The 144,179-nt window shown below is 44.3% G+C and overlaps 3 protein-coding genes across 4 annotated transcripts; 1 reads left to right on the forward strand and 2 right to left on the reverse strand.

Moving 5' to 3' along the window:
• LOC110435153 lies at window positions 38,408–76,570 on the forward strand. 2 transcript variants are annotated; one of them, XR_002452831.1, is made up of 26 exons: window positions 38,408–38,632; window positions 38,742–38,880; window positions 38,998–39,069; window positions 40,246–40,347; window positions 40,428–40,596; window positions 40,725–40,823; window positions 41,982–42,131; window positions 44,404–44,443; window positions 48,431–48,488; window positions 49,408–49,496; window positions 49,962–50,060; window positions 50,134–50,249; window positions 50,329–50,447; window positions 51,244–51,314; window positions 57,022–57,124; window positions 61,322–61,461; window positions 61,589–61,747; window positions 61,838–61,941; window positions 62,416–62,591; window positions 62,829–63,018; window positions 65,062–65,161; window positions 73,308–73,476; window positions 74,287–74,369; window positions 74,441–74,517; window positions 75,954–76,261; window positions 76,353–76,570. XR_002452831.1 is itself a non-coding variant. In XM_021460585.1 (25 exons), the coding sequence occupies exons 1-25, from the start codon at window positions 38,570–38,572 to the stop codon at window positions 76,123–76,125; spliced, it is 2,859 nt and encodes a 952-aa protein (XP_021316260.1). In that variant the 5' UTR covers window positions 38,408–38,569; the 3' UTR covers window positions 76,126–76,564. The 2 variants fall into 2 exon arrangements, 1 of the variants encoding a protein (XP_021316260.1); XM_021460585.1 differs by having other exon boundaries at window positions 75,954–76,564.
• Window positions 87,925–89,253, reverse strand: LOC8084490. The gene is made up of 4 exons (XM_021459511.1): window positions 88,815–89,253; window positions 88,658–88,730; window positions 88,086–88,522; window positions 87,925–87,948 (listed from the first exon to the last, which is right to left on the reverse strand). Exons 1-4 carry the CDS (start codon window positions 89,094–89,096, stop codon window positions 87,925–87,927), a joined length of 816 nt encoding a protein of 271 aa, XP_021315186.1. The 5' UTR covers window positions 89,097–89,253.
• Window positions 89,934–91,313, reverse strand: LOC110434788. The gene is made up of 2 exons (XM_021459512.1): window positions 91,295–91,313; window positions 89,934–90,497 (listed from the first exon to the last, which is right to left on the reverse strand). Exon 2 carries the CDS (start codon window positions 90,495–90,497, stop codon window positions 89,934–89,936), a length of 564 nt encoding a protein of 187 aa, XP_021315187.1. The 5' UTR covers window positions 91,295–91,313.

The raw sequence follows: 144,179 nt of genomic DNA on the forward strand, positions 1-144,179 counted from the left end.
TCCAGTTCAGGTTGAGTGAAGATATACTTGAGGCTCTTATGATCAGTGTAGATATTACACAGATTACCCAGCAAATAATGCCTCCAGATTTTCAAAGCATGAACAACTGCCGCCAATTCTAAGTCATGAGTAGGGTAATTGACCTCATGCTTTCGAAGTTGGCGTGAGGCATACGCGATAACGCGACCTTCCTGCATTAACACACAGCCTAAACCAATACCCGACGCGTCGCAGAAGACATCGAAGGGTTTCTCGATATCAGGCTGAGCTAGAACAGGAGCTGATGTCAACAATGTCCTCAACTTGTGGAATGCCTCTTCACACTCAGGCGTCCACACAAACTTCTCATCTTTCTGAAGTAGACGAGTCATAGGCTTGGATATTTTTGAAAATTCTGGAATGAATCGACGGTAATACCCAGCCAAGCCAAGAAAACTCCGAACCTCATGTACCGAAGTTGGAACTTTCCAATCCAGCACTTCTTGCACCTTAGCCAGATCCACCGATATGCCTTCTTCAGATAAGACATGGCCCAAGAAAGGTACTTTCTTCAGCCAAAACTCGCATTTGCTGAATTTTGCATAAAGCTGCTGCTCCCGCAAACGCGACAACACCACACGCAGATGCTCTGCATGCTCCTCTTCATTGCAAGAATATACCAAGATATCATCAATGAAGACCACCACAAACTTGTCCAATTCGGGCATGAACACCGAATTCATGAGATACATGAAGTGAGCAGGTGCATTTGTAAGACCGAAGGACATGACGAGATACTCATACAACCCGTACCTTGTCGAGAAAGCTGTCTTAGGTACATCTTCAGGACGGATCTTGATCTGATGGTACCCAGATCGCAAATCGATCTTGGAGAATACCTTGGCTTTAGACAACTGATCAAACAAGATATCAATGCGAGGAAGAGGGTATTTATTCTTGATGGTCACCGCATTTAGGGGACGATAGTCCACACACATGCGCAAAGATTGATCCTTCTTCTTCACAAAGATAGCCGGACAACCCCATGGAGAAGAACTAGGACGGATAAGACCCTTCTTCAACAACTCATTCAACTGGGTCTTAAGCTCAGCTAACTCATTGGGTGGCATTCTATAAGGTCTTCTAGAGATAGGAGCGGTACCGGGAATCAATTCAATTTTGAACTCCACATCCCGATCTGGAGGAAGCCCGGGCAAATCATCAGGAAATACATCCGGGAACTCACACACCACCGGAATGTCCTAAATAGCCTTAGATGTAACTGCATTCACAGTGCTACGGATTTGAATATCACGAGGGAGTTGCACTAGAAATGCCTCCTTGGTATTCGGGTCTTTCAACATCACTACACGAGTGGTGGTGTCGATAAGAACTCTATTGCCACTCATCCACTTCATCCCCAGAATTACATCTATGCCCACACCGAGTAGAACAACCAAATCAGCAAGAAACTGACGGCCTCCTATTTCCAGAGTTGCCCCCAAAACCACTTGATTGGTGGAAATATCATTTCCCGCAGCACTAATACAATAACTGCCCTTATCAAGTGTAATTGCCTTGATATTATGCTTAGACACAAATTCGGAACTCACAAAAGAATGCGATGCTCCAGAATCAAAAAGCACAAGTGCGTCACGTTGGTTAACCAGAAACTTACCAGCCGTAACTACCTCACCAGCAGGGATTGCTTCCACAGTGGTGTAGTGAACACGCCCCTGGCGGACGTTCCCCTGGTTGACTTTCTTCGGCGGGTAAGGACAGTTGCTCTGCCAATGCCCGATCTGATTGCAGTTCCAGCACGGACGGTTGGCAGGTGGAGTCTTGGCATAGTTGGGACCCGTGTTGCCCCTAGGAAGAGCAATAGAGTACCCCTTGCGGAAACCCGTCTTCGCCTGATTCTTCTTCATCGGAGGGCGATACCGCTGGTTAGGCGTTGGAGCACGGAACGGTGGCTTAGCTGCCACTGGAGCCTTGGACTGAGATGACCCTGTCCCGGCCTCAAAAGCCCTCTTGCGAGTCTTGGTCGCAGTGTACACAGTGCTATAGTTCTCTTGAGTGAGAGCATCACTGACAAACTCATTGAAAGTTACACACTTAGTGCGGCCCATAGTCTTCAGCAACTTGGGGCCCAAACCCCGCTTGAAGCAAGCAATCTTTTTCGCCTCTGTGTTCACAAACTCAGGAGCATACCTAGACAAATGATTGAAAGCATGCAAATACTCCTTCATAGTTTTGTTGCCCTGGGTTAACTGCATGAACTCAGTATGCTTCATCTCCATGACACCAGGAGGAATGAAATGCCCCTTGAAAGCTTCACGGAAAAGATTCCAGTCAAGCACAGTGTCGGCTAGAAGAGCTTCTCGGTACTGATTCCACCAGATGCCTGCCGGACCTTGCAGTTGATGAGCTGCATACTCTGCCTTCAAACCTTCAGTCAATCGAAGCAAGCGGAACTTTTGTTCCACCGTGTTCAGCCATTCTTCAGCTTGAAGGGGTTCTTCAGCTTCTCTGAAAGGTGGGGGCTTTGTATCCATGAAGTCCTTGAAGCTACTGTACTGGTTAGGAGCTGGCCCTTCATGTGCATGACGACCACCCTGATTGGCCATCCGATTGATGGTCTCAGTGAGCATCCTCTGATTTTCCACCATCATTTGCATTAACTCAACAGGATTTGGTGGCGGAGGAGGAGGTGGATTCATGTTTGCACGCTGTTCCGCACCTCGGGTGCCACGAGACATCTGTAAAGACACAGTCAGTGAGCATTGATGATGACAAGATTTGCCGTAGAAAAACTTATATTTATGCCTGAAAGTATTCGAGAGAATAGCTTTACAGAAAAGGCACAATAATTCAATTCCACAAAACAACATCACCAATCCAACACATGACAGAGATATCCGCAATATGCACCACAACGGAAAACATCGTCATAACATCACGAACATGTTAAGATTGCACATTGGGTCCACAAAGTTATTACACCATCCCAGTACATGCCATGAGTCACGGTCAAAGTTCCAAATTACAACATGGTTACAAAAGCATCACCGCTAGCTGCCAGACTACAAAAGATCCTCACATGACAGTACCCACTACTCCCTACACTCCAGGCTCGTTGTCCGAGTCAGCGTCGAAGATCGCCTCTCCATCCTCATCGCTAACCGGCTCAAGCTCCTCGTCCTCCACGTCCTCATGCAAAGGTGGTGCAGCCGCTGCTGGTCCATCGACCTCCATACCATCATCATCGGCCACAATCACCTGAGGTCCCACCTCTGGATACACGGGTATAGGGCGAGGAATAAGGTGTAGCAAGTTGTTGAGGCGGTGAATCTCCACAAGACCAGCCTCAATCTGATCCTGCAGATAGTTCTCCCGCTCAAGCGACTGAACTCGATGCATCTCCCACGCTCGGCGCCTGTTCTCCGACACGCGGAGTGCAGTGTCCCTCTCACGAGTGATCTGCACCAAGCGCTCCTACACTGTCTCCTTCTCTCTAGCTAACTGACCCATCTGATCCTGCTTATGATCTCTCTCTCTAATGGCCTTCACCCACTGCTGCCTACGGTACTCCGCAATGTCTTCCCAGTCATTGCGGTCCTTCTGAGCTTGCTCCAGGAGTCTAGCTTGCTTGCGAAACTTGCGAGCACGCTTTTCAGTCTTCCGTTGCATCTCCTGAGCCTGGCGAACAGGCACCATCACCTGTGCATAGGTGTCCTCTCGCTAACTGATCAGCTTGAGCACAGCCATCATAGCACTCATAGCAGGACTAGAACTCTCAGCTCTCTCTCCCCTGCCTCGAACCAAAGCACAACCATCAGCCTGTTTCCACTCCGCTGCTGCTAGGTCAGCACGGGGAATGGAAGCCGCTGGTCCTCCCGTCAGCTCATCGCCACACCTCTGACAGATATCGAGTAGGATAGTCTGGGCTGCAACCTGAGCTGCCTCCTGAGGAGTCTGCCCATCTGAGCTACAAGTCCAGCCTGTCCATGCAGGCTTGTCCCCATGCGGAGGGACAACTCTCTGCACAGCAAACCACTGTACCCCTCCTGTGCTCTCCAACTCCCACCAAGAATACTGAGGTGGCTCAGTATACCCGACAGTCTGTAACACTCTCCAGAGCAGGGTAGGAGTGCCAAACTCGCTCAAGAAAGTGTCACTGGGACGGGGTGAAGCGGGTGCGTCCATCTGTGGAAAGAAATAGGAATACCATGGGTAAAAGAGGATTAGTTTAAGCAATATTTATTTAATTAAAAGGGATGAAATTGTAAGGAAAGGAGTAGACAGAATGTATGTATGAATGCGACATGATGCATGCACGAACCGTACGTCCTCACAAACTTAGAAAATTAATATTCTAACGGATATACGGTGGCATACATTCGTCTCTTGATACGATAACTATTGATTTACACGTGCGCTATTAGAGTACCTGCAGAAAACTTCATTTCAGCCCAAAAGGTCCCAATATCTCACTCAAGAAAGCAGTAAACTAAGTGCACATTGCTTGGACATGCCCAACATGCACAAACAATGACACCACAGCTACCCGAGAAATTAAATGCTCCCCAATTAAGTTTCTTTCGCGGTTCCATGGTTTTGACACGTAACCACTCCAGAAAACCACCGCGAACACTCCCCTAGACCGCCGTTTGGACGATCATGCTCTCACAGCTCACACTTGGTAGAGCGTAGGTGCGACGTTGCATAATTTAAATCTAGCGACATATGTGGCTACTTCACATATGAAGGCTACCTCCACCATTAGACCACAGGGTAGCATAGTGCGGTCATCACACATCCATACCTGACTACTGCCGGAGTTGCATAAATAAAACCCCCCAAGTCAGTACTTAAATAGCCACCTATAGTCCTTATGTGGGCAAGGAGGATTCGACCACTGGCATAACTTAAATTTTGATTTACACCATTTTATTTAAAAACTCTTTTGGTTTTAAATACACAAACACTGCATTTATAATGCTGAACTTGCTCTGATGCCAGCTGTCACAGAACCGACCAAATTATAAGAGTTCAAGTGTAGAAACGATCGACAAGCAATCAAGTTTCCAAACTTGAGCCCATATAATCCCGGTAGTCAACTGAAATCACGAAGGATTTCAAACCAACTCGCAACAAACCAAGATCGTAATAGTTCAACATAAATACAACGAATGTTACATAGTCATTCATTGCCGTCGAAGCGGCACCACATCGGAGTCATTAAGTTATTACAACCCAAGTTTGAAGTAGCGGAAGCAAAATAATTACACACACTTGTTCAAAGTTCAGTTCACAAGTTTTTGTTATTGCCAGAGTCTACACCATCCTTCCAAAAGCAACAGGTATGAGTTTGTTAGAGAACCGTGCCCAACGGTTAGTCCTCATCCCCAGCGGGATGGAGACAGGTCTTGCAGAAGCCGTCATAAAAGATGTCATCTGCAACAGGTGGGAATAAACCCTGAGTACGAGAATGTACTCAGCTAGACTTATCCGTCTAGTAAAACATAAAAGACACCAAGGATCATGCAAGGCCAATATCGATTAGGGCTAGTTGACTCAACATTTGCCAAAAGCTTGCATTAAAACTAACTTATTGTGGAAGCATCATGTTTATTTATTATCAGCCTACCACTAGATTTGCACCTATACTAAAGCACTTCACTTGATTATTACAAGCAATAATAACCATATCAAGTTCATCATATGTTCTTTCTTGCTATCATCATTATCATGAACCAAGTTCATTAGTGAATGCTACGTTTGCCGCTGCTCTGTCAAGTTCTCACTGACCGGGAGAGACGACGATTCGAATCGAATTCCTATCCAGCTAGAGGTGTATTCCAAGCACTCACCCAAGCATCCCCCGTCGGAGAGCCAATGGGTCACCTTTGGTACGACTCAGGAATCGCGGCTCCGATCAGCGCCGCACTCCCGGGGCTACCACTCTGCCAGGGAGGTCAGGAATTTTAACTCGCCTGCCTTTGGGCTTACGCCAATGGTCCCCCGCACACCGCACTTCCTCCGGTAGTGCGCACTTTATACTTGCTGGTCTTTCGGCCTGAGTCATACTACTCGGCTTCGCGGTCGGAACGAGTTATCCGGCCAACCAAGTGTCAGGCATGCGTTCAACATGACAAGAGGACGTACAACGGTCGGTCCTTAGCTGCCACAGACGGAGTTACTACAACCTTGCAAAACTCCGCCCGGCTTAAGTCAATTTAATCAGGTTCCATCCATGATAGCACATATAGACCATCGTGATCCGACACAACCCTATATCGCGCAGGTGACAGGAAATCACCCGACTTCTACCGATTAAGCATGGCTAAGCTGCTACCCGATCCTAACTCTACGACCAAGGTAGGGTAAATTATCTAGACAAGGATGGAGTAAAGTGCAGCAAAGGTTTCATCACAACTCCTATACTTAATGCATCAATAGATATAACATATTAAATAAACTTTCAAAAGTAAAGGGAGGCTTAGAATGCTCTGGGGCTTGCCTTTCACGAACGAAGCTGGCTCGTGATTTGGGCACTCAACTTCTTCTTCGGGCTCCTCGAGTCCGACTGGCTGGACCTCGACCTCCTGGCTGCCCTCCTGGCCTTCGGGGTTCACTTGCAGATCGAAGGAGGCTGCCACGTCCGATGCACCTATTGCATGCTCGGTGAATGAGAAGGTGTGCATACAAAAAGAATGAATGCTTGATAACATAAGTGACCCACTGGACACTCATTTACGGAGCAATAGTTATAACAAGTTAACACAAGTTAACAAGTTAACTTAACCCAAAACCTATCATGATATCCTATAACAGCAAGCATCAAACAGCAGGATTAGCTCAGTAAACAGATCATAACTATTGCCACAAAGATCCAACAAACTTAAGTGAGGACATTTTGGAAAGCTTATGAAATTGTCTACAAATCATCTTTGAACATGACAGCAAGATTCATAAGTTAAAGAAGCCATTTAAACAAAGTCCCAGGTTCTGTCCCAGAAAAACAGAGAGCACCTATTTCTGGAACCCAACTTGGAACAGCCATAACTTTTAAACTACTAGACCAATTGATCCCAAATTTAAACCATGGCTAGTTCAATAAGTTCCCAGAAAACTAAGTTATCATTAAGCAAAAGTTAAATTACTCCCTTGCTGTCCAGAACAGCTTTTAACCCACCAATTAATTATTTAATGATATAGCCAAAACATAAACAGTGTCAACCACATAACTTATAAATACAAGCATGTCATAAGGTTACCAGAACATCAGATGATAACTCTCGAACATTTACTTAACAAGACATTTATTAATTAATTCTAGAAAGGAGCATAATTACCAGATACTAGCAAAATTACCCAGAAAAATCTACAAAAATTACAGAAGCACAAGTAGGGCATCAAGGCATCACCATAAAAATTTCAGAGCAATTGCACATACCAAATTAAAGATATGCATTTAACATGTGACAAGGTGTTTATTTCATAAATTCAGAAACATGACTTATACGGTGTCAAACAACAGATTTCAGATTATTTACATATTATAAATGCCATAAATAAGTTTACCACCTAAGTAGAACACCAGCATAAGCACCAATTATTTTATATGATTTAATAAAGGAAACAAGCCAAATCTCAAACATAAATTACATATCGAAGCTGCAGTACTCCAAAAATCATGAAATATTTATCAAAGCACTCTAATACCACACAGAGACTACCATAAAATTTTCATGGCAAACTAAACAGTATAACCAGAGATATGAATTTATCCATGAATAACAAGATTAAATCCTTAATAAATATTTTCTCAGAAAACATGGTTCATTTTATATTTTTATTAAAAACTAGCCATCTCAAGAAATACCACAACATTGGTTTCACCATTTTTGGATCTCAGAAACAGGAGATATGATTTTTGCAAGAAAGCCAAAAATCTGGATTTGAATAAAAGAAAAGGTGGGAAGTGAGGTGACACTGACAGTGGACCCCGCATGTCAGGGTCGTCTTCCTCACCGTCGAGGCGACTCTCGCCGGCGATTTCTCCGCGACGGCGAGGTCTCCGGCCAAACCAAGGGCACCATTGTGATCCCCAGACTCTAGCGACTCGATTGATCCCCTTTTTCCCACGGCGGAGCCACCGGAAGGGGCTCGCCGTCGATCATGGCGGCTCGGCGGAGGTGCTCGGCGTTACGCCGGAGTCCTCAGGCTGGTAGAGCGTGACCTAGGGTTTCCTACAGCACCAGCGGACTACGGCGAAGCTTCCTAGGTACGCGGCTTGGCTTGAAACATCGTGGAACACGCTGGCCACGAGAGCGCCCATCTCCGGCGGAAACACGGCGGCGCTGCGCATCGTGTCTGGCGACGGTGGGTTCGGTAGAGCGTCCACCAAGTGGCGCAAACACTTGCTAGGAACCTAAGCAACCTCTAGGACCTAACCAGAGAAGACGGGCGGCTTCACAGGGCTCGGCATTGAGTTCGCCGGAAAAGATGGTCACGGCGACCCGATTTGGGGGAAGAAGGAAATGGCGGCTCACCGGTGGATTTCACGGCGAGATGAAGGGTGGAGAATGGAGAGCGGCTCACGGCAGAGCTATGGGCGGAGTTTGGTGGACTGCGACACAGTGAGGAGCGCACACGAGCTCGCCGGAGTGAGCTCGCGACGGTGAGCTCGCTGCGGGCGCTCTTCTGGCGAGAGAGTGAGTGGAAGGAGAGAGTGGACGCGTCCACTGCGTCCAGGGCGTCGCCGTGGAGGTCATGCGCGCGCTGAGAGCTGACGAGCGGGGCCAACGCCGGCTTATGGGAGCCAACTGGCAGACAGGTGTCGCCCTGGACGTCCACGACGGCGAGCTCTGCTCTGAATGAGGTGACGCGATCAACGACTGATAGAGCGACTTCGTTGACGAATAACTTCCAAACCAGAGCGAGTTAGGAGATGATGCAGTTGACAAAGTTGGAGTTCCAATCGAGTTCTACAACATTGTCAACTAGAGCAAAAGCCAGATCGGCATGGATTGAGAGATATAGAGTTTTCAAAACCGATCAAGCAAACTGTTTTCGTTCGAGGACTTAGAAAATTTCCTAAGTATTGGAAACAGCCCCAAATCTGCTTTGTGGGTCAATTTTGAGCTATTTGTGATCATTTTCGTGAGATGGCCATAAAACAACTTTTGTTCCTTATAAAATTTGCTACAACTTTGCTGTAGAAAGTTTTGACATGCAAACATTTTATGAAACACTTTTTAAAAGCCTAAGCAAAAGAGGTTTCTAGGGCCTATTTGTATAAGTATGACTTAAGTGTTTATTTTGGAGAAGTGATCAACATGAACATTGTTCCCAAGGTTAAGTTAAACATAGATAAACTAATTACCGAGGCATAGAGCATAAACACAAGCATGGTTCACTCAAGCATAAGCATAGGAAGACTACTAACAATTTAAATCACACATTTGCATGGAATGACATGGCTCAAGATAGATGATGATCATGATATGCTTTGAGTAGATGATGATGTTCATGCTATGCACATGATTAATGCAACCATAACACTAGGGTGTTACATGCATGACCCAATTATTTATTAAAAATCATAAACCACTGCCATGCAAGCATTTAAATCATCATAATTTAATTTATACGGAAAATAATATGTGACATATTTTTTCCAAAGACTAATCATCCATGCAGAGCCAACAAAACAAGTTTTATATTTTTCTGAGTTATATTTTAATTACTATGCATTTTCCAATTTTCAGCAAAAACATAGATTAAATATATTTGTACACAAAAGTTGTTCAAACATGACATGCAACCACACCAAACATAGATCTGGAATTATAGAGCACACCAAAATTTATTTCACCATTTTTGGAGCTGTAGAACTCAAGTTATGAAATATACAAGATTTAAATGAATTCTGAAAACCTTTATTTAAGAAAAACCGACAAAAAACACTAGATCCACCCAGATCCACACCCGCAGAGGCGCTGACAGTTGGGACCCAGGGGTCGTGGCTCCACGGGTCAGCCACGCCGTACTCCGGCCGACTTCGGCCGGCCGGCTCTCACCGACGGCGAGGTCTCCGGTGGCACGGCCGGCACCTACGGCCTCGTCTCGACAAGACGAACTCGTTGAGCTAACTCACGTCGTCGGAGGAGGTCCCTAGCGATGGTTATGGCGCACGGCGGAGCTCGGTGGCGCTGCTCACCGGCGTCCGGCCGTCTCCGGCCGATAGAGCGCAAACGGAGGGGCGCTTAGGGTTTACGGGAGTGCGGCGACCAAAACGCGCCATCTAACGAAGAGAAAGAAGGTCGGGAAGGGAAGATCTGCGCGGACCGAGAGCTCGCCGGAGCTCCGGCCATGTTGCGGCGGCGGAATCTCACCTAAAACCATGACGCGGACGACCGAGAGCGTGCGCACGAGGTAGCGCTCGTCGAGGCGGAGCTGGGGGTGGGTTTAATCGAGCGCTGTTGGCCGGAGTTGGGAGCTGGGCTGCGGCGCTAATGGCGCATGGCGGAGCGCCGCCGCAGCTGCTGCTGCTGCACAAATGGGGAGGAAGAAGAGAGAGTGGAGCGGGGGGACAGAATGGCGCCTGGGGGCGCGGGGTGCCGTCCCGACCGAGGTAAGCCGGTCGGCCGAGCGGCGCGTCCACGACGCCGCCGTACGGCCGCCATGTGGCCGGCGCCGGGTGGAGCGAGGCGGGCGTCCGCGCGTGGGAGAGAGGGAAGGGGAGGCCGGGCCGCGCGGTTTGGCTGGGCCGAAAGGGAGGCGGGTCGGCGCAGCAGCGCCTGCCCCTTTTTCTTTTTTTTAATCTCTTTTCTCCACTAATTTTCTAAACTCATTTTGACAAATTTAAATTCTTTTTCAGCTTTGGCCCCCAAAACAAAAGTTGTTCTAAATAAACAGTTCTACAACTTTGTTTCAAGTGGTAACTCCAAATTCCCAATAGGATTTGAAATGTAACTCAAAACTAGTTCTAGGTTTTGAATAAATTCATTTTGGGGCTTTTTGTATAAAATCCATTTCTCAAATTCTATAGCTCCAAAAATTTCACAAAATTATTCTTAATTCTTCTAAAACATATCTCAACTTATTTTAGGCATCACAAGGATTTTTGGAACAAGCATCCTGTTGGGTATTCTTAACATCATTACCAAAAGTAGACTTAGTTTTCTAAATCTAGTAACGGTGCCAAAAATGTCAAACCTATCTCTCATACCACTTAAGCCAAGTTGTCATCCCCAGCATGACATGAGAGACGCGGTATTGAAATATGCAATTGCTCTTCTAAATAAATAATGAATGGGATCTGCAAGCGCACAGATTAATACCGATGTAGCATTTTAACCGGGAAGTATTCCATGTATCGTTATTTATATTTTTACCACTGGGAAGGGATTAACAATCATCAATATTGATTACAGAATAGAATATGAGATTGAGTATCTATCATTGCATGTATAATTGAGAATATTGTATCTAACTCTTTCATACAGGGATAAGTGTCACATAAAAGATATATGAAGTAATGAATAGTGACAAAGATAATTAATCTGATCATAACTTAGCCACATATAAATATGATAAGCACCTCAATTAGATACTCTAGAAAGTCATTAGCATGGTATTAGAACGAACTACAAGAATATTTTCTAAGTTATTCTCAACTATATAGTCTAGCATTATCATAGTTAGTGCAAGCATACTTAGCAATCATTGTGAGACAAGACTACGCCCATGCATAGTGATATTAGCACGGTAAATGAGAAACATAGCAATCACTCCCCTGTAATAATGTTGCTCTGCCAGCCCAATACACGAGAGGGGGACTATATAAGAATCAATGAAGCTGTCACTATCACGAACTACCCCACGATCTGGCATATTGGGTACAATCGCACATAAATATGGTATAAGCACCACGCCTACACAATATCTATCATTTACCCGTGGATCCGATGGATAAACGCTATACGATCCTAAGCATGTATATAGATCCAATCTAACTAAGCCAAGTATATAACTATGATAAACTAAGAACAATATAATCTTGAATATAAGCAAGTAGAGCAAAGTCATAAGCAATATATTGAAGTAGAACAAAGTCATATTCATAATATTGAAGAACAAAGATAATTAGAAGAACAATTAGAAGCACAATTAGAGAATTACCAAGAATCCTCTTGACAGATCCGGAAACCAATCGAAGATTGACTCCTTCTAGTTCTAATCCTATGTAGCTATGCTAATCTAGATGTCTAATTGATGTGGTGGCTCTAATATTGATCAGGGGCTTCTTCTCCCTTGAGGAATAATGAATTAGGGTTGAGAGGCTCTCTCCTCTAGGGGCCAGGGGGTCTGGTTTTATAGTCCCTTCAAGTGAATATGGGCCGTTGGATCAAACCGACAGTGATTGAATGGTTATCCTTGATCCTTTAGGTCGGTGGAGATCTTCCCCGAAACAGAGTCCTGATTGGGCTCGACAGGAGGGCGGGCGCCCAGGTCCTGGCCCCGTTCGGCCTCCGCTTCCTTCCCGTGGCTTCTGGAGTCTTCTAGATGTAAGATAATGCGCGGCACGTTAATATCTCTATGTAATCCCGATGTGTCGGCCTTTCTTCCGTATTTCCTGATAACCCCCTGCAGAAATAGACAAACACCAAAACTCGTGGAATTCTGTCAGATAAAACCCTAAGTCTGGATGTTGATTTCATTTGGATTCTTTTCTTTGTTTATTTGATAATTAAATTTGATACTTAAGGACCATCAACAAACTCCCCCAAGCTTACCTCTTGCTCGTCCCTGAGCAAGGATAGACTCAGCAATGGATCAGAAGTTGTTGCAATATCTTAAAAATTGACGGTACACATGCTTTTAAATAAGATCTCATCTCTGAGTTAGAGTAAACTGTCAAGACTTAAAACTTACTTACTTTACCTTTCACCATGGGACTTGTAACCGTCACTTCTGTCTTGAGTAGTTAAAAGATAGAACAGTCTAGTCAAGTGCCATGTCTCTTATTCTTGATCAGCTATAGCTCTGGAGTTTTTGCAGATTTTCAAAAAAAACTCAGAGATTCCTTGTATGACTCTCTCAGATCTCTCTTTTGTGGTATTTTTGGATCCTTACCAAGGCAGCGATGGTATATGCCTTCTCTCAATAAGTATGTAGTATTTATGGTATAAGGCATAGTGACATTGCCTTCTCCCTCACCCTACTCTAATAAGGCTTTAATATCTGGAGCTCATAGGTGGGAGATAGAATATACATACTTACAAGACATTTATTGCATAGTCAAACCATGGATCCAAAGAAACAAATCAATAAGTCAAATCAAGATGTGCATGTGTGGCGAATGAATGGTGTATGGTGATGATGGTGATAACAATGGTGAAAGTCTAATTCTACTTTTGCTCTTTGAGGGGATACATACCTTCCTTGCTTTTTGAAATTTTATGGGGAGAATGAGATGCTCTATCTTTTTCTTTTTCTTTCCTCTCAGGTGGGTATCTTGTACCCCTAATTCTACTGTCGGACACTTGTCCATTTTTCCCTCTCGTCTCACTTTTTCTTTTCTTTCGAGGTTCCGGGCACTTGCCCCTTTTTATTTCTTCGTATTTTTTTTCTCTCTTTTTTTTAGAGCACTCATCTCATGAGATAATATAGCAAGTGGTAGTAACAAGATAACTTGAGCATTTATTTTACAAGGAAAAAACAGAAATATTTTTGGTTATTCTCTCCCGGATTAGGAGTAGAATATTTTTAGGTGATTCTGGAGATGGAAATGAGTGGATATATGTGGATGGTACTTCCGGAGTAGAAGTAGCATGTATGAGTGAAAGTGCAAGTGAATCTTGATTTAACCACATGACAAGCTCCTAAGGGTCTACACAGCTTGACCACACTCAATGCTCATAAGCAGTAAATAGTAAATGTGTGGTTCAAAGTCTAGCAAGCATGTATATATGGCTGTGGTAGGAATTTAAACTCTCATCATACAGGAACTCATATGCAATATTTTAAAGATTTTCAAAGATAAAATTCTCCAGAATTCTAGCATCTCTAGGAACAGATAAACAGCAGCTCAACCTTCCCATATCATATCCGTTAACAACTTAGACTTCAGATCAAGTTTTCATCCCACAGGTTTAGGTCTAGAGCAAGCTTTAAATTATAACAGTTATGTCTAAACTTGAGAGAGAACTTAAAATGTGCAAATTAGGCAGAGCAACTATTCATCATATCCAGGCTAGAGTCTTATTTAGATACAGATTAGCATAACCACTTTATTTATTTATTTATTAAACACACTAAGCAAAAGATATATATATAAGCACAAAATCTTTATTTGGTTTTTCATAGTTTATGTATTTTAATATAGTATAAGTATAAATATAGATAGAAAGATAGAAATACTTATCGGGATAAATGGAGGTGCTCTCCCCAAGCTGAATTTTGACGTAATTTCTCTTGATGTAGCTAGCAGGTGGCAGAGGTGTATTTGAAAGTCAGCAGCATTCTGACAGCGATTAGAATGTCCTCCGTCTGCTAGTCTTCTTGATTCTTAAATTCTGTGGAGGTCAAATAGACAACAAAGCTTGTGGAACTGATTAAGTGTTAGCATAAATATCTAGCCTTCATCATGTTGAGCTTCCTCAATAAATATTACTCCCTGTTTTTATATTTTCATTTTTATAGAGCGGAAAAGAAATATTTATTTTATTTTCATGCCACCACAGTGAATGTACTTATGGGTTTTATGCCACTCGTCTACTCACATGGGGCTTACTGTTTTAACATTTTTATTTTCTTTTTAGGATAACATGAACACGATTAACTAAGTAAACTGGTTGACATAATTGAAAGAAAAAGGATAACTACCAAGTTTACCTCTTGGCAAGGCGTTCGGTGTTTTTAAGTCCTCCGAACAGGACTCTTCTCTTTCTCAATTGTCCTGAGGTTCGTTGGGTGGCGTAGTCGGTACTTCCGGCAGCGCCTCTTCTTCATGTATGGTTATCTTCTCTCTCCACACCTGACTTGGTGTTACGGTCTCCTCTGGATAATTCTGTTTAAACTCTACGTCCTCTGACCTTACAACTTCTCCTTCATAGTCTGCCCATCCGTCCTTGATGATTTGCCTCCTCTGGTTGCGGTTGCGTCATTTTCTTACCTGCTTAGATTCTTCAACGATATAGTTAGGGTCAATAAAATAATGGCGACCTTCTCTGAGGGGAAGTGCATATGGACTTCTCCGGTTCCAATGTAGATAATTGCTTTAACGGTGCTAAGGAACGGTCTTCCAAGGATGATGGGTGGATCGTACACATCTTCTCCCATGTCAATAACCTGAAAGTCTGTGTGGACAAAATGATCATCTATCTTGACTGAGACATCAGTTACTCTTCCTTTAACTTCTCAAAACATTTGATCTGCCATCTGAAGCTGAATGTATGTTGGTTTTAGGGGCATGGTTCCGAACAAGAGCCTATAGGTGACTGCGGCCATTATGTTGACGCCCGATCCGGTGTCGCAAAACGTCTTGTAAAAGCTGTATCCATTTATGGAGCAGTAGATTCTTGGCATTCTTGGGTCGTCCTTCTTGGTCAAAAATGGTGACTTAAGTTGTTGATCTTGGCCTCCATGAATTGCAGTGACCATCTTAGCTGACTCGGTCCACACTTGCTTGTTCCTGTTCCTCCTGTTGGTCCTCTTCCTTGATTCACGTCTAGATTGATCTGGGATTTGTGTAGTCTTGTTCTTGAAGGAAAATGTCTCCTTCCTCCCTTTGATGTAGAAACTGATCTTGGCAGCACTGGCGTAGATGACAGCTCCCAAGGTGTTTAAGAATGGCCTCCCTAAGATGATGGGTGCCCTCTCATCATTACCGGTCCCTACCACTACGAAGTCTGCTGGGGCATATAAGGTACCAACTCGGACACAAAGGTTCTTCAATATTCCTTTTGGAAAACTTAATGCCTGATCTGCAAACTGCAAACACATGGTTGTTGCTAATAAAGGATATGTAAAGAATTTTTCATAGAGTACCTTTGGTATAATGTTGACACTGGAGCCAAAGTCGCAGAGTGCTTCTGGGACATCCACCATGCCGATGGAGATCGGGATGACGGGGCGTCCTGGATCGCCTCTCTTGACCGGCAGAAGGTCAGTAGTGAATTCAGTGACGGGGTTACTCCAATTATTACCTGCATCAAACATGTCTACATTTGCAGATTCTAATCCTTTCGGTTGTGATGGTATACCGGGGTTAGTAGCAGGAACAGCAACAGCTATTTGATTTAACTGAGATTCAATCATTTTATTAAAGCTAATTTGATTCTTGATGGCAGTAGAGAAATTATCCATTCTATTATTTATATTTTCTAGCATTTTATCATTAGATGCCAATTTCTTAGATAGATTATCCATTAGCTTTCCTTGATTAGACACTAACTCTCTCAATGGTGGAAAATTATTATTATTATTGTAAGAATTGTTACCTTGATAATTACCTGAGTAGTTAGGCCTTTGTTGATTCCAACCTTGATTTTGTTGAGGACGGTTGTAGTAGCAGTAGTTGTTGTTGTTGACGTAGTTCACATCCTCAAGTATCTCAGGGCAGTGATTGCCTGAGTGTCCAGTGTCTCCACACTCCTCACAAGTCATGTGAGAGTCGTAGATGTGCATAACTTCCTTCTTATCTCCAGCTCTATCATCGAGCTTCTTCATGAGCAGGTCTAGCTTTGCAGATAGCATGTCTACCTCCTTGAGCTGATGCATACCTCCACCTCTCTTGCGTGTCTGGGTCCTTTCTTCATTCCAGCCTTGATTGGACGCTATCTTCTCCACAAGAGTTGTGGCTTGTGATATGGTAAGTGATAAGAATGCTCCTCCAGCTGCAGCATCCATGGTCTCTCGGACACTGTTGCTAAGCCCATGATAAAACGTCTGCATCAATAGCCAACTCTCCATTCCATGATGGGGACATTCTAGGATGTAGTCTTGGAAGCGCTCCCATGCTTTTGGAATAGATTCATCATTTTGTTGCTGAAAACTTGTAATTTTCCCACGGAGAGCATTGGTCTTGCCCATGGGAAAGAACTTAGCCAGGAAGTTTGTTGAGCAGAGTGCCCACGTAGTATTCTTCTCCTTTGTAGCGTAGAACCACTGCTTCGCTCTTCCTAACAGTGAGAATGGGAAGAGGCGAAGTAGTATAGCATCTCTGGGGACTCCTGATATGGTGAATGTGCTGCATATCTCCAGGAAGTGTTGGAGATGAGCACTAGCATCTTCGTGTGCCTTCCCACAGAACTGGTTGGATTGCACCATGTTGATAAGTCCAGGCATGAGCTCAAAGTTGCCATCGATCTCTGCAGCAGGTCCAGTGCGGATGTTATCCGTAGTGGGAGCTGAGAACTCGTGGATTGATTTGTTCGCCATGGCTTCGAACTCTGAAGACAAGTTCCGGTGATCTTCTTGATTATGAAGCTTCTTGCTGAAGTGTTGATGATCTCTTCTTGAGCTTGGCTCCTGTTTTTCTGAATAACGCTTCGGGATTGTCAACAAAATTTTCTGGAAGACGTCTTCTATTCATACATTCCCCTGCATAATATCAAATAGAAAAATATCGGGGTAAAACTGTATGAGAGAATAGATAAGCTCAATCATATTAGTGATGCGAATGATAACTCAAAATCCTTTATTCATTCTTGATTAGTAATCAACCTTCCCCGGCAACGGCGCCAAAAATGCTTGTTGGGTATTCTTAACATCATTACCAAAAGTAGACTTAGTTTTCTAAATCTAGTAACGGTGCCAAAAATGTCAAACCTATCTCTCATACCACTTAAGCCAAGTTGTCATCCCCAGCATGACATGAGAGACGCGGTATTGAAATATGCAATTGCTCTTCTAAATAAATAATGAATGAGATCTGCAAGTGCACAGATTAATACCGATGTAGCATTTTAACCGGGAAGTATTCCAGGTATCGTTATTTATATTTTTACCACTGGGAAGGGATTAACAGTCATCAATATTGATTACAGAATAGAATATGAGATTGAGTATCTATCATTGCATGTATAATTGAGAACATTGTATCTAACTCTTTCATACAGGGATAAGTGTCACATAAAAGATATATGAAGTAATGAATAGTGACAAAGATAATTAATCTGATCATAACTTAGCCACATATAAATATGATAAGCACCTCAATTAGATACTCTAGAAAGTCATTAGCATGGTATTAGAACGAACTACAAGAATATTTTCTAAGTTATTCTCAACTATATAGTCTAGCATTATCATAGTTAGTGCAAGCATACTTAGCAATCATTGTGAGACAAGACTACGCCCATGCATAGTGATATTAGCAAGGTAAATGAGAAACATAGCAATCACTCCCCTGTAATAATGTTGCTCTGCCAGCCCAATACATGAGAGGGGGACTATATAAGAATCAATGAAGCTGTCACTATCACGAACTACCCCACGATCTGGCATATTGGGTACAATCGCAGATAAACTAGAATATCAGGCCCCTTCGGGTGCCCTACCATAACTACTCTACCACAACTTTGAATAGTTGAATTTCTATAGGCTCAAATTATTTCATCTACATTGCCAAGCAGATAACCCCTGCGTAACCATCATCACTTGAAAGCAAGACGAAATCTACATTTATTGTACCTCAAGAAAATCAGATATAGCGTTATAGCTGTCAATCTATTTTATCATTGTATCAACTCTAGGATAGGTAATACCAAAAAGGACAAATTTATCTAGAAATATATCATCTTGCTCATTTTATATAAAGTAATAACATTCTAGATCCATTTACATCATTTGGTGAAAATAATCCTACCTACATTTTGCCTAAAAAAGGTCGGTCAAACAAGTCTAAGTTTTTCCTCAGCTTCTCCTAGATTTTTGCCATTTGCATATTGTTCCAATAACTGCACCCTCTCAATGGAATGTAGATATGAAGTGCCTGAAACAAAAGTACCACTGTCAGGTATATATAAATAGTGCATTTGACAAAAAATTATACCATGTTAAATACAATATTTTTGCAGTGGATTTAGCATATGAGAAGTAGAAGGACCATTAGACAAAGTTATATCATGTCTGGATCTACTTGGTCTTGGATCATCTAAAGACTATGACTATAACACAGTAAACATTATCGCTAAGTTTTTACCCTGAACACAGAAAGCAATGGTGCAGCAGCAGAATTTAAGTGGACACCGAGGTGCACAACCTAATAGTTGTTATTAACTTTCTTAGTGAACAAATGAATGCAGGTAAACTCCAAATAGCTTCGTCTCCCGACCTTTCTTACCAGGTCAACGGTCGATGAATAGAGAAGCTACTGTCTGGTAAACATAAAATCTATGATAATTAGATGATAACATTAAGATCTAAACACATACACCTACATATATTGCTGGATTTCACAGAGCCACAGTTTTAGAAGATAAACCCAACAATAAAAAACAGCATCCATCATGCAGTGATATTTTCAGGCCACTCATGCTAAGCTGATGTGCTTAGCTCAGAAGACAAATGATAGCTCAATGCTTAGAATCATGGATATAATATGTAAAAAAGCTGTAGCAAAGTCCATATGACTCGATTTGAGACACATGCCCTATGTCGATACTGCTATCTAAGTAATTTAATTTCACTCATACAACAAATTGAGAAGGTAGTTGCAGACTTCATACGTACTAAGGTTAACATAGCCATATCCACAAGAAGACCTTATTTCATAATTCCCTGGTGCATCTTTTTACAAGAACCACTCATAATTATGAGATATAGTCTGGAAACAATATCTATAGTTGAGAAACATGGTATTTATATAATGGAATTCCCAAATTAAGCGAGAAACATGCACATTCTCCATCAAACTATTTAAAGCTACACACTTAACCTACTATTAAGTTGTAAAGACAAAACTAATCCACCTCACTGGATTAAGAGTAATCATTCAACATAAATTGTAGGGTGTTGTAAAATAAGGTGACATGTAAAATTAAGGTGGTTCTATCCCAGTAGATGATTGATCCTAAACAAACAAGGAGAGAAGAAACAAGGATGGTAGGAGTAGAAAATATGTCAGATCTGGATAATTCGCATTTCAACCACCATGGAAGAAAATGTGTCACTTGTCAAAGAATATATATAAAACGTGGATAAATCACTTGTTCATGCCAAACAGGTTACAATGCCAAAGTCAATGCAGCAATGCAATATAATGCTCTAAAAAGCAAACTTTTCAGTTGTTGGAAATAATATGAGCAGGGCATAATATCAAACATCTCTCTACAACATTGATGACAATTATCATGTAATACCAGTAGTGTAAATAGTATAGAATTTCTTAAAGACCACTTTAGGAAATGGATTATAGTATTTAACTGTAACAGCAGTACATGCACAGGATTTCAGAAGGCAAAAAATAAAGAAGGAATTCATTTCAATCTTTGGCATGCAGAAAAAATATGGTCGCCTCTACTTATCTAAATGGATGGAAAGGGATACTGAAATAAGAGTATTTTGAGGTCATGACTTGCTTTGGTTAATCATGTAAAATAAAAGCATACAATGCTGAGTATGCAGTCCTTTAATCATTGTGCTCATCACATTACTTTTTACTGATTATATGAACCAAAATGTGCGAACAAATATAAAGCGATATAGATGATCACAATAAATTTAGAAAAAAAATACAGCATATCATAACTGAACATCCTAAAAATGATCTTCAGGTAACATAGGTGACCAAGGTATATGCATGTATTGTCTGGTCAGAACTTAGAAGCACTCTGAACCAAAAATCATCAAATTAAATCAAGTGTAAAATCTTACCATTTGCCTGTCCAGTACTCATAGTGATCTTGTTCTCTCAACCATGCAACAGCCTATCAAATCATCAGTGAGGAATGTAAATATGTAACTTGTTATCCATAGTGGTAGAGTAAACTACAATTTTATTTTACCGAATGAAAGGTGGCACTATGAAAGGAAAAAAGTAAGTAGCAGACATATATCATCAGTAACTACACACAATAGCTTCTCATGAAGCAAACTGCAGACCCATTTCTTAGTAATGAATTAGATGGACATGTTCAACAATAGTCCAGAGGGTATGGCCTCACCCTGTAAACAATACAAAGCGCAAGAACATCTTGAACCGTTATTGCCAATAAATAATACCAATGCTCCTACAAGAACGCAATGCACATAGAAATCCAAAGGGCTCTAGGATGGAACTGAATTGTTTTGTTGCTCTTGGAGACAGAAAAGGGGGAATGGGTAGAAACGCGAATGGGCAGAAACAAACCTCAATACGGATAGCAGAGCCAAAGCACGGGGTAGGAGATGCACCTATGGAGCACCAACATTGCAGAAGAGCAGGAAGACAGAGGATGCCTTCGGCTCAAAGTGGACGCCCAGCCCCTCACTGACCTGAAGCAGAAGAGCAGGAAGACAGAGGATGCCTTCGGCTCAAAGTGGCCGCCTAGCCCCTCACTGACCTGAACCCATACGCCAACGTGGGGATCCACACAGATAAGGCATCCTCGCTACAAGTGACCATGGATCTGGCCAACCCCTCCAATTCATCCACAAGAAATATGAGGAGGAAAGCTTACATCGAATCATAGAAGGCCTCCTAGAACTTGCCAACTGATTTCGCCAGATCTACGCGTTGTCGAATCTCGTGCGGCTCCACGCGCTCCCCCATGCTGCTGAGGCCGCACGGCTTCCCTTGCTCGAGTGATGACGATGCTCTTGCCGGCATAGGAAAGGGCTAGCGCCTCCTCTTTCATCGACCATGCCATTGTGGGAGTAGGTGAGGTCAGTCCGATCTGCGCCACCGAATCTCGTGCTGCTTAACGCGCTCCCCCATGCCGCAGAGGACACGCGACTTCCATGCTTAAGCAACGGTAGTATGGAGGCTGCGAGGAAAGGAGAGGATCGGGAGGGGCGGAGGTGCAATGGTGGTGGCGGCTTGGGGAGGAGAGAAAGGGGAGAGGGAGGATGAAGCGAACTGGGCTAGGGTTGCGGGATGGAGCATGTGTTTTCTGATTTGGACCGCGGATTGATTCTGAGAAACTAGAGGGTCTTTTTTTGCAAACCAGGTCGTGGCACGTGTCAGCACGCAGATGCGCCACCAATGTCTCAAATTCTCTGGTGCGAGCTTAGACGAGTAACTTTTAATCAACCCCGATACGGTATAAGCACCACGCCTACACAATATCTATCATTTACCCATGGATCCGATGGATAAACGCTATACGATCCTAAGCATGTATATAGATCCAATCTAACTAAGCCAAGTATATAACTATGATAAACTAAGAACAATATAATCTTGAATATAAGCAAGTAGAGCAAAGTCATAAGCAATATATTGAAGTAGAACAAAGTCATATTCATAATATTGAAGAACAAAGATAATTAGAAGAACAATTAGAAGCACAATTAGAGAATTACCAAGAATCCTCTTGACAGATCCGGAAACCAATCGAAGATTGACCCCTTGAGGAATAATGAATTAGGGTTGAGAGGCTCTCTCCTCCAGGGGCCAGGGGGTCTGGTTTTATAGTCCCTTCAAGTGAATATGGGCCGTTGGATCAAACCGACATTGATTGAACGGTTATCCTTGATCCTTTAGGTCGGTGGAGATCTTCCCCGAAACAGTGCTGATTGGGCTCGATAGGAGGGCGGCCGCCTAAGGCAACTAGGCGGGCGCCCAGGTCCTGGCCCCGTTCGGCCTCCGCTTCCTTCCCGTGGCTTCTGGAGTCTTCTAGATGTAAGATAATTGCACGGCACGTTAATATCTCTATGTAATCCCGACGTGTGGGCCTTTCTTCCGTATTTCCTGATAACCCCCTGCAGAAATAGACAAACACCAAGACTCGTAGAATTCTGTCAGATAAAACCCTAAGTCTGGATGTTGATTACATTTGGATTCTTTTCTTTGTTTATTTGAAAATTAAATTTGATACTTAAGGACCGTCAACACATACTATTTTTATCATATTTAATTCACATAAATTAAGCACATAAAATCACACTTGAATAAATGGCATGCTCATGTGATGCTATGCTTGATGAGAATGCTTATGGATGGGTTTATGAGACTAAGTGCATGCTTAACACCTAGGGTGTTACAGGTGATGCACTGGATGACAGCTGGCGAGTGTTTCAGTGTTGAGTATGCAGTCTTCGTTGGATATCTTGGTTTTGATGAGGAGGACCTTGCTAGAGATAAGATACATGATGAGATAGTGACACCTCCAGAGAGGATGGGTCAGCTGTACATTCTAGGCTTCAGAGGAGCAGTTGTGGGGAAGGTGAAAGGTCTTTTCCCCACATACAGATACTTGGACAGGATGTTCAGGAAGACTATTGCCTGCAAGGTTGGTGACAAGGGCAATGTGGGAGATTATAGCAGAAATCTATTGATGAGGATGTTGCCTGATACTAGGCCATTCGGTGTGTTTGATTTCATTTGGAATGAGATCAAGTCAGTGGGTGAGAGACCAGTCAAGGGATGTGGCTATGCACCATACATCACTTATATGATTCGATAGGTGATAGGCTACTCCTTTGAGTATGACAAGCAGCACAAGGTTCTGAAGATTGCTGCTTACTTGGATGAGATAGATTTGTCACCTCTAGGAGCAGCAGCAGGAGGAGGTTCAGCAGCACACCCTTCTTCACCTCGTGGTCCTTCCCGATCTTCTTCACGTGGCCGTGCCCCTCCTTCTCCCATTAGGAAGTTTTTCAGTGCCATATTTGGGATGTGCAAGGACATGAATGCAGTCAAGACAAGACAGCACCATGAGCAAGAGGCGAGGAGGAAGGATACTCGTACTCTCAAGGAGCTTGCACAAAAGAATGAGCTGCCTACTCTGAGGTCTCCTATTTCTGATAGTGCAGCTAGTGAGCCTGAGACTTTTGAGCAGTAGCAGGCTAGATATGAGAGAGAGTTCCAATAGGAGTTTGTTGGATACACTCAGTCACAGCCGGTTCCACCACAGGTATAGCAGGGTCCAGACCAGGGCGAGCAGCCTAAGGTGCCCTTGCAGCAGCAGTCACAGGAGCACTGGTGGGATAGTTTTCTCAACTACGAGGAGTCGCACAACTATGACCATGGCTATGGTGGTGCGGGGACCTCTAGTGGCTTTGGTGGCTATGGCTATCTAGGTGACCCAGGATAGAGTGGTTCTCGCCCACCAGGTACTTCCCGCTCTCCAGATGACGATGATGATGATGATGATGATGATGACGAGTGAGAGACAGCCGGTTACAGCTTGCAGCCCTCCTATGTCATATGCTTGTTCCTGTATACTTTTTGGAGATGGATGACAAAGGGGGAGAGATATTGATTAAAGCTTCAGATGTTTTTCATGTTTGGCATATTCTGAGATATGTACTACAGCTGTAGTGTCTATGATGAGCTTTATTGACGTATCATGAGACTTATTATATTATCTTGTATCTTGTTGAGACTATGTGAGATGTGGAATGTGACATGATCTATCTTAGTGACTTGTGGACTTGGGAAATCTATGTGATGTTTGCTATGTGTGTTAGCTATAATTTTTAGATTTCTATTTTTGCAAGTGTGCTGCTGTTGACGGTCCTCAAGTACCAAATATAATCATCAAATAAATAAAGAAAAGGATCCAAATGCAACCAACACCCAGACTTAGGGTTTTATCTGACAGAATTCCATGAGTTTTGGTGTTTGTCTATTTCTGCAGGGGGTTATCACGAAATATGGAGGAAAGGCCCATATGTCGGGTTTACATAGAGATATTAACGTGCCGCGCAATTTTCTATCATCTAGAAGACTCCAGAAGCCACGGGAACGAACAGGAAGCCGAGAGGGCTCAAGGACAGGGCGCCCGCCCTACTCCTTAGGGCGCCCGCCCACCTTTTTCCACCAATCATGATCAACCTCGCAGATTATGCTCCACCGACCAAAAGTCGGTTTGATCCGACGGCCCAGATTCACTTGAGGGGACTATATAAGCAGACCCCCTGGCCCCTGGAGGAGAACAATTTTATTGTAGAGTTGAGAGGTGCCCTCGAAGGATAACCTTTCCTCTACATAGACAGAGCAAAAGCTAGGGTTTGGAGATGAGAGCTCTCCTCTCATCTCTAAACTAGAGTAGATCTAGATAGTAGCGAGATGGAGAGCGAGGGAGGATTGGAGGAGAGGCCGGCCTGTCGGTTCTTCCTCCGGTTGTACTTCACCATGATCAAGCTCTAATCAAGCTTGCTCATGGGATGACTCTGGTAATCTACTTCGAATTCATTATGCCATTACTAATCATGTATGTTCTGGTTCACAACTCTTTTGAGTACTTCTAATCTATAGGACCCTATAGGTTAGAGTTGTAGTATAGGTGTAAGTGTGGTGCTTAGACCTAGATTACTTGTGGATATCCCCTGTCTAGCTGGATCGTGTGGTAGGCCGCGTAGGTGACAGTTACGTTGGTCCCCTGTAGTCCACCTCCTGTTAGCAGGACGGGTAGGGTTTATCGGCCTATGGGTAAGCATCCTTTGTGGTGTATTCTTATCACGTGGTTCGTCCCAGACATAGACATACCCCTTTGAAGTAGAGAAACCATAGTTATCCTCTCTATTCTGCTACCATTGCCCATATACTAGATTGCTCTACTCTCTATTCCCATATTATCACCTATTGTTATCTTACCTTTAATATTGTTCTTATTCAATTCTACCATCTTTCCTATTTACACCTACCTATCTATCTAGGTTAAGTTAGAGCGTAGATCAGTTCTCCCGTCTCCCTGTGGATACGATAAAACCTTTAACCGGGTAAAAGCTACAACGGTATCCGTGCGCTTGCGGATTTATCTGTGTGCGTATAAATACCATAGTACACTCTAGTGCCATGCTGGGGATGACAACCTAGTATTCAAGTGGTGTTAGCAAGTGTCAACAAGCATTTTTGGCGTCGTTGCCGGGAAGACGGTTGTTGAGTTGACTACCAACTAGCTTAATCATTTTCTAAAAAAAATATATTTTCCTTTTATCCTTTGCCTCATCTCTGCTATTCTTTCTTCTTATCTAATCCTTGATCTCTGGTCTATCATGAATTCAAACATGTCTATCTATCAGTTTCATAGACCTACGGGCACACATCTCGAACCACCAAAATCTTCAAAGCCTATCATAGTATCTAGTTTTGAGATAGATCCCGAATATATAGAATTTCTTCAAAAACAACCTTTCTCAGGAGAAGGTGAGAAAAACATATACACACACCTAAGAGAGTTTTATCGAGTCTGTGACCTCCTTCGCATTGAAGGCATGACCGATGAGACCCTTAAATGGAAGCTCTTTCCGTTCTCTTTAACGGGAAAAGCTAGACATTGGAATAAACTCAACATAGGAAGTGCTCATGGAGATTGGAAGGAGCTATACAATAGTTTTCTCTCTAAATATTTTCCGATCTCCAAAGTGGCGGATCTTTGGCTCGAGATTCTTTCTTTTAGACAATTAGAAGAAGAATCTCTTGCCGAATCATGGGACCGCTTTATTGACCTTACTCTCACTGGCCCAAAGCTTTCTATTCCAGAACAAGTTCTTCTATTTCAATTTTTAAGGGCCTTAGTAAGGAAAATAAGCAAACCCTTCATGCGGCCTCTGGAGGATCTTTCCACCACCTGTCCGCTAGTGATGCTTAGAATTTGATTGATTTAATGAGCGGAAAGTCTCCTAGTTTTTATATCCCTGAGAAAGAGAAAGAACCAGTTCCTAGACAAGAAGAAGAAGTTTCGATAGCCAGATCACAACCACTTCAATCCCAAACTTTAGCTATCGATCCTAAACCATCAATACCCCAAAATTCTTCAAGGGAGGAAGGAATTCTGACCTTAAATCTTTCAGATACTGATGGTTTAGACTTTTGGTTCCATAAGAAACCTTCAAGCAGGGATAATCCAAGTCCTTGCAATAATGGTTCTCTTAGAGAATGTCCTGGTTCCTGTTATGAAGAAGTCGAGGATGACATATCAAGTGAAGGAGAGCTAAGCCATATAGAAAATTCTAACACCTCCCCTTTCCTGATCACAAGTTCTAAATGGCTAGAATGTGTAGAATGGATGGATAAGGAAGAAGCCTTAACGGATTCTGACTTTGGCTCAAATTCAAATGGTGAGTTCTTGACTCCCTTTGAAAATGATATTCATCTAACTACAGAAGAGGACATAGGTGAGACCAATCCAGGAGAAACTCCGAACATTCAGATTGGAGACGAAGATAACATTAATGAGCATGGAATTTATTTCATAGCCACTTCGTTTACTCCATGCTCATATGCAACATCTTCCCAATCTATTGGTCTCTCCGACATCACCACACTTGAGATCTCCAACACCCTCTTCCTTTCTATTTATAAAAACTTTAAAAGGGCGGTTGTCGATGCATATGTCTATAATAAATATTGCAGATCTCATTGAGTTGATCTTGATATAGGTCAGTGTTGGAAGGGAAACCACTTCGCCGACATAAATTGATGGTTTCCCAAGGACAAGCTTAGTGTCCTAAAATAAGCACTGATCAGATCGTAACATGAGCTTTTAATTATTTGCAACATTACCTTGTGTATTGAGCATATAAGGATAATTGTAAAAATATTCCTTCGGGTATTCTTGTCACTAACCTTTCTAGGATTGGAGCAAGAAGATCGAATGAATAACAAGTACAAGATGTCCAACCGATCATCATACAACATTAAATTAAATTCATCCAAACTTGAATTTTGCAAAATTCAAGCTTGGGGGAGTACTTTACATAAAAACATCCTTTGCCATGTTGCTATGTTCGTTGTCCCTACCTTTGTGCTACATGCTCAATTTGTTAAGTACTAATCACACTACTTCATCTCCACTTGAGTAGATCTCTATAAATGCTGTCATGCTACCTTTGTCTATTTACTAGCAAGTGTTGGTTTGGAAGTACTCGACATACTTCCATTGGCATTTAAATTAAGCATGGTGCTTAGGTTAAATAGCCTTCCTTAATCTGATTAGACATGGAGTCTAGTTTGGTTACTGAACTAAAAACTACTTGAGTAGATATTGGTATATTTTGTCAGACTAACCCCTGCAGGAAAACTTTCAATATCAACCTGGGAAGTCCTGAGATAAACTCACATTGGAGACAAGGAGAGAGTCACATGAAGTTTAACAATTTACACAAGGAAGACGTAGCTCATAAGAGATGATCCATGGAAGGTGCCACAAACACGATGCACAATCGCTAAGAAAGGGAAGCTTCCACAAGGTTGAGCGATCTGATCTGACAAATGTTATAAGTACTACACTCATGAACTTATCATCCATCAACTTTGTCTTGCTCACTATGCTTAAGGTTAGAGAAGAACAAATACACTTTTGATTCTGTTGGTGTTTTCCACCAACAGGACCCATGCACTTGATCTCTGCCTTGTCTCTATGAGCAGATACACTTCAAGCAAAACATGGAGGAGTTTTATAACTCTCAGACTCTACCAAGTGAAGGACCTGGATCTACGAGCACAAACACACTGAGCAGGATACTGCCAACGTCGCACTTCAAACTGCTGGGCAAACGAAGAACATGGGTGACACCGTATCAAGAGGTGCAGACATCAAGGTCCGCACCTGAATCAAATGACGCACCTGAAGAATGAACATAGTGAGAAGTCTTGTTCAGAAGACTTAAAACATTAAACCCTCGCCGAAAGGTAAAATTGGTAGTTATCCATATTTATCCTTTCTGCATTCCCTTTTCCCTTTAATTACTTACTTTCCTTAAATAGCTTATTAGTTAATCATGCTATCTTGAAAAGAAAATAAAAATATTAAAAATACTAAGCCCCATGTCAGTATGCTCGTGGCATAAAACCCATAAGTACATTCACTGTGGTGGCGTAAAAATAAAATAAATATATTCCTGTTCTATAGAAATGAAAATATAAAAATAAATTTATGATCCTACCAAAGAGAGTAATATTTATTAGAGAAACCTCAACATGATAAAGGCGAAGAGATTTTATGCTTACACTTAACCAGTTCCACAAAGCTTTGTTGTCTATTTGAGCTCCACAGAATTCAAGGATTAAAGAAGACTAGCAGACGGAGGACATTCTAATCGCTGTCAGGGTGCTGCCGACATTCAAATACACCTCCGCCACCTGCTAGCCACATCAGAAGAAATTACGTCAAAATCCAGCTTGGGGGAGAGCACCCCCATTTATCCAGCTAAGTGTTTCTACTCATGTTTATACCTTACTCAAATAATAAAAAGATGCATAATTATAAAAAAACCCAAATAAAGATTTTATGCTTATATATATATATATATATCTTTTCTTAGTTTGCTAAATAAATAAATAAATAAAGTTTGCTATGAACCCTCATGATAAGCTCTCACATGGAAATGATGAATAGTTGCTCTGCCATGACTAGTTCTCAAAAGTGAAATCTCTCTCAAGTTTAGGTATGACTGTTATGAATTAAGATTTGCTCTAAACCTGAACTTGTTGGAAGAGTGCTTGATCTAAAGTCTAAGTCGTTAAAGGATATGATATGGGAAGGTTGAGCTGCTGTTTATCTGTTCCTGGAGATGCTAGAATTCTAGAGAATTTTATCTTTGAAAATCTTTAAAATGTTGCATGATGAGTTCCTGTATGATGAGAGTTTAAAATCCTACCACAGCCATATATACATGCTTATTAGACTATGAACCATACATTTAGTTTTTATTGCTTATGAGCATTGAACGTGGTTAAGCTGTGTAGACCCTTAAGAGCTTGTCATGTGGTTAAAATCAAGATTCACTTGCACTCATACATGCTGCTTCTACTCCGGAAGTACGCATCCACATACATTCACTCCTTTCTATCTCAGATTCACCCAAAATTATTCTACTCCTATCCAGGAGAGAATAGCCAAAAACATTCTCCTATCCCTGTTGTTCCCCATGAAATAAATGCTCGAGATATTTTGGTTTCTACCACTTGCTACATTATTCCAGGAGGGTGAGTGCTCTGAAAAAAAAGTGAAAACGAGGAAATAAAAAGGGGCAAGTGCCCGGAACCTCGAAGAAAAGAAAAAGTGAGACGAGAGGTAAAAATGGACAAGTGTCCGACAGTAGAATTAGGGGTACAAGATACCCACCTGAGAGAAAATAAAAAGAAAATATAGAGCATCTCATTCCCCCTCAAAAAGCTTCAAAGTGCAAGAAAGGTATGTATCCCCTCAAAAGAGCAAAAGTAGAATTAGACTTTCACCATTGTTTTCACCATCATCACCATACACCATTCATTCGCCACACATGCACATCTTGATTTGACTTATTGACTTGTTTCTCTAGATCCATGGTTTGACTATGCAATAAATGTCTTGTAAGTATGTATTAGCTGTCTCCCACCTATGAGCTCCAGATATCAAAACCTTATTAGAGTAGGGTGAGAGAGAAGGCAATATCACTATGCCTCATACCAAAAATACCACATACTTTGAGAGAAGGCATATACCATTACTGCCTTGGTAAGGATCCAAAAATACCACAAAAGAGAGACTAGAGAGAGTCATACAAGGAATCTCTGGGTTTTATTTGAAAATCTGCAAAAACTCCAGAGCTATAGCTGATCAAGAATACGAGACATGGCGCTTGACTTGACTGTTCTATCTTTTAATTGCTCGAGACACAAGTGACGGTTGCAAACCCCATGGTGAAAGGTAAAACGAGTAAGTTTTAAGTCTTAACAGTTTACTTTAACTCAGAGATGAGATCTTGCTTGAACGCATGTGTACTTTTAAGGCATGAAACCACTGCAGAAACTCTTGAGTCCATCCTTGCTCAGGGACGAGCAAGAGGTAAGCTTGGGGGAGTTGTTGACGGTCCTTAAGTACCAAATATAATCATCAAATAAATAAAGAAAAGGATCCAAATGCAACCAACACCCAGACTTAGGGTTTTATCTGACAGAATTCCACAAGTTTTGGTGTTTGTCTATTTCTGCAGGGGGTTATCAGGAAATATGGAGGAAAGGCCCACATGTCGGGTTTACATAGAGATATTAACGTGCCGCGCAATTTTCTATCATCTAGAAGACTCCAGAAGCCACGGGAACGAACGGGAAACCGAGATGGCTCAGGGACAGGGCGCCCGCCCTACTCCTTAGGGCGCCCGCCCACCTTTTTCCACTAATCACGATCAACCTCGCGGATTATGCTCCACCGACCTAAAGGATCAAGGAAAACCATGCGATCAATGTCGGTTTGATCCGACGGCCCAGATTCACTTAAGGGGACTATATAAGGAGATCCCCTGGCCCCTGGAGGAGAACAAGTTCATTGTAGAGTTGAGAGGTGCCCTCGAAGGATAACCTTTTTTCTACATAGACAGAGCAAAAGCTAGGGTTTGGAGATGAGAGCTCTCCTCTCATCTCTAAACTAGAGTAGATCTAGATAGTAGCGAGATGGAGAGCGAGGGAGGATTGGAGGAGAGGCCGGCCTGTCGGTTCTTCCTCCGGTTGTACTTCACCATGATCAAGCTCTAATCAAGCTTGCTCATGGGATGACTCTGGTAATCTACTTCGAATTCATTATGCCATTACTAATCATGTATGTTCTGGTTCACAACTCTTTTGAGTACTTCTAATCTATAGGACCCTATAGGTTAGAGTTGTAGTATAGGTGTAAGTGTGGTGCTTAGACCTAGATTACTTGTGGATATCCCCTGTCTAGCTGGATCGTGTGGTAGGCCGCGTAGGTGACAGTTACGTTGGTCCCCTGTAGTCCACCTCCTGTTAGCAGGACGGGTAGGGTTTATCGGCCTATGGGTAAGCATCCTTTGTGGTGTATTCTTATCACGTGGTTCGTCCCAGACATAGACATACCCCTTTGAAGTAGAGAAACCATAGTTATCCTCTCTATTCTGCTACCATTGCCCATATACTAGATTGCTCTACTCTCTATTCCCATATTATCACCTATTGTTATCTTACCTTTAATATTGTTCTTATTCAATTCTACCATCTTTCCTATTTACACCTACCTATCTATCTAGGTTAAGTTAGAGCGTAGATCAGTTCTCCCGTCTCCCTGTGGATACGATAAAACCTTTAACCGGGTAAAAGCTACAACGGTATCCGTGCGCTTGCGGATTTATCTGTGTGCGTATAAATACCATAGTACACTCTAGTGCCATGGTGGGGATGACAACCTAGTATTCTAGTGGTGTTAGCAAGTGTCAACAGCTGCCTTGACATGTGTTGGTGTATGTTTTGTATTTATTCTTGTGTTATTTTACATGTCATGTGCATGACGGCTATATTGTTCACACTCACTTGCACCGGATGCAATGATTTAGGGGGAGCTTGTCACTCACTTAAAATGTGCAAATTGTCCTTTATAGGTCTCATTATGAATTCCATTCATATTGCATATATTAAGGGGGAGCTTCAAATAAATCATTAAACCCAAGAGCTTAAATTTATTATCTTTTGTAAGCTTTAATCAAGGTTGTCATCAATCACCAAAAAGGAGGAGATTGTAAGTGCATTAAGCCACTTAATGTGTTTTGGGTGATTGAATGACAACCGTGATTAAAGGAACTAATGATCTTGCTAAGTGTGAAACAGGGAAAAGCTATCTCACAGGTATTTGATACAAGTTTACAAAAGCCAAAATTATGTATTGTTGTATGAAGCAATCTAGTTCAAGCACAAAACAGCAATGCAAATGGAATTATTGAAAAAGACTTATTTATTGTGAAGATAGCTATCACTCATATGAAAGCAAAAATGAAAAGTATAAAATTGATTGGATGATTCAAAGCAACATATGACTTGAAGACTTGAGATGGTGAAGATAGCAAGGAAAGGCTTCAAGGTACTAAGCCTTCAAGGTACTAAGCAAGGGTGAAGGGCAAGCGACGGCTTGACGACCGAAAAACCTAGCTCGGGTGAAGAAGGAATTACTTGCTTTTAGTTGAGGTACTAATCAAGCTCTAAGGGTCATGTTGATGTGGAGGATCAAATCTACTATTGAAGTAGTTAATGGAAATGACTTGGTACATTTAGAGTCAAATCTATCTATTGAATGGAACCAAGTCATGTGCTCAAGATGGCTATGCTCAAGATGAAAACAAGTTTGACATGATGACATCCTCAGCTTATCAAGAATTAAAAGAAAGGCTTTGGTTTGATGGAAGCGTCTCAAGTGGTTTCAATTTGATTTATCTTTTGATCTTGAGTTGATAGGAAAGCCGTACTATTAAGAGGGATGCATCATGATCATAGATTAATACTCTCTAGTGCTCAAGTCAACCCATGTGAGGTCATAGAGAGACTAACCTGAGAGTTGAACTCAATGTGCACACGCCATGCATACCGGATGTGTCCGGTATGATACCGGACGCATCCGGTATGGGTACTGTTGCGCATAATGACTTTTTGAGATGTGCTGACCAAGGAGCTGTTCCGGCGCACGTCAGCAGTGTTGACACGTTGGAAGTTCCGACGTACGTCGGGAGTTCCGACGTAGGCTTCTCCGTGGTAGGGAGTATAATAGGGGTAAAGTCTTTTGGCCTCGACCATATCGGACGTGTCCGGTATGATACCGGATGCGTCCGGTATGGCCAACAGCTAGTTAACGGCTAGTTTTCAAATCTGGCTTTATATACCCCTCAGCCCTCTTCTTTTGGGGCTGCTAATTCTTTTGGTTTTGTGACACATTGCTGAGCTTTGTTAACTCTCCCCAACCCTCTCTTTTATGAGTGTTTGATCTACATTGACAAATCCAACTTGTGGGTTGAAAGATTTTCGGTTTTGAGAGCAAGCTACCACTTGAGCACTTGAGCATATTGTCAATCTTGTGATTTGCATTTGTTACTCTTGGACTCTTCGGTCCTAGACGGTTAGGCGTCGCTGGAGAGCACCCAAGTGTTTGTGGTTGCCTCGGATTGTTTGTGCAGGTCGGATTTCGCCTCCGCAAGGGAAGAAATCACCTAGTGGAAGGAGGATTTGGAGTTGAAAGAGACTCCGGCTAGAGTTACCTTCGCAGTATCCTCTAGGGAGGACCTTTGAGCTAGAGTGACCTTAGTGGTAGCCTCTAGGTCATCGAGTGTCTTACCCGTAGCCCCCTCAATGGAGATTAGGTCTCAACGGAGACTGAACTTCGGTAAAACAAATTTTGTGTCTTCCATTGCATTATATTTGAAATTTGTGCCTTATCTATTGTGTGAGCTACTCTGCAGGGTTCTAGTATCATACATACTGTGATTGAGGTTCCTTTAGGTAGAAGAAGAAGTTTCACGGCACAAGGATTGGAAATCCTCTGCTCGTGAAGTTCGGACGCGTCCGGAATCAAGTCGGACACGTCTGGGTTGGGCCAGCATAGCAGAATATATATAAATTGTATTATCTGTGTTGGATACCTTTTTGCAGGGTGTTGTATATTTATACACCATCATATAAGCTGTGTGTAGGTTTAGGAGAAGCTGGAGAACAAAAACAGCTAGGTGTTGTGTGCTCGTTTATCTCGAACGTGTCCGGGTTGATACCGAACGCGTTCGGTATTTGTGAGTTGTCAAGAATATTTCTTTCTGCGATCTAATCTCTGTGGTGCAGGTGTTAGACTTATTTAATATTGTTTACAACTGTTTCTCTAATTATCTTTGTGTGGAGTTTTTCATTTACGTGGAAAACTCTAGTTCTAATCGTTTCCGCATTTTAAGTTGTAAATTTTTAGAAACGTCTATTCACCCCCTCTAGACGCATCCTTGGTCCTTTCAAGAAAAAATGACATATGAAGACATTGAAGACTCAAGTGGTTAAATTGATTATATTCTCTTGTTCTTGAGTATAGGTATGCCGTACTATCAAGGGGGATGCAATACGAATGATAGACAAGTCTCAAGTGCTCAAACTAACCAAGCCCAAGTGCTAACATGAGAGAAAACACTTATCACTGCACCTGCACAAGTTGATCTTGGAGCTTGTTCTCTGCAGGGTTGGATAGCTCTCGAAACAAGCTTTCCGAAAAGTCCAAGATCACTGCAAACGGAGTTCGAAGTAAAAAGTTATGGCTTTTTCCGTAAGGTGACCTGTGCTGTTTTTACAAGGATGGCACTGCCACACTTGATGGGCGGCAGTGCCGCCTCTGTACAGTCACAATGGCTAGTTTTCGAATCCTAACGGCTAGTTGAAGTGGGATGAGTATATATACCCATCCTATTGCTTCTGGTCATGCTGCTGATGCTCTAGACCTTCCCAACCTTTGCAAAGCCTCTCCCCAACCCTCTCTTTGTGAGAGTATTGTGCTTAGTGCATAATTAAGTGTTCGGGCTGTGTGATTAAGTGTTTGAGAGCAGATTAGAGCAATTCTAACCTTGAGCACTTGCAGGCTTCATCGATCTTCGTTGTGCATTTGTTACTCTTGGAGGTGAGCCTCCTAGATGGCTAGGCATCGCTCGGCGAGCTCCCGTGCTTATGGTGAGCAGCGGGACAGTTTGTAAGCCTCTATTGCAGCTAGTGAAATCACCCCTCCTTCAAGAGGTAACACTCTTGTTTGCAGAATGAGGGAAGGGCAAGCCTTGGTGGCAAGCCGGTCCTTGTGTGGGCACCTCAACAACGTGGACTTAGGCCAGCCTTAGTGGCGACGCCGAACCACGGGATAAATATCGTGTGCTGATTTACATTCTTGTATTGCTATTATTGTTGAGGTGATTGTAGGATTTGTGGTCGATCTACTTGGTGGTACTTGTTCTGCTGCGTATAACTGTTATTCAGTGACTAACATACTTGCAGGAAGCTAGAAAATTTATCTGATCTAAATTTCCTTGGTTATATTTTGAATTGTGCTAAGTTCCCTATGTAAGGGCGGCAGTGCCGCCCTCTAATCTGATAGAGTTTTGAGTTGAAACTTTGTAGATTTGTCACTGGATATCTCTAGTACATCTTCACCAAGTTTGGGCTCTATTGGACTCACGGTTGCAGGAAGGCAGTGCCGCCCTCAAAGGGAGGCAGTGCCGCCCTGAGTTTTAGTTTCTGTTTGAGCAGAATTTTTGCAGGCCTATTCACCCCCCTCTCTAGGCCTCCTAGGCGACATCAAGGTCCTTTCAGGTTCCTCTTCGACGGTGGCAGCACGCGCTTTAGCCGCTACCGCCGGTAATCCCCCACCACACCATTGCCTCGCTATCCTCTTTGCTCTAATTCTCAATCACAACTACTCCTTTGTTCTCCCTGCATACTCCACGGCGCCAACACCGTGTCATGTACGCGTGCCATTTTGGCTCTATTTGCTTGAGCCGTACTTTTTCTATCAGCCAGCAGTATTTTTCTCTCACAATAAATCAACGAACAGTACTTTCGGCTATAGCTTTTCAGATTAGCGAATATGCTCTTTGTCCCTTTACTTTTCCTCAGCAACAGCTTCCTCTGGAAGTTTTGGTTTTAACCAAGTTATTAGCTTTCATCACCACAAAGGTTTCACAAATTTGCCCCTGTAAGAGCAAGTATATTGGTCTTGTCTTGTAGTTGGTCTCATGTAGTGTCACATAATCTTAAGATGATTTAATAGACAACATATATAATAATTTGATTTTTAAGTTGTGTGTAGTAACTTATAATTTCTTAATTTATGCATAGAATAAAAATAAAGTTCTGAGTTGCATGACAACAAGAACTCATATAATTGTAGAATAGTTGTCTTATAGTTCTAACTTTTAACTCATGAGACCTCTTTCTCTCTCCCCTCTCTCTATTCTCCATGTCAGCAAAAATTCTACATGATAGTACATGAAACGGTATATGAGACAACTGATAAGTAGTAATTTACATGTCTTAAGTAGACTAGGCATATATGCCGAAAGTGAACTAATGGAAACCAAATATTTTAGTCCTAATAAATATGGTCTAAAGTTCCAAGGAATCAAAATTATTATGGTTATTTCAGTTCTAGGGCTTGGTTAATCAATTTAGTTGATAAAAACCAAATTCAACTAAGAAACCCAGTTATGCTATGCATTTAGAGCCAAATTGGTAGCACTCCAAATTATCTCTCAGAAGCTTCTCGTACAGATTGGGGATACTAACAATGAGAAGTTTCTTAAAACATGCTCTCACAAGAGGTGGATTTGAGATCAAGTTGAAAATAGTAGTTTTTTTCTAGCTCCTACTTGTTTTGGTGGGCCCTAAAGAGATTCTGTATGAGTATGTTTCTATAAGTTACACATGCAGAGCTATTTTGCTAAGCGATTCATCGAAACAGTTTTAACTCCACTGATAGAGCTACTCGTAGAGCTGAAGCAAAAACAAAATAGCTTAACTAATGAAGTGGAGTTGTTCCAATGAGGCCTAAGAGCATATCCACTGGATCTTCCTCTTCCCTTACAATTTAGCAAATTAGAAAACAAATTTCCAGGATAGGAAAGTGCTCATGCAACAAATTGAGAAAAAATCAATTCTCTTTATTAAGGACCTGTTTGGTTTGAACTGTTTTTAACACCTATCCAATCGAATGTTTAGATACATACATTGAGTACTAAATATAAACTATTTACGAAACTAAAAACATAAATAGAGAATAATTTGCAGGATATTTTTTTAAGCCTAACTAGTTCATGATTGAACATTAATTGTTATAGTTACAAATATGCTACAATATCTGTTAAACTTTAGCACCTTCAACTAAACACGTGCTAAGTAGAACTCACATGCCATTCTTTACGACTCTCCTTTTCTTTTATGTTTTCTCTTTCCTTTTCTTTCTCCATCCTCCGTGAGGAGTCTGCCACTTATTCGCATGATGCTTGACACTCGCTCGTACCATGCTATGCTTCCGCGTAGTGGCTGCCCCTGACCTGTGTTGTGTGTAGCCCTGGCGCGGCGCTCACACTTGCACGACGCCTGACATGGTTGACACTCACCCATGCCTCTATGCTATGGTTGTCGGAGAAAGAGATGCAAAAGACGAGCAGGTTGCGCGGGGTGTCAACGAGGAGGCAGTGTTGCTGCCTAGGACAAAGGAGAAGACGTGAAGACGAGAGAAATAATAGAAACAAGTGACTTTCTTTAAAGATGACTTTCCAGACAAGTGAATAAGTTCTAAAGCCCCTAGGAATCAGGAATGAGGATTGGGGACTTGCGGAATTTGAGGGGGCCTGTTAAATTTGAAGGCTCTCTAGTAGAAGCTCTATTAGATTTTTTTTTAATTTTTTTGTTTTCAATCTCTCAAATTTAGTTTTGAGGGCTTAAGCGCATGATGGAGTTGCTCTGAGACAGTACCGGTAACACATCATCGTGGCCGTTCAATCCTGATCGGAGAGCTCACGATCCAGAAAAAGAAACCGAGGAACGCCCTCAGCTGCAGCCGAATCTTCGTGAGTCGTGACAATAGGGATTCGTGCCTCGAGAGAGCCGAAGACCGGAGCCCCAAAACCCCTGGTGCCGCCGGCGTACGGCCTCCAGTCTCCAGTCTCCGGTTTCTGTACTGCTGGCGGCGCTTCGGCACCACAGCCGGCAAAGATGCCCCCCTTCCGGAGGCCTTCCCTCATCCTCGCGCTTCCGCTCCTACTCCTGCTCCTGCAGGTAACCTGGTCTCTGCCCAAACCCCCCGATCTACTGATTGGATCTGATCATGTCGGAGGTTCCAGTCGGTGTTGAATTTTCCCTTCCTCTTATCCTCTCGATGCTGCAGGCGCCGTCTCCGGAGGCAGCCGAGTCCACGCCGGGGACCCGGACGCGCAAGATCGGCGGCTCGGGGGCGTCCTCGGTGTTCTCGCTCTTCAACCTCAAGGACAAGAGCAGGTTCTGGACTGAGTCTGTCATCCGTACAGGTCCGGAACCTTCGGTTTTCCTCTTTTAATCGCTTTTTTTTTGGATTACTGTTTGCTTGTTGCATTCTGCCTTTGCTTGGTATCACATTGACTGCTTGTGTTCATTTCATTTTGTAGAGTTCGATGACTTGGAAGGTTCTGCATCACGGGACTCTAGCAAAAAGGGCCCGCTCAACTTCACAAGAGCTGGTAGGTTCTTTGTGTCTGTCGGCAACTCCTGGGATTATATAATGCAGGGCACAATTCAAACAGGCTAAACTGAAATTCTGAATACAATCTTTGATTCTTGGTACTCACTACTTTCTGCTCTGCCAAAGCCTCTACAATGATATATAAGCTACAAGTAACAAGTACCAAGTAACGATTGTGTAATACTGGTGATTTTACTAATTTGAAACTATTATTGTTGGAGCTGATATACTGTTGTCGATGGGCCTCTTGCCATTATTTATGCAAGAGCACTGATATAATGTAGTTCTCTGTACTGTATCAATACACAATGCCACTTACTAACTACTCTAATATTTACAGTTGTCTGTGGCAGCAGCCAGCCACAGCTACAGCAAAAAAAACTGTAGCACTGACTAGCTGCACTGCAGCCACAGCTAGCACAAGTGAGCACAGAACAGTTTCTGGGTCATCTGCATTTTATAAGTTATTTATATCATCAGCTCCTTTTTCCTTATGGATATGTGCATATGAATGTTGTGGTCTGTGGATGAAGATAATTATATTTAGGTGCCCCTAGGAGGGTCACAATGCTGCAACAGGTGAACTAGAGCAGGGAGAGAATACATGATTCTAGATTAGCAACCTTTCTGTCCAGATATGCATGTACTTTGTTGATTAAATGGTGTGGCCACCTGGAGATAAAAATCAAGACCATTTGACTGCATGTGGAGTTTGTCTTGCTGTTTAGGTAAAAACCGCAAATATTAGTTTGCAGGATATATGACCAACCAATAAGCACAGCTACATTAGTGTAATATATTAGCATACCGATTATGTCTAAATTATTCATAATATGCTATTGCTATGGGGTAGCAGATTTTTTATCAGCCTCCTTGAAGTCCTGGGTTTGAACTTTGAATCAGCCTCAAATAAACAAGGGTAAGGTTGCCTAGGGATTCCATTCCCCAGATCCACCTGTGTGGGAGTTTTGAGCACTTGGTACCTGCCTTTTATAGTTTGATGTTTTGAGATGTGATTATAGTTGCAGCCTTGATAATTGTATTATGCATGCCCATCTCTAACAATCAGGAATCACACATGAAATATGGATAGTCTAGCTGCTATTATTGTGTGTTCTTATTTAAGAAGCAGAGATCTTTTCACTACTAAATTTCTTCTTTTCTTAATACCAAGGTAATATTGCAAACTATTTGAGCCTGGCAGAGGTTGATTCCATATATCTTTCGATCCCTGTGAACTTCATCTTTATTGGATTTGATGGAAATGGAGGGCACGGTAAATCATCTATATGAAATCACACAAGTTTGTAGGTAGTTTGTTTATAATAAGCATTAACAGTTCCTTGGTTTTGTTAGAGTTTAAGTTGGGGCCTGAAGAACTGGAGCGCTGGTTTACAAAAATAGATCACATATTTGAGTACACAAGAATCCCTCCAGTTGGTGAAGTTCTAACCCCGTTCTACAAGACTACTGTTAAGAAACTTCAGCATTATGATCTTCCTTTAGTCAGCCATGTGAACCACAAGTAAGGAATATGTACATTTATGATCCAACTTGGGGTCTGTATATTCAATCAAATTTCTGTAGTTAAGCCTTGACATGCTTCAATGAGAATGGTTCCCCAATATTCCAGCTAATTTTCTTTTGATGCAGTTTCTCCGTGCATGCAATACACATGGGAGAAGATGTCTTATCTGTTTTTGAGCATGCTATAAAAGTTCTATCCCGTAAAGATGATCTCACGGATTCCAAGTATGTTGTTCTTTAATACCCATTGTTTCTATTATGTTCATACACTGGTTTGGTAAAATTTCAACCCAAAAAGCAGGTTTAGATCTATTATGATAATGTATAGTATATCTGCATTAAAAGAAATCTTAGTATGGTCTTGCTATTGATTGGCAACTAAAAATGAGTATACGAAAGAACAAATTGCTACATGGTTGTAGGTATTCACATTTTTTTGCAAATTTTCCTTGCAGTGCCTTGGTGTGTGCTCATGAACTCATTTAGTCATATGCAATTTAGACATATATATTGTTGTCTTTGTACTTTTTTTCTGTCTTCATATAACCTTCTCATGTGTTATTGTGAAACCTCTATATTTACTCCCTCCGTCCACAAAAGAATGCAATTATGGTATCGTGCCGGTCAAATTAGCTCAAATTTGACCAAGTTTATAGTAAATAGAATTAGCATTTATGTATCCAAATAAATTTATTATGAAGATGTATTCTATAACTAATCTAAGGGTACTTATTTTGTATCAAGAATGTCAGTTAAAATTCAAACTGTTTGACTCCTCAAAAAACGAGAATTGCATTCTTTTGTGAACAGAGGGACTATGAAAAATTAATCTAAAACTGACTGTTTGGTCCTTTCTTCTCTTAATATAATCTGACAAATTAATCTAAAACTGATTGTTGGTCCTTTCTTCTCTTAATATAATATAAAAAATTAATCTAAAACTGACTGTTTGGTCCTTTCTTCTCTTAATATAATATGAAAAATTAATCTAAAACTGACTGTTTGGTCTTTTCCCTTGCTTGTTCACCAAAAACGGGAATATGACTGTTTGGTTTGGTCATATGGAAATAGCATCATTGAGTTTATGATAAAAGTATTTGTATTATATTACTATCAGTTTCATATTAAAAATAGTGTTCAAAGTTGCATATAAGAGGCTGTGCTAGTATTCAGAATGCCTCATATTTACAAAATGAGGGAGTGTGTTATAGGCAATTCTGCCATGCCTGCACTGTAATCATGTTAGCTACTTACGATGCAGCTCATAGAGAACTCGGTTTCCATTCCAGTGACATTTGTCTATACTTCTATGATGGTACCTTTGCATTTGCCATAACTTCCACTACCATTGATAAAATATATCCATTTTTTTCTTTGTCGCAGAGAAAATGAAGAGTTACTTTTGCAAGTGGATAGTGCTCAAATGGAACATATATTTTCAACTCTTGTTGATCACCTTCAGATACAAGAGGCTTACAATATCTTCGTTCTCAATCCCAAGCCTATTGGCAAGAGGGTTAATTATGGTTATCGGTGAGTTTGAACACTTCCATTACAATGAACCATGTGTAACTGATGCAACATGACACTGCAAAAAAAGTAGTTGTTTATATCCATCATGGCACCATCCTCATAAAACAAAGAAGATTTTTCATTTTCTTGTAACTTTAGATCTTATAAACAAGTTGTATCTTGCTTGTCATGCTGCAACCTGCTACAAATATATTTGGAATCCAATCTACGCTGCCTGTAGTTTTACTTAGGGCCTGTTTTGGACAACTATACCACTGAAAACATGAATCTGGATCTGGGATTCACCATGGAGCAGCTCCACGCCTCCACTAGTGGATCTACCAGGGAACCGTCTGGGTACACAGCAGCTCCAGATGCACACATGGACACTTTGGTTGGGATAGCCAGATTTGCCCCTATTCTTCGTCCCGATCAGAGTACAACATTTCGGAGTTCGGGGACAAGGTGGGACGAGGCCCACTGCATCGGCCCCCACGCTCATGTGGCCGGCGCCGGGGCTTGAGTGCATGCTCGCAGGGCTGGGGGTGGCGCTCGCGGCCGGAGCTCCCATGTCGGTGCCTCACCAACCCGGGCGGGGCTGAAGGTCGCGCCCGAGGCGAGATCGGAGCCCACCGTGTCAGGCCCTCGTGCTTGTGCTTGCGCGGCCTGGGCTGGAGTGCACGCTTGCGGGGCTGGGGGTGGCTCCCTTGTGGCCGGGTTATGCGGCCGGGGCGTCCCGCGCGGCACGGATCTCGCGCATGGCTGGGGCGCGTGTGCGTCGGGGCCGCTACCACACGGCAGCATGCGAGGCAGGGCCAGGCACGCGGTGGCGCAACACGTGTGGTGGGTCCGGGCTTGTGGCCGGATGGCAGTCACGCGGCGGTGGGGATGTATCAATGGAAAAGAAGCAGAGAAAGAGAGAAGGAACCGTGACAGGAAGACGAAAGAAAAATTAGAATGGACCGGTATTTGTGTAACCGGTGGCAGTGGTGGGTAACCCAACTCCAATTTGAGTTTGGTGGAGCACCCCTTGAGGAGCTCCACCAAAATGGTGAATGTGCCGCCCTGATCCACTGCTTCGTTGTATCTGGATTTGGTGGAATTGTTTGAGTAAGTCACAATTCCACCTTCCTCTGTCTGAACAAGCTTATCAAGAATATCAAAGAATGCAAGATTACGTTCAATCTATACAGGTTCAATAAGATACAAAAGACTCTTGGCACTATATTTGGGGAAGTAGCAGCTATACATCTTCTAAATTCTACAATTTCCCCTACAGAAATGTTCAGCCCCCTGCTCCTTTTCTGTGGATCTGGGACTCAAAATGCAGTAACAGACTTAAAGTTTTCGACTGGCTCCTGATTATGGATAGGCTAAACACAAGGAACCTTCTTAAAAGGAAAAAACACAAGTTGGAGGGCAATAACTATAATTGTATTCTCTGCAATCAGAATGTTGAGGAAACTGCTTTCCACCTCTTCTTCAGCTGTCCATTCAGTCAGGCCTGCTGGCAACACTTGAATATGCACTGGAACTTTCAAAGTGATTTCTTCCAAATGATGATGCAGTCGAAACAGCAAAATTCCCTTTATGGAGATCTTCGTCATTGCTGCCTGGCACATATGGAAGCAGTGAAATAACTTGATATTTGACAGAGGACGACCCTCTTTCTCCTCCTAGAAATGCTCCTTTTTGGATGAGGCTAGACTTCAAGCTCATAGAATGTCTGAAGACAAGCGCTATGTTTTCCTCTATTGTATAGACTCCTTTTCTTAGTTTCATAGCTGACTAGTGGCTCCCTCAGCCTCTTGGGTGGTTTTTGTTTTTTTGTTCTTTCTCCTCTGTACAGTTTCTGGCTTTTGCTTTTTTAATAAAATCTCACAGTGGGGGGCCTCCCCTGCTTTTTAATAAAACCCTTTTGTGGAGTGGAGCTGTTTTTGGTGGATCTGGAGCTGGTGGAGCTGTCCCAAACAGGGCCTTAAATGTTTAAAATACATTTGAAATTCAATCTACACCGTCTCTAGTTTACCTAAATGCCTTGCCCAAAAATATTTTTTTAAACTGGTGTGAAATGTGACTTAGGTATTCAGAACTGTATGAAAACATTAAAGGGTCTTTTGATTTTTGTATGCTACCATATCATGCCAACCATGACCACTGCTTTCTATATGATTTATTATCTCAGATTTCATGATTGGTTAACTGTTTCTATGTTTATTTGCTTATTTTTATGCGCCATCTTCCTGTTTCTATGTTACATTTGCTTATTTTTATGTGCGATGTATTGTCGCAGGAAAGGCTTCTCTGAGTCTGAGATCAACTTGCTCAGGGAGGTAAGTTGAAATCCATATCAGACTTCCTGTTATCATTTGATGAATATTATGTCTTGGCTTTATAAATCTCTTGTGCATATGGTATTTCTTTATACTTATATATATCTTGTTCTAAGAGTTGTTCTATTCTAGTATGCAGAATTTAACAATACACGTTTGACTTGTACAAGAGAGTTTTGATTAAACTACCTTAAAGTTACCTCATAATGTCCATTTTCCATAGAAGCTATCAAATTGTAATCAGTTCACTAATATTTGGATTGAGGGAACTATTATATCACCAGAGAACTTAAACTAGTTACAGCAAAGAAGCAAAACTCCCATTGGTATCTTCACAGGATTCTGTTTGATTTGTTTTTGGAGGTGTTAAATCAGTAAGCTGTAGTTTCAGACTGATATGGAAGCCCAATGAAAATGTTTTTTACACATGATCTATGATAATTTCGTAGAGGAAAAGGAATATAATATTCCTATAGTGGTGGAGGCTAACCTGGGTCCTGGCCTCTCCTTATTGTCTCTGCCAACATACTCCTATTGCTATTCCACAAGGTGGGTATTCAGTATTCTAGTCTGTGGACTAGCGCTACTGCTGTCCTTAGGAAGAGGTAGAGTAGGGAAGGAAAAGAAGATTGTTACAATTTCTGATTCATTGATTGGGCTAACCCTAGGAGGGTAGCAATATAGTATAGCATACATGGGCTTCATGGGCCTAGCCACATGGGCCAATACTCACTCCTATAGTCCAACACCCCCCCAGTCTGGACTACCGGCGCAGCGGAGTTTGCAGATTGGACACGAAAAGAAGTACAACACACGAGCCCTCCATAGACGCAACTAGCCACTGGTGATGTTGAGGCTGGAGCGGAACTCGGTGAAGGTCGAGGACTGGAGACCCTTGGTGAAGATGTCGGCGAACTGGGAGGTGGTCGGGACGTGGAGGACCCGAACATCGCCGATGGCGACCCGATCGCGGACGAAGTGTAGATCGATCTCCACATGCTTGGTCCTCTGGTGCTGAACCGGGTTGGTGGAGAGGTACACCGCATTGACGTTGTCGCAGTAGACCAGTGCGCTCCGGGAGAGAGGGCTGTGAAGCTCGGTGAGGAGCTGCCGGAGCCAGGAAGCCTCAGCCACGCCGTTAGCAACAGCGCGGTACTCCGCCTCGGCACTAGAGCGGGAGACGACCGGCTGGCGCTTGGACGACCAGGGCACCAGGTTGCCGCCTAGGAAGACGGCGTAGCCGGAGGTAGAGCAGCGAGTGTCCGGACACCCGGCCTAGTCGGCATCAGTGTAGACGACGAGCTCTGTGGAGGACGACCGTTGGTGAAGGAGACCGAAGTCGACGGTGCCGCGGAGGTAGCGAAGGATCCGCTTGAGAGCGGTGAGGTGTGGCTCCCGGGGATCTTGCATATGGAGACATATCTGCTGAACTGCATAGGTGATGTCCGACCGGGTGAATGTGAGATACTGAAGTGCCTCGGCAAGACTCCGATAGGCAGTGGAATCTGTCACTGGTGAACCCTCTGCCTCTGATAGCTTGCCCTGTGTGTCAACTGATGGTGTCAGGGCCATGGTGCCGAAGGAGTGGGCTAAGGCCGCTTGGTCCCAGCCAGCAGGCCCGGGCCACGTAGATGCGGGGGGTGCCATCCATGGGGTCGCGGAGGGAAACCCCGGGGAAGCACTAGCGAGCATGGCCGCCGGCGGGCGAGGCTCACCACCGGAAGCCTGGAACGGCCACATGGAGATGCGCCCTGACCATGGGTTGTGGAAGGATGGCCAGGATGCACCCCGTGGAGGTGGCGGCGTCGTGTTGCCCCCACGACCCGCTCCACGTCCCCCACCACGGCGACGGCGACCGCCGCGGCCCCCCCACCCCTGCTCGGCCCGGGGGGAAGAGGACCGAGAAGTGACGACTGTGGTGGCGAGGCTGGACGGGGCGGAGGAGTGGCAGCGAGAGCAGTCGAGGAGGACGAGGACCTCGGGGCGGAGGTGGACCTAGGCTGTAGGCCCTGAGTAAGCTCCTCCATGACAAGGTCGTCACGGACCTGCAAGAAGGTGTGGAAGGGCCGTTGCCGGGTGATCCACGTCCGGAGGTAGGAGTAGTGGTCACTGAGCCCGCGGTCGCCAAGAGAGTCCGCCATGCCCTTCATCTGGCGGCAGAAATCGTTGACGGAGAGGTCGCCCTGGACGAAGGTGCGGAAGCTCGCATCGAGCCGTAGAACCCGGGCTTCGGCGTTGCCCAGGAACTGGCCTTCGAGCGCCAGCCAGGCCCCGCGAGCGCTCGGAGTGTTGCGGACGAGGTCGTGGAGGTCCAGGGAGATCGTCCCCAGAATCCAGGAGAGGACGATGCTGTCGAGGCGTAGCCACGAGGGGGTCGGGACCGCGCCCGCGGTGTCGAGGAGGACGTGGTCGTCGAGGGTGTAGCGGCGGAGGGTGATGAGGACCAAGTCCCTCCAGCGAGCGTAGGAGGGCGACTCGGGCTCGAGGATGCCCGGGACGAGGTGGCGGATGTTCTGGACGCCCCCGGCCTGGTAGTGGAGCTGCGCCACGAGGGGGTCGGCCGGATCGTGCCAGATGACCGCGGCCGATCCCGAGGACGTGGTCCCGACGTCGGGCGAGGACAAGATGCCGAGGAACTGCTCTGCTTCGGCGATCTGACGGGCCAAGGCGTCGGCCGCGTCGCGCTCGCGCTCCCAAGCGAGGGCGGCCTCACGCACGCGTTCCCAGCCTTCCGCAGCCGTAGCGCGAGCAGTGACGAGAGCGGCGAGGATGGTGGAGTCCGGACGATGGGTCACGGGCGGCGGAGGTGGTGCGGGGAAGGGGGCCGTGCCTCCCGCACCCGCAGCTGCGCTGGGGCCGGCAGCCAGCCCCCTGGACAGAGCGCACACAGCCATGAGCAGCTCACTGGGCAGAGTAGCCGCGTCCAGGGGCATGCCGAGGCCTGCAGCAATGGCGGCGGCTGCTCCCCGGGCGTAGGCGGCTGTGGTGGTGGCGTCGGCCGCGCCCAGGGCGTCCGTGAGGCTTCCGTGGAGGCCGGCCGTCGGCGCAAGCGCGTCCGCGACGGCCTCTGCTTCCGCGGTCGCGGGATCCGCGCGCACCGTGGCCTCTGCTCCTGCGGCGGCTGGATCCGCTCGTGCCACGCGCGCCGCAGCCTCCGCAGCTCCCGCCGGCCCCGCGCGCGCAGCCAGAGCAGCAGCCGCGCCGGCGGCCAGGACAGCAGCGTCGCCGGTAGAGGTGGAGGCAGGTGCGGCGGGTCTGGGCTGTGGGTTGCGCGCGATTTGTGCCCAGGTGGAGGTGGGGTGAGGAGGGAAGGAGTTGAAATAGAAGGGAGGAGGAGGATCAGGCCGGCCGGCCATGGCTGCCGGCGGCGCGCCGGCCAGAGGAGGCGGCGGCTGGGGTGGGCAGGGGATGAAGGTAACCCTAATCTGATACCATGTTACAATTTCTGATTCATTGATTAGGCTAACCCTAGGAGGGTAGCAATATAGTACAGCATACATGGGCCTCATGGGCCTAGCCACATGGGCCAATACTCACTCCTATACTCCAACAAAGATATGGGAAATGGAAATGGAATATCTAAGCAGTTAGGTTTGCAGCTCTCTACAGGAAGTGAAGAGGAAAGCAGGTGCTCAGCCGCTGATATTTGTTTCCTGAGCCACTGCTATTCCTAGAAAGAGAAGGACACATCTTGCTAGAGATACAGCACCGGGAATGTCGGTTGGTTCTTAATCTGAGTTACTGTCTGAAGATTGCTCATTTTGCAAAATTTCTCTGGGACCCCAGGCATTGTTACGTTACATATGCTTAACTGCTGCTGCTGCTCATGTATTGTCAACTCGAATGAACACCACTTCCTTCTATACAGAGCTATCGCGCAAACAAAAATTTGCTTTGCTGTGGCTCTCCAATTAATCTTGGTTTTATTTAGTCTTACTTAAAACTGAACTGTTTTTGGATCATGATGGGCTAGTTATTATGTTTCAGAACAAGACCCTGCAAGCTCGGATACTCCAATCTAAAAGTGACAACAAACTCTTCCTTGGTAAATATTGTATTTCCTCTTTATATTCTTATTTACGAATTTCAGTGACATAAATGGTGGAAATGTATATGGGTGCAAATACTATGTTCATATGTGGACCGATAAGAAAAAAAAAATCTGTGGTGGATTAAGATATTTCACTATAAGTTGGTGGATGCAGCTGCGAAATAAAGAAATAGGTTTGATGACTAAGGATTGACTGCTTATTCCCTTTATAATGAATGTAATCAAGTGTCAAGATTTTTGGACTCCTGGTATTTATCCCGCACCTAAGTAAATAAATTTTATATGGTGGATTTTGCCTTAATCTATTTTTTTATTTTAAAAGACATGTACTTTATTGTGAGGTTGTCACATAATATCCATTCAATTTTTTATGCACTCATTTGATATTAAATGTTTCTTTCTGTAGCACGATTTACATTTTTACCTATCCACGGTCTACATTAGCAAAGTACTTCACATCTGCATCACCGGAAAGGGGGAAAAATAATACACTTTACCTATCGTTTACTATTTTTGATATGTAGATCTACCATCTGCCATCTACCATCTACCATCTACCGTTATCCTTGTTTTTGTATACCAGTTCTGCTCCCTCAGCAGGCCATCCATATTCACCACTGTTTAGTTACTGTCCACCTCTACTGTTTTTTCTTTTCTTTTGTGATCTGTTAGTTAACAAATCACTTTTTTTTCCCGTGGTTACCTGCTAGTTGATAAAATAATCTTCTGAAGCCCTATGATTGACATGCAATGAGTTTTGTGTGAATTACATTTTGTGAAGTGACAATTCAACACTCATAAAGACAACATTTGTTTGCAGATGAGACCTTCCATGAAAACAACAGTCTGACACACGCTAGTTGCTTTATCCTTTTCCCCTAGTTATATTTATGTGCACATCTGTATTTGGCAGATATCGAGAAAGGAGTCAACAGAAGGCCGTTATATGAAAGTCATCCTCTATCATCATTTTCATGGACTCGAACTGACAGTATCGATATGGTATGTTTTATTTGTTATATCATCTTTGGTGTTATTTGTACCTGGAAAACATTTATTTCTTTGATTGGTCCATTCAATTCGACGATTTAACTTAGATGATACACTTTTCATGATCATGATTTTTTAAGCACTTTGTAAGTTTGCATTTTGATCATATGACTTGATTGTTTGAATGCATTCGATTGAAGAGCACTTGGCTCTTTCCTCTGAAGCAGTTGCATGAAGATCTTCTTGATGGTGTTTTGCAAAAAAAAAAAAGGGCAGACCCAGTGCTGGTGGCTCCCACGAGTGGGGTCTGGGGAAGGAATAACCGAGGCAAGCCTTACCCCTGCATTTTGCAGAGAGGCTGCGTCGAACCCATGACCTTTGGCTCAGTGGGAAGGCTTCTCACCACTGCGCCAGGTCTTGACAGTGTTTTATAATGTATCAAAATACCTAACGAAGTGCTTTACACTTATCGTGCAGGGGGGTTGGTCAAAGAAATGCAAGGAAGCATTAAGCAATTTTGAGCTGCTGAAGGAAGGGAAGAGTAAAGACGACATTGTTTATGAAAAGGCTGTTCAGGTGGCGCTTTTATGTTGGTACACTAAATTAAACTTCTTTCCGTATGTTTATATAACATTGAATATTCTTATAGATATTACATGGTACAAAGGATGAGGTGCATGACATTGTACAAACTGCACTTAAGTCCAGTGATTTGAAGGGTCTCCATGCCCAATGTCTTACAGATATATGGATAGGCAGAGAGAGGTCTGATATAATTTTTCCTAATCCCCTCCCTAAATTGAGGTTAGAGTGGCCATCCTTCTAACCTGATGTTTATTTTCAGGTTTGCTTTTGTTGATCTGAGTGCAGGACCATTTGCCTGGGGCCCTTCTGTTGGTGGTGATGGTGTCCGTACAGAACTTAGTCTGCCAAATGTTGCAAAGACTGTTGGGGCTGTTGCAGGTCATCTTTTACCATAAAGTCTTCTGCATATGTATTGTATTTGAGCTATTATCTACTGCTATACTCTGCATACAGATGCATTTGTTATGTATAGTACTTTGTCTTTATTATGTCTAGGTATTTCAAATAATTTTGCTCTCATTAATTTCCCTTAGAAGTTACATGCCTTTAATCTGTGGTTAAGCAGTCACCTGCTTTATTCGTCACCTGCAGTTCTCCATAGCCAAATATGGTTAATTCTTCGTCTCAGCTCATGTTGCAATTAGGTGTCTCTGCTATTTATCTGCTCAGACATTATTTTAGGAAACCTTTTGTTCTGTTGAATCTTGGATAATTAGTGGTTTGATGTGAATTGTGAGGGTTCAAATAGCTATGGGATCACAAAGCACAAGTGGTATACCACATCAAAGAGTACATTAGCTTTCAGAAATTTTGAACATGGCATGCTTTCATTTTTTGTTGTTGTAGCGCTTTCATCTTCTGATTAAAACATGCTTCTGTCCAAATATAGACGAATCATCCTAATTTTATTAATTAGAAAAAATTGCTACATGTGCTCTACTGATTTCCTAGAGCACAATTTTAATGTGGTTTGCTGGTCTCATTTCAGTTTTGTAAACACATAATCCAAATATGATCCATTTTTTGTGTTTTCATTATGTCTAAACTCTTTTATAACATATAATGCTTGATGGTCTGAACATAACAACTTTATTAATTCATTTGTAAGAAGTTAGTAAGACCCAACCAGGGTCTTTTTGTCCATCATTAAGTGATTGTTGCTGATCGAATACAGAAGTTACAGAAGAAGAAGCTGAAGAAAAATTGCAAGACACAATAAGGGAGAGGTTTTCGTCCTTTGGTGAGGTATGCTGCATTTTCTAAGACCATCTGTAACATTTTTTGAGTGAAAGCTTTAGGGTCGAACAGCAGAGGGGAATGTTAGAATTAGGTTTTCCTTAACTTGGGCCAACCCTAACCATGGGGGCAATATGGATGCTATACATGGGCCTCATGGGCCTGAATACTCATACTCTAACACCCCCCGCAGTCTGAACTACCGACGTAGTGGAGTTTGCAGACTAGACACGAAAAGAAGTACAACACACGCGCCCCTCCACAAACGCAACTAGCCACGGGTGATGTTGAGGCTGTAGCGGAACTCAGTGAAGGTCGAGGACGGGAGACCCTTGGTGAAGATGTCGGCGAACTGGGAGGTGGTCGGGACGTGGAGGACCCGAACATCGCCGATGGCGACCCAATCACGGACAAAGTGTAGATCGATCTCCACATGCTTGGTCCTCTGGTGCTGGACCGGGTTGGTGGAGAGGTACACCGCACTGACGTTGTCGCAGTAGATCAACGCGCTCCGGGAGAGAGGACTGTGGAGCTCGGCAAGGAGCTGCCGGAGCCAGGAAGCCTCAGCCACGCCATTAGCAACAGCGCGGTACTCCGCCTCGGCACTGGAGCGGGAGACGATCGGCTGGCGCTTGGATGACCAGGACACCAGGTTGCTGCCTAGGAAGACAGCGTAGCCGGAGGTGGAGCGGCGAGTGTCCGGACACCCAGCCTAGTCGGCGTCAGTGTAGACGACGAGTGCGATGGAGGACGACTGTCGGTGAAGGAGACCGATGTCGACGGTGCCGCGGAGGTAGCGAAGGATCCGCTTGAGAGCGGTGAGGTGTGGCTCCCGGGGATCATGCATATGGAGACATATCTGCTGAACGGCGTAGGTGATGTCCGGCTGGGTGAAGGTGAGGTACTTAAGTGCATCGGCAAGACTTCGGTATGCAGTGGGATCTGTCACGAGAAGAGTCAACAAACCCCGTCGGCTGGCTGCAGTAGGCTGTCTCAGTGAGAACGCCATGCAGGAAGGCATTCTTGATGTCCAGCTGATGCACGGGCCACCCGCGTGTGAGAGCCAGCGAGAGCATTGTGCGGACGGTAGCCGGCTTGACCACTGGGCTTAAAGTCTCGTCGTAGTAGACACCAGGGCGCTAAGTAAAGCCTCGGAGAACCGAGTGAGCCTTGTACCGCTCAAGAGTGCCGTCAACCCGGCGCTTGTGAGTCCAGATCTACTAGCCGGTGACGATGTTGGAGCTCGGCGGACGTGGCACCAGATCCCATGTCTGGTTGGCGAGGAGCGCCGCGTACTCCTCTTCCATCGCGCGGCGCCAGCGAGGGTCCAGCAAGGCCTCGCGGACGGAAGAGGGTACCGGGAGACCTGCGAGTCCCCGGGCATCGCCGCTAGAGCCTGGGGCTGCAGGGTGCCAGCCGTGTGTCGCGTCACCATTGGGTGAACATGACACGGGTGTCGGTGAAGGAGCGGCGGGTGGTACACCGGCGGATCAACACGGGCAGTCGGCGGCCGCGGCGGTGGAGTAGGTGTCTCCGACGGAGAAGAGGCCACCGGTGGTGACTGCGGCGACGGAGAAGAGGCCGCTGGCGGTGGAAACGGCGCCGGTGGAGAGGAGGCCCCCGGCTGGGCAAACCGCGTAGGGGCAGGAGCAGCACCGGAGGGCGACGCCCCCGGACCCGGGCAGCGTGCAGAGCTAGGGGTGCCACTGGTGGGCGGTGAGCCGGGGCACGGGCCCGCTGTCGAGCACGGAGTAGCAGTACCTGCATGAGAGCGGTAAAGTGGCTGGACCACCATGTCAGTGGGAAACAGAAACAAGGGGTCAGGGTCAGGTGTAGAGGTGGTAGTGGTGGTGGTGGTGGCGAAGGGAAAGACAGACTTATGGAACACCACATGGCGAGAGATGAGGACCTGACGAGAGGTGAGGTCATAGCATCGGTAACCCTTATGATCAGGGGAATAGCCGAGGAAGACACAGAGTTGAATGGGGAGACAGCTTGTGGGGAGCGGTGGCTGTGGTGTTAGGGTAACACGCACACCCAAAGACCCGAAGGTGGTCATACCGAGGAGGGGTACCGAAAAGAGCGTGGTGTGGTGTAGGAGCGGGACAAGCAGTGGAAGGAGGGGGGTTGAGAAGATAGGTAGAGGTGTGTAGGCTCTCGGCCCAGAAGCGAGCAGGGAGGGACGCCTGGAGCAGAAGGGTTCGCATGATGTCGTTGGTGGTGCGAATCATGCGCCTAGCCTTGCCGTTCTGGGAGGAGGTATACGGACAAGACATGCGCAACTGGACACCATGGGAGAGGAAGAAGGCACGGGAGGTGGAGTTATCGAACTCCCTGCCATTGTCACACTGGACGGCCTTGATGGTGAGGCCGAACCGAGTAGACACCCAGGCGAAAAAGTGGAGAAGAGTGGGGAAAGCATCAGACTTGGCACACAGGGGAAAAGTCCACGAATAATGAGAAAAATCATCGACCACCACGAGATAGTATTTGTAGCCAGAAATGTTGAGGATAGGAGAAGTCCATAGGTCGCAGTGAACAAGATCGAAAATCCGAGAGGTATGGGAAGAAGAGGACTGAAAAGGAAGATGGACATGACGGCCCAGCTGGCACGCATGACACAAGTGCTCATCGTGAGTCCGAGGGCACCGAATGTTGGAACTACGACTAAGCTGCATTAGAGCGTCGCGACCAGGATGGCCGAGACGACGGTGCCAAGTAGTGGAGGAAGGTGTGGCGGCGAAAGTAGCTGACAAAAAAGAAGGCAAGGAGGAGGGAGCCGAAGTCAGAAAACGAAGGGTGTAAAGAGGCCCCGAGCTGTCGCATCGGGGAAGAGGACGCCAGGTAGCCAAATGCTTCACGGTAAGACCAGAAGAGTCAAACTCAACGGAACAAGAGTTGTCAGCTGTAAAACGATGAATACAAAAAGGTTGTGAACCATAGAAGGTGCAACAAGAACGTCGGGAAGACGAAAGGAGCCATGAGCGTCGGCGGCACCCACGGACGTGACAGGAAGACACGAGCCATTGGCGACCATGATGGACGAAGATGGACGAAGGATGAGACGAAGGAGGGTGAATAGAGGAGAGTATACCCGGGTCGGGAGTGGTGTGGTAAGTGGCTCCCGAGTCGGCGATCCAGGTTGGCTCGACAGGAGGTGTCGGGGCCATGGTGCTGAAGGAGCTAGCCAAGGCCGCTGGGTCCCAACCGACAGGCCCGGGCGAGACGGCGGGAGGTGAAGCCCACGGAGACGCCGGAGGAGCACAAGCGAGCATGGCCGCTGGCGGGTGAGGCGTGCCGGTGCCCAGGTCCGTGCCCGCTCCGGAGGCCTTTGCGCCCCACATGGTCGACCACGGGTGGTGGAAAGATGCCCAGGCCGTCGGGTCCCAATCGACAGGCCCGGGCAAGACATCGGGAGGTGGAGTCCACAGAGGTGCTGAGTGACTCCCACCGCGTCCAACGCGGCGGCGACGGTGGCCGCCACGGCCCCCCAACTTCCGCTCGGCTCGGAGGGAGGAGGAGCAAGAGGAGACGATAGCGGCAGAGGGGTAGCAATGAGGGCAGTCGAGGAAGATGAGGACCCTGGCGCGAAATCCAAAAGCGGCGCCACAAGTGGATCGACCGAGTCATGCCAGAGGACCGCGGTGTGGGACATGTGGGGACCCGACGAGGCGAAGGAGGCGGCCTCGACGTCGTGCGAGGCAGGGAGTGTTACGAACCTTAGGGATCTGAGAGCATGAACTCTCCTGAGGGATGATGATAAAGTATATATAGGTCTAGAGAGCCTCATGGGCTGGACCATATGGGCCTACAGGCCTATAATATAAGAGTCTTCACAGTTAACACCCCCCTTCAAACTCAAGGTGGAAGCGGAGGATTGGAAGCATTGAGTTTGATCAAGTGAAGTCGATGCTGCTCTCGAGTTTGTGCTTTAGTGAAAAGTCAGCCAATTGCAACTCAGAAGGCACATACTGGAGAGAAATAGTTTTCTGTTGACAATGAGACCGAGTAAAGAAAGCATCCACACCAATATGCTTTGTAAGTTCATGCTTCACAGGATCATTGGCAATTTGTATGGCTCCGGTATTATCACAAAGAAGAGGTGTGGCAACATCACAGGAAACACCAAAATCAGCCAACAACCATCGAAGCCCGACAATCTCTGCTGTAGTAGTAGCAAGGGCTCGAAGTTCAGCCTCGGTACTAGAGCGAGATACAGCTGCTTGTTTCTTGGACTTCCATGCAATAGGAGAAGAACCAAGAAGAATGCAGTATCCTGTGATGGAGCGTCGATCATTGGGGTCACTCGCCCAAGTAGAGTCCGAATAAGCATGAAGCTGAAGTGGACTGTCATGTGCATAGAGTAAACTCTGAGATGATGTCCCCCGTAAATACCGCAGGACACGAAGAAGATGTCCAAAATGAACAGAAGTTGGGGCACAAACAAACTGACTCAAAATATGAACTGCATGAGCAATGTCAGGCCTGGTGACAGTGAGATAAATGGACCATATGGGCCTACAGGCCTATAATATAAGAGTCTTCACAGTTAACAGGGAGGAGCTGCTTGGCCTTGGCGATCTGCCGGGCCAGTACATCGGCCGCACACGCTCGCGCTCCCAAGCGAGGGCGGCCACACGCACACGGGCCTGACCTTCCGCAGCAGCAGCCCGAGCAGTGATGAGGGCGGCGGCGAGGGCGGAGTCCGTGGCGTGGAGGGTGGAGGTAGTAGGCAGAGGTGGCGGGGCGGGGAAGGGAAAGGCAGCCGCGCCCATCGGCATGCTCAGCCCACCTAGGCCCATCGGCATGCCCAGGTCTGCAGGGACAACGCCTGCACTTGGTGGCATGCCCAGCCCAGCGGAGACGGCTGCAGCGACGGCGGCGGCACTGGGATCTGCGGCCTCGGCAAAGCCTGCGCCCGCGGCCAGGCCCGCTGCTGGGAGGCCGCCTGGAGGACTAGCGGCCGCGGTCACGCCCGCTGCGAGGAGGCCGCCTGGAGGAGGAGCAACCGCGGCCACGCCCGCTGCGGAGAGGCCCCCTGCGCCTGGTTGAGGGCCACCAGTGGCCGCGGCGGCCGCGCCTGCCTTCGGGGAAGGAGCAGTAGGGGCGGCGTAGGGGGCGCCCGGGGCAGCAGCGACCTGCGCCCGCGTGTAGGCAGGGAGTGGGAGGAAGGAGTGGAAGTAGGTAGGAGAGGGAGGAGGGGGAGGGCGGCCGGCCATGGCTGCAAGGGCGGCGGCAGCGCGCCGGCCGGCGGCTAGCAGCTGGCGGCGGCTGGCTGGGGAGGAGGGGAGGAACCAGCTCGATACCATGTTAGAATTAGGTTTTCCTTAACTTGGGCCAACCCTAACCAGGGTGGCAATATGGATGCTATACATGGGCCTCATGGGCCTGAATACTCATACTCTAACAGGGAAACACATTTTTTTGGAGGACTGCAAATTTATTTCTTACTTTTGTGCAGTTGTGCCACGCAATTCTTGCGCTAGCATCTGATAGTTCACTTATGGCTGGTCCAATAAGTCTATATAGTCATTCAAGTACACATCATTAGCAGCAATGTCCTATGACAGTGGAACTCAAATGGCATTACTCAACAGTCATCTCTTGTGTTCTCTATACACATCCATGACTTACTCTTGCCTCTCATATATTGTTGTGACTGCTTGAATTAGCAATTGATTTGTGTGTGGCATCTCTCTGTTTCTTTTGGATTCAGGATTACCATGCTGTTGATATCCTATTAGCAGAGATTGATGTGTATGAACTTTTTGCTTTCAAGCATTGTGTGGGAAGAAGAATACAGCTTGCCCTTTGTAAAGGTACTTTACGACGACCTAAGATTCAGTTCTTTTGGAACTATTATACATAGCGGTATACTTGTAGTTTAGTTTATACTGTACATGCCTTCTGAAATACACAATGATGCTATTGTTTTCTATTATTTATTCCTTTTGTTATATGATCTGAATGAAAGAAAGAAAATGCCTCAAATACATTCTAATACCATTTGCAATAAACAATACCAATACAGCATGCTATTTCAATATTGCACTAGTGCATATTGGCTAGCATGGACTGGCATAGGTTGATATGGGCGATATATTACCAGATATCTTTGTGTAATATTTTCCTCACAAGTGTCATGTGGGGCAAGAGAGTCACCTGCAGAGCAAAGAAGGCAGGCACAGCAAGCCAGGAAAGTGGCTTGAATGGCTCCAATTTGGGGAAATCCTGGGTGCACCATTAGCTTGTGCTAATTTAGAAGCTTAGCAAGAGTGATTGTGAGAGAATTAAGGGTGAATTGGGCTGCCTAATGGCTATGTAACCATGAGATACCCTGGGAATAGTCCTCTTCCTTGTCTCATCTTCTCCAACAACATAGGGAGCCGAGGGGTAAAACCTCGCCCTGACTCTACCCGCGGCTACGCCCTGCGTAGCCAAGGATTGCCGTCGCCGGCACCTCCACTACCCCCTTACCGGCATCATAACAACAATGAGGTTCCTTTAACAACTAACATCGTAAAAGATTTTATAGAGAGAATAAATAATGAGACCCAAGTGGAAATTAGATGAGGATGTAACTCAATATGAAATGATATATCTCCTTGTATCATGTAAGTGGTGAAACGAGTGTGTGGATGAAGTTAACCTCAGCTTCACAGGGTCAACCACAGCCTTATATCTTTAATTTGTTTATAGCTAAGCTCGATTAACTAGCTTGTGTGCTTATTTAGTTATTTTCACTCTTTCTTGGCTGCCTGTTGCATGCCGCTTCTTTCTACCGACCTTTCACCTATACAGGCTGTCTTCTTTTCCTACACCTCTTTTTCTCTTCATTCTTTTTTTAATAAAATAAATGCACAGTAGGGGCCTCCCCTACTGTATTTCCTTGCAGTAGTCCTAGTTGTGCAATGTACAGAGACCTAGTTGTGAACTTCCCTGATGAGCTTCCACATTACCCTGTCCTCTAAATCAGTTAAGTCTACATTGTCCAACTCCATGAGCTCATTCAACTTATCTCTCTCCACTGTTCCAGATCTTCTAAAGATTAGATTCCAGTCACTCCTTCCTGCTTCAGCCACTCTGATGTTCAGCTCATTACATACATATCCTGCATGGGTTTGGAAAAAGCAGTTTTCAGAGAACTCTCCGTCCACAATACCAGCCATTCACAGCATGCAGTCCTTGCCAAAACTGTGAACCTCCTTTACCAGAGGTTTGGCAAAGGCTTTTACCATTCAAGTATTTCCTTTTCAACAAGTTCAAATACATTCTTTCCTCTCCACTTTGTAACTTAAAGATCCGCTTAGCTGCAGGGCTTGGTTCATAAATCTGGTGTCTATGAAACCCAAACCACCAAACTCCTTTTGTTTGGCTAAGGCTTCCCACTTAACCAGGTGATTCTTGTTGCCCACTCCTTCCCAAAAGAACCTACCTCTAGCTGAGTCAATTCTCTGATGCTTACCTTATGCAGCCAATAGAAACCCATTGTATACATTGGAATACTTTTTAAGCTGGAATTTATTAGAATAGTTGCCTCCATAAGATAAATGACTATATTTCCAGGCTGCCATTCTGTTCTCAGTTTTCACTGGTGCCTCACTTGACTCAATCTTAGTCAGCCTCTTGTCGCTGATAGGTTTTTTTTCTCGAAAACGCAGGAGAACTGCGCTTCATTATATTAAGAAGAATTAAAGGGGGAAGAAACCCCGTACAACGCACACCACACCACACCACCACACCCAAGATACTTCATTGAGAGCTTGCCCAGCTAATTGAAAGTGTCAGCTATCTGTATCACTTCCCACCTCATAATTTATTCTCATCCCTGACATTTCTTCATAACATTACAGCAAGAAATTCAAGTTAGCCAAGTTTTGTAGGTAATTCTCAAAAAAACAGGATAGTATCATCTGCATATTGTGGATGAGTCAAATCTCCGTCCACCAAATTTGGTAATAAATGTCAAGGGCCTGGTGATCTAGGGTAGCCGGCCCCTGACTCCGTAGTTCGTAGTCCGGTGCCGTGTCTTCTGATCGCGGAGGTTATGCCCCTCTTGGCGGCTCGGGCTTGAGAGTGTTTAGGGAGAGAGAGACAATTGGGATAATTGATCTTGCTTAACCAATCCATGATTGAGTTACAGAATATATGGCCCTTAGCCCTCAAATCTAGCAACCAACTAGGAAACCAATTATTTGGAAACTAACTAACTTATCTGGAAACAACTACCCACGCCGATCCCCTCCTAGCCACTGATTGCGGCCTGGGCTGGCTCGGCAGCTTCCTGGTGCGCGCGTGCTGCGCGCTCTGCAGCTCTGCGCACGTCGCGAGCACGGCGGCGCCTAGTGTATGTTTTTCCCCAGATGACAATAAACCAGTAATCACTCCCTTATTTCCAGCTGTCTTCAAAATCTCTGCTAGAGCATCAGTGACCAGATTGAGAAGCAAGGGTAACAGAGGTTTCTCTTGTCTTAAACATTTTAAAATTAAAACTCCTAAAATATTCACCTCTCTCCACATTGAGATTAATAGCACCCTCTCTCTTCACACTGCTTTCATTACCCAATGAATCCACTTCTCCTAAAAACCTTTTCTGTGCAGTAAATGTTCAAGGAAAGACCAGCTTACCTTGTCATAATCCTTCTGAAAGTCTAGCTTCGACACAATCCCTGTCTTTTCCTTACACCTCGACTCATGCAGTACTTCATGTACAATCATTGCCCTTCCAAAATGTCTTCCTGGTATGAATGCAGTTTGTGTTTCTGAGTGCTTTCTGTTTGACTCTAGTTAATCTCGGAGTTAGAACCTTTGTAACAACATTATAGATCACATTTGAAAGACAAATTGGTTGATATTGTCTAATACCTGATACCTGTGGCAACTTTAACCCTAGGGATTAAAGTGATCATTCCATAATTTAGCTGCAAGATTCAGCTGACCCTCATGCAACTTATTCAACATTTTGACCACATCACCTCTAATTGTGGTCCAAATTTGCTTGAAGAACAGTACAGTGAAGCCATCTGGCCCTGGGGCAGTATTGGTTTTCATGTCTTGTCTTGTGCTGCTACGTTCAGTTCTATCATTGTGAGCTGATTTGTCAATTCTCTGTTACCTTGGTCTGATACATGTCAAAATAGTTGTAGTTCTATGGGTATTGGGTCAAAATAGTTGTAGTTCTGTGATATTTAGGGCCTGCTTGGTTCCTAGCCAAAGTTCGCCACAGCAAGCCTGTGGTGGCGCCGAAGTTGCGGCAGCAAAAATTCACGCCACACCTTTGACGAGAATTACTACTGCTAGCTAGTGCAAGAGATTCTGGCTCGCCAGACTTGTGAAAAGAACCAAACAGCAGCTTTGACAGAGTGTGCCCGACAACCAAGCACGCCCTTACTATTTGAAGTAGGACAATAGGTACATTGGAGCTGCAATGTTATGTAACCAACATCTGTTGCGCCCAGGGGAGCTGGTACCCTTGTTAGCCAAAATACCATGTTGTAATGTTTCAAAAATCATATATGTAGTACACATAAAGTGAAGTATAGCCGCAACGATTCAGTTTGAAATTCATCCTAGATGCCAAGAAACAAAATAGACAAGCAGTCAAACTGCCACTTGTTCATCATGTTCTGACAGTGACACTTCTGTTTTTTTAATCTCAACATCAAAGATGAATTTCAAACTGAATTGTTGTGGCTACACTTAACTTCAGGTGTACTACATACATGATTTTTGTGATGATCTTTGAAACATTGCAACATGGTATTTTAGCTAACGAGGGTGCCATATACTTTTAGTATCTGTTATTAGAAGTTTACTAATCACATTACACAAATAAAAGACCATATTTTGTATAAAATTTACAAGTGATATAGTTTCCATTGTTTTTATTTCTTGAGGCTTTGAGTTTATGGTGGCATACTGGCATTTGGGCTTGAGTTTTGTGTAGTTCATATATATTTTCTGTTCCATAAAATTTTAACCTTTTCCAATTGGAAACTATATTCTTCATTACACAGAACTTGATGAGAGGATGCATGACCTGAAAAAGGAACTGGAGGGTTACAACACTGGAGATTCTGATGAAATTAACAAGAAGAAAGCTCTTGATGCACTGAAGAGAATGGAAAACTGGAACTTATTTAGAGATACTAAAGTGGTTAGCTTTGTAAATTTATTTATTGAAAACACATTTTAAAATAAGTGCATTTTAATACTAAGCTATTCAATGGAAAACTCAGTTAATGTATTAGTATTCTGATGACAGTTGAATCTTTTGATACCAGGAACATCATAGTTACACAGTGGCTCATGATTCATTTCTTGCACAACTTGGATCTATGTTATGGGGCTCTATGAGGCATGTAATTGCTCCTTCTGCCTCTCATAGAGCGAACCATTACTATGAGAAGTTATCATTTCAGTTGTATTTCGTGACACAAGAGGTATATATGCTGGTGCTTATATTTTGTATACTCAGTAAACCTATGTCTTTATATTGCTTATGTCATTTTGTTTTATTTTTTTCTGTACAGAAAGTCAGGAGCATAAAGCAGTTACCTGTTAATGTAAAATCCATAACGGAGAGCCTGAGTTCTGTGCTACTACATCATCAAAAGTCCATGTTTAGCCAAAACATGTATCTCTTCTTCATTCTATCATCTAAATATGTACTCATATTTCTTGCCTCAGCAAGAGCTGACAAAATGCTTTTTAAAATAATATAATAATATGAAGTAGAGTTATGAGAGGATTTTAAATAATCAAAATGAAATCTATATATCAAAGTTTATGCATCTTGCTAGATATCTTTTGTTACTTTCTAAATTCTAATAGTTCATTTGGAGCGAATCACTGAACTTATTAAACTAACCATGGTAAGAGATTTGTGTAGAAATCACTGTAGCACGAGACAGCTCTTACCTCAACCTAAAATAAATGATTACTTCACCTGAAAAAGGTTTACCTTTGTTTGGTGTGTATTTCTTTTACGGCTTCTTGACATCCAATGAAACTATCTTGAATGAAGATTGTAATGTCTGAAAACTTGTTGTAAATTAGTTAACATTTTTTCCAGTCCCAAGGTGTTGAAATTATGCGTGTCGATATGTAGGCTGTCATTGTCAGAGGATCCATCATTGATGATGGCGTTTTCAATGGCACGTCGTGCAGCTGCAGTGCCACTTCTTTTAGTTAATGGCACCTATAAGTCAACTGTTAGCACATACCTTGATTCTGCTATTCTCCAACATCAGCTACAGAGGCTAAATGAGCACAATTCACTGAAAGGTATATTTAATTTTCTACTTTGTGCTTTTCATGATCCAGAGATTGAAAGCTGCTGGTTCTGAATTATTTCATTCAGTTCAGTACACCTACAAGTGTGTATAACTTGTTATTCAGTTTGTGTATGTGTGTGCTCACTTCTTGTCTAGGAAACTTGCAAAGTAATTTCTGTGGTCTGGCCATAGGCATCACCAGTGACCTACTCAAGCTCAAATGTCTATATTTTGTTTCTATATGCAGGAGGACATTCAAATCACAGGTCAACATTAGAGGTCCCAATATTCTGGTTCATACATAATGAACCCCTATTACTGGACAAACATTATCAAGCCAAGGCTCTCTCAAATATGGTTGTAGTAGTTCAGTCAGATGATGATTCCTGGGAAAGCCATTTGCAGTGCAATGGAAGACCCATCTTATGGGATTTGAGGTTAGATTTCTAATATTATGTGAAAGCAATAGAATTGCACTGGAAATTGATAGAGTAATTAGGAGGCCAATAGGCAAGGTACATATATAGGAAAGGAGGACCTTGGGTTGGTTTATAGAAGTATGACCACCATCTGATCTCCTTGCCTAATATAACATCAATCAATCTATAATTAGCCATAGGCCAATGGCCCAACCCAAGTGCCTATGCGGAGGGTGGTGGGTGAAGGCATCGAGCGATGAGCCATGTTGAGTTCTTCAAGCGGACACCGTCCTTGATCAACACCTCGCTCCCGCGCTCGTCGAGCTGCCCGATGCTTGAACGTAGTTGTGGGATGTAGTACACATCCGTCAGCGCACGCTGCTTGCCGTTCCCACCCGTGAGCCGTTGCCAAACTTCACCGTGCCAGTCACGTTCTTGTTGAACTCAGAGAAGACCGCCCCAGAGTGTTGCTGGCGATGGAGTCCAGGTACCATTTCTGCTCCTGCTTGCCGCCCACACGTCCGAGATGGACTTGGGCGCGTGGCTCGTCGAGGTCGACGGTCTTCAAAGCTTTCCCATGCTCCGCGGCCATCTCCTTTTTTTCCTTTGTGCCTCGACATTGTGCAGTGCACAGAACATCGCCATCAGGAGTGTGGCCTCATCATCGTCATCAGCCTGCGCGAGATGAGCCTCTGCCTTTTTCTCCTGCTTGCGGTTTGGGCACTCCTTTGCCCAGTGGCCCGTCTCCCCGTAGCGCCGGCAGGCATTGGGGTCGACCTTTTTCTTCTTCTTCTTCAAAGAAGCCTTGCCACAGTCCTTGCCGTCGCCACCGTAGCTGGAAGAGGCTTCACCAGACTTCTTTTCCTTCATCCGAGCAGTCCACTCCTCTGTCAGCAACAGCTTGCCGCTGTCCGTCGTTGCCGTGACCTGCTCCATGCGCTCATCCACCGCCCGCAGATGACCAGTCACATACTCATTGGTGAGGGTGGACAGGTCCAGCATCGTCTCCATGGAGAGAGCGATCTGGATGTACTTCACCGGCATGGAGTGGAGGTACTTGGAGACTGCATCTTCTTCATTGATGGTGATGCTGTGGCTCCCTAGATGGCTGATGAGTGATTGCAGTCGGAGGGAGAAGTCTCTACTGCCTCACCGTCGCGGAACTTGATGTTGGCGTACTCCTGCTTCAGGAATTGGGCCTTCGCCTTCTTTGCATGATCGGAGCCGATGCACATGGCCACGATGGCATCCCAAGCTTCCTTCGCAGTCTTCTTCGCCCCCAGTGGCTCTTCTTCATTGTTGGTGCCCTTGTCAATGGCGTTCCAGAGCCGTCGGGCCCTGAGGTTGACCTTCATGGTCACCGCCCACTGGCTATAGTTGGTGTGAGTCAGTGTCGACCAACTGGTGCTGCTGACCTCCCGCACAATCGCACAATGACCTCCTGTTGTGGCTGAGCAGCACCGGCAGCACCGCTGCCATTGGCTGTCTCCGAGTCCGAGTCACCCGCCATTGCTGGCGATTAGCCTGGCGACGTAGCTGTACGGCTCCGATACCACTTGTTGGTCCCAGGATTTCCTGCACAGCTAAGCAACTTGCTTACCAGCACACCCACACACACCGCTTTAGGTAGTTTTTTTTTTATTTTTTATTTACAACAGGTAGAAGAAGGGGTTGAGCACAGATCACACACACACACACTCTGAAACTCTGAATGTTCTGCCCTTTTCTATTGCATTGGATGTAGTATATATACAACTCTTGTACCAACTATAAGGTACACAAGAGTATGGCTGAGTACAGCCCCAACTACTCCTAGTACTACAAGTACCTTGCTTAGATCAGCCCACTACCAAGACATGGCTGATGTAGTTTCTACCAACCACTAGTACTAGATGGCCTATTGCCTTACAAGCTACAGCATTAGGGAATGGACAGCCATGCTGACCAGTTCCTAATCCTTATCTGCGGCAAAGAGAGAATTGGGGAGCAGTAGATGTCTTATAATTCTGACTTAGCATTTGCTGCAACTGTATTAATGCAACATTATTTACTGACAAACAGGAAACCAGTTAAAGCTGCTATTGCTGCAACTGCTGAGTATGTATCTGGTCTACTTCCTCCACATTTGGTTTATAGCCATGCTCATGAAACTGCAATTGAGGTTTGTTGCCTCTTTATATACATTTGTTTTCTTATCTGTAAACAAAGATTATCTGCTGTAAAATATTTGAATTCCCAATATGTCAATTTCTTGCTCCTTTTGCGTTTTGAGTACTACTAGCAAATATGACACAAAAAAAAGCTATCCAACATTCCACTTGTTGGCTGCACAGCTACAACAGCTGCAACAACTTAAATTCGTATAAGTGCTACCTTTTTATGTTCAGCAATCACAAACAAACGGGTCCGTTAATAGAAATAAGGACGTCAATATTACATATCTATTTACTTTTTATCCTTTCTACAAAATTTAAAAGTTATACTTTATTTTGTGTTGACCATAGTGTTTATAATATAAGGCCCCGTTTGGTTTCCTCCGGTAAAGTTTAACTCTTGTCACATCAAATGTTTGGACACATGCATGAAATATTAAATATAGATTATTTACAAAACTAAATCTACAGTTCCTATTAAACTTTAACACCCCCAACCAAACACCCCCTAAGTAAATGTTAGTAATAATGTATAATAATGTCTTAATAATTCTGTGTTCGATTAAAATATAACCTTGATGTATTTTGTTGTTGTAATGAACAAAAAATATTTACTTGTAATTATATTGTAATTTTAGTTTTCATACTATTTATGTGTTCATATAGTTAGATATCAAGTTCTGTGGCTTCTTTTGAGTCTACACAAAAACATCTAAATATCTTATTAAAGTCGGCAAGGGGTTAGTCGTCATCATTTCAATAATTGGTCTCTCTATTGATGAGTACGAAGTATGACCGAGATCTCTCTCGATTTCCACAAGTCAGCATTTGTTGAGAGTTGTACTGATATATATGAACAACTTGGAAATTTGTAGTGGTATATGCGGATAACTGGAAGAACATTTAATTTGATAAGATTGGTGACAAATATTTCAATTTAAATTGTGATTAGCTAGTCCTACTGATTTATATTGTAGTAATAATTTATTGTAATAATTTATTCTAATCAAAATTACATTAAGAGCTTAGTGATAGAAATATTTATTTATTGTAGGTAATGGTCAAAGTTTTGAATACCCGTGTAAGCTGTAATCTGTTGCTGTCCTGTCTTCCTTTCCCAGCTGCAGCAAAGACTTTTGGGTCAGCTTGTGCTGTCCATCTCTTGTGCTGTAGCAAGTAAGGCAATAGGCCACTTAAGTTACAGTTGGTAGAAGTACATCAGCCATGGTAGTGGGCTGATACTTGAGTGGACGTACTAGGAGTAGGTTGTTGGTGTACTCACCATACCTTAGTGTACCTGAGCTCAGCACACACACACTCAGGGTGTTTTCTTCTACATCTAGCTGCTGGTGTGAGTGAGGGAAGCTTAGCAGCTTACCTGAGCTTGGATTGTAGGGGCCAACAAGTGGTATCAGAGCCGTACATCTTCGTCGTCGCTGCGCTTAACCACCAGCGATGGCTGGAGTTGATGACACCACGAGTAGCACGAGTGCCGACAAGATTGCTGAACCTACGTCACCACGACGGGAGGTCGTCCCGCGCACGGTGCGGGAAGTCAGTTGCAACTCATGGCCACAGCTGACCTGCACCAACTACGACGAGTGGGCGGTGACCATGAAGGTCAAACTCCGGGCGCGGAAGCTCTGGATGGCGATTGAGAAGGGCACCGACGTGGAGGACGATGATGTCTCTGCAATGGAGGCGCTGCTGTCCTCCACACCACCGGAGTACCACCAGATGCTGGGAGAGAAGAAGAACGCCAAGGACGTGCTTGCGTCCATGCGCATTGGCTCGGCTCGAGCCAAGAAGGCGAAGGTGCAGCAGCTGCACCGCGACTTCGACGACATGAAGTTCCGTCCAGGCGAGGCGGTGGAGGACTTCGGGCTGCGCCTGTAGTCCCTTGTCAGCCAGCTCGCGGTGTTCGGTAAGGTCATGGAGGAGGAGGTAGTCTCCAAGTTTCTGCGCGTTGTTCCGCCTAAGTACACCCAGATTGCTCTCTCCATTGAGACAATGCTGGATTTGGAGACCCTCACGATCGAGGATCTCACGGGGCGGCTGCGGGCGGTCGATGAGCGCATCGAGCCAACGACGGCGGAGAAGGAGAAGGACAGCGGCAAGTTGTTGCTAACTGAGGAGTGGACCGCGCGGATGAAGGAGCGGTGGTCCGGGAAAGCTCCGCCTCGGACCGCAAAGGCGGCAACAAGCGGCACAGCAAGGCGCCGCAGGACAAGAAGAAAAAGTATGACCCCAACGCCTGCTGGCGGTGCGGGAAGATCGGGCACTAGGCCAAAGAGTAATCGACCAGGAAGCCGGAGAAGGAGGCACACCTGGCTCGGGAGGACGACGATGATGAGCACATGCTTCTCATGGCGTCGTTCTACACCCTCCACGACGTCGAGGCTGGCGGAGAAACAGAGGAGGCAGGGAAGATGGAGCGGGGGAGCGCGTCAGCAACTGTCGACCTCGACGAGCCACGGGCTCAAGTCTGCCTTGGTGCGGTGAATGGCGAGCAGGAGCAGAGGTGGTACCTGGACTCTGGAGCCAGCAACCACATGACTGGCTCTAGGGGGCGTTCTCCGAGCTCGACGGCGGCGTCACTGGCTCGGTCAAGTTCGGCGATGGTTCTCGGGTGGTGATCCGAGGCCGTGGCACCGTCATCTTCCGGTGCCGGAATGGCGAGCATCGCGCTTACGGATGTGTACGACATCCCAAAGCTGCGCTCGAGCATCATCAGTCTCGGGTAGCTCGACGAGCGCGGCAGCGAAGTGGTAATCAAGGATGGTGTGCTCAACATCAGGGATCGAGAGCGACGGCTTCTTGCGAAGGTGAATCGATCCCGCAATCGGCTCTATCTGCTTGATCTGAAGATAGAGCATCCATGTGCTTAGCGGCACAACGCATGGAGGAGCCATGGCTATGGCATGCCCGGTTCGTGCACCTCAGCTTCGATGCACTCAGGCGATTGGAGAAGATGGTGCGCGGCCTACCCCACAACAAGCACGCGGGCGAACTCTGCGACAGCTGCTTGGTAGGAAAGTAGAGGAGGTCGCCATTTCCCAAGACGGCGAGGTATCGCGTGGCGGAGGCGCTCGAGCTGGTCATGGGGACCTTTGCGGGCCAATCACACCGGCGACGCACAGGGGAAGACGCTACTTCATCCTGCTTGTCGTTGACTATAGCCGGTATATGTGGCTGCAACTCTTGACAAGCAAGGATCAGGCAGCAGAGGCAATCAAGTGGTTCAAGGCGCGAGCTGAGGCAAAGTCTGGCAAGCGGCTGCGCATTCTCAGGACGGATTGCGGCGCAAATTCACCTCGGTGGAGTTTGCCACTTACTTCGCGGAAGAGGGAGTGGTGCGCCACCACACTGCACCGTATTCCCCTCAGCAAAACGGCGTGGTGGAATGGCAAAATCAGACGATCGTCGACATGGCACGCTCGATGATGAAGGTGAAGAGCATGTCGGTGGAATTCTGGGGCGAGGCGATGAGCACGGCTGTGTTCATCTTGAACCGGTCGCCCACCAAGGCCCTGGAAGGGAGGACTCCATACAAGGCGTGGCGCGGGCACATGCTGAATGTCACATTTATGTGGACGTTTGGGTGCATCGGCCACGTGAAGAACACCAAGCCATTCCTCGGCAAGCTAGGTGACAGGAGCACTCCTATGGTGTTCCTAGGCTACGAGGACGGAAGACTCTACGACCCAGAAGGAGGCAAGGTGGTGGTGTCACGGGATGTGGTGTTCGATGATGCGGCAGCCTGGGAGTGGAGAGAACCAGCGATGGGGGAAGAGCGCGGAGTCAGCGACGTCTTCACCGTCGAACACCTGGTGATCCAAGGCGCTGTGGATGCTGGAGTGGAGCCAGAGGCAGGAGTCTCGGGCTCACCCGCAGCAGAGGAGGCAGAGCCACCCAGTCCAGCCGCAACGAGGGGTGGCGGGTCTTCCCCACCTGCGGTAGCGAACTCCCCTGCGCAATCGACCCCTGCATTTGCAGCGGCAGAGCAGGGGACTCCATCGTTGGCCGCAGCGATTGAGTTCACATCCCCGCCGAGCAACATCAGCGACTTCGTTGATGCCTTCCATGATGGTGAGGAGGTGCGTTTCCGCCGCATGGACAACTTCGTCGGTGATGCAGAGGCGCCAAGACTGGCGAGCCGTCTGCTCGAGGATCCAGAACTGCTGCTCATGAGCGCAGAGGAACCAACAACGTTCGCGGCGGCTGAGAAAGACCCAAGCTGGTGGAAGGCGATGCTGGAGGAGATGTGGTCCATCGAGGAGAACCACACCTGGGAGCTCGTCGATCCGCCGGCTGGTTGCCGTCCAATAGGCCTCAAATGGGTCTACAAGGTGAAAAGGGATGAACATGGCGCCATTGTCAAGCACAAGGCACGGCTCGTCGCCCGTGGTTTTGTCCAACAGGAAGGGATCGATTTTGAGGAGGTGTTCGCCCCGGTGGCACGGATGGAGTCAGTCAGACTCGTGTTAGCGCTGGCGGCAGCGAAGGACTGGCGCGTTCACCACCTCGATGTGAAGTCGGCTTTCCTCAATGGCGAGCTCATGGAGACTGTCTTCGTCAAACAAGCACCTGGGTTGACCAAGAAGGGCGCAGAGCACAAGGTGCTCAGACTGCGCAAAGCCCTCTACGGGCTCAGGCAGGCGCCCAGGGCGTGGAACACCTAGCCTGACGTCACCTTGGGTGAGCTTGGGTTCGCACGTTGCGCCACGGAGCATGCTCTGTACACACGACGACGGGGGAAGGAGGATCTCATCGTCGGTGTGTATGTCGACGATCTCATCGTCACAGGGGCATGGGCGCAGGACATCGACGCTTTCAAGTGGGAGATGGTGGCTCAATTCAAAATGAGCGATCTAGGTCCGCTTTCCTATTACCTCGGCATCGAGGTGAAGCAGGGGAAGGATGCCATCACGTTGGGGCAGCGGGCATATGCGGAGAAGCTGCTGGAGTGTGGAGGCATGGCAGACTGCAAACCGTCTGCAACTCCAATGGAGGAGAGGGTCAAGCTCACGAAGCAGAGCACGGCGGCGAAGGTGGACGCAACGCGCTACCGGAGTATCGTCGGCGGGCTGCATTGGCTCACTCACACTCGACCGGATATAACGTTCGCGGTCGGGTATGTGAGTCGTTTCCTAGAGGATCCTCGGGAAGATCACTGGATGGCTGTGAAGCGACTGCTGCGCTATATCAAGGGTTCACTTGGTCAGGCGGTCGTCTTCCCCAAGAGCGGTGGGCTGCAGCTGACGGTGTTCAGCGAAGCTCCGCCCAAATCCAGCGCAGGTGAGCCAGGGCTCACAGCTTTCAATGATGCGAACATGGCGGGCGACGTCGACGGGCGGAAGAGCACCTCCGGTGTGCTCGTCTTCCTTGGGTCTGCGCCAATCGCCTGGCAATCACTGAAGCAGAAGATGGTGGCGCTGTCAACGTGCGAAGCAGAGTATGTTGCAGCGGCTACGGCGGCGTGCCAAGTTGTGTGGCTGCGTTGGCTGCTGGGGGAATTGACTGGCAAGGAGATCAGTCCACCAATGCTGCTGGTGGACAACAAGCCAGCAATCGCCCTCGCCAAAAATCCTGTTCTTCATGACCGGAGCAAGCACATCGACATCAAATTCCACTTTCTCAGGGACTGTGTCGATGGAGGACAGGTTCATCGAGTTCGTCGAGACTGGCAGGCGCCTCAGATTCTTGGAGTTGAGGAAGAAGATTGGCATGGTTGAGGTCAAAGGTTAGCAGCAGGATTAGGGGAAGAATTGTAAGCTGTAATCTGCTGCTGTCCTGTCTTTCTTTCCCAGCTGCAGCAAAGACTTTTGGTCAGCTTGTGCTGTAGCAAGTAAGGCAATAGGCCACTTAAGTACTATATAGTTGGTAGAAGTACATCAGCCATGGTAGTGGGCTGATACTTGAGTGGATGTACTAGGAGTAGGTAGTTGGTGTACTCACCATACCTTAGTGTACCTGGTAGAGGTACATGTAGTTGTATAAATACTACCCCAATGCAATAGGAAAAGGCAGTTCAGTTGCCACATTCAGAGTTTCAGCCAACCCTGAAACTGAGTGTGTGTGTGTGTGTGTGCTGAGCTCCAGGGTGTTTTCTTCTACCTCTAGCTGCTGGTGTGAGTGAGGGAAGCTTAGCAGCTTACCTGAGCTTGGATTGTAGGGGCCAACAACCCGTAATAGTGTATTTATTATTTATTTATTTTATATTTGTAAGAAAAGTAGAGTTACATATAAAAAACAAAAAATCACGACGCCACAGTACAGGAGCAGGGGCAGCAAGACGTACAAATGGGAGAAAAAATAAGAGATGAAAAGGAGATGGAAATCACCTAAAAAATGAATGCGAACAGAACACAGTAGACTTGGATTTCTATTTCTATTTCTATTTGGATTCGACTTGGATCCAATTACTTGTTTGAGGTTTGTGTATCTAAGTTGGTTTTATTTGGTTTTTATCAAATTCTCCTTCCTTCTCGTCTCGTCCAGGGAAAAGAAAAAAATCTATGAGAAGAAAAAGGACTCGGACATAAAAACAAAAAAAAACATATACAGTAACCGAGTTCATCTCTTAGCTGGACGAAAATTTAGAGGTGGCAGAAATTTTATCTCTTTATTATTAGGTATAGATTTATTGAACCTTACACTCATATGTCTGTAGTAGTTTTCCCATCAATAGTTGAACAGACATCGCATGGATCCTACAATTTAGTGACGCTTTTGCTGCTTATCCAAACATCCTATATTAAAAAGATATTCCCTCTAATTTCATTTGTAAGTCAAGTTAATAAATTACTCCCTCCATCCCAAATTATAAGACATTCCAAGAATCTTGGAGAAATATTTTTGATACGAACTAAGTATCATTAGATTCTTCATTAATTATATTTTCGTAGTATATCTATTTGATGTTTTAAGTTCTTTGTATTTTTTTCTATAATTTTGGTTAAACTTAAAATTGTTGGCACAGCAACCCTGCACCGAGGTGAGCAGCACCTGCTCTCCTCCCCTCTCCCTCTCCCCTGCTCCAAAGAAGAAGAAGAGCCTGAGCTCCTTCACTCACACACACTGCACACACCCAGTTTTCAGACTCGAACTGAAAACTGGAAGACTGAATGAGTGGCAATGAACTTGCTGCCTCTTCCATTGCATTGGGCTGGTTTATATACACCAATACATGTACCTTCTAAGGTACAGTTCTACCAACTACATACACCTAGGGTACAAGGCTGAAATCAGCCAACAACTACTCTAGTACCAGCCATACAGCTGGTGTACTTCTACTAGTACAAGTATGGCCTATTGCCTTATACTCTACAGGACCAAAGACTTGACCAGCCATGAAATGATCTGATCCACTACCATGCCTTTGTCCTGGTCAGCAAGAAGAAAGAAAGGGGGCAGCAGATTATGTCTTACAAAAATACTTTGACTCTCCAAGATTCTTGGAATGTCTTATAATTTGGAATGGAGGGAGTAGTCAGTTAGTGCTGGATTCACTGAAGGAAGCATGGTTATTTTGGGGCATGTTTGATTTCTTTGCGTAACCTTGCAAGGAAAACCTTCCTGTGGAGGGAGCCATGAACTCCAACAAGAAGAAAATTCTTGTTCACTCTGCCCAAATGAAAGGCTAGGCATGGTGACGATAGATGCATATTTCCTTCCTAGCCTTGTTGGGGGCCATTTAGGGAATGCTTGGCAAGGTTAGGTGAAGGATCCAAACATGCTCTTCATTATTTTCATAAGTTATTATGTGTACAAAAACAACTTCTATATGTTATATGCAGTCAAAGTAGGTATGTCAATGCTCCAATCCAAGTCAGATCAGATATGTCTGATATATTTTCCATATGATCAAGTTACTTATCCTTGCAAATTGAGTCAGAGGGATTACTCGTAGATTTTTTTTTTTTTTTTTTTTTGGTGTGTGTGTGTGTGTTGTTGTGTCCAGTTGCCTATATGTATGTGTCTATGCCTCCTGTAGTTCAATTTTCATTTTAACTTACTGAATTGTTCCATAATGTAGTTTACAGTGCAATTCACAAGAACTTTCCTTTAAGCCGTTTCCTTCCATGATCTGGTCATTGAAATTTAATTGTTCAATCTAACTCGCTACCTTTCTTTTTTCTTTTGTAAGTGTAGGACTGGACCTGGTCTGTGGGTTGTAATCCCTCAGCTGTTACTTCTCAAGGCTCACAACTTTCAGAGTTCCAGCAAGATGTTATTGCTCGTAACTATATTATTACTTCAGTGGAGGAATCCATTCAAGTAGTCAATTCAGCAATTCAGCAATTGGTAAAAGAGCGGACTAGTATCCTTACAATCGACTATAGTTTCTGATTATTCAACTTTTAGTGTGTTACTGTTTTGTTTTGTGAATAACCTTGTTTTGGAAAGATATTAGGAACTTGGATTGCATAATGCATTTGCCAATATGACCTAGTTTTTCTACTTGTTCATTGTTTGTTCCTTCTCGTCACTCTATTTTTCCTTCTTGAATGCGCTTTGCGAGTCATTTTTTAAGAAAATGGACCAAGATGTTACGCCACCCACCCACACCCAGTTATGCCACACCTTCGTATGAAAAGAATTTTAAGCAGAAAAGTTCCTGAACCGTTCTTTGTAAAAATGATTTAAGAAGCAATGGATCTGGATAAAATGGCTCCCAGGGAGATGCGCATCCTGGACATCAGGTCCGTCAACTTGGATTGTCAATATTAGTGATGATGGGAGAATTTAGACTGCTTCCTTCTTCGGTTCTTCCTTCCTCCACAGGTGTCATCATTGAATATATTGTGACACATAGAAAGTATTGATTTAAAATATAGCAGGAATGTAACTACATGTTAGATTTTTACAATCTAAAATACTTACTGTATAGAGAAGCTAGCTTCTGACATTAGAATCAGAATGCTTACTGTGATAGCCACTTGGTGTCACTGGTAAGGCACTTGGTTTATGTACTGGAGGTTGTCGTTCTAACCATAGTGTGTGTTCTGTTTGATGAATATGATCCTGGCTAGAGTGCTAGGCTTCTTTGGAAACTCATGTGTTATTATGTTTGCACTATTTACTCGCAATAACACTTAAATACTTTTTGGAGAACCTTAATAGTGGTTAGCTGAAAAAGGCTTCAAAATTTTCAAGGCTCACGAAAGTAAGATGGTTGAGAAGTACAATGCTGTTATTAGCTTGTGGAGAAGAGTAAGATGCTTTCAGATGTATTTTTTCCTATTTGTTTTGCATTACAGGGCTAATGATTAATATCGAATTAGGTATCAGCTATGTCCAAGGGATTGCGATATGGTGATGCAGTAAAACTTATGTCAATGCTTGAGGATGCTTCAAATGGGTCAGTAATCCTTGTGCTTTCTGGTTTCTGCACGCATGCCGTACTTGCATTGTTTGGTTTGTAAAGTGTGCGCTGAGTTTTCTATCCTCTTAAGTATGTAATAGACAAACTGAAATTCAAGTACATAATGAAGTCTCTTGAAACATATGTTGACCGCCAGTTAGACTTACAATATATCATTAATTTCTACAAAGTTTGTATTGAAACTTATGTGGGATGTGAATCTATTGATACTATTTTTATCTACTAGGCATGCATCCAATTTGAATATTTTTGGTCAATATACATAGTTACTTCTAAAATCATAATACAGCCTTTGTTTTGCAACGGAGGATGTGGTTGTTTTGTTTTTGGTGCACAGTTTGCTAGGATAAACAATGGTATGTCGTAAACCTTTCTGTAGGATTCCTTAATGTTGAGTTTTGTTTCATAGTTCTGCTGAAGTGTCAAGTTGTTCGTATTATGTTAGGGAAAATTTCTAACCCTTAAATGCCAGTGGTGGGAAAAGCATTGGACCATTCTATATGCTTTTATGGATGCAGATGCAGTTATTGTTCACGTTTTAGATGTAATAAGCTTCTCAGATAGCTAGTTTTGTATTGTTTGGTTGAATAGTTAAATTGGGTATGATCTGGGAATCTGGGAACCTAAAATTATGATTCTTTTTATTTGTTTTCACTATGGTACGCTCTTTTACTTATAGTGCATATCCATGTATGTGCAAAATTTTCCACTTGATTAGATATTTTTTTGCGCGTTTTCTGAGATGCAGTAATAAAATTGTAAAATAAACTCTGGAGCAAGCGCCAAAACTGGGAATGAAGGAAACCTTAAATACTTTCACAAAACATGAGTTTTTTTTCTTTATGTCCACTATTTTTTGAAAACGCAAAATAGCTGCACTTCATTGTATTAGAGAAGAAAACGGCCCCCATACAGCCCACTTATCTCATAAGGGGGACCAAATATGTGAGGTGGTTTGAGCAACAAAATAAAGACGAAAAACTTGTGCCAAAAAACAATACGACCTGACCAAAGCTACAAAGAAAACTAGATTATACCACCAAGCTCTAGACCCTGCAGCTTCTTAGCTCCGGCTAGGCACCGGAGACTATGTTCATCTTTGAATTCCCTTTTATTGTTTGTTTACTCTGGTGACTATGTGGCCATTGGAACCAACTGGTCACTGATCTGGGGTTCAACCCCTGGTCTTGCATAAATTTTTAACCCCTCACTGTGGGCTTGTATGCGTTAAGATCCAGTCATAGGCTGTGCCGTGTTGTTTACTGCTCCTCATACATGCTTGCCCTGGGGGAGGTAGTCCCCTTGTGGGATGCGTTTCTTTTACCAGGTGAACATAGTTATGTCTGCGATAGAATACGCCCTCCTGATTCGATGTACTTCTTTTTCTGAATTTTAGTGTTACTTCTTTTCAGATTTTCTAGTGCTGTGAACTCCACCATTTCAAGTCTACACCCTGTCCAATGCACCCGTGAAAGGAAGCTCGATGTGCAGCTAGACTTGACAACACTTCCTGCTTTCGTAGCTGTATTTTTGTTGCTTTGGTTTCTTCTACGTCCAAGGAGACCAAAGCCTAAGATCAACTGAGGACGAGAGTCTGTCGCTCATCGTTGCAACTAATGAGCAGCGTAGGCCATAGGATTCTTGTGAATAGGCACAACATGGATTACAGATGGTGCTGGAGCATGGCTCAGGATTTCTAAGGTCCAAAACACTGTGGCAGGTATGAAAGTTTCAGAAGATTACAATCCTGACCCTTTCCCAAGTTGTAGCCGAGTTAAAATACTTTAATTTGTTCATGCTGTAATGTTCAGGGAACCGAGAGATTGTCTTTACAGCAACACTAATGGCTAGTGGTTAGTATCGTCTTCCAGTCATCTAAAATGTTACTAGTACAATCCAGTTGTCTGTTTCCAGCCGTTTACATGTAAAAGTCCATATTCAAGTTCGACGGAAAGAAACATGTTCTGCCATTTATTACAAAATGAAACCAAATAAAAATGTTGTGCGCCTGGTAGGAACAGTATGGTTAGATGTCTGCCTGGTGGAAAGTGGAATGCTTGCTTGACACTCTGTGTGCATGCTCTCCTTGTTCATTTGGCAATCGTAACGCAGTGTTTCTTTCCCATAAGGGCATATGCTCTCACAATGCTGTGGTGCATATTGTGAGGGCATATGTCCATAAATCTTAGTACGAATCCTGTGGTGCATATTGTGAGGGCATATGTCCATAAGGGCAAAATTTACTTTACCAAGTCGTTCTGCCCTATACAAGCCTGCTTGCCCGGATGCTGCTGGCCTGCTGCAGGATGCTGTGCCGCGCTGCTCCCTGCCTGCTTTGCATGCGCCACTGTCCAGCTGCCCGCATGTGCCACTGTTCCACTGCCTGCCTGGATGCATCAGGGAGAGCAAATGTAAAATAAACTTGGTTATCTTTATTCATTGATCACAGAGGTATTTATACACGATGTCGGAATAGGTTACGGGATGAAACTATCTCTTCACACAATTCACGACGCACATTTATCGTGGGGGAACTACCCGTTAGAATGAGGCCTTCACGGAAAAGTCATCTCCACGTATGGAGTCGTTAGGGTCGTGGAGATAGGACTGAGGGGGAATCCAAGGAGTCGGTTGAGATTACCCTGTTGAGATTTTTCATAACACTCCCCCTTATTGTTCCGCCAAAAATTCTTGTAGGTTAAAAACAAGGAAAAATACAAGTCGATATGCTATAGTAAAACTTTTTAAAACCGCTTGGAAAAAGGAAAAACTTATAACGTTTAATGATGATTGTCTGATTCTAATATGTGAAAACCTTTTCACGAGAAAACTCATGCGTAGCTTAGAGGACAATTTGTCTTTTATACCCCTTTAAAAACCCATGTGGTGAAATCAAGAGATATAACATATGCTTATGTTAGTATTGTCTCATTAAGAAACTCTCTGAGAAACCTTGTGAGGAAAAACTCATGAAGAGAAAAGAGTGCAATATGATGGTTGATTTCTCTCCCTGAACCTTGTAAATCCCTAAGTCGTCGCATACCGATTCCTTTAACACATTTTTCAAATGAGAATGCTGATAGGGACTTAGTGAATAAATCAGCGAGGTTGTCGCATGATTTAGTTTTCAAGATATCTTGTGTTGTAATTCATGAGGATAAACCAACTTTGGAGAAATATCCTTGTTGATATTACTCTTGATGTAGCATGTCTCCATCTGTGTAACACAAGTTGCATTATCTTCATAGATAATGGTGGTGTTGGTATAGCACCTAGTCCACAAGATTGTTGTATGTGGTTAATTATTCTGCGAAGCCAAACACATTTACGTAAGGCCTCATATAATGCGACAATTTTAGAATGATTTGTGGATGTTGTTACCAAAGTTTGTTTGGATGATGTCCATGAATAACGGTTCCATTGTGTAAGAATACAAAGCCTATTTGTGATATGTCGTTATGGAGATCAGATTGATATCCAGCGCCAGTGTATCCCACCACATCAGAACTTAGGCCCCGTTTGTAAAATAATATAAGATCTCTTGTGCCATTCACATATCTGAGGATCTATTTACTCCTGTCCAATGTCTTCTAACAGGAGTAGCATTGTGTCTTGCTAGCAAGTTCACTGCGAATGCAATGTCAGGTCTGGTGCTATTAGCAAGGTACATTAGTGCTCCAACAACACTGAGATATGGAACTTGATGTCCTAGGATTTTCTCCCCCTCATCTAGAGGTCGGAATGGATCAGCATTTATTTCTAAAGACCGAATGACCATAGGGATTTTGGAAGGATAAAGCATTGAATTTCTCCAATACTTTCTAGAGATAGACAGATTGGTGTACAAAGATTCTAGTTGAAAGATACTCAAGCTATAGGCCTAAGCAAAATCTGGTTTTACCCAAATCCTTCAGCTCAAACTCCATCTTTAGATGTTTGTATGCCTCATCAATATCTTGTTGGTGGCCAATGATATTTAAATCATCAACATATATAGATATGATGCAAAACCCTGTTTGGGATCTTTTGATGAAGACACATGGGCAATCATGCACTGTTAGTGTATCCCTTTTGTAGAAGGTACTCACTAAGTCAGATGTACCACATTCTTCCCTCCTGCTTTAAGCCATAGAGTGCTTTTTATAGTTTTACACAATACATGTTGTGATTCGATTTGATATAGGGATTCTGTCGGGAACCTTCATGTATATATCCAAATGAAGTGAACCATACAGATATGCAGTCACTACGTCCATCAATTGTACAGATAGACAATTTTGTATGGCTAGAGATATTAAATATCAGAATGTTATTCCACTCATAATTGGATTGCTTTGTACCTCACCACTTCATTGTTCTCGCTCTGCTTTCAGACAAAAACCCATTTGAATACAAGGGAATACTTGTGAATGTTTAGGTATTACTTGAGAGAATACCTCCCTTTTAGAGAGCGAGGATATTTCTACTTGGATTGCTTCCTTCCATTGGTTCTAGTCCGAGTGCTTTTTGCACTCTGCCTTGGTCTTGGAATGTGGAACATTTTTGAGGATTTTGACAATTCTTACGGAGAAATATGTGTCGATAATTATAGTCTTTCTATCATATGGTTCTCTAGATTTGAGATAATTGATGGAAATTTTATGGACCCTTTCTGATGCATAATCATTTCCCAAGATGGTTGCATCAGGGCCTTACCTCGATTATAGGGGCAATAACTAGGCAATCTGATAGTTCCTAAGATGAAGGTAGAAACATACAAGGCATACCCTTTCCTAGCGATATAGGAGGTACTAGAAGGGGTTATTATGATGTCCCAACATCAGTAATTGACTGCATTGTTGATGTGGAATGTGAAGGTTGAACCTCCATATGGTGTTCCTCAACTTGAGATTTAGTTGCATTTATTGGGTTAGAAGATTTATTCTTCCTTTTCATTTGCTTGCTAGCAGCTGTATCCATGGAGGTGGCCATACTTCTCCCCCTCTTACTTGGTAGTTGAGTAGTTTTGTTTGGTACCTCTACTCTTTCTAGCACATTTCTTGCTAGATTATAGGATTTTGTGACACCCTTATAATCACTAAATGCGTATGACGTATTGTTTGCAATGTATTACAAATTGATGATTTTCTAAACTTGAAGTTCAGTCTCTGAAGTACGCGAATCTGAGTTGGAGATGTCTGGGGCATCCCAATTGATTTCTTAGCATTTTTTTGTGGTATTTAAAAATGCCGAGAAATGATCTTCATTAAAGATACAATTAGCATACTAGGCCATCAATAGGTCCCATATGGTGGGTTCTAGATATTTTATGATTGACAGAGATTTATTTCCCACATAGATCCCTAAATTTTTGTGAGGGCCCATAATTGTATGCTGCGGTGGTGAGATCAGTACGTATGTAGCGCAACCGAATTCTCACGCACGGCAAATACTAGCAGGATTTCGATGTACTAGTTGCAACGGTAAGGTTGCATGATATGCAACTGGGCGCAATTGGATTAAATCAGTAGCATGTAAGACTGCATGACCCCAACATGAGGTTGGCAAATTGTAGTTCTATAATAATGGTCTTGCAATGAGTTTGATTCTCTTGATGAGAGACTTTGCCAACCCATTTTGAGTATAAACATCTGGGACGAACTGCTGGACTTGAATTCTTAAGGTCATACAATAATAATTGAAGGCACGAGAGGAAAATTTAGCAGCGTTATCCATCCTAATTTACTTGATTTGATGTTTAGAAAGTTGCGCTTTAAGTTTGATACTTGAGCGATAATCTTAGCAAATGCGTGGTTCCATGTCGAAAGAAGAGACACATGAGACCATCATATGGATGCGTCTATAAAAACCATTAAGTATGTAAATGGTCCAGACAAAGGTTGAATCGGACCACATATGTTGCCTTGAATGCGTTCAAGGAACTTGAGTGGTTCAACTTGTCTTTTGAGGAAAGAGGGCCTCAAAATTAATTTCCAAGTGGCATATGCACTGCACAGAAAATCTGAGGATTGAGGAAATTTTGCATTGCCCAGAGAGTGACCAACAGAATTACTAGTAATTTTCCTCATCATCCCTATGCTAGGGTGACCAAGGTGACCATGTCAAGTTTGGAATGCATTGATATTCTAAAAAAAGTACTTTGTATACAATATGTTGTATGAGATTTATATATAAATAGTACAATCCAGATGGGAGTGAGGGAATTTTTCAAGTGTATCTCTGCCATATTTGTTGTCCTTTGTAATGAGAAGAAATTCCTCATTATTTTTATTATGGGTTTCAATATGGAACCTATTTTTTGGATATCTCTATAACTCAATAGAATACGAGTTGAATCGAGGTACAAGAGTGCATCTTCAATTGTGATCAATGTACCCATAGAGAAATAATAATGGCTCATCTAGAGCCTACTATTATAGTACACGTCCAGTGATTTTTAATTTTTTTTTAATTTTTGTAAGAGTTTAGAAATATTTTAGAGTTAGTGGTGCCACTGTCCACTAGGCATATTTTCTCATCCATCGGATTGACTCCCGTACAATCTATATATAAAATGGAAAAAAATGAAATTCTCAACAAATAAATATAGAATATGAACATAGCATAGATATTAATTGTGAATCATACAAGAAATATCAAAATGTGCTAGATGAAATAAAAACAAATGTCAATTATTACATCCCATAGGCAAATGGAAAACAAAAATCTCAAAGGACTAGCAATCTAATTGTAGTCTCCAAGCAGATCATCAAAAAGTGTATTTGATAATCATGTTGTTTATGGAGTTGTCTATGTTGCCATCAGGTGGAGAAGGAGCCTTGGTGTTGCTTGTAACCTCTGGGATAGAGTTGGAACATCCTAGGGTTGTTAGTTTATTGAAGTGTGCTTTAGACTCTTGTCGACTTTAGTTGGAGCGTCCACGTCTCACAGAATTCAAGTATAATTTCACTAAGTGCTTTTGGGTGCAATGTTTCTGAGTCAGATGGTTGTAACAACCATACTTTGTACAAGTGATGGATTTGTCTTTATTCGACTTGGAATTATTGCCCTTTCCCTTTGCAACTTGAGGCTTACGGGCTCTCTTGCACTTGTTTTGGTCTTTAGAGGTTCTAGGATTGCCATGTTTATTAGCATCCTTTTGTGTGTTTAGTTTGAGTGTTTGTGTGTACTTCTGGTAAAGGCTTGGCACCAACAGGGGTTTGATTGGAGTTTTAGATGAGGAGCTCATTATGTATTTTTGCTCTGAGTAATGTTTTAATCAGGTCAGAATAAACTATAAAACCCCTCTGACACTGATGGAGGATCATTGTGAGCGGGAAGCATGGTAGACAAGGTCTTTTCAATTTTCTCCGCTATTTAGACAAGGTCTATTTCAGATTTCTTCTCACAAAACCTCTATTTAGAACTGAGTTTGTGCATGTCATAGTTAAACTTATTTACGGATTTGAAATCTTATGTACAAAAGTGGTTCCACTCATGGGTGGCCTTTGGAAGGATACGTGCCTTTTGTTCCTCATACCGTTGTTGCAAAGCAAGCCAGAGGGTCCATGGGTCCTCTTCCATCAAATACTTTGCTTTGAGATTTGGATGGACGTTGTTTCTTATGATGAATGAGGCATGATACTTTTTGGTTCAGACAATGCAGCTTCACCCTATTTGGGAGCTTCAATTGTTTTGAACATTCCGTGTAACGGTAGACTCACTTTGAGATTCATAGCCCATGTAAGGAAGTTGTGTCTATTGAGTGCGAGCTCTGCAAATTCTTTCTTTGCAATTAGCGCATCATTCTCTTGGATGGCCATGGTTCCTACATGTATTTTGGTATAGATTTAATTAAAAATCAAAAATGCGGTTGCAATATTGAGTTAATGTAATTGCGTAATAAAACAAGGTAAACTTACATAATTTAATATGGGATTTTATCTTATTTTGTGAAATTTAGGTAGTCACCATGAAGGTGTAGATCTATTCTTCAAAATGAAGGTGTCGACCTTATTTATATATATATATATTTTTAATTGTTTCACGTCAAGATGTATTCCTTGTATGTTTATAGTCAAATTAAGAGAGCACTTTGAGAAATTCACCAATTGTCCCCTAGATAAGCCCCCGGCTTCCAGTGGGGAGAAGCCGCTTTTTGGTTCAGCTGCTTCTTTCTGAAGTTGCGCCGACAACAGCTTCTCTTTGCCTACTGGTTTGCTTTAGTTTGAATCCAGCTTCTTCGTAGAATCAGCTTGCCCAAATATATTTGGGCCTCCAGCTTTTCCTTCCACCTCGCAACTGCTGACTATCCGTCTTCCCCCGAGAACTCCACCACGCCACCGCGGCGGCACCGCTGCCTATCCTGACATCGAGAAAATCAAGTTCTAATCGGGAGAAAAATCAACCTCAATTTGCATAGGTACATGTAATAGGGAATTGAAATAAACAAGACACATTCAACATATACAAAAATCTGTATTCATAATACAATTGCAGTACATCAGGAGTCTAACTTCCAGAAAAAATAGACTAACTAAAACTGATGTAATTAGGAAATTTAAACAAATTTCTATGAAATTAAATGAAAATAACTATTGTAAAAAATGTGATGATAAATGGCCCATGCGAGCAGGCAAGAGGGGGCCCGCTGCTCTAGAGTGGGAGGTCGTGCCATGTTGGGACACGCGTGGACGTATGCACTGCGCTCAGGGGGGATGGGGGGGGGGCAGGAGCGCTGTTGTCGGTCGTTCGACGCTAGGCCGCGTGGGGGCCAAGCGTCGTTCGCCAGGACATGGGGTCACGCGGGGGAGGCTGCGTCGCTTGTCGAGGCATAGATCTTGGGGTCGTGTGGGGCTTGCGTAGCTGCTCGCCTGGCGGGCTGCGGAGGACCAGGCACGAGGTGTTGTCACACGGGGCCGGCACAACCACTTGCCTAGGGCACAAGGTCGCCTACCAACTGCATGGGCCCGAGCGGGGGCGTGAGGCCGCTAAGCGTGGAGGAAGCCATGCGCAGGGGCCATGTGTGTGGCAGCATTGAGGGTGGCGCGTGGCGTGTGCGGGGACTACCGTCGGGGCCATGAGCAGCAGCGCCTCCTCCTTCCCCCTCTTCCCCCATCGATGAGCTCAAGGAGGAGCGTGCCCCCAAGCTGAAGGCCCATGGGGGACACTAATCCACGCGTGGCGGAGACACAAGGGAGCGGGAGTAGTCGGCGGCGGTGGTGGTGGAGTAGCTAGGGCCACGTCGAGTTGGGTGTTCGGATAGTAATAATAAAAGAAATTACAAAAATCCTTAGTACTCTGCGAGATAAATTTATTAAACATAATTAATCTGTCATTAGCATATGTTTATTATAACTTTACTGTAGCACTACATTATCAAATCATAGACTAACTAAGTTTAAAAGATTTGTCTTATAAAATAGTCGTAATATGTGTAATTAGTTATTTTTTAGTCTATATCTAATACCATATATATGTGTCTAAATAGATGTGATGAGAGTAAACTTGCGGAGGAACTGAACAAAGAGTGGAAAAACGGTCGCCAAGAGTGGAAAAACGGTCGCCCGAACTTTGCCTGTAACCTATTTGCTTTGAACCCTGAATCATTAATTGCCTGGGAGGCAATAGCTGTCTGTGGGCAGGCCATCGAAATCGACTGCCTGGGCGTTGCGCCGCATTGCCTGGACTAGCGCCACCATGATTAGGGCCTTGTTTAGTTCACAAAAATTTTGCAAAATTTTTCAGATTTTCCGTTACATCGAATTTTTAAATATATGCATGAAGTATTAAATGTAGATGAAAATAAAAACTAATTGTACGGTTTGGTCGGAATTGACGAGACGAATCTTTTGAATCTAGTTAGTCTATAATTGGACAATATTTATCAAATATAAACGAAAGTATTACTATTCATATTTTACAAAAAATTTTGGAACTAAACAAGGCCTAGGAATTTAGGGGACACGGAAGCATTCATAATATAATAATAAGACAAAGCAACCTGTGTGTAGCTTTTACTGTTTCACAGTAATTAAATATTTAGCCAATCTTAATACATAGTTTTATGGTATCGTTACCAAGACTATAAACTAAGTAACCGAGCCACATGAGTTTCATGGGGATAAAACTTCTCTCTCATCCGATGAAACTCCTTCATTTAATGACCATGCCAAGTCAGCAATTTTGATTATGTGATATCCTATTTAATGTGCATGACATTAGCATAAAATATACATTGAGACTAGCTTTAAAATATGTACGGATCACAATTTTCTTGTAGGATAGTAATTGAATATTAGAATATGTACAGATCACAATTTTCTTATAGGATTTAATTTATATGGATAGATCGAATACTTATCATTTTTTGGTTAAAAAAATATTTGATCTAATTATTTTTCTTGCTAGATTAAATTGATGTATGCCATTTGAATAACAATAATACTGTGACTATGTGGGATGGCTTTGGACACATGTTAGCGTGAGACTCGACCGCATCCGTCATCCCATCTGTCTGTAGCATCTTTCTTTTCTTTTTTTTCTTTGCCTTCTCGTCTCTTTGTTGCTTGTGGCTCTCCACTCTCTAATCTGGTCCGATGCCGCAACCCCTCCTTTCCTCCGTATCATCCACTAGGGACAGTGGTGGCTACCAGCGAGCGGCCCCTCCTCCTTTCCTCCACGCCATTCACTAGCGACGATGGCGGCTACTAGTGAGCAGCCCCTCCATTTATCCCCTTCCTCCTTTCCTCCGCGCCTCCATTATCCCCGCAACTCTCCATGCCATCTAGAGAAGAGGGGTGACGACGAGGTTTTTCGGCGAGCCTCCCTACTTCCCGGCTTTTTAGGCGTTGTTTAGTTCCCAAAAAATCATGCAACATTTTTCAGATTTCGAGTCACATTGAATCTTGCGACACATGTATGGAGCATTAAATATAAATAAAAGAAATAAGTAATTGCATAGTTTACCTGTAATTTGCGAGACGAATCTTTTGAGCCTAGTTAATCTATGATTAGATAATATTTGTTAAATATAAACGAAAGTGCTACAGTGTCCATTTTGCAAAAAATTTTGGAACTAAACAAGGCCTAGTTCTAAAAAAAATTCAAAATAGATATTGTAGCACTTTCGTTTGTGTTTGACAAATATTGTTCAATCATGAACTAACTAGGCTCAAAAAATTTGTCTCCCAAATTATAAATAAACTGTGTAATTAGTTATTTCTTTTATCTATATTTAATGTTTTATACATATGTCATATAATTTGATGTGATGAGAAATTTAAAAAAATTATAAAATTTTTTTAGAACTCAAAGCCTTATCCAGCCTCCAACCAAAGAGGATCTGCCCACGCACTCTCCTCTGGCTCCCTATGGTCCGGCCCGCATGCAACTGCAGAGAGCCAGTTTGACCTGTAACGAACAGTGTGTGCCTGTCTCGAGCGACTTGTCTTGTCCAAAATTTTAATGAGAGCACCAGCAGCCGTGCAGTGTGTGCGTTCGAATCAGCCCCAGCAGGCAGCAGCCGCCGCACCTTTTACAGCACCAGTAGCCAGCAGTGGAGCGGTCTGCGCGCTCTTTAGCACCAGCAGCCGAGCCATCCAAACTGCAATAGACCCTTTCTTCACGATGTTTTGGTCCCAGAATCACATGTTTGATATTAATTAAAAATATTAATTACAGATTAATTATAAAACTAATTACATAAGTGAAGGCTAAGTTATAAGATGAATCTGTTAAGCATAATTAGTTCATGATTAATGAATGTGATGCTATAGTAAATATATGTTATAAAATTAGTTTTGTAATTAACTCATGTTTAATCCTCCTAATTGACATCCAAATATCTGACTTTAGCATGTGGATGTCAATACCCTCGGACGTCTCCAAGCCTCCCATACACACTCGCCACCACACAACAGTGGGGGCATGCTCCCATTGCCTTTGCGTAGCCCAACGGCACCTGTAGGAGACTCTATCTCTACCTACCTGGTGCCATGACTAATCTCGAACTTATTCTTCCTATCTTTTAATAATTTTGTTTACACATGTTTCACTTAAAACAAGCATATTGCATCAATGCATATCATTTAGGTACGATGGTGGATGGATGAATCAACTCGAGTAAACCAAAAGAAAGCGTGATGGTAACCATATCCCAAAGATGAAAATGATAACCTACTTATAATGTTTTTATCCGTCCAAGCCTCGATACTTAACCCCAACTTTTTAGCACATATATTATGTTGTGGTGTATTAAGTTTTGAGAAGTTTGAATGGAACCCACCATATATATTCCTTATCCTAGTTTTACTAGTATGACATGATCATGAAAATTGCCATTGAAAGATCCTAGTATGGCTAGAGGAGGGGTGAATAGCCTAAAAAAACTACAAAACACTAGAGCACAAGTTAGTTAAAGACAACGAAGTTTTTTGCTGTAGCTCTATAAGGCCTACTTTGGCAACAGAAGGAAGTTTTCCCCGGGATGATTGCCTGGAAATTTTTTGAACTTTGTATTCCCGTCCCTTCCCCAGGGCAAGTAACCACGCATGGGTAGTTGCCCTGCTCCCATTTGGCAGCAGGTTGTCTGACGCAGGGAATTTAAAAAGCACAACGTCGATACAAAGCAGGTCATCCAGTTTGGAAGCCAATCCAAAGCACGTTTTCATGACCAAAAATACACAGATTTTTTTTGAACTAGGAATACTTCTGCACTCATCTCAAATCAGACTTGGTAATGATACTTTTTTGGAATAATGTCTCAAATATCTAAAAAAATCAAAGAAAAATCAGAAAAAGTAAAATACTATACAAAGCCACCGCTGATCTATGTCAGAACCACAAAATCATGAAAAATAGCTGGAATAGACTATACAAATACATAGATATTTCAAAGCATAAATCAAGGAGTAACATAACAAAACATGGAGTCATCACCAAATGTCCAACCAGCTAGTCCAGTCATCACCAAGTCAGTCATCTCCATACCACACATCTAAATAGACAATGATAAATAAAACAATATTTTTTTGACCAAGAACTTTGGCACTAGAATAAATTATTGTTTAACTCCTTTTCATAAGCAATGTTCGAGGGAAAAAAGTCTGTATAAGCTTCTCATAAGAACTGCATTTGTATTTTTCTTCTCAAATTGTAAATTGCTTCCATCAAGAGCTCTACAAGGAAACACAAGGAAAAACATTAGCATCTCCAGACATACCTAAAGTAACATGTTGTTAAGTAAACTAATTACATGTTGTTAAGTAAACTAATTACAAATCTAGTGCCACAACAAGCAGATTGCAAATTACGAAGATCTACATAGAAGGGCATATTCAAACAATATACCTGCATACAATGACTACAGCTACCTTTTTCTTCTCAAATCAAATATTGCCTCCATCAACATTGCCTCCACTGATAGCACTGCAAGTAAGCACAAGGAAAAGCATTAGCAACTAAGATACACCAAAGTAAACTAATCCAATGGTAGCTAAGCTTTACCTAATTTGCTGTTTGAGCCAAATCAAGCAAACATTTTTGTTTTTCATTTTCATGAATACCTCCCTATCAATCTCAGATTTGAAGATGTTTGCATCAACTTCATCAAGACATTTGTCAACTGAAAATTGTTCGTCTTGTTTCTTCTTTTCTTCGAGAGCTTTCATGGTTTTACTTGTTTGTGTCATCTTAAACTGCACAAAACCATCAATAGCAGCACCAAGACTTTGCTTACGCTTTCTCCCACCACTCACTCCTTGTATAGAATCTCCTGTAGACTGAGCTTCATTGTGTGCACTTGAGACATCTAGCCTATCAAAAGGAGTAGTTAGACGTGTGCTCTCAGCTGGAGCAGCTGGAGCAGCGAGAGCAGGTGGAGCAACTGGAGCAGGTGGAGCAGCGGGAGCAGCTGGGCCAACAGTAGGAACAAGGGGAGCAGCGGGAGCAGGCAACAAGTGCTCAGTTGATGTGAAGTTTAGATCTCCAGTAGCAACACTTCCTATGAAAAAAATAGTGCACAGTTATACTTCAACTATAGGCATACTATTTTTTAATGGGATGAAATCAATCTATACATGTTTCAAACACTACGCCAATACTACAAATTTTTAAAGAGAAGATTCAAATAATATACCCGCATACAATGATGTACACTCATCATACAAAGGAAACGGCTTCTTCTGACACTTAGCCATCTTTCCATTATCCTATTTCATACCAAGACAACATTATAGTTAGTGCTTGCAACTAGAATACAGCAGCAATTTTTTGGTTTAGTCAAAAAATCTTACAGTGATAAGTTTCTTCCATTTTTCCGGTTCCGCAATGACCATGGCCAATGTGTCATTCCAGCCAACACCACTTTCCTTTCTTGCTACATGTATTGCCTTCCAGCTGCCCTTTAGCTCCTTCTCCTTCTCTTGCAGCTGCTGCTTTGTGAAGGGTGCTAAAGGATACATTTGGGTAAACTTCTCAGAGATACTTCTCCAACCCTCTACGTTCACATGATCTCTCATAATGTCAACAAGCCCTTTCTCATATCTAGAGTTCCATGTAGCCCTTTCCTTCGACATTGCTGCAATAAATAATTACAGTAATACATAGCTCATAACATATTATAGAATGTATTGGAGAACTTATTATAGACTGTTGCATCACAGAATGTATTACATAAATACATAACTTAGAACTCATAAATTATATTCCTAACACTACTATCCTACACATTGTAGGCAGCCCAGATCTGATGGGCTATCTGGTCTCGTAGGATATTTCCATGGTTTGATTCCATCTCACTTGGGTAGTTAGTGTCTCCCTCTGGCAAGTCGACATAATCTAATGGGTTGATATTATCAGGTAGGTAGTCAAACCACTCTTCAATCCAATTCAACCCTCTAATGATGTTGTGAAACACAGCAGCGGCTGCTGGAATCTTAACTTGGGATTCAATTGGGTAATGTGTCCCCACTTTCAGAATTGGAAACCGCTTTTTGAGAACCCCAAAGGCCCTCTCAATGTGATTTCGAAGAATCGCATGCCGATGATTGAACAATTCCTTGTAGTTGGCATATGCGTTTCCCCTCTAGCCACGTCTCTTAAACTCACTGAGATGATACTTAACTCCTCGGTAGGGAGCAAGGAATGATGGTGTGTTTGCATATCCACCGTCTACAAGATAGAATTTACCATCCGACACATTAAACCCCTTGCCAAGAGCAGACCACAACACTCCTGCATCTGATGCGGATCCTTCCCAACCAGATGAGATGAAAGTAAACTTTAGGTCGAAGTCACAAGCAAACATTACATTCTGCGATAGTGTTCCCTTCCTATTTCTATAGGGACTGGCCTTGTCTTGTCCAATTGTGATTGGGACATGCGTACCATCAATAGCACCTATGCATTTCTAACTAAAGATTTGGATTGTATTTAGGAATGGTATTAAGGAAAGTGTACTGTATGTATGAACCGACCTGAAAGAATGGCATAAATCTGGGGTCACATGTAATCTTCACGTGTGTGTTGCTTGGGTTCGGAAGTCTGATGAATCTTTGAATTAATGCTGGAATGATATCGAAGACCTCATTTATTTTCCTATGCACTGTCTCACCGCTATGTTGAAACTCCTTCTTTAGCCTATCTGTGCTTGCATTATGAGAGAGCATGAACATAAAAAGTCCAAGTTGCTCCTCAATCTTCATGCCACATGTGTCACGTAGCAAGTTCTCGGCTCTGAGAAAGTTTGCTATAGTTCTAAATATTTCAGTCTCCATCCTAAATTCTACCTTGCACCAATTCTCGTGCCCTTCGAGGATCTCTTTAACTTTTTTAGCTCCAGGAAGAGAAGTATGCTCAGGTGTTTTCTCTTCTTCGAGAAAGGGCATTATAGCAGGGAGAAGAACAAAGAATAGCTCCTCATCTTCTTCTTCCTCTTCCAACAAAAAATTCCTAGCAAGGTCTTCCCAAGAAGCCATCTAGTGTTTCATATATGAAATTATATTATTACATATACATAAAATAAAAGGCACAAGGCCAATACTCGTATGTATTAAACTCAAGCACAACACAGAAAATACAGTGATCAAAAGAGTATCCACAAAATAGACTAGAAAGCAAGAGTGACCAAAAGAACATCAACTGCTTTCCATTCCACAACTTGAGTAAAAAAATGGAAGTGGTATGTAATTAATTTTGTCTATTTGCTTTGCTACATGAGGTGACAAACATCAGTCCTAGCATATGTAGAAAGATAATTTCAGAGCAAATGATAGTGAAGATTGCATCCCAAATGACAATGCACCACATATGGGATTCCATGTGAAACAGACTTTTGCCACCTAAATATTTAAATCTACAAATGCATAACACGCCGATAAAATACCATTGCAAAATAACTAGGCATTCTCACAAAACTAAGCTGATAATCCAGTAACCACACTATCAACAACCATAGGTCTAGAATGCTGGTGGTAACAAGACCTATCACAGAAACTGCTTAGATCTACAACGAATTTCACCAAATCACCAACCAACCAAAAACCTGAAGTGTCCTAATGTTTGTACTGAACGAACCACAAAAAGTTTGTTGAAACACAGCCATGCATAGCACAAGCCTAGAGCATACCGATCCAGTATCCACGCATAACGAAGGCACATGCATCAAGCATCCGCGCAAACGTACGCACAGGAAAAAATAACAGATGCAGCCATACAGATAAACTAGAAAGCAGAAAAAGCAATAGATGCAGCATGCAACAGTGGGGGAACTAACCTGACACCAGTGTCACCTCATCCCAAGAACAGCAGAAAATCACTCCTGCAAAAGCATCATGCCCTTATAAATTCAGTTATCACTCTTTTCAACATGTCCCGCCGATATATGAGATTCAAACCAAACTAAGAGAATTATTATAAATTTTGATGCATTTTGCAATGAACAGATTCTGCATGAGAAAGTTAATTACATTACATTATATATAACTCTATTGTTTCCTCTGTGCTAATAGTGTGATGGCCATATTTTTAGCTTTGGACTTTTCTAGAAACACATCCCAAAAGTGAACCCACATCAAACAAAAACCAGAATATGGTATTTCTGCTGAGAAGTCCTTTTACTTACCACCAACTTCTTGAAGCCCTCTTGCAAGACCCAGGAAGGTTAAAATCTGAAAAACACAAGATTGGTCCAGACTTATCATCACATGGAAATACACAAGTATTAGCTATTAATCATCTGGGACTGACTAAGACCATCGATGAAAGACACAAGTATTAGCTATGAACCTGGTCAGACAAACTATGGAAAACATTTATTTTCGTACAAAAGAAAATCCACTGTAGTACTAATGGTACTACACATCACGGCAAAATAGTCAAAGCTTGAGAACTGGTGCATCCATGACAGCATATTCTGTGAGACTAACAAACAACTTATAACAAGTAGTACTAATGATACTGCACATCACGACAAAATAAGCATGCAAATCCATGTGAATGGCCGAAGTTTACCCCCACTAGAATTTGAAAAAACAATGGCAACCAATTGAATGCTCCATTTGACTGTGTTTAACACACCCAAGTGCCCCAGTTCGGCATAAAAAATGCTCAGAAGAAGCTCAGCACACACAGCCATATGCTTCCATAGAATCCACACCCTGGAGCTTTGACAAAGCCCAATATAGAAGTGACAGGGTAACTACTACTAACTGAAAGGTCTCAATTTTCTAAGGAAGCACTTTTTTATAAAATAAAAAGGCATAAGAAACTACTTTAGTATGGCATTGGAAAACATCGCAAGCAATCATCAATAGGTTCAGTATCTTAAGCTGCTCCCAGGTCGCTCCCAATAACATGATTAGCATATTTTAGCATGCATATATCATATTGAGATATTATTAATTTTCCATAAAACTTATAAGATCCATAATATACTTACAAATTTGTATACAATTACCTTCTACGCTCTGGCCATGTGCAACAGGATGATTTGGGTTGGATGTTGCTGTTTAAGAATCGAGGGGACTCATGGAAGACCTGCAGGACATGGATTTAGCTGGGATTGTGGTTGTTGCTGAATGGATTGCTGAATGATTGCACAATAGCATATCTGAACAAGGAGGAGGGAGGAAGGACTCACCAGATCTTGGAACGAGGCAAGCGGATAGTCTGGGGCTCACTGGATCTAGGAGAATGACCTGTGAAGGGAGGGTCAAGAAATCTGAAACCCTAGCAGAAGGCATAGGGATGGCAGAGGCATGACCAAGGCTCACCGAATCAACGAGATGGCAGAGGCGTCGGGAAGCCGCGCGCCGGCACGGAGGAGACGGGGTGCCGGGGTGGATGCGATGGGATGTCGGGGCGTCGGGATGATGGGGCCGATGCAACTCGACGTGAAGCTCTCCTGGATGGAGACCAGCGGCGGAGCTTGGGCGAGCTGCGGCGGAGCCTGGGCAAGCCACGGTGGAGCCTGGGCGAGCGGCGGCGGTGTTGCGAGAGGAAGGAGTCGGGCGGCTCGCGAGCGCAACACGGGGAAACTCTCGTGGACGAAAGGGTCGTGGATTTGTTCCCCGAGTAAAACACAGGGAAGCGGGCCGCATTCCTCGACTTCGTGGGCTGCCAAATGGTGCATAATTTTGGCCCGGTGGAGGCTGGCACGGGCCTGATTAGCCCATGGAAAAGGCCGGGATCCCTGCGGGATTCTGGGCTGCCAAAGAAGAGCTAAGAGGGTTATAAGCCACCTATCCAAGCAATTCTAGTCGCTATAATCACTATGTCAATCAAATACTATGTCTCTACTTACACTAGAGATGTACCTAAAGTTTCTAAAACAAGAGAGCAAGCTACACTTGTTTGCGAGAAGTAAAGAGAGGATTGTGAACTTTATACCACCGCGTCGAGGGAGTGAACCAATCAATAAGTGAACAATCCAATCACCGAGAGAATACCAAAGATGACAAGAGACATAAGATTTTTCTCCTAAGGTTCACGTGTTTGCTGGCATGCTAGTCCCTATTGTGTTGACCAACTCTTGGTGGTTTGGTGGCTAAGAGGTGTGCACGAACCTTGTCCTCACGTAGGACACCACAAAAACCTACTCACTTACCTCAATGACATACGCAATGCACTAGAGTTGCCTGTGGTGCTTCATTGGGGAAAGCACAAGAACCCCTCACAATCACCAAGAGATGGCCACAAACAGGGCCAGTCCTGAGATTTTCGGGGCCTAGGACAAACCTATAACTATGCACCCTTATTACAAACACTTTATTCACATGATCAATAAACACTTAATAACATGTATTAAAACAATGTTAATATCAATAATAATTTATTGTACATGTTACCTCAAGATTCTATTAACATTCCTATACGCTAAGTCATAGACTCAGCGATGATATCAATATATATTGCAGTAATTGCCAAGCCACTATATAGCCATGAGCGTATATGTACACGAGCTTATGTGTCTATTTAGAATGGAAAGGAAAATTATAATGACCCCTATGGCCTATGTCTTGTAACAAAGTGCTAATTTCTTTTTCCCAAATATAACTTCGGTCAAGAGAAAAAACATTGGTCCACCTTATAACTGTCTTGGCATGGGCTGAACTAGGATTATAACATGAGGGCCCACATTGTGGGGTTTCTCATAATGGTAAAAATTAAAAATAGAGAGACTGGTACACGTGCACATTTATCATAGTCATTTTGATCAAGGTGTGACTTTGTGTTACTATGTATACTTGTAAACATATTTTGGGGCCCTTCTTAGTTAGTGGCCTAGGACGATTGTCCCCCTCGCCCCCTCAGGGGTGGCCCTGTCCACAAACAATTACCAACTCATGCTAATACGACTCCACTGCTCCAAGCCATCTAGGTGGTGGCAAACCCCAAGAGTAACAAGAAATCCATAGCTCAAACGATCTCCAAGAGCCACTAGATGCAATCACTCAAGCAAATACACTTGGAATCACTCACAATCTCACAAAGATGAAGATTCAATGAAGAAGATGAGTTGAAGGAGTTTGCATAGGCTCACAAGGATGTCAAGTATGTCAAAGTGTCAAGAGAGACACCCAAGAGTCGGCCAAACACTATTTATAGAGCCCCCAAAGAAATAGAGTTGTTGGCTCTCAGTTCTCATAGAACTCAGGGCGACCGGATGCTACAGTCAAATTGACCGAATGCGGACCACAACATCCAGTTCTCGGATGTTTGTCACATGTCACTGCATTTTCAACATCACATGTTAGATCTCAATTGTTAAGTTCTCACTGGACTCGCTTCAGAAGATTGATCGGATGCTAGACCCTAGGGTCTGGTCACTACATAGAGTGGTTCCTGTTAATCCCAAATTTTGGCAAACCAGGAAACTGTCAAGTGGGCCTGCTTTGCAGAATGAGGGACAACCGAATAGGTGAATCGACTAAACAAAGGTGCGATGGAATTAGTCGATCAGAAGGGTGCCGGGACAAGGCAAGATGAGAAAAGACGTGTCAGGTTCAAGTAGGAAAGAAAAGATAGAGTCCAAATTACCTTTTTGAGGAAAGAATAATATTAGGACATGAGACTATGGCTCTGGGCTATAAATATTAGGAACCCGATCCTTGTAAAAATATACACAATCAATACACAAACCCTTTGGGCTCTGACCGCCAATCTTAGGAGTAGGAGTAGAAGTAGATCTCGACGAGACCTTCAACAAATCGAGCTACATCAGTTAGATTCGACCTTCGGTTGCTTGTAAGTATTGTCATGGTTCGTGTTTAGTTTGTCATGGCTGCATCATTCGACCTCATGTCAAGCTTAATCATGAACTAGTTATCGACTTGAATTGTGTTTGTAAGGCTGCATTGCTTCAATCTCTTATGAATTATGGTTCAAGTTAGTTATCGACTCTATTAAATTTGCAATTTAATAGATTCATCAAGTTATCAATATTGTCCAAAGCTCAATGTTTTATCTATTGTAACAATATTCTGCCCGATCAAGGTTTAACAAGTTGGTTCGAGCTTCAAATCTAAACGCTTATCATGAGTCTTAAAGCAGATTATAATCATTAAGCAAATATAAGATAGCTAGCTTGTTAACCTTGATCGTTACATGTTGTGCATTCAAGATATCTATTTTGTTATGGTTAGTTTTAGCATCAACAACTAAATCCGACAATATAGATAGATCTTGTTCGTGCCTCATGGACCCTGTATCGGCTAAAATAGTCGATCCAGTTAAGCTTAAACGAATAGCGCGCATGTATGAGTCCGTTTATGCATTAAATGAACTAGTAGTCTGTGTTGAATTTATTGAAGCCTGCTGGCCGTTAGACCAGGTGTATATAGATTTAATACAGATTATAAAAGTAATTTATTGAAACCGTCGGCCGTTAGACCAGTTTTAGTAAGTTATTGTTTATTTAATGAATAAAAGGATAATGCATGTAAGCTATCTCTTGCCTTTACACACAAGCGTATAAGCTAAATAGCTGATCCGATAGTTTACACCCAAAAGATGCATGTAATCAATAATGCTTATTCTTTTTGCATCGTTTCAAGGAGTTGACTCTGTAGTTAATTTTCTTCGTTAGACGGCTTCTCAAAGCCATAAATCTTGGAACTGTTTGGCAATAACCGGTAGGTTCCATAATTTGACGTTTGTACTTTCACCTTATCAATTTTCAGGTCAAATTGACTGGCACGCCTCAGAATTGATTCACCAAGCTCGTGTGTTTGTGGCTCGGGAGGTCTAGGACTCCAGCTCCTACACTCCCTCTGAGAGCCCCCGAGATTGTTGGTGTGAGAAACCAATTTTTGCACCAACACATCTTTTGACACGCCCGGTGGAACAATCAACTGTCAACATGGATAATGAAAATATGCTTAATGTCACTCTAGATGAACTCCCAGATTCATTGAAGGAATTGGTTCATACTGCTATGAACCAATACCAAGACAAGTCTTTTCTTTCCTTTAATAGGACAAGGGATAAGAAAGTATATCAGAAGACTCTTTTCCCAAGGGTGATTCTAGAAGGAGAGCGTGATCCTAATATCCAGATTCAACATCAAGCTATTAGTGAAACTATCAGCAAAGCCATGACATCAACTTTGGCTAATCATAATAAAATATTATTGAATGGTATTACTAATGCCATTAAGGAAGCTTTCAATTTGGATATTCAGAGTAGAGGACCGACGTATTCTATTCCTGTTGGGAATAAGCAGATGTTCGTCGGACAAACATCGGGAGATCAAGCATCTGGAGAATTTGCAAATATGAGTCAACGCTGCAACACTGTTCAGCAGTCAGTGCAACAGCCGATATTAGACTATAGTCAATCAGCTACAAAAGTTGCTCCTTAGAGCTGGAGGCTTGCTAGAGATTTCAATGCTCCACCTTATCAAGGAAGATTAGCACCTGGGGAGATACCTCCTGGCTATTATTATGTTGCTGAGCATTATACTTTGAATGGTTGTGAAAACCCTAGATATCAGCCAAATGTTCAAAGAATGCAGAATCAAAGGTATCCAGAACCAAATGGTCAGCATGGGAATCAGTTCTACATAGATCACTTTATGAACCAAGTTACTGATATGGTTCAACGTCAGTTTGGTTTGAAGCCTAAAAATACAAGAGTCTCATATAAAAAGCCATATCCAGAGTGGTTCGATCAAGTCTTGTTGCCTCCAAGATATAGATTGTCAGATTTTGTTAAATTTACTAGTACAGGGTCAATATCGACTATGGTGCATATCAGTCAATATTTGGCTCAGTTGGGTGAAATTGCTAATGAACCTGCATTTAAAGTGAGGTTCTTTCCTCTTTCTCTATCTGGTCAGCATTTTCATGGTTTGCATCTCTGCCACATAATTCCATTGAAGGATGGGAAGATTAAGAGACCTCATCATTACTTTGATTCTGGAGTTATGGAGAAGGGCATTGCAGATTGAGTCGATGTGAGACAGAGGAACAATGAATCTACACTTCATTATTTACAAAGGTTCAAAGAAGTCAGGAATCAATGCTATACCTTAACACTTTTAGAAGTTGAATTGGTTAGCATTGCAATTCGAGGGCTAATACCAGCCATCAGAGAAAAGATTGGATTTGATTGTCCTAATATAGCTACTTTGGCCAAAAAAAATATCTAGTATGAAAACTTAGTTCAAATATGCACGCTTCGATAGACCTCAGAAGGTGAATAACATCAGCTATGAGCCTGACCTAGAATTAGCCGATAGCAGTGATGAGGAAGTTGAGAATGATGATGTGGCTGCTGTGGATTAGGTGTGGAAATATTCTAAATATATTCCATGGGCCAAGAACAAATCAGTAGAAGTAGAAAAGAAGAAATTCAACTTTGATATCATGAAGGCCGATAAAATGTTTGACTATTTGTTGGAAAAAGGACAAATCAAGTTGATTGGAAATCATAAGATTCCTTCGGATGAAGAGCTCAAGAAGAAAAGGTATTGCAAATACCATAATTCTAATACTTACAACACTAATGATTGCAAAGTTTTTAGAGGTATTATCTAGCAAGCTATTAACAAAGGAAAGATTGGGCTAGAGAAAGCTAAAGGTGGTATGGGTATAGAAGGACATCCTTTTCCAACAAATATGGTTTCTTCTTCTTTTCCAAGAGGAAAGTTCAGGGTACTTACTTTTGAGAGAGCCAAGGAAGCAAAATCAGTGGATTCTACAAAATAGATATCAACTGCTGAATATCAAGAAATGAAGAAGAAACAAGATCGACAAATTAGTCGATCCGATATTCTAGAAACCTCCAAAAGTGGTGAAATGCGAAGACGCCCTACTGTCAGAATATTATGAAACAATTGGCAAAGATAGAAGGAAAAAGAGCAAATCCGTTAAGAAAAAGATTATTGGAGGTATCAAGAAGAATGTGAAAGGAGGAGAGTTCAAGAAGAAAACGAGTATCACTGGAACTGTCCTTTCTTTCAACATTGCTGGAATGAAGGCCTAAAGTTGTCAACTCTTAATAATTGCCCTGAATGTAGTGTTCAGTACTGGGAGTATCAATAGGCAAAGGTCAACCGCCAACCTATACATGAAAGTTTGAGTTTTGAAAAAACAAGTCGGCGTATAAAAATAGAAAATATTCATGATCGGCTTGAGCCAAAAATAGCTGATCAAGAAATAATCGACAAAGAGTATGTTTGGCAGAAAAATCAATGGCGCCCAAGTGGACTTACCAGAAGTCCGAAGAGGAGGGTTCAACATCTAAGAAATGATGAGTTGCATCAAAAGAGGCATAAAGTGTGGCAAGTTAAATAGACAGTTGATAAAAGCAAAGGTAAGACACCAGTTGGGATTTCTGCTATTTTTATGTTGCCTGCTGAATTTTGAGCCAGCGATGAGGTAGAATCAGATGAAGAAGTAGCTGTGGCTCAGTGGATTTGTCAAGAAGAAAGTGCAACCTTTGAGAAACCTGAAAAACATTTGCATTTGAAAGCTTTATATCTCAAAGGGTTTATTGATGGAAAGCCATTGACCAAGATGTTAGTCGATGGAGGTGCAGCTATCAATATGATGCCATATTCTACATTCAAGAAGCTTGGTAAAAGGACAGAAGACTTATGTCCAACCGATATGAGGTTGACAGATTTCAGTGGTAACATTTCGGTAACCAAAGGTGCTATATGTGTTGAATTGACAGTTGGTAGTAAGAGCTTGCCTACTACTTTCTTTGTAGTTGATGCTAAGGCACATATAGTCTGCTTCTGGGAAGAGATTGGATCCATGCTAACTGCTGTATACCATCCACTATGCATCAAAGTTTAATTCAGTGGATCTGGGATGATGTAGAAGTTGTTCCAGCTGATTTTTCCGTTAGTATCTCTTATGCTAGGATAGATGAGTGGAATTTGAAGGCATGGAATGTTTCTCTAGAAAGATATATGAAGAAGGTGTCATCAAAGTGTTTGATGATGATCAACAGCCGATACAAGCAGTTGACTCTCAGAGTTTTAATTAATGGACTCTTTAGTCAATGTAGATGAACGCAAGATGGGCAAGGGATTTATGTCGACCGATGAGTTGGAAGCAGTAGATATAGGTGAAGGTGATAAGCCTAGGCCGACATATGTGAGTGCTAAATTGGATCCTGAGTACAAACAAGAGTTAATATCTTTGTTAAAGGAATATAAAGATTGTTTTGCTTGGGAATAATATGAAATGCCTAGTCTTGATAGAAAGTTAGTTGAACATCGGCTACCAATTAAACCTGGGTATAAAAATTTTAAGCAGGCTCCAAGGAGAATTAAGCCTGAGGTAATGGCTGATGTAAAAACAGAAATCACTCGGTTATATGAAGCAAAGTTCATTCAATAGTGTCGGTATGCTGAATGGATTTCAAGTGTGGTTCCTGTATAAAAGAAAAATAGTAAAGTAAGAGTCTATATAGACTTTAGGGATTTAAAATAAAGCTACCCCGATGGATAGTTACCCTATGCCTGTTGCCGATACATTGGTCGATGCAGTAGCAGGACATAAAGTAATTAGCTTTATGGATGGTAATGCCGGATCTAATCAAATATTCATGGCAGAAGAGGATATCCATAAAACTGCTTTTAGGTGTCCTAGTGCATTGGTATGAATGGGTGGTTATGACTTTCGAGCTCAAAAATGCTATTGCAACTTATCAGAGAGCAATGAATTATATCTTTCATGAGTTGATCGGCAAAATTGTCAAAATTTATATAGATGATGTGGTTGTAAAATCCAAGGGTTATCAGGAACATTTGGAGGATCTGAAAAGGACACTTATGTGTGCAAGGAAGCATGGATTAAGGATGAATCCACACAAGTGTGCTTTTTGTTGGCATTTCTTAGCATCACTACTAAAAATAGACCATAGATCTATCCTTAGCAATGGCACCAGAAATGTCGGGTGTTGGCATACCGTAACTATTGCTACATCAGAGAGATAACCCAAGGCAACTCGAGGGCGCCGGCCTTAGCAGTGCAGTCTGGTAACAATAATTAGGAATGCCGGATTGGTCTTCCTAACCATCCTTACTTGCGATATGCAAAGCTGTGGCACTACGATTGAAAGTGCACAAGGATTACAATCTTAAGTAATGGTACTTAGGTACGCCAATCGATAGTTCATGAATGAAGAAGTAATATAACTGCAAGCGGACAGAACTATCATTGTAGCATTTCAACCCGTGAGTATTCAAGGGTGTCAAATTTATAATTCCCGTGGGTAGGCAAAGGGATCAAACATGGTGTAAACATGATTACTTATTGAATGCTTGGTAGACATAGAGTAAATAGGAATAAACATGATATTCAAGATAGTGGACACACATTGAATCAACCTCAAGGATAAAATAGAAGAGAAATAATAAATAAAGAATAAAGAAATAAATCTACTTGAGCAGGCATGGGTCACATATAACTATGCATAGAAATGTTAGAGGATCATCTAATTAGCAATAAATAGAGTTAGAACTAAGGCTAAGATGAGGGGAGATCCCCGCAGCTGGATACCCAGCCGATAGAGACTTTACAGAACTCCTATCGGAATACCTGATCGTGGGGGAATGCAAATGATGACACAGCTGTCACTACCCTGCCACCTACCCCTCTACCCGAAAGATACCTGCACATCCACTAATTCTCGCATACCTGAACACCATGTTCACGTAATTGGAAACAACTCCTAACCCCCACAGGCCCCACCCCTTCGGAGTGACAGGCTAGGCTAAGAGCAACCATCACAGCACAGTGAACCATCATCCCATTCCTAATTCTAATCCTAATCATACTAATCTGATGAACAATGAAGAACAATGATGAACATGTCAAGAACATAGCACAAGAACTAAGAACTAGTTCATATACTATGAACATGATAAGAACACAGCCATACTCTAGTTCATATGCATAATCATATAAAAATGAATAGAACTTGCTCATGGAAGAAGATTGAATATTATTCATGTCAAGAAGATCCTTTCTTCCAAGGAGACAAGCTCTCCTTGCTAGCTCTTGCCTTGCTCTAGTACTAATCTAGACTAAAGATACAAGTGAGAGGTGTGAGGTAAATTGACTCCAAATGATGTGTTTGTTGAAAAGAGGGAAGTGCCTCTCTTTTTATAGTGGAACTAGGATGGTTCGTCGCATCTAAATTTGGTAGTAGGTGAAACCGTCCTATGCATGGTGGCATGCAACCGCCTCAAAAAGATGGGCCCGGTTTGCCGCACCCTGGGTGGTGTTGACACCGTTTTTGGACACGTACCTGAGAAGTTAATGAAATGAGGATCAGTAGACGGTCGAATAATGGCTGGTTGACACGGGAATTGCCGATGGGTTATGATGCCGATGATAAAGCAGCAAAATGTGACCAAGTCCAGGGATGATGATTGATTTATACCGATGGCCGATATTGATAGTTGCCGATGCCGATGAAGGGTGATTTGCCGATGATAGCAAGGGAAGGCGTAGGAATTGTTGACAAAGGATGACGGTGTGCCAATAACCTAGGGTGGATAGATTAATATTTTCCATAGTTGTTAGAGCCCGTTTTGTATATGAATTACATTTGATTTGGAATTAGAGTCCTGGTCGTGTCTGATTGTAACTCTTTAGACAAAGTAGAAATATGAACCTAGTAGCGATGTAAGAAATATACAATCAATCAAACACAAGTTTTTACATCTATTCTAGCATCTACTTTTCGACGACTTCATCAACTTGCATATTTTCCTTTTACTTACGAGTTCTTAGGAATTCATCAAGTCAAACTCGACAGTTCTCGAGTTCCGTGTGAATACCTCTTGGCCGTGGCATCCGAGCGCATCGCTGTTGTCGGGACCAAAGTATTCAAGTTATCACCTTTGTCGATTCTAAGGTCAAATCGGCTAGCACACCTTAATATTGAATCGGGTATTAGCCCTTTATGTTTGCAGATCTACTTTTACATGAACACATCTTTTGGCACACCCAGTGGGACAGATTCAGAATCATTATCGAGATCAACATGTCGAATACTGATTTCGATACGGATAACATCATTGCTGTAACTGAAGCCAATCTCATAGATGAGCAGAAGCAAGGTATGGCAAAAGCTATGGAGGAATACAAGCAGCTATGTTTGAAGTCGTTCAGTGTCAATAGGAGCGGCGAGGTGATCCAAAAGGAAGCATTGCCGATGCCTCGGCAAATCACTTTTGAAGCCAATCCTGCTAAATTGCAAGAGATGGTTGATAGTGCTATTAATCGTGCTTTAATCAATCAATCCAGTGTGCTATCCAATACAATTTTCAATGCTGTGGCTAGAACCTTCAAAGAGGGACAGATACCACCATCGTATGTGGGCTCGGCCTATCATCAGCTAGGATCATCATTGGTTACAACTCCATCGGCTCCTCCAGCCGTTGAAGTTACTGCTCCTCCAAGCACACTAGGGATAACTAATGGGCAATCTACACCGATGAAGACTAATCCAGCAACATCAGAGGGACAAGTCCAACTAGCTACGGATCTATTAGCATCGGCAATGTCAGGATCTGTATTCCAAAATTGTCAAGTTCCTCCCAACTGGTGGGGATATGGTATGCCCCCAGATTTTGGTGCAAATAGTTCTGGGACGTCTCAAGTGGCTGATGTGACAGGCAAGGCTCCTATGACATCGGCACCCCCAGTATCGCCGATGACTTAGAATCCCCAGTATTCTACAACTACTACTGCAAGGCCTTTTACTGGGAATTCTCAGATGCCGACATTCGAGATACCTAACGCATCGGCAGATCTACTGCCGATGCACCAAAGATTTATGACTCAAGCAGGGTATGTCAACCCAATGATGACATCCAACTATCAGCCATCGGCAGGGCCTATGCTGATGAATGTTAACAACGGTTGGACATGGCAATTTGTTTTCCCACAGATGGCTCAACAGAATCATCAGGCTATGGGACAGATGCAGCTTGGTTTTCAGAATCAAGGACCAACAAATCAGCCAATGAATTTCGCTCAGAAGATGGGTGGTCAACAGGCTATGGCTAATGCCATGTTCCCTGGAGATCGTGCACCTCAAAGGCACGTGGAAGTTTATCAGCAGGCGCCAGAACCTCAACCTATACATCGGCAGGATGCCGATGCCTATTGGGCCGATAAGATAGCTGAAGTAATGAGAGATCAGTTCGGGATAAAGCCCAATGTCAATACTTATTCTTATCGGACACCATATCCTCCTGTGTATGATTTGATCCCGCTTCCAAATCGGTACAAGGTGCCAGATTTTACTAAATTCTCTAGACAAGATGACACATCAACTATGGAGCATGTTAATCGGTTCATCATCTAGTGTGGAGAAGCTGCTAACAGAGATGAGTTAAGAGTTCGCTTGTTCTCGTCATCTTTGTCTGGATTGGCCTTTACTTGATTCATTTCATTGCTTCCAAACTTAGTAATTATCTGGGCCGATCTGGAAAAGCAGATCCATAAATACTTCTTTTCTAGGGTTCACGAGAAGAAACTTACCGATTTAGTTAGGCTGAGGCAACGCAATGATGAATCGGTTGAAAGTTTTGTGCAGAGGTTGCGGGATGTCAAGAACAAATGTTATAGTCTGGTTCTAGATGATCGGCAGCTAGCCGATTTAGCTTTTCAAGGATTGTTGCCGCATATCAAAGACAAGTATGCTTCCCAAGAGTTTGAAAGTCTCAGTCATTTGGTGCAGAGGATTTCGGACCAGGATATTAAGGCTTTTGAACCTAGGAAAGCTTGGAACAAGAAAGTATCATTTGTTGATGAAGTAACAAGCTTAGATTTTGATGAGGAACCAGTCATCGGCTTGGCAGAGTGGGTAAAGAACAAAAAGCCGATGTCTTGTCCTTTTGGCCATAAGGAACCAGAGAAGTTTGCTTTTGATATCACCAAAGCCGATAGGATATTTGACTTTCTACTTTAGGAGGGGCAAATCAAATTGTCGCCCAACCATGTGATTCCATCGGTAGAAGAGTTAAAGAGGATCAAATATTGCAAGTGGCACAACACAACATCTCATAATACAAATGAATGCAAGGTGTTCAGACAGCAGTTGCAATTTGCTATAGAGTCTAGGAGGATTAAGTTTGATAGTTTCAAAGCTCAAAAGCCGATGAAGATTGATCAGCATCGTTTCTCCACAAACATGTTGGATGCCAAGGGAAAGACCAAAGTCTTGACATCGGAAGCAGCTGAGAGAAGCGCATCGGTAGACCCCCAGCACCAAATCACTACCGATGACGCTAAAGGTAAAGGGTTAATCTAGGAAGGCACCCGTTCTGGAAGACCTCCTCGGTCCGGCATTGTGATCACTCATAGGCGGCATCGAGAAACGTGGCAATAACGTGAAAATCGGTATCGTCGCCAACAAGAAGATCGTCGCCGAGAAGAAGAAAGACACCGACAAGAATGGAATCAGCATAAAGATCATTGGAATTGCCCATTCTTCATCCACTGTTGGGAACAAAATATAAAATTACAAACTGTTAGAGACTGCCTGGTATGATAGACCAAATCGGCGATACCAGGACGATGATCAGCGTTTGAATGGGCCGATTAGAGGGAGGATGTCAGTTCACGATCGGCTGGGGGGTAGGCTCAGTGTGCATGATAGGCTTGGCGAACGTGTTGGTTATTTTCCAAGAAACCAAGAGGAGCTTGAGAAGATGGCAAATGCACGAGTTCTCGATGAGTTTATATTTTGCAGGGATGCTAACACTTATCGGGTAGAATCAAGAGAGATTCGTAATCAACCGGTGAGGCAACCACAACTTCCCCAGTGGTGTCCAGAAGGATTGACAAGGACACAGAAAAGGAGGATGCAGCGAGAGCGGCAGGAAGAACTGAGCAGGGAAGAAAATTCTTCTAAATCTGAGAATCAGCAGCAGTCAGATCACAAGGGAAAAGGGCCATCGGCAGATGTTAACATGGTATTTATGCTACTGATGGAATTTCTTGCACCCTTTAGTGATGATGAAGAGGCGAACTTCCCTAATCAGATAGCTCAGTTGGCCCTCGACCCGATTACGACAATATTTGAAAAGCCCGCTGATGATGAGAGACAACACCTTAAAGCTTTATTTATCAAAGGTAGGATTGATGGACAACTGATGACCAAGATACTCATTGATGGTGGAGCTGCTATCAACATTATGCCATATGCAGTTTATCGGAAGCTTGGCAAAGGGGAACCGGATTTGACCAAGACCGATATGATGTTGAAAGATTTTGAAGGGAATGTGTATCCGGTCAAGGGAGCTATATGCGTTGAATTGACCATCGGCAGCAAAACTTTGTCAACGACTTTCTTTGTCATCAGTGGAAAAGGTGCATATAATTTGCTATTGGGGAGAGATTGGATTCATGCCAATTGTTGCATTCCATCTACTATGCACCAGTGTTTGGTTCAGTGGGTAGGTGACAAGATTGAAATTGTCCTAGGAGATTCTTCATACGTTAGTGCATCAGCAGAGGCAGATACTTATGAGAAGACCAGGTGCATTTCCGGAGAAGTTTGGGAGAAGGATTTTCTCAAGGTTGCCGATTATGAAATTCCACCGATCTAAGTAGTCGGTTCTGATGAAGAGTTTTAATGGATAGATTCGCTGATGACGGAAAATTAGGTCAGGGGTTTACATCGGCTGATGATCTAGTAGAAATAGATATAGATAATAGTGATAGGCCAAGACCTACTTTTATTAGTGCTAATTTAGATTCTGAGTGTAAGCAACAATTAACCGAATTGTTAAAGGAATATAAAGATTACTTTGCTTGGGATTATACCGAGGTGCCTCGTTTAGACCGATTGATTGTTGAGCATGGGTTGCCTATCAAGTTTGGGTTTCGGCCGCATCAGCAACCAGCACGCCGATGCAATCCTAATATTCTTCCTGATATTAAGGCCGAAATAACCAAACTTATTGAAGCTAAATTTATTCGGCAATGTCGGTATGCCGAATGGATTTCTAATGTTGTTCCTATTTATAAGAAGAATGGGAAGCTTCGTGTTTGCATTGATTTCAGGAATCTTAATAAAGCTACGCCGATGGATGGATATCCAATGTCAGTTGCCGATTTATTGGTTGATGCTGCAGCTGGACATCGGGTTATTAGCTTTATGGATGGCAATGCACGTTACAATCAAATATTTATGGCTGAAGAAGATATTCCCAAGACAGCATTTAGGTGTCCTGGTCATATTGGATTGTTTGAGTGGATAGTCATGACCTTTGGTTTGAAAAATGCTGGTGCTACTTATCAGAGGGCTATGAATTTCATCTTTCACGAGTTCATTGGCAAGATAGTGGAGATCTATATTGATGATGTGGTGGTTTAAGTCTGGAGATTTCACAAAACAATTAGCCGATTTGCGAAAGGTTTTGGAGTGCACAAGGAAACATGGTTTGAAGATGAATCCTAATAAATGTGCATTTGGTGTATTGTTGACGGTCCTTAAGTATCAAATCTAATTATCAAATAAACAAAGAAAAGGATCCAAATGAAATCAACATCCAGACTTAGGGTTTTATCTGACAGAATTCCACGAGTTTCGGTGTTTGTCTATTTCTGCAGGGGGTTATCAGGAAATACGGAAGAAAGGCCCACACATCGGGATTACATAGAGATATTAACGTGCCGCGTAATTATCTTACATCTAGAAGACTCCAGAAGCCATGGGAAGGAAGCGGAGGCCGAACGGGGCCAGGCACTGGGCGCCCGCCCAGTTGACCAGGGCGCCCGCCCACCTGCAGAGTTGGATCAGGACTCTCTTTTGGGATCAATCTCCACTGACCTAAATGATCAAGGATAACTGTTCAATCAATGTCGGTTTGATCCGACGGCCCATATTCACTTGAAGGGACTATAAAACCAGACCCCCTGGCCCCTAGAGGAGAGAGCCTCTCAACCCTAATTCATTATTCCTCAAGGGAGAAGAAGCCTCTGATCAAGATTAGAGCCACCACATCAATTAGACATCTAGATTAGCATAGCTACATAGGATTAGAACTAGAAGGAGTCAATCTTCGATTGGTTTCCGGATCTGTCAAGAGGATTCTTGGTAATTCTCTAATTGTTCTTCTAATTGTTTTTCTAATTATCTTTGTGCTTCAATATTATGAATATGACTTTGTTCTACTTCAATATATTGCTTATGACTTTGCTCTACTTGTTTATATTCAAGATTATATTGTTCGTAGTTTATCATAGTTATATACTTGGCTTAGTTAGATTGGATCTATATACATGTTTAGGATCGTATAGCGTTTATCCATCGGATCCATGGGTAAATGATAGATATTGTGTAGGCGTGGTGCTTATACCGTATTTATCTACGATTGTACCCAATATGCTAGATCGTGGGGTAGTTCGTGATAGTGACAGCTTCATTGATTCTTATATAGTCCCCCTCTCTTGTATTGGGCTGGTAGAGCAACATTATTATAGGGGAGTGATTGCTATGTTTCTCATTTACCTTGCTAATATCACTATGCATGGGCGTAGTCTTGTCTCACAATGATTGCTAAGTATACTTGCACTAACTATGATAATGCTAGACTATATAGTTGAGAATGACTTAGTAAATATTCTTGTAGTTCATTCTAATACCATGCTAATGACTTTCTAGAATATCTAATTGAGGTGCTTATCATATTTATATGTGGCTAAGTTATGCTGATCAGATTAATTATCTTTGTCACTATTCATTACTTCATATATCTTTTATGTGACACTTACCCCTGTATGAAAGAGTTAGATTAATGTTCTCAATTATACATGCAATGATAGATACTCAATCTCATATTCCATTCTATAATCAACATTGATGATTACTAATCCCTTCCCAGTGGTAAAAATATAAATAACGATACCTGGAATACTTCTCGGTTAAAATGCTACATCGGTATTAATCTGTGCACTTGCAGATCTCATTCATTATTTATTTAGAAGAGCAATTGCATATTTCAATACCGTGTCTCTCATGTCATGCTGGGGATGACAACTTGGCTTAAGTGATATGAGGGATAGGTTTGACATTTTTGGCACTGTTATCAGAATTAGAAAACTAAGTCTACTTTTGCTAATGATGTTAAGAATACCCAACAAGCATTTTTGGCGCCGTTGCCGGGGAAGGTTGATTACTAATCAGGAATGGATATGGAATTTTGAGTTATCATTCACATCACTAATATGATTGAGCTTATCAATTCTCTCATACAGTTTTACCCCGATATTTATCTGTTTTATCTTATGCAGGGGAATGTATGAATAAAAGACATCTTCTAGGAAATTTTATTGACAATCCCGAAGCGTTATTCAGAAAAACAAGAGCCAAGCTCAAGAAGAGATCATCAACACTTCAGCAAGAAGCTTCATCCAATCAAGAAGATCACTGGAACTTGTCTTCAGAGTTCAAAGCCATGGCGAACAAATCGATCCGTGAGTTCTCAGCTCCCACTACGGACAACATCCGCACTGGACCTGCTGCAGAGATCAATGGCAACTTTGAGCTCAAGCCTGGACTTATCAACATGGTGCAATCCAACTAGTTCTGTGGGAAAGCACACGAAGGGGCTAGTGCTCATCTCCAACACTTTCTGGAGATTTGCAGCACATTCACCATATCAGGAGTCCCCAGAGATGCTATACTACTTCGCCTCTTCCCATTCTCACTGTTAGGAAGAGCGAAGCAGTGGTTCTACGCTACAAAGGAGAAGAATACTACGTGGGCACTCTGCTCCACGAACTTTCTGGCTAAGTTCTTTCCCATGGGCAAGACCAATGCTCTCCGTGGGAAGATTACAAGTTTTTAGCAACAACATGATGAATCCATTCCAGAAGCTTGGGAGCGCTTCCAAGACTACATCCTAGAATGTCCCCATCATGGAATAGAGAGTTGGCTACTAATGCAGACATTTTATCATGGGCTCGGCAACAGTGCCCGAGAAACCATGGATGCTGCAGCTGGAGGAGGATTCCTATCACTTACTATACCACAAGCCACAGCTCTTGTGTTGAAGATGGCATCCAATCAAAGCTGGAATGAAGAGAGGACCCAGACACGCAAGAGAGGTGGAGGTATGCATCAGCTCAAGGAGGTAGACATGCTGTCTGCAAAGCTAGACTTGCTCATGAAGAAGCTCGATGATAGAGCTAGAGATAAGAAAGAAGTTATGCACATCTACGACTCTCACATGACTTGTGAGGAGTGTGGAGATACTGGACACTCAGCAATCACTACCCTGAGATGCTTGAGGATGTGAACTACATCAACAACAACAACAACTACTACAACCGTCCTCAACAAAATCAAGGTTGGAATCAACAGAGGCCTAACTACTCAGGTAATTATCAAGGTAACAATTCTTACAACAATAATAATAATTTTCCACCTTTGAGAGAGTTAGTGTCTAATCAAGGAAAGCTAATGGATAACCTATCTAAGAAATTGGCATCTAATGATAAAATGCTAGAAAATATAAATAACAGAATGGATAATTTCTCTACTGCCATCAAGAATCAAATTAGCTTTAATAAAATGATTGAATCTCAGCTAAATCAAATAGCTGCTGCTGTTCCTGCTACTAACCCCGGTATACCATCACAACCGGAAGGATTAGAATCTGCAAATCTTGTAGACATGTTTGATGCAGGTAACTACTGGAGTAACCCCATCACTGAAGTTACTACTGACCTTCTGCCGGTCAAGAGAGGCGATCCAGGACGCCTCGTCATCCCGATCTCCATCGGCATGGTGGACTTTCTAGAAGCACTCTGCGACTTTGGCCCTAGTGTCAACATTATGCCCAGGGTACTCTATGAAAAATTCTTTACATATCCTTTATCAGAAACAACCATGTGTTTGCAGTTTGCAGATCAGACGATAAGTTTTCCAAAAGGAATATTGAAGAACCTTTGTGTCCGAGTTGGTACCTTATAGGCCCCAGCAGACTTCGTGGTGATAGAGACCGGTAATGATGAGAGGGCACCCATCATCTTGGGGAGGCCATTCTTGAACACCTCAGGAGCTGTCGTCTACGCTAGTGCTGCCAAGATCAGTTTCTACATCAAAGGGAGGAAGGAGACGTTTTCCTTCAAGAACAAGACTACACAAATCCTAGAGCAATCCAGACGTGAATCAAGGAAGAGGACCAACAGGAGGAACAGGAACAAGCAAGTGTGGACCGAGTCAGCTAAGATGGTCACTGCAGTTCATGGAGGCCAAGATCATCAACTTAAGTCACCATTTTTGACCAAGAAGGATGACCCATGAATGCCAAGCATCTATTGCTCTATAAATGGATACAACTTCTATAAGACGACTTGCGACACCGGATCGGGCGTCAACATAATGGCTGCAGTCACCTATCAGCTCTTGTTCGGAACGATGCTCCTGAAACCAACATACATTCAGCTCCAGATGGCAGATCAGACATTTCGAGAAGTTAAATGAATAGTAACTGATGTCCCAGTCAAAATAGACGATCATTTTGTCTACACAGACTTTCAAGTTATTGACATGGGAGAAGACGAATACGATCCACCCATCATCCTTGGGAGACCGTTCATCAGCACCGTTAAAGCAATTATATATATTGGAACTTGAGAAGTCTATATGCACTTCCCCTCAGAGAAGGTACGCCGCTATTTTACTGACCCTAACTATATCGTGGAAGACTCTAAGCAGGTCAGAAAACGACGCAACCACAACCAGAGGAGGGAAATCATCAATGATGGATGGCCAGACTACGAAGGAGAAGTGGTAAGGTCAGAAGAGATTCAGTTTAAATAGAATTATCCTGAGCAGACCGTAGCACCGAGTCAGGAATGGATAGAGAAGATAACCATACATGAAGAGGAGGCGCCGCCGGAAGTACCGACTACGCCACCCAACGAATCCCAGGACAACTGAGAAAACGGAGAGTCCCGTTCGGAGGACTTAAAAACACCGAACGCCTTGCCAAGAGGTAAACTTGGTAGTTATCCTTTCTCTTTCAATTATTTAAAATAGTTTACTCAGTTAATCACGTTCATACTATCCTAAAAAGGAAATAAAAATGTTGAAAAACAGTAAGCCCCATGTGAGTATACGAGTGGCATGAAACCCATAAGTACATTCACTGTGGTGGCATAAAAATAAAATAAATATTTTTTCTGCTTTATAAAATGAAAATATAAAAATAGAGAGTAATATTTATTAAGGAGTCTCAACATGATAAAGGCTAGATATTTATGCTAACACTTAATTAGTTCCACAAAGCTTTGTTTTCTATTTGAGCTCCACAGAATTTAAGAATCAAGAAGACTAGCAAACAGAGGACATTCTAATCGCTGTCAGGATACTGCCGACTTTCAAATACACCTCTGCCACCTGCTAGCTACATCAAAAAGAAATTACGTCAAAATTCAGCTTGGGGGAGAGCACCCCCATTTATCCCGATAAGTATTTCTATCTATCTTTATACTTATACTATATTAAAATATAAATATACATAATTATGTAAAACCAAATAAAGATTTTGTGCTTATATAGATATCTTTTGCTTAGTATGTTTAATAAATAAATAAAGTGGCTATGCTAAACTGAATCTTAATAATAGTGCGTGCTCCCCTTTCCAGATGGTGATGCAAGAAAAGGCACAAAGATTTATCTTGGTTCGGGCAAGAGAAGGCCCTACGTCCAGTGGGGGGAGAGAAGTTTCTATTATCTTGCACCTAAGTGCTTGTACAGGGGTGAATACAGGTGTGGTATGGATGGAGATGGTGTATGGTTGCTCTACTACGTATGACTTGTCCCCTGTATCCGCTCCTGGGCCTCCCCTTTTATAGTTCCAAGGAGAGGCCTAGGTTATATGTATAGGCGACAGAGTAGGGGTCGATAGGGGTATGGCACGCTGACCCACTCGAGGCCTCCGTACCGGCGTGGCCTCGAGCCGTCTTGTCTTGGTACCTTGATGATGATTACGCGTGCCCCTGAGTCCTGCTCCTGTGCGCCGTCCTGAACCGGTTTATCCGTTGCACGCTTGTACGTTGTGGTGGCTGCTGCGTCAGAATGGTTGGGGCGCCGTCCTTTGTCACCCGACTCTTCTCTGGGAAGGTAACGTGTCTGCTCGATGGTCAGGCGCCGCGCAAAGCCTTGCTGAACGGAGCGCTGACTTTGGGCGTCTCGAGTGGGGTCTTGACAGGACGTCCCGACCGCCTTGCTGCGCCCTGCCATACTCTGGCTCGTTTGGTGGGCAAAGCTGCAAAAAGAACGGTTGGACGGGTGCTCGTTCCCTATCACGCTTCCCGTGACTGACGGGTTAGGTGAGAATGCAGCAGGTGCATTAAATGCCCTGGTTTCCGTGCCCGTGTTAGGCGGCGTGCAGCGTCCTGGCGCTCGAGGCCCTTCGATTCGTATGAGCCTGTTTCCGTATTCGACGGTCGCCGTTTGGTCGAGCTCCAGTCGGTTCGCACGACGCTCTTTCCGTGTTTGAGGCTATGGACGTCGATACCCGTGCATGCGGCTGGGGGGCGTCGAGTTAGGGGCCTCGATTTACATACGGGTGCTCTCGTCATGTGCATCAGTTAGGGTACCCCTTACTGATATCCTCGACAGTAGCCCCCGAGCCTCTATCCGAGCGCTTGCGCTCGGGTAGAGGTTCTTCTTATTGGTCGAGTTTCCGCCCCACGGGGGTAGCCCCCGAGCCCTTGGAGGGGTTTTTGACTCCTTCGGGGGCTATGTTGCCCAATCTGTGGAAGCGCTCTCGATGTCTGTTATGGAAGGCGAGCCAGAGGCTTTGATTGATTGGTTTCGCATCGGGGTTGCGATGTACTCCCGGTGGAGCGAGCGCCATCTACCCTAGATTGAGCTCCTAGCGGGTAATCCAAGTGAGAACCTATGTCCCGTTCGAGGGGGTCAGGTGTAGCCCGGAGGCGTTCTCATAAAGCGGGGTCGACGTGGTCAGGGTTACTGGTCTCGTTCGATAGAGTCCGGCGGCTCGATGCCTCCCCTCGGGGGGATTCCTCTCGACCGTCTCGTCCTCGCCTTGGATATCCCCAGCGAGTCCTCGAGGCGGGCCTCGTTTTTCGACCGATCGCTGGGCATCCCTGACTCGGGTACTCGAGATCGGCTGTCGAACCCGTATGGTAGGTCAGCCTGCGACCTCTCGAGGTTCTCATTATAACGAATATGTACCTTGGCTTACAGGGGAAGGAAAGGATCGCGGCGGTTCGCCTTTTTGCCCGTTGGGCGCGCCTTTGTAGGCGGGAGCCGTTGCGGCACTGTACCGGCGCGGAATACGTAGCGTCCCGTTTGTGAGAGAGATAAGGACCGTTAGGCGGCGCATTTATTAGAGGAGTTACCACATCCATCGAATCTGTCCGTTGGTGGTCAGCCGTCTATAAATATCCTTGGGTCTCCCTGCCGTCGTTCCTTCCGCCTTCCGCCCCCGTTCTTGCCTCTGCATTCTTGCCATTACACACGTGCGCGCACCCTCAAGCGGTAGTCAAGTCGCTCTCCTTCCTCCTGAAGATGCCGGTGAGACTCATCGCCGCCGACGACTGGCGCCCGTAAGTCGATGACGGAGCGCCGGCTGTTGGAGCTCGAGAGGGAGGGGCTCCTACGTCCATGCGTTTCCTCGTCACGGCCGGAGTGGGTCGCGCCGGCAGCGGATCACCGGGAGCCAAAGCCGACCAAGGGCTATGTGGTCTCCTTCACCAAGTTCCACCGCCACGGCCTGGGCTCCCCTCCAAGTCGTTTCATGCGGGCGCTCTGCCACCACTACGGGCTGGAGCTCTAGCATTTTTCACCGAACGCCATCACCGCTGCGGCGGTTTTTGCCGCGGTGTGTGAGGGCTACCTCGGGATGATGCCACACTGGGACCTGTGGCTCCACTTGTACCGGGGCGAGCTCTTCCATGCCCCTAGTGGAACCACAGGGGTGAGGAAGCTAGTGCGGGCCGGATGCCTCAACGTGGTGCTGAAGACTGGCAAGGCGGAGAAGCCGCATGAGTACATTTCGGTGGGGTTGACGTCGAACCACGCCGGGTGGGACTCCCAATGGTTCTACCTGCGGAACGACGACGACCTCCTCCCCGCCTACAACGGGCGCCTGATCTCGGGGCGCCTGGATCACTGGAGGTACGGTGTTGTCCAGACCCACCAACCGCGGCTCGACCCCATCCTCGACGCCCTGAAGAAGACCCCATCCTAAACCCTAAACCCTAAGACCCCATCCTCGACCCCGGATCCCCTGCGCGAGGAGGGCCTGACAGCCGCGCTCGTCCTCTCAGCTGTCCATCACCGGAGGATTCTCCCGTTGATGTCTCGGCCACTGAGGATGGATGAGATGGGTCCCGGTGTTTCATCCCGGGATCTCGAGGCGTGCCGGATGTCCAACGAGGCTCCTGCGGACGAAGAGGTTGCAGCTAGAGTTAGGGCGGCCGTTGCAAGCGACTTTCAGCCTGAGCACGTCAACGACTTCCCTATGAGGCCCGACAAGGGGTCGATTGACCTGGTAAGTCCTTTTCCCACTTATGGCTTTGATTCTCGATTTTCTTTGGTCCTTCTTAAGACTTATCTTTGGCTGTGCAGGGATCGATCGATGCCCGATCCTCGAAGCCTCCAGTAAAGGAGGATGAAGTCAATCGTGACAGGCGGCGTGAGTCCGCGGAAAAGCAGAAGTCCACAAAGGACTTTGAAAAGAAAAAAAGAAAAGAAGAAGAATCTCGAGCGTCAAGCGTTGGAGACGCGTCGAGCAAAATCTAGGCAAAGGGGGGAGCCAGAGGAGGACTCTCCCAATGAGGACGACGGCGATGAGGGCGACGACGGCAGCGACGACTCTGAGGGGATGGCGTCCCACCTCGACAGGATCCTCGAGGGCCCGCCGCAAGCCGACATTGCCGTCCCGTGGACGGGAGCCCCTAAGGGTGCGTCGAGCGGATCCCGCGATGGCCAACAGGGGGAGTCTTCCCCGCGTCGTTCTCGCGCCGTCACCCCTCCAGCGCCTGCGTAGGGTCGGGTCGTCCCCCGCCCTCAACCTTCTCCCGCACCTAAGGCGGGCCACCGGGCTAAGGCTACGTCGATAGGGCCGCTGACCCGTGGCCGTGCCGCGGCCTCGAGTCAGGGGGAGGAAGGTCGTAGGAGTTCTAGTCCTGGCGCTCGCCCGGCAGGGGATGCCGAGCCGAGGCCTGCGCCTGCCCGCGAGAGGCCCAGGGTCTCGACACGGGGTGGCTCGAGGCTAGCTGGTCGAGGCACCGGCAGGTGGGTCGCTCTTCTCGTGGGGTAAGACCTTAATGTCGTAATTCCTGTCTTCGACGTCTTTGCGTAATCTCGGGCTATGGTCTTTACCATGATTATTCTCCTTCCTTCAGGTTGAAGCGGCCGCTCGAACAGGCCCAGCCCTCGATGGCCAAGAAGATCAAGGTGGGGGCGGCTCCTAAAGACTCAGGTTAGCGGTTCATTCTTCTCTCAATATTATAGGAGTCGCGTGACCCTTATGTTGATCATCATGGCGATTGACTTTTTGTTTTCGAGCGCTTACAGGCTCCTCCGATCCTCGGCCGTCGACGGGTGTCGAGAGTGCCCCGCCTCGCCCATTGGTGGGGGAGTCGACCCCGCCCTCACCCTCAAGTGCAGGAGGGAGCCCCCGAGCCTCCCTGATCTAGGGTCGAGGGGGATCCTATCACTATAAGTGACGTGTTCGGTGATGATAGACTTTCGAAGGACGCCCGCTCCATGGACGAGGAGGTCGAGGCTTCCCCTATCGCGAAGCGGACCCCTTGGCCCATCGGGCTCCACTCCGTCGAGGAGAAGAAGAAGAAGGAAGAGGAAGAGCGCGAGCGGGAGACACAGCAACAGCTGCAGGAGGGGCGGCAACAGCCACAACAGGAAGGAGAAGAAGGAGAGGAGGGACGGCGGCAACAAGGAAAATGGCTCGAGGAGTTGCTGGAACAAGACCGGCAGTAGGAGCTGCTAGAACTCCAGAGGCAGCAGCGACAAAGGAGCCAGCAGTTAGAAGAACTACTCGAGCCGCCACCACGGAGCCCGCCCCTGCCTGTGCCGCCGTCGCCACAGGGGCCTGAGACTGGGGAGGAGGATCTGCCGGTCTATGGTCCGCCGACCCCTGCGTGGCTCCGTTCGGGAGCGCCCACTTCCATCTCGGCTGAGCCAGGGCGGGCGGATGGTGTGGTGGCGCTTGCTTGCGCTATGCGCACCCCGGTGGACCCTCAGTCCGAGATCAAGGGCACGATCTACGACATCGAGGGGATCGCTCCCGGATTTCTCCGAGAACGACGATCGTGGGAGGACACCAACGCCGCCGGGGAGGATGAAGCCGGGACGTCGGGCGGCGGTGGCGCCAGCGAGACCGGGACCTAGAGGACAGTGGATGACGATGGGTGATTCCCCTCTCTAATTGACCTATTTTTGCGTCATGGGGGGTCGCTCAAGACTGTCCAAGAGCTCATCCGGGGCGTCAAGGCACGCATAGAGGAGGAGATGGAGAACTGGGGCCCCGGTCGGATCCGCATTCGGGCCTCCACCGACCCATCTGAGCCTAACATATTTATGGATGATCGGAAAGAGGCCGAAAAGTGGAGCATCTCGAGGAGCTTCGCCTCTGGTTGAAGCACGTGGTGGGGCTCCTGTCCGATGTCATCAACAACGGGCTTGGTCCGGCTTATTTTGTAAGTGTCCTTGGACCTTAGTTACCTAGGGGTTTAGGTTTTGTATTCTTACTGTTCGACCGCTGATTCACAGGACCTGAAAGAGACCTCCCGCTTAAAGTCGGGCTTTATCCACGCAACGAGGGGCGGTTGGGAGCAGCTCCCTCTTCTCAAGGACCAGCTCTTGGAGTCGCAGGAGAAGCTCCTTAAGGCCTACAAAGAGCTTTTGGCACTCGAGGAGGAGAAAAAGGAGAGGGAGGCCGCTCTGGCTGAAGCTCGGGAGGCCTCGAGGAAGGCAGTGGAAGAGACGACGCACCTGAGGGAGCGGACCATGACGGTCGAGGAGGCCGCGTCCAAAGCTCGGGAAGAGGCCGCATTTTACAAGGACGCGCCCGCCGATCTGGACAAGGAGAAGCGCCTCCTCAAGGTCGATCTTGTCTCTACCCGAGAGGCCTATGAAGAGATAAAGGTGGAGTGCGTGAAGAGCGAGATTGCTCGGAGCGCTAGAGAGGAGGCCAAGAAGAAAGCTCTCGAGGATCTCGAGGCGGAGCGGGCTCGATCTCGCAGCCTTTCTCACAACGTCGATCGTCTGAAGAGGGCACTGCTGGAGAAAGAGGGAGCCATTGCGCAGGCGAGCAAGGTGATCGAGGACCTGTGAGTTGCCAACACCGACCTGGCGCGCTCCTACAGGGGAATTGAGAGGGCCAAGACCGACCTGGTCGGCGAAAATACGGCTCTGGAGGAGAAGATTCGCGGTATGTTTCTACTATCATGTTTTCTTTCAAAGGCGTGCTTTGTGTTGCCTAATTTCTTCACGTTGGTCTTTGTAGGGCTTAAGGATGAGCTGCTAGCTGCCCAAGTCGAGGCCTTCTCCACCAAGGCTCAGCTCGAGGGGGAGGTCGCTTTGAACGGTCGGCTGCGGACTGCGATAAGCGATCTCTCGGCCTCCTGGGGGCTCAAGCCTGTGGACGAGTCGAGGGAGGCGGCTCGAGGCGACGCACTGGTCGATCAGCTATACTACCTAGGTGCCACGCTGAGGGACCGGGTGCGGGACGCCCTTCATACCGGGGTGAAGCGGGCAATGGTGGTTGTCTGCTCAGGCTTTTCCTACGACATGGAGGTGGTGTCCCACGGCTTCGTTACCGACATCTCCAAAACCGATGCAGAGAATGAGGAGAGGCTCCACACCTTGATCGACGACGCGGAGGTCCCTAGGGAAAGGCTGGCGAAGCTATTCAAGCCAGAAGTGCTTCCTCCCGAGACTAGCTCGGGCGCGGACGATGGTTGTGAGGGCCGAGACGCAGACTGAGGCCTGCGAGCCAATTCTGGGTGCTAAGGCCCCTTGTATAGTACTTTTTATATTAAAGAAATGCTTGTGTCTTTAAGTGGTTTATAAGGTTTGTGAATATCTGCTTATTTTTGTGTTCAAAATTCCTTTGCTTCCTCATTCGGTCTTTTGTTGGGGCGACCTTGATTGCCTCGAGGGTGAGGAAGTGAGTAGAGTTACCGTAGCGTGGGGGCGTAGGTGTTCTCAGGCTCGTCATCTCTTAGTCCTTAAGGGGCTTGAGGTACCTTTACTACTCGATCGTCTCAGGCGTTCTTATAGGAAAAAAATGTTCGGTTTTTAGGAACTTGGGGGGGCCCCTGCTAGCCCCCGAGGGGGTATCGACTATGATGGGTCATAGTTGGTACTCCCTTCTAACGTCGAGATTTCGACCGGTGAAAAAGTAAATTACTCGAGGGAAAGATCTCATTCATTCATGCATTCATTCATAACATCTTGGTACAGAATGTACACGAGAATCATAAAGATTTGAAATTCTAAGGGTAGAATCGACGTAGCTGTTTGAGGTTCCATGCGTTGGTGAAGACCGCCCCTTTTTCGTTCGCGAGCTTGTATGTCCGAGGCTTCAGGACCTCGGCCACCACGTATGGGCCCTCCCAAGGCGGAGTCAGCTTGTGGCGCCCTTGATTGCTTTGCCGCCACCGTAGGACGAGATCGCCCACGTTCAGATCCCTTTTGCGCACGTGCTTGTCGTGGTAGCGTCGAAGCTTTTGCTGGTACCTGGCGGAGTTGAGGAGGGCCATGTCTCGAGCTTCCTCAAGCTGGTCGACCGCGTTCTCTCAAGTCTCCTTGTTTGTCTGCTCGTTATAGGCTTTGAGTCACGGTGATCCATACTCAAGGTCTGTTGGAAGCACGGCCTCAGAGCCGTAGACCATGAAGAATGGAGTATATTTTGTGGCCCTACTTGGCGTCGTCCTTAAGCTCCACAGGATCGAAGAGAGCTCTTCGACCCATTTCTTACCGAATTTCTTCAGCCGATTGTAGATTCTTGGCTTGAGCCCCTGCAATATCATGCCGTTAGCACGCTCGACCTGGCCATTAGTTCGAGGATGAGCTACTGCCGACCAGTTCACACGGATGTGGTGCCGGTCACAGAAGTCCAAGAACTTTTTGCCGGTGAATTGGGTGTCGTTGTCGGTGATGATGACGTTGGGAATCCCAAATCGGTGGATGATGTCAGTGAAGAAGAGGACGGCCTGCTCAGAGCGGATGTTCGTGATGGGTCGAGCCTCGATCCATTTGGAGAATTTGTCGACGGCCACTAGCAAATGGGTGTATCCTCCTGCTGCTTTCTGTAGAGGCCCTACGAGGTCGAGGCCCCACACCACGAATGGCCATGTGATGGGGATCATCTGGAGAGTATGGGCGGGAAGATGCATTTGCTTGGCATAAAATTGACACCCATGGCACGAGCGTATGAGCTCGATGGCGTCGGCTACGGCCGTTGGCCAGTAGAAGCCTTATCGGAAAGCGTTCCCTACGAGGGTCCGCGGGGCAGCATGGTGGCCACAAGCCCCCGAGTGTAGATCCTCGAGGAGTTTTCGGCCGTCTTCTATGGTGATACATCGCTGCAGGATTCCTGTCGGGCTTCGTCGATATAGTTCCTTATTTTCGCCGAAGGTTACGTATGATTTGGCCCGTCGAGCGATACGGCGGGCCTCGGATCGATCTTCTAGTAGCTCGCATCGAATCAGGCAATCGAGGAAAGGCGTGCGACAGTCGAACGGTCGACCGGGTCGCTGTTCCACCTCCATCACCTCTGCTGCCGCTAGTAGGGCGTCGATGGCGTCGGTTTGGTGGAGGGTGGTGCTTTCGATGTCAGCCCCCGAGCCCAAGTCAACGGATGGCTCGTGCAGATCTCTTGAGAATGCATCGGGCGGGACCGTGCCTCGAGTTGACGTGATTTTTGCGAGTTCGTCGGCCGCCTCGTTGTAGCGTCGGGCGATATGGACGAGCTCGAGGCCGTGGAACTTGTCCTCGAGCCGACGTACTTCCTTGCAGTATGCCTCCATTTTCGGGTCGTGGCAGTTTGAGGCCTTCATCACCTGGTCGATGACGAGCTGGGAGTTGCCTCGAACGTCGAGGCGCCGAACTCCTAGCTCGATGGCGATCTTCAGCCCATTGACAAGGGCCTCGTACTCCGCGACGTTGTTGGATGCGGCAAAATGTATTCTGATGACATACCTCATATGAACGCCGAGGGGCGAGATGAATAGCAGGCCCGCCCCAGCTCCCGTCTGTTGATATTTGGTAACGCAATCAGGGAATGATCCGCAAGCGCACGGATATCGGTGAGCATTTCACCCGGGAGGTTTTCCAGAGTATCGTATTTATATTTTTACCACTGGGAGAAAGGGTGCATCTGACTAACCAAATCTATTGCTACTATCCCTTTAGGCTACAAAGAATGTTTCTCGATGTGAGTGATGTATAGAGAAGACTTGTAACATCCCCGACTTTTCTGGGCATGGCGGGATATTACCGTCGTTTTATCCCGGACTTTTCCAGAGTCGCCAAACCAATCACAACCTTGCTCAAAAGTCAAACAAAATTTGTTTGGTCACCCCAATGTGAGCAAGCCTTTCAGACTCTGAAAAGGTTGTTGACAACTGCACCTGTCTTAGCCCAGCCAGATATTGAAAAACCCTTTGATGTATATTGTGATGCATCAGGGATCGGTATGGGCTGTGTGCTAATGCAGGAGGGTCGTGTAATTGCTTATGCTTCCAGACAGCTCAAACCGCATGAAGAGAATTACCCGACCCATGATCTTGAACTAGCCGCCGTGGTACATGCATTAAAGATCTGGCGTCATTATTTGTTGGGGAACACATGTCATCTATATACCGATCACAAAAGCTTGAAGTATATCTTTACTCAAGCCGAGCTTAATATGCGCCAGCGAAGGTGGCTAGAGTTAATTAAAGATTACGACCTTGAGGTGCATTATCACCCTGGCAAGGCAAATGTAGTAGTGGATGCCCTCAGTCGTAAGGCTCACTGTAATTGTTTAACAGTGACGCCTAGGGATATAACTTTGTGCCAAGAGCTAGAGAACTTGGGAATAGAAATGATTTCCCAAGGAAGCCTTTCCAATCTAAAGATCGATTTCAATCTCGAAGCTCAAATCATAAAGGCACAAAAAGAAAACAAAGGCATGAGACATCTTAAAGAGAAGATTTCTAATAGAGCACCCACAGACTTTAAGGTGGATGATGCAGGAGTAATCTGGTTCAAGAACCGGTTAGTGGTTCCAAAGGTACCTGAGCTACGTCAGCAAATCCTGGATGAAGCTCATACCACGAGGTATTCCATTCATCCGGGAAGCAATAAGATGTATCAGGACCTGAAGCAAAGGTTTTGGTGGACAAAAATGAAGATAGAAATAGCTCGCTATGTGGCCCAATGTGACACCTGTCGAAAAGTCAAAGCCATTCATCTCAAGTCCGCTGGGGAGTTGCAACCTTTGCCTATCCCCGCATGGAAATGGGATGACATAAGTATGGATTTCATAGTAGGATTGCCCAAGACGGCCAAGGGCTTTGATTCCATTTGGGTCATAGTCGATCGTCTCACCAAAACAGCACATTTTCTGCCGGTAAAGCTATTGTATCCTGCCTCCACCTATGCTAAGATTTATTTCGACCGTATCCTAAGTCTGCATGGGGTGCCAAAGACAATAGTGTCGGATAGAGGCACACAATTTGTCTCCCAATTCTGGAAATGTTTACATGAGTCCCTGGGCACTAAGCTTTTATATAGCACAGCCTATCACCCTCAAACCGGTGGGCAAACTGAAAGGGTAAATCAAACCCTAGAAGATCTATTAAGATCTTGTGCCCTGAATTTTCCAGATAAGTGGGATGACTGCTTGCCTCTAGCAGAATTTTCCTACAATAATAGCTATCAAGAGAGTATCAAAATGGCTCCCTTTGAGGCACTGTATGGTCGCCGATGTCGAACTCCGTTACACTGGTCGGAACCTGGAGAAAGATGGTTCTTCGGAGTTGACTTAGTGAAAGAGACTGAGAACAAAGTGAAACAAATCCAAAATAACTTGAAAGTTGCTCAGTCCCGACAGAAAAGTTACGCTGATAAAAGACGTCGACCATTAAAGTTCGCCAAAGGTGATCATGTGTATTTGAAAGTATCCCCAATGAAAGGAGTAAATCGTTTTGGTGTTAAAGGCAAGTTAGCGCCTCGTTACATTGGTCCATTTCCAATTATTGACCGATGTGGACAGGTCGCTTACCGCCTTAAACTGCCCGAACGATTATCCGGGGTGCATAATGTGTTCCATGTGTCTCAACTGAAAAAGTGTCTTCGGGTACCAGACCGAGTTCAAGATATTGAAGATGTAAAGCTTGAACCAGATCTAACTTATTCGGAATATCCTATCCGAGTACTGGATCAGAAAGATAGAGTTACTCGAAGAACAACCACCAAATGGTACAAGATACAATGGAGCCAGCACTCTGAAGAGGAAGCCACCTGGGAATCTGAAGATTACTTGTTAGAGAATTTTCCGGAATTCCACGCTTCTCTTCAGGACAACACGTGATAAATAGAGAGTGTACTCTAGTGAAGGAAAAGATTCACCAGGGCCATGCACTCAATGTACATATATGCTTATAATGGAGTATTTTCCCCAACTTCTTGCCTTATGGAAAAGTTGAAGATGAAAGAGTTTTGACAAATTTCCTTTTCCATTACTTACCCTAAGGTTTTAAATCTCGGGGACGAGATTTCTTTAAGGGGGAAGGGCTGTAACATCCCCGATGTTACGGTTACTAAAAACGGATCATGTCATCATGAGCATTGCAAATCATATTTGTTAAGCATATTAGTATGCATCAACTTAAAACAAGTTTGCTTTGATTGCTTGAGCTTAGGGAGGTAGAGTGTGCTTATGTGGTGTGTTGTTGCTTGTGTGGTTGCTAAAACCCTAGGGTGGAAGTTTTCCGAAAAGATAAGGGGGGGAAAACCCTGATTTCTGGATCCTAGATTTGCCCCTTTTTGCATAAGTCAAAAACTAAGCAAAATCTGAGGTTGAGTTCAAAAGCAAAGTTGTAGCTCTTGGCAAGATGTACAACTTTGGTGTTTTGAGTTTTTGAAGTTTCAATACAAAATTCAAAGTAATTTTGAAAATACAGATTTCCGAGAAGTGTCCCCTTTTCCAACTTAAACCCCCAATTCAAAATCCATTTGGAATTTTGAAAAGTGGTCAACATGAAAGTTGTAGAGCACAAAAAGTTGAGCAACTTTCATGTTGGGAGTTTTTCAAGTTGTTATGCAAAATCAAAAGTAATTTTGGAAATTCTAATCTGCCCCAATTCAAAAATTTGAATTCTCTCTAATTGAATTTTGATTTTCAAACTGTTTTGGCCAAATTCACCCTGTTACACTCAAAATCAGCTCTGGTCACCGAAACATGTTTTGTAGCTTATAAAATTTGGAACAACTTTTGTTTTCACACAAATTTGACTCCAGTTCAAATTTTGGCTGAATTTCACAAAGTTCAGAAAAGAGGGGATAAGGGTCTGCTACAGTGACCCGATAGGGATCACCGGCTCCCTGTCCAGCACGGCCGCCGCGCGCGCAGCGCCGCGTGCGCGCGCGCAGGCATGCAGCCTGCCTGCCTGCTAGCGTCGCCAGGCGACGTGGACGCCCCAGGCTCGTTCCCTTCTCCCCTTTGAGCACCAGCGTGGGCGCCGCCGCGCGTTTCCTCCGTCTTGAGCCAGAAAACCCCGACGAGCCCTTCTCTTCAATTCACCATAACCACTCCTTCCCGAGCCAAGTTGAGCAACCCAGCGTCTTCGCCACCTCCTTGCGGACCCAGAGCACCCCCGAGCTCACTCCCTAACCCCCTCAAACGCCAGAGCTTCTCCTTCTTCTCTGAGTCCGGCCGGCGTCGCCGCCGTGGAACTCTCCACGTGGGCACGTTACTCCAATCGGTACCACACCTTACCAGCGATCATTTCGCACTTCTCTTGTTTCCCCGATGCTCATGCGCTCGCTTCTTCTTCCTGGACGTGAGCAGGACCCTCGGGACGACTTCGCCGGAGCCGGAGCATCCGCCCGACCGCACGGCCACCGTCGCCAAGCCTCTCTACTGCTTCTCCCGCCGTGGTGATGTGAGCACCATGATCCCCACTCCTTCTCGGACCTCCCGGACCTACTGGTTCACGCTCTACCGAACCCTCGTGCCCGGTCCTCGGCGACCGACGCGGCCGTCCGCCATTTGTGTGGTTGAGGTGGAAAGAGAGTGAGAGAGCGTCCGTGAGTGGTAGCTTTGGAGTCGCAGGGTTGACGCGGTGCTGGTGCGCACGCGCGCGGGGGCCCGGGAACTCTGTAACGGTCGCCGGAGCGGCGGCAGCACCGCCGTGAGCGAGGGAGGCGAAACTGACGAGCGGGACCCGCTCGTCAGTGACCATGCGGAGAGGGGGAGCGCGCGCGCAGCGCGGTTGTGGGCCGAGCGCGCGTGGGCCGAGCAAAGCGGGCCGGCCTGCGGGCCGATTTCCAAACCTCGCGCTGCAGTGACTTTTCCTTTTTCCTTTTTGTGCAGTTTTTGCTATATGTTTGAATTTGTGTAATAATTCGTGTGTTGATCCAAAAATCATAAAAATTTTTGTATAAACTCTCTGAAATAGGTAGGATCCAAGAAAAATACTAGGTTCTGCTTTATAATAGTTTGCAAGGATACAAAAATTGGCCCTTTTAATTAGCAAATAAAACTTGTATGATTTTTAATAATTTAATTGTATATCCAAAAATCACCAAAAATTGTGGGGAGCCTCTGAATATTATTCCCTGGCTCCACCCAAAATTTGGTGGCATTTGGATAAGGTTTGGTTAAAATGTTAATAAACCCTTATTTAGCACTCACATAATAATTCCAAAATAATTAAATAGTGATTATTTAGATCCTCATAATTAGGGTTGAGTGATTTTGGGATTGTGTGACGACCTGAGGTCATTAACCCTAATGACCTTTGGCATTTAATTATTGTTTAGCCTTAATGCTTAATTACTGTCATTAGTAGTTAATTAAGAATTGATTAAGGTAAATAGGATTAATAATTAGTTAATTCAGGATAATTAGGAATTAAAAGGAGTTTTAATTTACTGATGCAATCTCTTGGGTAAAAACAGTAAATTGTTAAACAACTTTACTTAGTGACAATTCTGTATTACATTAAAAAGGCAAATCGTACTTAATTCGGTCCATCTTGCATAATTGCCATACGCATATCATAAGCATTCATCATTTTGCGTATAGTGTCCGTGACCGAAGGAGCGCCCGTTGAACCGAACCCCGAGGTCGGTGCTCCGTTCGAGGAAGTCGGATCCGAGACTTGGGAAGTCTCCGAGGGTCCCTCTCTGCCCTGCAACCAAGGCAAGCCCCGGATGCATTAACCCCTCCTTGGATGTTTTAAATCTTTTGTCACTTATGAATTGAAAATGCTGCATTAGGTAGTTGAGAATTGGGTTAACCTACTTGCTGCATTTACTACCTTGATATCTGTTATCCTGTCCTTGACACCTGTTTTATTTTAAAACTGCGTAGCGATGCTTAGCCCTGCTACTAGATAGGTTTTTAAACAAGAAAGTTTGAAGGGTTGTTGTGGGATACACTTATGATCAATGATGTTTCAATTTGAGACCGGTCGGTGGACTTGCTCTAAGAATGGAGTCTTAAAGTAGTGTCTCCGACTGTGTTGATTAAGGACCGTTCCGTTGATGGCCTGCTGGGTTGAGAATTTATAGTACTAGCCACTTGCCTTCGGTAAGCCCGGTCTTGTGATCCCTCGACGCGAACAGCTACTCGCGCACTGGGAGTGGAAAGATGGCGAGAGTAATGTGTACCCACCTTACGGATCTGAGATGACCGGAAAACATCTAGATCGGCTGTAGGATGGTGGAGTACTGTGCTCTCGGGTGCCGCGAACCTGGTCAGATTTGGGGAGAGCCTGATTTGGGTTGACATATGCAAGATTTGGTTCTACATATGTCGGGTGGTTAGGAACTCCAGCTGGATTGCTAAGCGATTCGAATCGTCGTTGCTCCCCGATTGGGAGACTCAATTCCTTCGACCCTCATCGTAGTTAAATATGCAACTGAATGATAACATGAGAAAGGGGAAAATGTCCCATGAGGTTCGGATCCCAATTCCCGGACTCATAGCGACATGAAGCTATGGCCATCGATAAATAATACTTTATGATAGGACTAGGAACTCACGGATTCGTCTGTGAGGAACAACCAGTTAGACTGTCCTCGAACTCCTCGGTCTCTGCGAGGGAGGAATTCGTGGGTAAAACTTGAAAATAAGGATGCACTACTAGTAAGCTTTTTACGCAAAACACTTTGGCTCCTTGCTCAGCCACCCCTTGTCTACCCTAAGCCTGCATCCCTAAGTTCTCCTCTTTTCCCATCGGGTAAGTCTTGTTGAGTACTCCCGTACTCAGGGTTTCAATACCCCTGTTGCAGGTGAAGCGCAGGAGCCGACTTGTTTCGGACCCTGTTGTGTGACCGTCGTCGAGGTTGACGACGAAGAAGAGTAAGCGTGACCCATGGGCAGGGTCTGTAAATTTGTGCTGTCTGTACTAAAGTTTCAGTTGCTCCGCTGGACCAGGCTTGTAATAACACTCTACTATTTGGAAGAACTCCTTTTGTAAATTAAGTTATGTAATACTTCCGCTGTTTCACTCTGAAATATTATTTTGGTCTTGTGTCATTGAGTTACTGCTTTATCTTCGCAACGAATGATCCTGGTGTTAAGGTGGCCACTTGCTATCCTGTAAGGGCGAGAAGAAGCAGTTTTCGTTGTTTGACCATTACCAGTGGTCAGGACGAGCCAGCTTGGTACGCCACAGGTAGCAGTGGAATGAGCGTCCAGTGATGCTCATCGGACTTCTAAAGTGGGAGGACTCCCGGCATCACTGTCAGAGGTCCTTAGGACAATGGCAGGTGCCGGTGGGCCCAAACACTTAGGGGGTTCTGCCACAGCTGGTATCAGAGCATTCGTTGCTAAGATGACTGCTGTACCTATTGAAAAACTTCAAAAAATTCATTTGGATCTACTACTATGAACCTGCCTATTTTGAGTCCAAGTGCTTAGTCCTAATCTACCCCTGTCTATAGGCTTTCTTAGAATTTTTGAAGTGGTATGGAGGAGCAACCTAAAGTATTGCCCTATGTTGTAAAAAAAATTTAAGGTAATATTGTTACGAATTGTTAGTAGGAATCGTAAGTTCGTGCATGCATCATGATGTATTAACTGGTTAAGTTCCTTCCTCCTTGTTGGGTTGGGTGAATAGAATCAATCCTATTCTTGCTAACCTTTAAGGTCCCTCTTACTAATCTAAACTTACCCTCTACAGGATGGCTCGTCAGAAGCAGACCCCGCGTAAGCGGACCGGTCCAAAAGGAGTTCCCCGACATCAGCTAGCTCCACGCAGTGATCAAGCCAGTAGTAGCCGTTCGCCGCCTCAGCAGGAGGTGGACAGGTTGTCCGCCGAGTTGACTGAGGTGATGAGAGAGAGAATGTACAATGTTATGGAGATTGGCAAACTTAAAGCTCAACTGGCCAAAGAAAAACAAGCTACAGAAAACTGTGAAGCTATGTTGTCCCGGATGGTGGAGGAGCGGAATGCAGCCATTGCCCGAGAGGAAGAAGCTAGGAGTGCCCACAGGCATGAGCTAACTAGGATGAATGCAAAGCTGGGCAAGGCCAGGTATCTTAAGGATTTGTACGTGAAGATGGCAGCCACGGCCACCGCACAGCGGGATGTCGCGTGGCAACGAGAGGACCAGCTCCAGCTGGAGAAACTGGAGCTGGCACATCACTTAGATACAGTCAATGACCTGGCTATGCAATATCGTGATATTGCATTTGATCTGTATCATCAACTCCACCCACCTCCCGGCGAAGGAGAAATGGATACGGATGGCGAGTTGGCAGACGATGGAGAACCCGATCCAGGCCTCAGTAATGAAGAGGAGTCCGACCCCGATGACCACAACCCAGGGGGTAATCAGGATGATGGTAATGACGACCCGGGCTACAGCTCTGGCCACACCGATTAGTTCGGTGAAACCGAGGGCAACGTCGTGGTAGGAGTCCTAGCTTACCGTAGTGGGGTCCGGGTTTGTAATATAAGTTCTCTTTCGGTTTGAGAAGTTGTACCTGTTTACTCTTGGTGTGTCGAACTAATGTTTAATAAGTGAATAAAAGAATGTAAGATATGTTCTGCGTTATGAATTTCACGTGGTAACAGGTATCTACGGTTCTTGTAACAGATGCCGATGCGTACTCGCGGATCTGATGGAGCTGGAACATCTCAGGGAGGGGATGATATCCCCAACCCTCCACCTGCTCCGCCATCTTTGGCTGACGCCATTGCTGTTTTGTTAAGTGCCACTACTGATAATGCTCGCTTGCTGCGCGAGCTAGCACAGCGTCAACCACACCCTGCTCCAAACTTCAGGGCACCGCGCAACGGGGACGGAGAGACTCGGTATGTGGATTTTACCGAGACCAGGCCCCCGGTGTTCACAAAGGCCGATGAGCCTTTAGAAGCAGATGACTGGCTCCGAACTATGGAGCATAAGTTCAGTTTGATTCAGTGTTCAGAAACTCAGAAACCCCTATTTGCAGCTCAGCAGCTTCGGGGAGCTGCAGGTGCCTGGTGGGAGAACTTCTTAGCTATTCAAGCTCCTGGTCACCAGGTTACCTGGACCGAGTTTAAGGACGCGTTTCGCGCCCACTACATCCCCGAAGGGCTCATGGCAATGAAGGCCGAAGAGTTTCTCGCCTTGCAGCAAGGCGATAAAAGTGTTATGGAATATATGGCAAGGTTCAATCATCTCTCTCAATATGCCACGGATCATGTGAACACAGACAGGAAGAAGAAAGCCTGTTTCATGCGTGGTCTAAATACTAAACTTCAGACCATGATGACTACTTGCCAGAATGTGACCTTCTATGAGGCGGTAAATATTGCCATCGCCTCTGAGGAAAAGAATAGGAAACACAAGGAAGCCAAGAAGAAGGCTGCTTCCTCCTCTTTCTCTGGTCGCGGTCAAAAGCGCCAGAGGATTATTTATCATCCACAAGGCCACGGACGTTTCCAAGCGCCGTCACCTTATCGTGGTCCTTTCTCCCCTCCACAGTACAGACCCGGGCAGCAGGTATACTCTCGACCTACTGCCATCGCTCTTGCACCACGTCAGCCGAACACCCCAGGTGTTCGCCCTACTGCTCCGCCCAGCCACAATTACCCTTGCTTCAATTGTGGTAAGCCTGGGCATTTCTCTAAAGAGTGCCCCTTTCCCCGCCAAACCAACCCTACCTTTCCAAGGCCACCTATGGGCCAACCCCAGCCGAGTCAGTTCAGGACTGGGACTCAGAAAGGGCAACAGACACAGAAAGGTAGACCAGTAAAGAAGATGGGGCAAGTCTTCCATACTGAAGTGGAAACGATTCCAGAGGGTGAACCAGTGATGATGGGTACGTTTCCTGTCGCGAAACATCCTGCTTTAATGCTCTTCGATTCTGGTGCATCCCATACATTCATTAATCGCACCTTTGTGTTAAAGCATGGCATACCCATTGGGGAAACACAAGATCATTTTTATATACAGTCGCCAGGAGGACGGCTGATGTCTAAAGAAATGGTTCACCAAGTACCCATCGAATTTGGTGGGCACAATTTTCCTACTAGCATGATTGTCCTTAAGGACCAAGGGATTGATGTCATCTTAGGCATGAACTGGATGGCACAACGAGGGGTTGTGCTGGACACTTTGCATCGAACCATTAAAATCCCATTGCCCAATGAGAGTTCTTATTTGCTAATTCAATTAGTCACTCCCAAGCGGACAATTGGGCAAGTTCATGCCGCTAATGTGTCTGAAGTCAAAGATATCCCGGTAGTTCGAGATTTCCCGGATGTATTTCCTGAAGACTTACCAGGTCTGCCTCCGGACCGGGATGTACAATTCAGTATAGAACTGAAACCAGGAACGGCCCCAATATCTCGAAGGGCCTACAGAATGGCACCGAAAGAGCTGGCCGAATTAAAAACCCAATTACAAGAGTTGTTGCAGAAGGGTTTTATTCAGCCCAGTTCTTCTCCATGGGGTTGCCCAGCCTTGTTTGTGAAAAAGAAAGATCAGACATTAAGGCTGTGTGTCGACTATCGTCCTCTAAATGAGGTAACGATTAAGAACAAGTACCCATTGCCCCGCATTGACTTATTGTTTGACCAGCTAGCTGGGGCCAAGGTATTCTCAAAAATTGACTTGAGATCAGGGTACCACCAAATTAAAATTAGGCCGGAAGATGTGCCCAAGACAGCTTTTACAACCCGTTACGGGCTGTATGAATACTTGGTGATGTCTTTTGGGTTGACCAATGCGCCGGCCCATTTCATGTACCTAATGAACTCTGTCTTCATGCCCGAACTGGATAAATTTGTTGTTGTCTTTATTGACGACATCTTGATTTATTCCAAGACTAAGAAAGAACATGCTGAACACTTGAGAATCGTGCTGACCCGTCTCAGGGAGCATCAGCTATATGCCAAGTTCAGCAAATGTGAATTCTGGCTGGACAAAGTCCATTTCCTGGGTCATGTGTTATCAGCGGAGGGAGTCGCTGTAGACCCAGGCAAGGTAGAAGATGTGTTGAATTGGAAACCCCCGACTACGGTACATCAGGTCCGTAGTTTTCTGGGCATGGCGGGATATTACCGTCGTTTTATCCCGGACTTTTCCAGAGTCGCCAAACCAATCACAACCTTGCTCAAAAGTCAAACAAAATTTGTTTGGTCACCCCAATGTGAGCAAGCCTTTCAGACTCTGAAAAGGTTGTTGACAACTGCACCTGTCTTAGCCCAGCCAGATATTGAAAAACCCTTTGATGTATATTGTGATGCATCAGGGATCGGTATGGCTGTGTGCTAATGCAGGAGGGTCGTGTAATTGCTTATGCTTCCAGACAGCTCAAACCGCATGAAGAGAATTACCCGACCCATGATCTTGAACTAGCCGCCGTGGTACATGCATTAAAGATCTGGCGTCATTATTTGTTGGGGAACACATGTCATCTATACACCGATCACAAAAGCTTGAAGTATATCTTTACTCAAGCCGAGCTTAATATGCGCCAGCGAAGGTGGCTAGAGTTAATTAAAGATTACGACCTTGAGGTGCATTATCACCCTGGCAAGGCAAATGTAGTAGCGGATGCCCTCAGTCGTAAGGCTCACTGTAATTGTTTAACAGTGACGCCTAGGGATATAACTTTGTGCCAAGAGCTAGAGAACTTGGGAATAGAAATGATTTCCCAAGGAAGCCTTTCCAATCTAAAGATCGATTTCAATCTCGAAGCTCAAATCATAAAGGCACAAAAAGAAAACAAAGGCATGAGACATCTTAAAGAGAAGATTTCTAATAGAGCACCCACAGACTTTAAGGTGGATGATGCAGGAGTAATCTGGTTCAAGAACCGGTTAGTGGTTCCAAAGGTACCTGAGCTACGTCAGCAAATCCTGGATGAAGCTCATACCACGAGGTATTCCATTCATCCGGGAAGCAATAAGATGTATCAAGACCTGAAGCAAAGGTTTTGGTGGACAAAAATGAAGATAGAAATAGCTCGCTATGTGGCCCAATGTGACACCTGTCGAAAAGTCAAAGCCATTCATCTCAAGTCCGCTGGGGAGTTGCAACCTTTGCCTATCCCCGCATGGAAATGGGATGACATAAGTATGGATTTCATAGTAGGATTGCCCAAGACGGCCAAGGGCTTTGATTCCATTTGGGTCATAGTCGATCGTCTCACCAAAACAGCACATTTTCTGCCGGTAAAGCTATTGTATCCTGCCTCCACCTATGCTAAGATTTATTTCGACCGTATCCTAAGTCTGCATGGGGTGCCAAAGACAATAGTGTCGGATAGAGGCACACAATTTGTCTCCCAATTCTGGAAATGTTTACATGAGTCCCTGGGCACTAAGCTTTTATATAGCACAGCCTATCACCCTCAAACCGGTGGGCAAACTGAAAGGGTAAATCAAACCCTAGAAGATCTATTAAGATCTTGTGCCCTGAATTTTCCAGATAAGTGGGATGACTGCTTGCCTCTAGCAGAATTTTCCTACAATAATAGCTATCAAGAGAGTATCAAAATGGCTCCCTTTGAGGCACTGTATGGTCGCCGATGTCGAACTCCGTTACACTGGTCGGAACCTGGAGAAAGATGGTTCTTCGGAGTTGACTTAGTGAAAGAGACTGAGAACAAAGTGAAACAAATCCAAAATAACTTGAAAGTTGCTCAGTCCCGACAGAAAAGTTACGCTGATAAAAGACGTCGACCATTAAAGTTCGCCAAAGGTGATCATGTGTATTTGAAAGTATCCCCAATGAAAGGAGTAAATCGTTTTGGTGTTAAAGGCAAGTTAGCGCCTCGTTACATTGGTCCATTTCCAATTATTGACCGATGTGGACAGGTCGCTTACCGCCTTAAACTGCCCGAACGATTATCCGGGGTGCATAATGTGTTCCATGTGTCTCAACTGAAAAAGTGTCTTCGGGTACCAGACCGAGTTCAAGATATTGAAGATGTAAAGCTTGAACCAGATCTAACTTATTCGGAATATCCTATCCGAGTACTGGATCAGAAAGATAGAGTTACTCGAAGAACAACCACCAAATGGTACAAGATACAATGGAGCCAGCACTCTGAAGAGGAAGCCACCTGGGAATCTGAAGATTACTTGTTAGAGAATTTTCCGGAATTCCACGCTTCTCTTCAGGACAACACGTGATAAATAGAGAGTGTACTCTAGTGAAGGAAAAGATTCACCAGGGCCATGCACTCAATGTACATATATGCTTATAATGGAGTATTTTCCCCAACTTCTTGCCTTATGGAAAAGTTGAAGATGAAAGAGTTTTGACAAATTTCCTTTTCCATTACTTACCCTAAGGTTTTAAATCTCGGGGACGAGATTTCTTTAAGGGGGAAGGGCTGTAACATCCCCGATGTTACGGTTACTAAAAACGGATCATGTCATCATGAGCATTGCAAATCATATTTGTTAAGCATATTAGTATGCATCAACTTAAAACAAGTTTGCTTTGATTGCTTGAGCTTAGGGAGGTAGAGTGTGCTTATGTGGTGTGTTGTTGCTTGTGTGGTTGCTAAAACCCTAGGGTGGAAGTTTTCCGAAAAGATAAGGGGGGGAAAACCCTGATTTCTAGATCCTAGATTTGCCCCTTTTTGCATAAGTCAAAAACTAAGCAAAATCTGAGGTTGAGTTCAAAAGCAAAGTTGTAGCTCTTGGCAAGATGTACAACTTTGGTGTTTTGAGTTTTTGAAGTTTCAATACAAAATTCAAAGTAATTTTGAAAATACAGATTTCCGAGAAGTGTCCCCTTTTCCAACTTAAACCCCCAATTCAAAATCCATTTGGAATTTTGAAAAGTGGTCAACATGAAAGTTGTAGAGCACAAAAAGTTGAGCAACTTTCATGTTGGGAGTTTTTCAAGTTGTTATGCAAAATCAAAAGTAATTTTGGAAATTCTAATCTGCCCCAATTCAAAAATTTGAATTCTCTCTAATTGAATTTTGATTTTCAAACTGTTTTGGCCAAATTCACCCTGTTACACTCAAAATCAGCTCTGGTCACCGAAACATGTTTTGTAGCTTATAAAATTTGGAACAACTTTTGTTTTCACACAAATTTGACTCCAGTTCAAATTTTGGCTGAATTTCACAAAGTTCAGAAAAGAGGGGATAAGGGTCTGCTACAGTGACCCGATAGGGATCACCGGCTCCCTGTCCAGCACGGCCGCCGCGCGCGCAGCGCCGCGTGCGCGCGCGCAGGCATGCAGCCTGCCTGCCTGCTAGCGTCGCCAGGCGACGTGGACGCCCCAGGCTCGTTCCCTTCTCCCCTTTGAGCACCAGCGTGGGCGCCGCCGCGCGTTTCCTCCGTCTTGAGCCAGAAAACCCCGACGAGCCCTTCTCTTCAATTCACCATAACCACTCCTTCCCGAGCCAAGTTGAGCAACCCAGCGTCTTCGCCACCTCCTTGCGGACCCAGAGCACCCCCGAGCTCACTCCCTAACCCCCTCAAACGCCAGAGCTTCTCCTTCTTCTCTGAGTCCGGCCGGCGTCGCCGCCGTGGAACTCTCCACGTGGGCACGTTACTCCAATCGGTACCACACCTTACCAGCGATCATTTCGCACTTCTCTTGTTTCCCCGATGCTCATGCGCTCGCTTCTTCTTCCTGGACGTGAGCAGGACCCTCGGGACGACTTCGCCGGAGCCGGAGCATCCGCCCGACCGCACGGCCACCGTCGCCAAGCCTCTCTACTGCTTCTCCCGCCGTGGTGATGTGAGCACCATGATCCCCACTCCTTCTCGGACCTCCCGGACCTACTGGTTCACGCTCTACCGAACCCTCGTGCCCGGTCCTCGGCGACCGACGCGGCCGTCCGCCATTTGTGTGGTTGAGGTGGAAAGAGAGTGAGAGAGCGTCCGTGAGTGGTAGCTTTGGAGTCGCAGGGTTGACGCGGTGCTGGTGCGCACGCGCGCGGGGGCCCGGGAACTCTGTAACGGTCGCCGGAGCGGCGGCAGCACCGCCGTGAGCGAGGGAGGCGAAACTGACGAGCGGGACCCGCTCGTCAGTGACCATGCGGAGAGGGGGAGCGCGCGCGCAGCGCGGTTGTGGGCCGAGCGCGCGTGGGCCGAGCAAAGCGGGCCGGCCTGCGGGCCGATTTCCAAACCTCGCGCTGCAGTGACTTTTCCTTTTTCCTTTTTGTGCAGTTTTTGCTATATGTTTGAATTTGTGTAATAATTCGTGTGTTGATCCAAAAATCATAAAAATTTTTGTATAAACTCTCTGAAATAGGTAGGATCCAAGAAAAATACTAGGTTCTGCTTTATAATAGTTTGCAAGGATACAAAAATTGGCCCTTTTAATTAGCAAATAAAACTTGTATGATTTTTAATAATTTAATTGTATATCCAAAAATCACCAAAAATTGTGGGGAGCCTCTGAATATTATTCCCTGGCTCCACCCAAAATTTGGTGGCATTTGGATAAGGTTTGGTTAAAATGTTAATAAACCCTTATTTAGCACTCAAATAATAATTCCAAAATAATTAAATAGTGATTATTTAGATCCTCATAATTAGGGTTGAGTGATTTTGGGATTGTGTGACGACCTGAGGTCATTAACCCTAATGACCTTTGGCATTTAATTATTGTTTAGCCTTAATGCTTAATTACTGTCATTAGTAGTTAATTAAGAATTGATTAAGGTAAATAGGATTAATAATTAGTTAATTCAGGATAATTAGGAATTAAAAGGAGTTTTAATTTACTGATGCAATCTCTTGGGTAAAAACAGTAAATTGTTAAACAACTTTACTTAGTGACAATTCTGTATTACATTAAAAAGGCAAATCGTACTTAATTCGGTCCATCTTGCATAATTGCCATACGCATATCATAAGCATTCATCATTTTGCGTATAGTGTCCGTGACCGAAGGAGCGCCCGTTGAACCGAACCCCGAGGTCGGTGCTCCGTTCGAGGAAGTCGGATCCGAGACTTGGGAAGTCTCCGAGGGTCCCTCTCTGCCCTGCAACCAAGGCAAGCCCCGGATGCATTAACCCCTCCTTGGATGTTTTAAATCTTTTGTCACTTATGAATTGAAAATGCTGCATTAGGTAGTTGAGAATTGGGTTAACCTACTTGCTGCATTTACTACCTTGATATCTGTTATCCTGTCCTTGACACCTGTTTTATTTTAAAACTGCGTAGCGATGCTTAGCCCTGCTACTAGATAGGTTTTTAAACAAGAAAGTTTGAAGGGTTGTTGTGGGATACACTTATGATCAATGATGTTTCAATTTGAGACCGGTCGGTGGACTTGCTCTAAGAATGGAGTCTTAAAGTAGTGTCTCCGACTGTGTTGATTAAGGACCGTTCCGTTGATGGCCTGCTGGGTTGAGAATTTATAGTACTAGCCACTTGCCTTCGGTAAGCCCGGTCTTGTGATCCCTCGACGCGAACAGCTACTCGCGCACTGGGAGTGGAAAGATGGCGAGAGTAATGTGTACCCACCTTACGGATCTGAGATGACCGGAAAACATCTAGATCGGCTGTAGGATGGTGGAGTACTGTGCTCTCGGGTGCCGCGAACCTGGTCAGATTTGGGGAGAGCCTGATTTGGGTTGACATATGCAAGATTTGGTTCTACATATGTCGGGTGGTTAGGAACTCCAGCTGGATTGCTAAGCGATTCGAATCGTCGTTGCTCCCCGATTGGGAGACTCAATTCCTTCGACCCTCATCGTAGTTAAATATGCAACTGAATGATAACATGAGAAAGGGGAAAATGTCCCATGAGGTTCGGATCCCAATTCCCGGACTCATAGCAACATGAAGCTATGGCCATCGATAAATAATACTTTATGATAGGACTAGGAACTCACGGATTCGTCTGTGAGGAACAACCAGTTAGACTGTCCTCGAACTCCTCGGTCTCTGCGAGGGAGGAATTCGTGGGTAAAACTTGAAAATAAGGATGCACTACTAGTAAGCTTTTTACGCAAAACACTTTGGCTCCTTGCTCAGCCACCCCTTGTCTACCCTAAGCCTGCATCCCTAAGTTCTCCTCTTTTCCCATCGGGTAAGTCTTGTTGAGTACTCCCGTACTCAGGGTTTCAATACCCCTGTTGCAGGTGAAGCGCAGGAGCCGACTTGTTTCGGACCCTGTTGTGTGACCGTCGTCGAGGTTGACGACGAAGAAGAGTAAGCGTGACCCATGGGCAGGGTCTGTAAATTTGTGCTGTCTGTACTAAAGTTTCAGTTGCTCCGCTGGACCAGGCTTGTAATAAAACTCTACTATTTGGTAGAACTCCTTTTGTAAATTAAGTTATGTAAAACTTCCGCTGTTTCACTCTGAAATATTATTTTGGTCTTGTGTCGTTGAGTTACTGCTTTATCTTCGCAACGAATGATCCTGGTGTTAAGGTGGCCACTTGCTATCCTGTAAGGGCGAGAAGAAGCAGTTTTCGTTGTTTGACCATTACCAGTGGTCAGGACGAGCCAGCTTGGTACGCCACAGGTAGCAGTGGAATGAGCGTCCAGTGATGCTCATCGGACTTCTAAAGTGGGAGGACTCCCGGCATCACCGTCAGAGGTCCTTAGGACAATGGCAGGTGCCGGTGGGCCCAAACACTTAGGGGGTTCTGCCACAAGACTGCAACCGTAGTCTCGTTCTAACCTTGGTAAGGATGATCTACTGTTCTATTGGGGAGGCTCACGGAATCTAGACAACACAAAGGATGTTCGACCCGCACCTATAACCTTACCCGTCCTGCTAACAAGATATGGGATACAAAGGTAACTTGGAAATGTCACGTTCCTCGCTACTACCACGGTCCAGCTAGTCAGGGGATATCTATGAGTACCCTAGCCTAAACACCACATTTACGCTAGCAAGTGATTACTCTAATACTCAACCGGAAGAGGATTAAAGTAAACTCATAAACCAAAGAACAATAAAACAAGAACTTACTAGTAATTAGAAGTCGAATTACTGAAGAATCTTAGAAGCAAGCCTTGGGTTAGGAGACTTGATCCCGCAGGTACAACTCGGAGTAGACACCGATAGGCCGGCCTTCCTCCGATCTACACCTCCACTCTATCTCTCTCAATCTAGTAGAAACTAGAAGATCTATTTCTACTTACATTGGTTGCTAAGCCTAAAAAGAAATATTATTTAGAGAAGAGGTTTTCCTTCGAGGGCACCCCTCAATCTCTATGATAATTTCTTGTCCTCCTCCAGAGGCCAGGGGCCTTGCTTATATAGTCCTCCTCTGTGCGTTTTTGGTTCAGCAGGCGATGTGGTACTAAACTTTGCACCCTATCTCATTAAAATGCACATAGGCCTTAATGGACCAAAATCTGATTTGGGCCCAATTAATCCCGCAGCTCTTTTATGTGGAGTCCTTTTATTAATATCTCTTGATTCCGAACTCCAAATATAGCAAATAATATATGCATTTCGATCAGCTCGACGAGATCTTTGTAATGGTGTACTCCATTCTGTGATTGGTGGAAACACCTGGGTGGGCGCCCAAGGGGGGTGGGCGGGCGCCCTGCCCCCGGGCCCGTTTGCCTTCTCGTTTGTTCCCGTGGCTTCTGGAGTCTTCTAGATGATAGAAAATTGTGCAGCATATTAATATCTCTATGTAATCCCGACGTGTGGGCCTTTCTTCCATATTTCCTGATAACCCCCTGCAGAAATAGACAAACACCAAAACTCGTGGAATTCTGTCAGATAAAACCCTAAGTCTGGGTGTTGGTTTCATTTGGATCCTTTTCTTTATTTATTTGATGATTATATTTGGTACTTAAGGACCGTCAACAACTCCCCCAAGCTTACCTCTTGCTCGTCTCTTAGCAAGGATGAACTCAAGAGTTTCTGCAGTGGTTTCATGCCTTAAAAGTACACACGCATTCGAGCAAGATCTCATCTCTGAGTTAGAATAAACTGTTAAGACTTAAAACTTACTCATTTTACCTTTCACCATGGGGCTTGTAACCGTCACTTGTGTCTTGAGCAGTTAAGAGATAGAACGGTCAAGTCAAGCGCCATGTCTCTTATTCTTGATCAGCTATAGCTCTGGAGTTTTTGTAGATTTTCAAATAAAACTCAGAGATTCCTTATATGACTCTCTCAAATCTCTCTTTTGTGGTATTTCTGGATCCTTACCAAGGCAGTAATGGTATATGCCTTCTCTCAAAGTATGTGGTATTTTTGGTATGAGGCATAGTGATATTACCTTCTCTCTCACCCTACTCTAATAAGGTTTTGATATCTGGAGCTCATAGGTGGGAGACATCTAATACATACTTACAAGACATTTATTGCATAGTCAAACCATGGATCTAGAGAAACAAGTCAATAAGTCAAATCAAGATGTGTATGTGTGGCGAATGAATGGTGTATGGTGATGATGATGATAATAATGGTGAAAGTCTAATTCTACTTTTGCTCTTTTGAGGGGATTTGTACCTTTCTTGCACTTTGAACCTTTTTGGGGAGAATGAGATGCTCTATATTTTCTTTTTCTTTCCTCTCAGGTGGTATCTTGTACCCCTAATTCTACTGTCGGACACTTGTCCATTTTTACCTCTCGTCTCACTTTTTCTTTTCTTCGAGGTTCCGGGCACTTGCCCCTTTTTATTTCCTCGTATTTTTCCTCTTTTTTAGAGCACTCATCTCCTTAAATAATATAGCAAGTGATAGTAACCAAGATAACTCGAGCATTTATTTCACAGGGAATAACAGGGATAGGAAAATATTTTTGGCTATTCTCTCCCAGATAGGAGTAGGATACTTTTGGGTGGTTTTGGAGATGGAAATGAGTGGATATATGTGGATGATACTTCCGGAGTAGAAGTAGCATGTATGAGTGAACGTGCAAGTGAATCTTGATTTTAACCACATGACAAGCTCCTAAGGGTCTACACAGCTTGACCACACTCAATGCTCATAAGCAATAAAAAAGTAAATATGTGGCTCAAAGTCTAGCAAGCATGTATATATGGCTGTGGTAGGATTTTAAACTCTCATCATACAGGAACTCATCATGTGTTATTTTAAAGATTTTCAAAGATAAAATTCTCCAGAATTCCAGCATCTCTAGAAACAGATAAACAACAGCTCAACCTTCCCATATCATATCCGTTAACAACTTAGACTTTTGATCAGGTACTCCTCCCACAAGTTTAGTTTAGAGCAAATCTTACTTCATAACAGTCATGCCTAAACTTGAGAGAGATTTCAATTTTAAGAACTAGTCATGGCAGAGCAACTATTCATCATTTCCATGTGAGAGTTTATCATGAGGGTTCATAGCAAACTTTATTTATTTATTTATTTAGCAAACTAAGCAAAGATATATATAAAAGCACAAAATCTTTATTTGGGTTTTCATGATTATGCATCTTTTATTATTTGAGTAAAGTATAAACGCGAATAGAAACACTTAGCTGGATAAATGGGGGTGCTCTCCCCCAAGCTGGATTTTGACGTAATTTCTTCTGATGTAGCTAGCAGGTGATGGAGGTGTATTTGAAAGTCGGCAGCACCCTGACAGTGATTAGGATGTCCTCCGTCTGCTAGTCTTCTTTGATATTGAATTATGTGGAGCTCAAATAGACAACAAAGCTTTGTGGAAGTGGTTAAGTGTTAGCATAAATATCTAGCCTTTATCATGTTGAGCCTCCTCATTAAATGTTACTTATTTAGCAGGATCATGCACTTATTATTTTTATATTTTTATTGTAAGATGAAAACTTATTTATTTTATTTTTTTATGCCACCACAATGAATGTACTTATGGGTTTTATGCCATGAGCATACTCATATGGGGCTTACTATTTTTTTATTTTCTTTTCGAGATGATATGAACCTGATTAACTAAGCAAACTATAATTGAATAATTGAAAGGAAAAGGATAACTACCAAGTTTACCTCTTGGCAAGGCGTTCGGTGTTTTTAAGTCCTCCGAACGGGACTTCTTGTGTTTTCAGTCGTCCTGGGATTCGCTAGGTGGCGTAGTCGGTGGTTCCGGCGGCGCCTCCTCTTCGTGTGTAACTATCTTCTCTCTCCACACCTGACTCGGTGCTACAGTCTCCTCAGGACAGTTCTGTTCAAGCTATATGTCTTCAGACCTTATCACTTCTCCTTCGTAGTCTACCCATCCGTTCTTGATGATTTGCCTCCTCTGGTTGCGGTTGCGTCGTCTTCTTGTCCTGACCTGCTTAGAGTCTTCAACTATATAGTTAGAATCATTAAAGTAGTGGCGTACCTTCTCAGAGGGGAAGTGCATGTGGACTTCTTCGGTTCCACTATAGATGATGGCTTTGATAGTGTTTGAGGAACGGTCTTCCAAGGATGGTAGGTGGGTCATACTCGTCTTCTCCCATGTTAATGACCTGAAAATCATCTGGAGCTGAATGTATATTGGTTGTAGGGGCATGGTTCCGTGCAGGAGCTGATAAGTGACTGCGGTCATTATGTTGTCGTCAGATCCGGTGTCGTAGAGTGTCTTCTGAAAAGAGTATCCATTGATTGTGCACTCGATGCTTGGAACACCAAGGTCGTCCTTCTTGATCAAGAAAGGTGACTTGAGTCGATGATCTTGACCTTCTCCGACAAGGATCCAATGTTTTAAGTCTTCTGGACAAGACTTCTCACTGTCTTCATCCTTTAGGTGCATCATTTGATTAGGTGTGGACCTTGACATCTGCACCTCTTGATACAGTGTCACCCATGTTCTTCTTTGCCCAGCAGTTCGAAGTGCGGTATTGATAATATCCTGCTCAGTATGTTTGTGCTCGTAGATCCAGGTCCTTCACTTGGTGGAGTCTAGGAGTTGTAAAACTCCTTCAGGTCTTGCTCGAAGTGTACCTATTCATAGAGACAAGGCAGAGATCAAGTGCATGGGCCCTGTTGGTGGAAAACACCAACAGAACCAAAAGTATATTTATTCTTCTCTAACCTTAAGCATAGTGAGCAAGACAAAGTTGATGGAAAATAAGATCATGAGTGTAGTATTTAAAACATTTGTCAGATCAGATGGCTCAACCTAATGGAAAGATAATCTATCTATATTTATGTTTTGTTTATATCTTCCAAAGATTGAATGTGCAATATTTTAGCTTATATGATTAAGAGTGTGGGATCACGAAGGTATTACTAAGAACAAAGATTAAAGGACTAAACATGCTGAATCAGTTAGGTTGGTTAATTTAGAGTTATAAATCATACATGTTTGTCTCTTTGTTTATGTGAATGCTACAACCAAGGAGAAGCTTATAAAAGTGATAGTCAAGTACTTTAGAATGTTACCTTACTTGAAGAGTGACGGTACAGTATCACCTTGTGGAAGCTTTCCTTTCTTAGCGGTTGTGCATCGTGTTTGTGGCATCCTCCATGGATCATCTCTTTATGTTGAATGAGCTATGTCCTTCTTGTGTAAATTGTTAAACTTCATATGTCTCCTTTATCTCCAATGTGAGTTTGTATCTCAGGACTTCCCAGGTTGAAAGTTTTCCTGCAGGGGTTAGTCCAACAAAATATCCCATATCTACTATAGCATACTATCGGCTCAAAAATCAACCTAGACACCATGTCTACTTTGATTTAGAAGGGCATTTTAACGTAAGCACCATGCTTAATTTAAAATCCCTTGGAAGTAAGATCATCATTCCTAAACTAAGCACCATGCTTACTTAAGAGATAAATGAAACTATTCCAAACCTAGACATATACTAGAGCAAATAAAGGTAGCATGAGAGCATTTATAAAGATCTACTTAAGTGGAGATGAAGTAGTGTAATTAGTATTTAACAAATTGAGCATGTCTCAAAGGTAAGGACAACCAACGTAGCAGCATGGCAAAAGATGTTTTTATGTAAAGTACTCCCCCAAGCTTGAATTTTAGAAAATTCAAGTTTGGATGAATTTAATTCAATGTTGCATGATGATTGGTGGGACATACCTTGTGCTTGTCATTCATCCGATCTTCTTGCTCCAACCCTAGAAAGGTTAGTGGCAAGAATACCCAAAGGAATATTTCTACAATTATCTTTATATGCTCAATACACAAGGCAATATTGCAAATAATTAGAAGTTCATGTTACGATCTGATCAGTGCGAATTAAGCAATGGTTTAGGACACTAAGCAAATAATTAAGCAAATAATTAGAAGTGCTATTTTTAGGACACTAAGCTTGTCCTTGGGAAACCATCAATCAACTCAACGAGATCTGCAATATTTATTATAGACATATGCATCGACAATCGCTCTTTTAAAGTTTTTATAAATAGAAAAGAAGAGAGGGTTGGAGATCTCAAATGTGGTAATGTTGGAGAGACCAATTGATTGGGGAGATGTTGCATATGAGCATGGACTTGGTGAGGTATTTATGAAATAACTTCCATGCTCACTGTTGTTTCTCTCATTCTCAAACTCCAAGGATGATTCTTCATGAATGCTTAAAATTCCTCTAGGATTGTCTCTCAAGTTTGTTTTATCTATCCATTCAATGGTGATAGCACATGGATTTTTAATGCCCTCTAGCCATTGATGTTGCTCTTCTCGATCTTCCTTCTTATGCATGGGATGTCTAGAGAGATTCATAGGATTATCGGGAGGTTCAAGAGAAAGAGCATAGTAGAGATTATTAGGCTCAAGGATGGGTTGGATAGCCGAATCATGGGATTGAAATGTTTGGAAATCGGCTATTGAAACTTCCTCTCCTTGTATGGGAGATGATTCCTTCTCTATCTCTAAGATTTTTCTATGAAGACTAGTATAAGAAGGATGTCCACGAATGAAGACATACCTTCCTTTATTAATAGATAAAGAAAGAAGGACTCTACCAAAGGTTATATGATTAAGACCAATGTGAAAATATTCAGGAAAAACATGGTCTTGTAGGGCTAGGTCTAAACCAGAATTTATAGAAAGATTAAAAGATTCCCTAGGTGTAGCTAAAAGTGCATTATCTTCTTGATTAAAAGATAGGACCTCAGCTATAGAAAAG

Source organism: Sorghum bicolor, chromosome 4, assembly GCF_000003195.3.
Source record: "Sorghum bicolor cultivar BTx623 chromosome 4, Sorghum_bicolor_NCBIv3, whole genome shotgun sequence".
NCBI lineage: Eukaryota > Viridiplantae > Streptophyta > Magnoliopsida > Poales > Poaceae > Sorghum > Sorghum bicolor.

Bases quoted from the DNA above. Each gene is read 5' to 3' on its own strand.
- LOC110435153 (XM_021460585.1), top strand. From the start codon at position 38,570: ATGCCCCCCTTCCGGAGGCCTTCCCTCATCCTCGCGCTTCCGCTCCTA. The intron at 40,597-40,724 runs GTAAGGAATATG...CTTTTGATGCAG, and splicing joins GTCAGCCATGTGAACCACAA to TTTCTCCGTGCATGCAATAC. The intron at 51,315-57,021 runs GTATGCTGCATT...TTTTGGATTCAG, and splicing joins GGTTTTCGTCCTTTGGTGAG to GATTACCATGCTGTTGATAT.
- LOC110434788 (XM_021459512.1), bottom strand. From the start codon at position 90,497: ATGGCTTCTTGGGAAGACCTTGCTAGGAATTTTTTGTTGGAAGAGGAA.
- LOC8084490 (XM_021459511.1), bottom strand. From the start codon at position 89,096: ATGTCGAAGGAAAGGGCTACATGGAACTCTAGATATGAGAAAGGGCTT. The intron at 88,523-88,657 runs GTATATTATTTG...TTTTTTTCATAG, and splicing joins GTGTACATCATTGTATGCGG to GAAGTGTTGCTACTGGAGAT. The intron at 87,949-88,085 runs GTATTCATGAAA...GCTTACTTGCAG, and splicing joins AATCTGAGATTGATAGGGAG to TGCTATCAGTGGAGGCAATG.